Here is a 144,179-nt window from a genome sequence, read left to right as displayed (position 1 = left end):
AATATGTAGAGTTGGAATTTAGAAATTAGAGTTCAAAGATTGACTGTACAATCTTCTTCATTTTAAATATATTGGAATTGAGTTTCAAAATAACTAAATCACTTGCCACATCCACACAACTGTGTAATGAAAAGGCAGAAATAGATATTAAAATTTCTAATCTATATTGGCTTATCTTTCTCCTCCTTTTGGTTCTCTTAGTTCTCTTCTGTCTTCTCATACAGTACAGAACTGATAAGATGAATATCTTAGTTTGGGGAAGATTCTTTCAAGACATTATGTGAAATTGTACATTTGTAGTTGTTGCAGGAAAATGGGGCACAAGAGGATGGTCATGTCTCAGGTCTTGGGTGAGTCCCTGAGATGCGCCCCACCAAGTGAGAGTCTTTGGCTTTACACAGGAAAGAATTCAAGAGTGAGCCATGTGGTAATGTGAAAGTAGATTTATTCAGGGAGATACACACTCCATAGACAGAGTGCAGGCCATCTCAGAAGGCGAGAGATGACCCTAGGAGATACACTTTCCATAGGAAAAAATGAGATCCATTTCAGAAGGGAGAGAGGCCCCAGAAATATGGTGTCACCTAGAAAGTTGAGAGCAGCCTTGAGGTGTGAGGGTGGTTAGTTTTTAATGGGCTAAATAATATTATATCCTACAAGTGGAAGGATTATTCCAACTATTTTGGGGAAGAGGTATAGATTTCTAGGAATAGGGCCCCTGCTCACTTTTTGACCTTTTATGGTTACCCTTAGAACTGTCGTGGCACCTGTGGATATGTCATTTAGTATGTTAATATGTTAGTTTTGGATATATCTACCCAGGAATTAAGTCATGATGATATATATTTAGGTGGATAGTAATATCACTACTACAAAACAAATACATATGAAGACTATAAATAACAATAACCACCAAAAATTAATCCAGTATTTTAGGAAATAAATCCTTAATAAATGATTTAATCATTGAGTTATTCATTCATATTTATTATTATAAATTCCCGTATCATATTCTAACACAGTATATCATAAATGCTGGAGTAGATGTGGACAAAACATGTATTATGCATTGACAATATTAGTACTGATTTATTTAGTGCAACACAAGATTAATTAATCATTGAGAATAATTAGAGTTTTTGAAGATTGACTAATAAATTCAAGAATATGTGGATAAGATCTAGAAATGGCAGAATACAATGTTATAAAAGGTTTAGAATGACTTAAAATATAGTTCTATGTGTACAGAAGGTATCTTGAAACAGTATTTTTACTCTTCTGATGATTGAATTTTAAATAAATATAGCAAATCAACTGATAATTTACAAAAATATCCAAACAATTACCCTATCCCAAGATACCTGATGATATTTAATTTTATCTTTGATATCTCATTTATAAGTAAATTTGATTATACTTTGATCTAAAATTTACATTATTAGACAACATTTTGTGAAATCAATGAACTATTTTCTTTATTAGACAGCTCTGCATTTTGGAAAAAAATTATCTTCATAATTTTGACTCACTAAATTCTCTTGTTTAATAAAATTCTAATTTCCAAATCTTTTAGTCTTAAAAGGTTATTATGCAAAGGGTAAATATTAAAAAATTACCCATTTGAAAGCAAATGGAAGAGATCAATAATGTGGCAGCTTTCTATGTAGAAAATATAAAAGTAACTTGGAATTTGGAATTCATGGGTTTTAATTCTTCTACTGTGGATTTTGTAATCTTGAATAAATCACTTTTAATAAGAACCATAATCTGTAATATAAAAATATTAATGATGAACTTAGTTGTATTTTTTTGGTTGCTTTGTATCAATAATGTATGAGACATTGCTGCTAAAATGATGATGATGTGTACCAGCTACCTACAGTTGTAAAGGTAGTTTATGTTATTATTAGACTCTTGTCAAATTTCAGTGCAGAGGAGTAACTTGATTCTGCCCATAATTTTTTTCTCACCAAAATGGTTCTGTTAATTACATGAATAAAAACTGCATTTAGGTCCAAAGAGCCACCCGTTTTCTTTAGGAGCCATAAGCTAACTGAGAAGTGTAAGATTAGTCTTTCAAATTCAAGACCCTGTGTTACTGTCGCCGATAGATGTAACCGGTGTTCCAGGTTCTTGTCCCGTCCCAGAGATAATTCAGAGACAAGACTTAGAGGTTAAAAAGATAAAGTGAGGATTTATTAAAGGATGGATAGTACACTCTCAGGGGAGAGTGGGCAGGCTCAGGTGAGCAGCTGCCCTGAGTTTCTTTGGCAAGTTAGTTACATAGGGTGTAAAAATGAATGGGCGGAATATTCATTGGGGAGGGAAGGGTTTGGGGTCGTATTCCCTGATTATCATCCCAACTCCACCTTCCTAAAGGGAGGAGGGATTTTTGTCCTTATTTAGTCTGGATCGGAAGTGTCATGGCGTCGGTGCATGATGAGTACTTCTGATCTGCAAGGCTAATTTTATTGAAATGAGGGCATAATGAGTAAAAGGTTACATTTGGACACTGGAAATTCCTGCCTTTTCTGACCTTTCTTTGTTGGTCTTCAGGCCAAAAGGTGTGGCCCCTTATCAGCCCAAAGAGTCCAGCTTTTCTTTCTCTGCCCAGGGATCCCTGCTGCTCACATGATGTGTGGTTTTCTGCATTTGGCCTGTGCCCCTCCTTTCTGCCCAATTCCTGCCATTTGGTCTGTGTCCCCCTTTCTCTGCTCATATCTAGCTATCTGCCTGCTCTAACATTACCAGGCTAAACTTTGGGTCCTCTCACCTGGGCAACAAAGCCAATTTACTGATACCAGGTTGGGGTGAGGGAAAGTAAAGTGTTTATTGCAGGCACTAAGCAAGAAATATGGGTACCCAGTGCTCAAAAGACCTGAACTCCCAGATGGTTTTCATGGAAGAGTTTTTAAAGACAACATTTGCAGGTGAGGGCTGCAAGATGTATGCCTTTCTTCTGACAAGTTGGTAGTGAGGTGATAGGTTGGTGTGTTAGGAATCTTAATCATCAACTTTCTGGTTCCAGCCAATCCGGGGTCTTCATGTTTGTGCTCAGCATGTAGTCACCATCCTCCACCTGGTGGGGAGAAATCTTAGTTCCTGCAGAAGACTCAAGGATATACATCAGATTGTTACGTATACCCCTTGAGGAGGAACTAGGACTCTGTTTTATCACTGAATTTTTGTCATTACTTTTCTTATTTAACTGCTTTTCCTTTGTTTCTGCATTTTCTCACTTTCCTACTTAGTAACTGCCTGTTCCTGCTCTTTGGAACTCAGAGAAGGCCTAGGGTACGAAAGACTTTTTCTACCAACAAGAAACAGGGACCACAGAGAGGCTTTTGTACCCAGGAGGACCCCACAGGGTTTACTCTGTTTGCATCCCCCCTTTTCTTTGATACTCCTCAATCTTGATGGGAAGAGGTGTGGACAAGGGAGGGAATAAAGTTTCGGATAAAAAGGTTAATCACAAATTTGGCAGAGGAACTCAGGTTTAGGGGGGCTCAGTTTCATCTCCCTTCCTTTTCTGAAAAGTAAACATGTAAATGATATTTATTTCTTCCTATTAAAACATGGCCCACGTAAATTTACCCATGCTTTACAAATTCTCTTTGTTCATAGGTGGATTCATTAGATTAGTTAAAAAGTAACTAGACAGAGAATATAATAAAAAGTTAAATACAGAATTTTCAGTTTAAAAAGTCTCTTCTGCTAAAATGCCTTATTCATCCTGTTGACTGAAATAAATGCGCAGCCTAAAATTTGAGAGTTGTTTTATTTGACAGGAGGACTGGAGCCAGAATGACAGCCCCTCGGATTGCTCTGAGGGACTGCTCCAAAGAGGTGGGGGAGGAACTAGGATATATAGGAGCTTTACACAAAGACCAGGTAGTTGAAACAATAAAAGATTACTTGTTATCTAAAGAAAACCAGGCATCTCAAGTTAAAGAATTTAGTGCTTTTCTATGTATGGGAGGAAGCAAACACTTGGGCTCACTGAATTCATTCCTTTGACAAGCACCTAGCTATCTAGGGCCAGTATCTTGTGCTTTCTTATTCTGAATCCCCTCAGGGTGCACCATTGTGAGTGGCTGCAGAGACTGGGCTGCAGGCTTGTCCTCACTAGGTGGGTGGCGGCAGCAGCTGATGACTTGATGGCTTCAGCATTGTTTGTTTATTTATATGGTTTGCAGTTTTTTTTCCTTCACAATCCCAACAGGTTTAACTCAGAATCCCTCTATTTCTGCAAAGATTGTGACTTGTGTTTAGCTGTCTTTTAATGTGAGAAAGGAAAAAAAAAAAAACCACAGATGAATCTCGTATTACTGGTATCAAATAATGTTTTCAAATTTTTATTCGCCTCTTTTGATTATATTTTACTTTTATTTTCACAAAGTATTATAATTAACTTTTAATTTTGTTACTGAACAAAAGTTCGTGTGCCTGATGTTCAGTGAGGCCCCCAAAAACCGAAACATCAGAGTTCGTAGCAGACAAAGATTTATTGCAGGTCCAAGCAAGGAGAATGAGTGGCTTGTGCTCAAAAACCCTGAACTTCCAGATGGTTTTGGGGAAAAATGTTTATAGGCAAAATTTGGGCTCAGATCACCAGGGTGTATGACTTCCTGCTGATTGGTTGATGCTGAGGTAACAGGGCTGTCTTCCAGAAATCTTGTACTCAGCCTGAAGTTGCCATCCTCCATCTGGGTGGGGGCCTTGGTTCCTGCAGAAGAACTCAAAGATATTTTTGTGTATATTCCCTAAGGAGGAACCAGGACTCTGCCTCAAGGCTGCACTATTGTTTTATGACTGTTTCTCCCTTGTCTGTGCATTCACTCCCTTTCCTGATAAGCAGCTCTTTGAATCTGCCCTTTGGAACTTGGGGAAGGTCCAGGAAGCTGAATGAAGCCTATTTCCTACAAAAGAGAAATTCAGGATAGAAAGAATTTGTACCAGGAGGACCCCACAGGATCTTGCTCCCTTTTAATTTCACTTTGGTAATGAGTAGAAACTGTTTAGATTCCTAGATGCTTTACATCTGGTTACATTTTTGGTTTAATTATCATAGTTCTCTCTTTGAAAGATACTAATAATGCGCTTACAGATTTCCCTTTGCCAATTTATCTTTTCTTCCTAATCATGCTTAATACTTTGTTCATTTCATCTTGATTATATATGCTTTTCTTGGTTCTCTTCTTCAAGCCCTTGATATATTTTCAGGAATGATTTTTCTCTCTTATGCTTCTGAGTTGGCCTTTGTTTAGTGATAGCTTTATTTTACTCGTCAATATTTTTTCTGGAATTATTTCTTCCATTTTGTTATTTTGTTACTGCTTGCCTAGGCTTTTTCTGTGTGTCTCACTCATTTGTTTTTATAAAGATAATTGCTTCATTATTGTTTTTTAACATTCACAGTGATATACAGTCTTTCCTCTTTTGTGGCAACATCTTTGAGTTAGTGTATTTTTCTTTTATATATTTATGGTTTATCCATCCATGGTTATATATATACATATATGACTATGGTTATATATAGTTTGATTTCTTTTTAGTTGTTATTCTTCCTTGTATAAATTTCTCTCTTCCTAGAATATTCAGAAGGTTCATATGAGGAGTAGCAAGGTATAGATTCTTAGCAGATAACAGTTCTCCTCATGACTCAGGATTGACTCTGTGTGTTAGAGACTATTTAGTATTTTTCTTCTGAAAAAAATCAGATGTCACTGCAGGGTATCTCATAAAACAGTATGTCCTTTACCATATGTTTTTTTTTTTGTTTTTTAAACAAGCCTAAAATAAGCCAGTTTAGAAAAAAAAAATGCTTTAAGGCCATCATTTTCATCATTGCAGTGGCTGCCCTTCTGGATTTTTCATAACTTTTCAACCAGTCTCCAATTAAATGGTTGTTTCCAGCATTTTTCTCATGATAAAATATGTGATGATAATAAGTTAATAATTTTCAACGTAACACTATGCATCGAATTAAATATTTATATATTTCCATTCATATATGCATGTATGCATTTGTGTGTATAGCACATAGAGTGTGTATGTATGTGTATATGTGTGTGTGTATGTGTGTGGTGTATAGTGTGTATGTAGATTCATACATACATACGCACAGTATTCTTGGGTACATATTTAATATTAGTGAATGTCTTTTGTAGAGGGATTTAAAAAAATCTAGTATGTGGATACATCTCATTATTTATTTACTCATATAAATGTTCATTTGTATTGCTTTTAAAAGCTGAATTGGATTTTTAGCGTTTTCTTTTCATTGACAATAGTTCTGTGATTGTCTAGCTCAGGTATGTTTATCTAACCATTTAATCTCAAATTTTGCGATTATTCAATGTACCTTAGTAATGATCATGCATACTGTTGTGGGAGAAAGGAAGAAGAAAGTCTACCACAAACACAAACGTATGAAAATGCTTTTCAGTGTCTGTGTAAAAAAATCTATGAAAGTATGTTATTTTTCCTAATCGAAAGAGTAACCAGTTAAACATTTCATGAATATATGTTTACTGTTATAAAGAAGCTGATGAGGAAGACATACCTAGTATTGAAATGACCTAGGAATAAGACAATTTTGAGTGATAATGAGTTCAAAGTAAAATTTGATTTTTTTTCCATTTTATTAGGTAGAATTATCACAACTTGACTGCACATATACATTATATTGCAGGTAAATACATATATACAATATACTGCACTTTTTTTTAGTTTACATATGTGTACTGATCATTGTTTCTAGGAACAGATTAGAGCTTTAGCTTTTTAAACTTACATAGTTATCAAAGGAATATAACTAACCACAAAATAAGAATCAACAGATTGCAATAATACAATCATAAAGGACACTCAAATTGTGCTTACACGCTAAAATTTGATTTTTAGGTCAGGAAAAATAAGCAACAAGATAAAGGTTTTGGATATAGAATAGAGGAGATTGTCAGTATTTAAATCTAGGTTTGGATCAGTGTTCATTACAATAGCCAACTAACACAAATTCCTCTAAGGAAAAGGTAATAAGTGGGTTGATAGAAGAAATGTATTTAAATATATATATGATGTATATATCTCTGTAAATATAAGGGGAAAAAAGGATTGCATTTGAAGAAAAGATGTGTGATTTGTTAGATTTATTTGCTAGTCTTTTTATATATATTGCTTTCAAAATATATTAAAACAAAGCTGAGTATTTGAATAAAATAAACATTCACGTGAGTTTACTCAGGCTACTCACTAAGTGGTCTTATCTATTACCTCTAAAATTCCTTCACTGAAACGTATCTCACATGAATAGAAGAGTGGTTTCTATGGGGTATTGGTGCCTGTTTTTTTTATTGTAACCAAAACCCAAATAGGTCAGTGTTTTTATGCAAGCCCATTTCAGTATCACCATGGAAACCTCACTCCATCAGTGAAATAATGAATTGATAATGAAGATAACAAATGGATCTAACAAAGACAAGGAGAGATAAATCCAAGGGGTGATTTGAGGGAGAGAACATAGCAACAATCAAAATACCACATCATTTATGTGCAGTGATGGTACAAATTATGCACAATTCTAACATTAAGATATTATATTTGAGTGTGGCTGGTCTTGGAATTGATTTGTGAGGTTCCTTGCATGACTTAAAATAGAGTTTTATTACCTCTTTGGTTTTCTGTCTCGAACTTTGAGGTCTTAGTAGTTAAATAAAGCAAAACAATTATATGACATAACACTTCTCATAGATCCCAAGTCACTTCTATTTCCATTGGTGGAATTTGTAAACTGTACATGGCTGAAACATGTTCAGAACAGCAAAACTTGATAAGATCAGTAATATGCCATGGTAATTCTTTAGTGTGTATCAGAATAAATAATACTTGATTAGAGTTAACATAATGATCAAATTAATCTAGCTAAGACACTAATGAAATATATTGGCCAGTTTAGTGAAAAATAGGAGGTAAGGTAGGCATATGGATTGTTCTATTTCAACAGTTAAAGTATCTTATTATTATTTCTTTGTTCCCATCTCACTCTTACTATCTGCCATTTCATCTGAAGACTGACTTTCCATTATACTTACAAGATTTTTGCTGAGTGCCCCTAGATCATCGTTTACTCTTTCGTACTAAAAGGTAAGATTGCCAGATGAAATACAAAACACCCAGTTAAATTTGCATTTCTAATAAACAGCAACATTTTTTAGCATAAGTATGTCCTATACAAAATTTAGTATTTGTCTAAAATTCAGATTTTACTGGCCATCTGTATTTTATTTGCTAAATCTGTCAATCTTACTACCAGATGAATGAAACAATATAATTTTGCTTTGAGAAACTCTTAAAAAATGAGGAAGCTTCTTTTCAGAAGTTCCCACAAAACATCTTCTCATGTCTCATTTTCTCAATTTTGTCATCTCTCCATACCTGAGATAATGACTGTCAGGGGATGAGACTTTGCTGGTTCTATTTATCTTAGCCTCAGCTGCATGTTACACAAAATTTCTAGAGAAACATAACTAGAATACAACAAAAAATTGAGTAGTTATGAAGAGAAGGGTACTGACTAACTACTGAGGAAGCAACAACAAGAGTTATATTCTAAAACATAATGACAGGGACAATATGGCATAGTTTTAATAATGTGGGGCTTGAAGCCACATTATATGGATTTTCTCCATATTAGTGATGTAGCCAAGTTGCTTGACCTCTTTGTGCATCAGTTACCCCATTTGTGAAATGGACATTATAATATACTTTTAACAGTTTTTACTTAATGAATATAAAGTATTTAAACAATAGTTTGCATTTAGAAAACCCTTATCTTATGATAAGAAGCATGAGGAAAATGTACCTCTAAATGATATAGCAGAAAGTCTACAAATTAGTTCTTATTAATTCATGAATGTCCATAATTTAGAACTTGTTGAAGACTACTCTTCTAACTTTTTATATAAGTCTATTTCTTGAATATTTGATTGTAAGGATTTGTATTGGAGGAGCAGACATTAATTTAGATAATAATTGCAATTTAGTACTCAATTGCATAATTTTTTTTATTGTGGCAAGCACAGTTAGTATGACTACCCACTTAAATTTTTATATGCACAATACAGTATTGTTAAGTATAGGCACTATGTTATAGAGCAGATCTCTAGAACTTCATCTTTTTGCATAATTAAAACTTTATACCTGTTGAATAACAGCACCATAACATACAGTTCTTAGGTACCTAGTAGAGTCTAAAAATTTACTCTAATCTGAGATATTATCTTAGGCCATTAAGAATGCTGTAACAAAATACCTTATAAGCAACAGAAATTTATTCTTCACAGTTCTGGAGACTGGGAAGGTCAATATGAGGAAGCTGGCAATTCAGTGTTTGCTTAAAGCCTGCTTCCTTAGAAGGCTGTATTTTTGCTTTAACCACACTGCATGGAAGGGAACACTGGAGCTCTCTGGTACCTCTTTTATAAGGGCACTAATCCCATTCTTAGTTACCTCCCAAAGGCTGCACTTCCAAATGCCCTCACATTAGCATTTGAGTTTTAACATATGAATTTAGGGGAACATAAATATAAAATGTATAGCAGATATTAACAGAAAGTTGTTTCTTCATTTATTTCTAGCTCATCTATTATTCTACATGAGCTCTCTTCTCTTAACTGGTTTTCAGTGGCAGGCATAGGATGGGAGTATTTGGGGAACATTGGAAGAGTAAAGCAAAAATCCACTAGATTTATTTTAATGTTTTGTATACAATTTCTGCTCAGAAAATACAAGCAAATTTCTATGACTTACAAAATCCATTTCCTCATCCTGGCCCCGTGTTTATGGAGTGGAATATTTGAAAAAGACTGTTGTGATAGAAAGGAAATGTGTCAATGAAGAAATACGGTGTCTTCAAATCTGTAAGATGTCCTCTAGGACTGGTGTGCTCTGAAATGTGTTTGGTTCAATCCCATCCCTGAGCGTTCAGCTAGTAGGTATGTCTGATGTTTGTGGCTTGATTATCTTGAATCTCATTTCTCTTTTACATTAATCTAGGCTGGTGGTCCTTATTAGTAACCCTTTCTTCATTATTCTTTGGCCCTTATTTCTGAATGCCTGCCACATTCTATACTTGGATTGTTGCTGGAGTTGTCTTCAGCCTCCCTTTCACAGTGACCTTTACCTTTCTAGCTATATCACATTTATAGAAGTCTTCTTAGCTCTCTGTTTAGTTACTTCTAACCAAACTGAGTCTCTAAAAAGCATGTGGAGATTTCTGGGTCTCACCACACTAAACAGAGACTGAAAGATACTCAACAGTGCCAACTAATCCCTCTTGCTAAACAGCAATGCTGATCTCTCTTTTCTTTACTGGAGCGGGGTGATTTTGGAGAATAGCACTGTGTGGAGTGTCTCCTTCCTAAATCTCAAATACAATATGTCTAAAGATGTATAAAATGCATTTACTCCCAGGTTTGAAATCTGTGCAAGTCAGATTAAGACATCTGCATAGATTCTTGCTTTTTTATCTGTGGCTCTCTCCTGTACAAACCCCTGGGACTAGAAAAGGTGTTGTTTCTTTTTACTGCCTGGTTGGGAATTCCCTTAGGTTGAACTCTTCGATCAGGTCCTCAAGGCCTAGCTCTTGATATGATAAATGCAAATAATAAGGAATATTGAAAATAGTTTATTTTTCATAAAGCTTTGTATTTAAAAGCTAAGTAATTTTGTATTTTTTTTTTTGCCATCTTGAAAAACATGCTAATCATGCATATAATTAGTGGCTTCTTTACAATATTTAAGACTACAAAAGATAAGTTCAGTATTAATATGCATATACATATATGTATGTATTTCAAGATATTCCTCAGGTACATAGATATATAAACAAAGCAGAATTCTCAGCTGCTGCACATTTTTTTTAGAGAAGATAATAATCATATTTGAAGGAAAATTTGTCAAATATGCTAAAAAAGGAAAAATGTTTTAGAAGCTTCTATTGGCAAGTAAATGGAGGTAATCCTTAATGGCACATTTCCCTTATGCAGTATCCCTAATGATCACTTTGATGGACTTTAGAAGGATTTTTTTAAAGAGAAAGTTTCCACAGACTTTATTAGAATCTCAAAGTAGCTTTTAAAAAAAAAAGGGCAAAAAAAAGGATTTATAAACTCTAAATTGCTTACTCTTTGAAGTCACAATACAAAGGGTAAGTTTGGGGAAATAGCTATAGAATATCCATATTTTATGTCACTCCTATGAAAGATGGTCAGTCTTTTGGTTATAAAAAGGAATGGGAACTTAGAATTATAAGGAAAAAAAAAAGAAATACAAGGATGAAAAAAAAAACCTTAGCCACAAACTCTATGTCAAATATTATACTATATTTTGTATTTGAAATTTTATTATCAGAGTTTTAATTTTGATTTTTGGATGAGAAGACCTCTTTTCAAAAACTATTTCTGCCGCTTATTATCAGAGATAAGTCACATACTCTTTCTTAGTGTCAATACCTACATTTGTAAAATGGCCCAGATAGACAGTGTATAAGATATATGGAAGCAATGTTTTATTTTTGGAAAAATAATTTGCATTATGTGTATTAATATTAAGGATATCCTCATCTGAAAAAGCACTCTGTAGAGACAAAAATGTTAGATATTTTTGTTAACTGATAAAAAACAAGTTAGCAAATTCTTTTATTAAAAAAACAGAATATCAAATATAAAATGATAAACTTGTTATCTGTGTTATAGTACAGAAATATGACTGTTTGACAGAGTATACTAAGAATCAGCTCATTTTCCTGACAGTGGCATTAGATTGTAACAGATATGGATATGTTGGATATGTATGACATGGAGTATCTTAAAGGTGATGGCATTTTAAATGGTTTTCCAAAATTGAAAATAATTTATTTTAAAAGGTATAACTTATTTTCAGTACTAGGTCAACCAAATGTGTACTATCATTCATTGTCTTCCTAAGATGACTTGAGTATGCTTGTTATATTTAATTTTTTGTCACTAGATGGCATACTAATTTAAACATAAAGAATCTGTGAAGTTGATGAGATTAAATTAATGCAAATAAACACAAGTGTGTAAACTGTCAGAGAATACCATCAAATTCAAGTAACAATAACAATGAAAATATTATGACTCATTATGTAAGGCTTTGTTTCAAGGTTATTTTTGTCACGACAATTTAATGACAGCAAGGTTGAAAACACAATTTCATTTTTATATGAATATAACGTACAAATATCATTAAACTTATTATATAGTAAATTTAGAAGACTGTCAAATTGAAATAAATATCAAATGAATGAAAATAATTTGGTATTAACACATTCCAACTTAAGAAAGAGGGAAAATATATTTGTAGCATTTAGTGAATATCTGCATTACATGTAACTCACATGTGTAATTAATTTAAAATTAGTACTAGAAAGATTTTTTAAAATTCTAATTTACTCTAACACACATTGTTTTCTGTCACTGTCATCAAAGGGAAAGAGGTGAGAGCTGGTTTTTGGTTATTTACTGCTGCAAATAAGCTACCCTAAATAGTAAGTTTTCAAACAGCAATTTGTTTGCCATTGATTTTTTTTTTTTTTTTTTTTTTTTAATTTGAGCACTGCTCAGTGGGACCTGCACATCTCTGTTCTTTGTGGAGTAACCTGACAAGGGCTAGAAACTGTAAATGCAAGTGGCTGGTTGTTGGCTGAATGCTCAGCTGGTACTATCATCTGGGGCCTAAATTCTCTTCCCCATGGCTACCTTGGCTTTTTCCCATAGCGTAGCAGGCTAAATGTCAAGAGAGAAGACAAACAGACATGCCATATGATCCAGCAATCCCACTCCTGGGCATATATCCAGAGGGAACTTGAATTCAAAAAGAAACATGCACCCGATGTTCATAGCAGAACAATTTACACTAGCGAAAACATGGAAACAACCTAAATGACCATCAGCAGATGACTGGATAAAAGAGCTGTGGTATATTTATATGGTAGAATACTACTCAACCATAAAAAAGAATAAAATAATGTCATTTGCAGCAACGGGTAGACCAGAAGATTGTCATTCTAAGTGAAGTAAGCCAGAAAGAGAAAGAATGATACCATATGATATCACTCATATATAGAATCTTAAAAAAAAAAGGACACAAATGAACTTATTTACAAAACAGAAACAGACTCACAGACATTGAAAATAAACTTACAACTACCAGAGATAAAGGGAGTAGGAAGGGATAAATTGGAGTTCCAAGATTTGCAGATAGTAACTACTATATATAAAATACGTAAACAACAAGTTTCTTCTGTATAGCACAGGGAACTATATTCAATATCTTATAGTAACCTAAAAAAAGAATAATATGGAAATGAATATATGTATGTATATGTATGTATATCTATGACTAAAACATTATGCTGTAACCAGAAATTGACACAACATTGTAAACTGACTATACTTCAATAAAAAGATAAGAGTAACAATTTTGAAAAGAGAGAGAGAGGCAAAGAACTTGACAGTCCACTTAAAAACTGGCAGAGTAACTTCCACTGCATTCTATTGAACTGTCCTCGATCCAGTTACACAGTTCAGGTTCAAGAGGGTAGAGAAATAGATTACACATTTCTTTGAGAGGAATGACAAAGAATCTACACTTAACATTAATTAATCTGCAATATTCCACCCTCTAGCCACAATTACTTATGTAACTCTCACACAAAATACCCTTCCTCCCTATAAGACACAAAAGATTTATCTCAATAATCATCATACTCAAAACCAGAAATATTTCCTGTGTATCAGGAGATGCAGGTGCAGAGGTTGTTTTTAAAGTGAGATTTCCATTGATCTAAAAAATATGTAGCAGAATTCAAAGTGTTGTGCCCTCCATATACCCAAATAAAATGATGGGTAGGGAAAGTACAATGCACACTTACTTTTACAAATAGAGGGAAATGGGAGGCACATAGAAGTCATTAGTTCAGAGCAATTCTGAAATCTCTGGTTTTCATTGCCAGTTCCTTGATTAGCTTTCAGTCCTGTGCCCCAGGAATGATTTTCTGTGACTCCTGGTTTTACTCTCTGAGCTCTTGGCTCTGCCTTTTCCCATTAGAAATATTCCAAATTTGCAGCTGCATAACTTTTCAGTTTGGATCCTGTTCATGGACGTTTAAGAGTGTAGGGGCCACTCTTCATTTTAAACTGTCCCTGTCCCTTTCAGTCCAGTGGATTAATCTTTTGAAAATGTTGTGAGTTCCTTTTATTCAATTTATAGTCAACTCAATGAGACAAAATGTGAAACAAGCCCACACGTCTTTCCAAGGAAGTCCTTTCCCTACCTTAGGTCATCTTTGAGGCAGCTTTTGGACAACACTCTTATGAGGCTGTTGTTTTAAGATACTAAGTTTTCGGGTGGCTTGTTATGCAACAATATGCAGCTGCAACAAAATTTGGTTTTAGAAACAGTATATTACTGAAACAAAAACCTAAAACTTGTGGAATTAGCTTTGAATCTGAATGTTAGGAATATTGGTGAAGGCTGGAAGGACAATGATACTGTTATTGAGTAAAAGAGAAAGGTGAAATAATGCTTGTCAATTCTGTTACTTTAGATGTTCTGGAAAGTAGAAATGATATCTAATTAACTTGTGGATGTGGCCTCGGAGGATTCCAGGAAGAATGCTGCAGGTACTAAATGGCTTCTTTGGGCTTGTTATGATAAAGTACAAAGCTGTGAATTGCAAGGTGTAAAGTTGTCTAGCTGCGTGAGTCTGTGAGGCATGCCCTTAAATCTTCCTGAGGTGTAAGAAAAGGGTTTTACAAGATTCACCACTGATATTTTTGATTCAGAGGCCACCTTATTGGATTTAAAGTCACACTAGATTAAATCTATTACGTACAGCCACTTAGTACCTTGATCACTTAAAGGCTTGGAATGAGATAGTTTTAGTTTCAAACACAGGTCTGCTCCTTTATCTTTCCTTTAAATTCTGCCTAAACCTGAAGAGTTAATTTAAGCTCATCTCGTAGCTTTGCACTTTCATAGGGGAAAAAATAAGTTTGTGAATGATAGATATGTTAATTAGCTTGATTGTGGTAATCATTTCACAGTGTATACATATATATATTCATCCCATCATTGTGTTGTACATTTAAAATATATAAATATAATTTTTATTTATTAATTATAGCACAATAAAACTGGAAGATATATCAGCCCTCTCTTTCCCTATTTCCCTATATGTCACGTATTATATTCTTATATTTAGATATAACCTAGTCTATAAAGGAATCTCAAAAGTAGTATATGCTTAAAATGTTATTTGTATTTCCTATCCAGCTGTTCTGCGTCATACCCTCATTCTTCATTCCTTGAATAATATCCTTGACACTTTCTATACCTTTCTGGTCACTTTTGTTTATGAAAAGTCAAGTCTGGTTTAAAACTTCAATCTCACACTTATTTTGAAAATTTGTATCTTTCCTTCCTTCAAATGCAGATTTTAAGCCATACCTCTCTAGTTTAATAGTGATAGAAGTTAGGGAGAAAAAAGGCAAAAATCTGACTTTGTGACAGCAGCTAATCCCATCTTTAAGGCCAGTCTCCTTTATTGCTGGAGATACGGAGTGGGAAGGAACAGGAAGATCTTACGAAAACAGCTGCTGACCATCTTAGAGAGATGTCCCAGGTCAGGTCAAATGTCCATCTGATTCTATTTGTTGCTGGTGCTCTGTACTGAGTTGGAAAATGCTCTCTCTTCATAGGAGCCACAGATACTAGTGAAATCTTTTACAATCTCTAATTAAATTCCAATAGAATGAGCACTATGCTTTTCTTCTTGTTTGTATAACTCTTAGTTACATTTTTCATCTTTGTAGCAGAATTAGGCACTAGTCTCTGTGTTCATGGTTGTTTCTAAATATTAGGAGATAATTTCCTTTGTCTCCAGAGAATAATCCTACCAAATCCCCTTTTACTGAAAGCTCTAGCATAAATCTTCTGATGTAGCAGCCCATAAAGAAACAAGCTAGCTTTGACAAGGTGATTCGTTTGTTATTGGGTTGGGCGCTTCCCTTCTCAGCTTCACAAGGAGAATAAAAAGAATCTCATTCTGGCTACTTTACAACACTTTGTTTTATTTTTAGGGATTGATTTGGAGTAAAGGGTAGTCCCTGGTTATTTTGATACTTCTATGGCCTTTAAATAACTCCAAGTTCACCTGCTGTCCTAATTTTTCGTAGTTCTTTTTACAATGTTGAGAACTTTGAGCAGTAAGTATGTTACTACTCAGAACATCAAGGTTAAATAAAAAAGATCATATCTTAGAATCTAGGTGTTCTATTCAGTAGAAGTACCAAAGATAATGATAACTAATTGCAATTCTGATTAATAATTTAAGTAAATGAGATGAAACAGTGAGGTTTGTAATCTGTGAAGATGAGTCATATTTAACATGATTCTCTTTCATTCCAAAGATGAGAATGTCAGAATGCTCAGTGCGCCAGGCCTGGAAGAGAGGCAGTGGGAGGATGGACAAATGTTTAAATCGTTTTTCTTCCCCTACACTCACCACTACCACTTTTAAAAAATACAGGTTTTATAAGTGTTCTGTATACCTTTAATGTTTATGTAGGCTAGGAAGAATTTGCATGCAGATGCCTTTGAAAGGCACTGGAGTGTGGGACCCTGGAGTAAAACAAGTAAGAATTAGTGAAGAAAAAAAAGAGGTGGACATGTTAAGTATAGTGTTCAAGGTATGAGAAGATCTGGAACCAGGAAAGGGTAGACCATTAGAGACACAGCTAACAAATCTACTGCCTTCAAATTTATCTTTCTGCTGTAACTTCACCCTGGGAGGAAGTTACAAGATATGAAAAATATTATTAATCAAGGAAATTATTTCATGAATGTACTTTTAAGAAGAATATAGGAATACCTAGTTCTTTACAAAGATTAAGCAAGAAGATGTTTGCTTTGTGTGCTTATTTATTAGTTTGATTTTGGCCTCAGAGAAAGAGATGTAGGAAGGATGGTGACAGGAAGAATAAGAGAAGTATAAACATGTATGGAGAAAGATGATTCAGAGAATTACCCACCACCCCTTGATTAACTAAAAACTGATGGCAGTTAAAGAGAATAGTAGTAGCAATAGTTGCAGCAACAGTACTAGTAACAACAAAAACAAAAGTGACTGCTTTTGAGAACTTACTATGTTTTAGAAATTTTCAATAGAGGACCTTAGTCTAATAAATTCTATTGAACACTACCTTACTCTGTTGAACACTACCATCTCTATCAATGTGCTGAAGTGGGTAATAATAGTACATATATTTTACTATAAATTTAGATTTAGAGAATTTACTATCTTCCTTAATGTCACTTACCTAATGAATGGTGGCAATAGGAAAAGGACCAAGGAAGTAAATAAATGGTTTAAACTATCTTCACTGCAGTCTGGTCCTTGATGGATTACTATTAAGATTTTTCTTTTTTCATTGGTCTGCTTTATTTTTCTGATGATGGACTTGAGGGCTCTAGTTTCACTCCTCTCATTCTCTCTTACTTCCATTCCAATCAATCTTGACCTCTTATCACTCCACTGAATCTGATTTTATCAGTGTCACTAACGATATACAATTTCCTAAATTTAGTGGTCTATTTGCATCCTGGTTTTAATGTGATTTTTCAGAAGCATTTGACACAGTTCTTTTCTCCTTAGTATCTTTTTTCCCTTGACTTTCAGGACCGAATACTTTCTTGGATTTTCTCCCATATACTGGAGTTGTTCTTTGGCCTCTATTTCTGCACCTTTCTCTTTCTTGACTTTTAAAATTAAAGCGGCCCCAGGCCTATTTCTTAATGAACTAGTCCTCATGGCTTAAATACCACCTATGTGCTGACAACTCTCAAATTTATCTCTTTAACCCCTAATTCTTTTATAATTTAAATTATCATGCTTAAAACATACATTCACCACTATCTGATTGTCTTTTAGATAACTTAAATTTAAATGTTCATGTATAGACTCAGTCATCTTACAAAAACCTGATCTATGTACAAGCTTTACTATTTCAGTGGATAGAGAATTCTTTCTAGTTTTTCAGGCAAAAAAAAAAAATCTTTATTATATCCTAGAATTCATTATTTTTAAAACGCTGACTCAAATATATATGAAATTGTGTCAGTTCTCTTTAAACTGCGTTAAATTCCAAGCACTTCTTTCCATTTCTGCTTTTACCACTCTAGCCTCAGCCACCATCACCTCTTACCTGGATTTCCATAATAGCTTTCTGAAGAGTTCTCCCTACTGATACTCAAGAGCTTAAACTCCAAATATACAGCTGCCAAAGTGAATCTTTTAGAACATGAATCAGATTACATCACTCTTCAGCTTAAAACTCTGCATGGCTACTCTTTACATTCGTTGTTAAAGCCAAAGGTAAGATATCTACAAACCCTGTAAGTAGGGTGACCATGTAATACATGATTCAAACCAATCAGAGAATGAAAGAAGGAGTTAGAGAACAGTAGACATAAAAAACGTTGTCTTGGGCAACTGGAATGTTTCATCGTCCTGCTGCTAAGGTGCCTCACAATTTGCCCCATTACCTTTCTGATCTCTTCTGCCATCACTCTTCTCTGTATTAATTTTGTTCTTATCACATAGGCTTATTTTTGTCTTCCTCAAACACCCCATGCAGGCAGGCACACAATACCTCAGAGCCTGTGCTTTCACTCTGTTCTCTCTGCTTTGAATAGTCTTAGCTCGAGAATTCACTAGGCTTGTTCCCTCTTCCTTATATTCTTTGCCCAGCTCTTGCCTCTTCTGTGGGTCCTACCCTGACCACCCTATTTAGTACTGAAATCTATCTACCTTTCATTAACATTTCTAATGTTGTGAATCATATACTCAATAAACTATGTGCCTAACAAGGTGCTGAATATATAGTAAACAATAAACACTAGTTATCATCATAGTATCATTATCACTAGATATTCTCTTAAATACAGATAAACATACACATAAAGACAAACATATAAATATAGGTATTTAAAATGGAAATAGATTTATTATTAGGGATTGGCTCATATGATTTTGGAGGCTGAGAAGTTTCATGATCTGCCTGAAAACTGGAGGCCCAGGAAAGCCAGAGATGTAGTTCTAATCCAAACTTGAAGACCTAAGAACCAGGGGAGCCAATGGTTTATGTCTCAATTCAAGTCCAAAGGCCCAAGAACCAGATATGCCAAAGTTTAAGAGCATGAGAAGATGAATGTTCCAGGCTAACAGGGAGCAAATTCACCTTTCCGTCACCCTTTTATTCTATTCAGGCTTCAGTGTATGGGATGATATCCACCATACTGGTGAGGATGATGCCTTCTGGAAATACCTTCACAGACACAGCCAGAAATAATATTTTACCAGCTATGTGGACATTCTTTAGTACAGTTAAGTTGTCACATAAAATTAACCATCACCTGACCAGAAATCTTTTTCTAAATGAGTTATTAGTTTATTCAGCAAATATTTGCACAAAACCTATAATATCAAAGCAATGTATGTATTTATTCCAAATTTTAAAATATTAATTCATTCCCTTAGTGTGCTGCATTTGCAACATAATTTAAACTAACTTGTTACCTTACATATACTATTAACCAAAATCTAATAAGATAATACAATATTTTTTCAACGTAAAGGGAGGTTTATATTCAAATGTTTCCCTGCATGATTTTAAAGCCACTTTAACCTATTCTTTGTAACAATTTTAATTGTTTAATCTGTACTATTCTTGGGAACTACCCTCTAAACTCTTATAAATGTTCCAAGAAATTAAGCCAGAGTTTGTTAATTAGGGACAATTTCTTGAGGACAGACAAAACATGGCTTCTCTTTTCCTTTGTCTAAATATTGCCACATTATCACAAGTATATGAAAACTTTTCAGAAAGTAAATACCAAAAACATGAAAATAATAAAGAAATGAAGACTTCAATTTCATTACTATTCCTTTGAATATTAAAATTTTCCCTGTCCCATTTCTTTAGTAAGAGTTCCTGGGAATTGTCAGAGGACTTAGGTGATTTTTTTTTTCTCCTTTGAAGTGAGGCTACATTACAAAATAATGTATAAGTTAGAATTAGGAAATATGGTTTTGAGTTTTGCCTTTAATGTTCACTTATTCTGTATAATCTTAGGCAAGTAAACTCAGTTTCAACATGGAAATGCAAAGGAATTGATTTTTCATTGGATTTTTATGAAAAATTAATGAGGTGAGTGTTTAACCTTCAGATTGCAGGAAAAATAGTCATCAATGTTCTGGGCAGCATGAAATCTTTTAATTTTATTTAATTTTATGTCCATATTTTAAGTCACTTTACAAATAACTTACAGGTATTAGAATAAAGAATTACTAAAAGCACCTTTATTAAATAAAACATACATAATAACAAACACAGTAAAACTATTTTAATCAGTGAATTTTTGTGCACAAACATCACTGGAGATGAAACAATACTGTCATATATCCTTTTAACAACATGAGATCATTCAGATTCTTATTCTAAACTATTTTGTAATGTACTTTCCTTTAAATGACTAACTGGAGGAGAATACTGTATTTATATTCTTGTTCTTGAAAATATATTGTTTAATGATTAGTTCTTAAGTTTGAGAAAATTTATTTAAGATATTATCATCTGAAGACACATAGTCTGAGATTTCATTAATATGAAAAATTTCACCATACTGTTAGAATCTGAGTGCTGCTTTGTTTTTCTTTACATGCATCTTGTGATTGAATTTATCTTATAACTATGGAATATCAGATTTCTTCTCTTTGCCATCATGGTTGGAGAATTAAAACTTCTAATTCTCAACTGTGTTCAAGGATATGAAAGCAGACTACAAAGATGCTGTCCTAGTCTTTTATAATTCCTTCTTAAAAGATGATGCAATAGTTCAGGTAAGACAATAAGAAAATGAAAGAATGACAGTTTATTTCACTCTTACATCATTCTTCTGAGTCATTGCATCATTCTTTTGTTTTCTTATTACTTATTCTTTTTCAGCATAGTTGGGATATTCAATGTAGTCTTGAATAATGATAAAGCAATTCTTAGAATAATGAAATAGAAAAATATTTCATAATACAGGGAAAATAAAGTCACTATAATTCCATAATTTATTTTCCATTTATGACAGAATTCAGTGGATCCAAATGGTAATTGCAAGATAGAAATAGTTATATTCTATTAAAATAGATAAATTACCTTTTGGTTCTTTGAAAGGACTCTAAGAGAGAATAAATTCGAGAAATATGAATGCTTGAAAACAGAGCTCCTGGAAAAAGAAACTCAAAACAAAAAATTGGTCCAATGATCCTGATGTTATACTAAGGGTTAATCAACTTGACACACTGTACATACTCATAAAAATTGGACTTACTGTCTTTTTCAACTAAGTAACTCGATTTATTGCACCCTGAAGAAGGTAGATTTTGGGTGTAGGAAAATAGTTATAGAAAGAAAGCAAAAGAGGCAATACTATCTGTATCTATGTATTTAAAGAGTGTAAACAGTAAAATAGTAAATGCTAATACTTAAATATGCATACATGCATATATATATATACACATATTCATACATATACTATATGTGTATACACACATGCATGCACTATTTTTACTCTTTAAATTTACGCCATGAAATGTACATTTTCACATATGCCCCTTTGAGATACTAGGGTGGTTTGACTGTATCTGCTACTTCACCAGATTATTTGAGATTGTCAGAAATTAAAACAAACAAACCAAAAAATCAACAGTAGAATCTGTTATTTGTGGAAAGAAAATGCATTAGGATGGGACATACTAGTTTTGAAATGCATTAATCTTTCAAAATTGAAGCAATTTACTAAACTGAATTCACTGATACGAGATGGATTAGTGCAAGAGGAAATCACTGCCTGAGCCCTAGCTAAAATCTGAAAATATAAATGATAGCTATATTATTCATTAGCCATTTTATGTAGGGATTACTGGTCCTAGCTCTCTATGACTTTTAATATGGCTATAAGATATCCTCTAAAACCCTATTTCTAATAAATCTAATGTTCAGCCACATTAACAATGGAAGAAGAAATCGGAGCACCTGGTTTTCTTCTAGGAGTGTGGAAGATGGTCATTTCAGATTTATTTTGAACTATATGCTATATATGTATAAAATATGATTTTCATTAAAATATTTCATTTTAAATTGGTATTGGCATTTCCATTTTGTTACTGCAAATGAGTTTTTGTAATGACAAGATGTTCTTTCAAGGCCATTTGAGGCATAATTCAGATGTTTACTTCATTTCCCTTAATAAACCATGTAGGTGATCATATGATATAGCATTGGGAAATGTATTTTCTATGATTCCCAATAGTGCTTTTTTAAAGTAACATTTAAATTAACCATTGGTAAAGATTGATATAAGAATGAAAATAAAATGAGCAAATATATGAAGAATAAAAAGTGTAACATTTTTCAAACTGCTCAAGGCTGAAATGTCACTTTTGATCTATTCCTTTCACAAGAAGTCTAGAATCCTGAAGATTTTTAGCATAAACAACATATGTGTTAATTTGCACATATCCTACAATAAAAAGGGTATTTTATTTAATAAATAAATAATAAATTAGACATGTAAACTTAGTTCCAACATACATATATGACGTGTGTTAAAAATGAGGCTGAGTATATTATTATTTGTGAGAGCAATCGTTTGTATATATTTATATGTGTGGAAGAACTGACAAACTCTAAGAAGCAATCTCACATCTTAATATTGAGTAGATACAAAAAGTCCTGTTAATTTGGTCATTTGTAACTCTGCACATATATTCCCTTAGACTCTGTATTATGCCAGATATTTGTGATCTAGTTGACCCACTGATGATTTAGAACCCTTAATGGAGTTTGAAAAGTATAACTACTGATATGTTCATGGGAATATAGAGCTTAAGCTTGATTGATAATTAATTCAGTCATCTGGCTAGTATTTTTTTTGACACATACATGTCACACACTATGGTGATAGAACTAGGCATATAAAGTCAGTGCTCTTCTGGAATTTGCCATCTCAGAGACTTTGAAATATCACATTTAATATTTTGTATTGTGCTTAGCCACACCCTCAAATAGACAGTTGTTTTATTCTTTCATCAGATGTCATATCTAGAAAATACATTTCTTCTTAACTGGCTTCCCTTTATTTCCTTCTACCAAAATATTTGGGAAATAGCAAATTCCTTTTACTATCTTTTAGTATTCTACAAGGTTTCTGGGCCATGAACCTCTTGATTTAAAAAGAAATATGTGGAAATAATTATTACAACTTGTTGAGTTTTTTTTTTATTGGATAGATCATTTTGTGTGCTATTAATTTAATCAACAATTACAATTTTATAAACTAGATAATCTCATTTTTTTTAAATGAAGAAACCAAGCACAGAAAGATTGTCTTACTAAAGTGGAGATTAATATATTCAGTATTTTCTTTTCTTTTCTTTTCTTTTATTTACATTTTTGTGTGTGTGCTGGGTTCGGGCTAGGTGCAGGGTTAGGGTTAGTTGCAGGGTTAGGGCTACATTCAGGGTTAGGCCTTGGTGCAGGTTTAGGGCTAGGTGCAGGGTTAGAGCTAGGTTCAGGGTTTATATTCAGTATTTTAGATTGATTCTAGAGGCCTCTTTCTTAACCACTATGCCTACTGATGTGCATATAGGAAGTGAAAGAACATGTGTTTAAACACGAAAACTATGATATGGATATTTATTAATTGTATGAATATTATACACACAATACATATACTAATATCTATACACACACACACACACACACACAATTATGTATGAGAGAGTGAGAGAGATTTTGAGTTGAAAGATGTATGAAAATTCTAGTATTTCCTTCCTACACTGCTGTATTTGGTCATCTTGGACACCCCCTGCATGAGTGCGCTACGTGGTTTCTGGGAGCAGACCCTGAATCAGAGTTTCAGCTATTTGACATTTGTTAGTGGTTAACATCTGTGAAAGGAAGTGGGAAGCAAGATTAAACAGAGAAAGAACTGTGATGCAATTCTAACAATTCCTTTGCAGACAGTGCCCTTTGTTGTTTTCCCACATCAGGTTGAAATAACCGGGCTTTGTTTTCTCTTTTGCTTCAGCTGTGTCTTTAGTTGGTAGATCTGATGTTCTATCTTGCAGGAAGCTTCTGGATGGTATCCTATATGATACGATCAGTGGATTCTATAGTTACTAGTCCATTATTGCAACTCCTCTGTTCTTTAGTAGTTGCCCTTGTCTGCCATAATTTTTTTGTGAGATCTAGTGCTGTCAGATGCTTGCTGAATCCCTGTGAGCAGGTAAGAAATCCATAGCCATAAGTTTGTATTCTTTTGAGAATAAACTATTGGCTCTAACAGACTGAAATGATCACACCATAGTAAATTTGCCATCAAGTGGGCAGTTTATGTGCTGGAGAAGTGGTGTCATAGTGTGGAACTCAGACTGGTCTCTGTTGTTGATCGGTTGGACATTTAACAGTGGCAGAAACTAGATCCCTTTGAAACAGACGTCATGCTTCGGTCCATAAATAGTCACCCTCTCTGTCCCCATCACTACCATTCTTACTTTAATGCCTGATACGGTAATTGTGACCTTAGCTTCTGGGTGAAATCTCACTGCCTGGTTTTAATAGTTGCAGGGTCATACCATCCCCAGTAAGCCAAATTTATGTCAGCTTCTCCTGTCATCAGTCCTGGTCTACAGGGAAAAAACACCAGTGATCTAGGGATGCTGGTCTGTCACTCTTAGCAGAATTTTCCTAGAACCTCTGGTAAATGGTGTGTCCTTCAACTTTCTCATTGAACTTAATAGACTGATGAATCCTCTGGCTGTAGAGAGTATAGCCATTCCAGTATGCCCACTTTTTTGAACCTTATTTTATTTTTTTCATCACCATCTACCACAATCATTTTAATATTTTAATTGCTGAGCTTGTGCCTGAGAATTTTCCCGACTTTTAATTTTTAAATTTCAGCCCGTCTGATCAAATACCCTCACACTTTGTCACATGAATAATTCCCTATCTCCTATCAGATGTTGGTTAGACCTTGCAGCTTTTTTAAGGTATATATTTCCCTTATTCTGTAATTAGCTCCAGCTTGTCCTCAGCTGGGATAAACTACAATTTACCCCTTAGTTATAGTCCTAAGTGACCCTGAAGGGAGGTGGTAAAAAATTCTGAGAGGGACATAGTTGCATTGCTGTCTGAGGGAGTAAAAGTCCTCTGTATTGTCTTCTAGATCAAATAAAGTGCTCTCAGTAAGGAAAGAAGTCTGTCTGGCTCAGAATTTTAAAATGTGTCAGAGATTTAAAATATTTGAGAGTGTTCACCCAGATGCCTTCATTCCATGTGTCATAGTTTCAGGTTTTCAAAATCAAGACCAGACCCTGTTATCACTACCTGCCATAGTTGGGCATTTAACTGGCTGAACTTTATAGACAGTTTGACTCTTTAAGTACTGGGCTTTGCTTCATTTTCTCCACTCTCCCTTTGCAGGAGATGAGAGCTTCTTTATATGCAACAAAAAGTCCCTCTGGCTTTCATGTCTGGGCTTCAGTTCACTGTTATCAGCCCTCAGTTCTTCATTACTTTCTATTATTTATCAATAATACTTAGCAGTAGATATCTGAGACCATTAGCCTTACAGTGACTATTTATTTCATACATCTCAGATGACTTGTACACACCCACTTTGCAATCCCTTTCATCTATACCCAATCCCAGTTCATCCAAAGGTGAAAGTTTCAACAACTGACTGCCAGCTTGTGTCAGAGGTTTGCTGTATCTACCACCGGTGATAGAGTCTTTTTTTGCCAACCAAACAATCACAGAGAGTCATCCAAAATTCCATCTTATTGACTAATTTCTTGGACCACTTTTGGTTCCAAATATCATATATCGAACTTTAAAAAAAAAACAGATTCTTAGACAGAGTTAGGGTATGTATTAATTTGCTAGGGATGCATTAAGGAAGTATCATAGGCTGGGTGGGTTAAGCAATGGAAATCTATTTCCTCACATTCTGGCTAGAAGTCCAAGATCAATGCATCAGCAGGACTGGCTTCCCCTGAAGGCCTTTCTTTTTGACCTGTAGATGGCTGTCTTATTCCTGTGTCTCCATATTATCTTCCCTCTATGAGTGTCTGTGTCCTAATCTTTTCTTTTTATAAGGACACCAGTCTTGGATTAGGGCCGACCATAATGACCTCATTTATTCTTAATTACCTCTTTAGAGACCCTATCTCCAAATATAGTCATATTTGAAGTATAGGGGTTGAAGACTTCAAAATACGAATTTTGCCAGGAGACATTTAAGCTTATAACAGGGTACAAGATTATTAAGAATCATCACTTATGTAAAGAAAGACTTGCCCCAAAGTAAAAAGTGAGACTTTGTTGTAGGTCCAGGAAAGCCTCAGCCTAGTCAATAAGAAGCTCTGGTGCCAACAGTGCCTACCCCAACCTGCCTCAGACACAAGTATAGGCACACCCAGAAAGGGTATGATTTCAGGATAGGTATATCTCTACAGCCAAGGCTGACTCTAAAGGAGCTAATAGCTGGTGGCTCTCTGCTAACCACAGTCCCTCCATGTGGGCATCATTTTCCTCCTTGAAGTTGGACCTCAGTGGCACATCTTTGTGTCTAATTGACTCCATTTTGAAGATATCAGTTATATTTAAGAAAATAAATATGCCCTGAATGCTTAATATGTTTAAAGGACTGCTCTGAACCTTGTAGGTGGTTCTGCATTGTACTTGACTTGGATTTTTTCCCCCACATCTCTAAGGAATTGAGATATGCACAAATAATACTAACACAAGATGAAGTGTGTTAAGTAGCAAAAGAGGAATATAAGAGAATGTTGAAAGACTGGAGCAAAGAAAGAGAATAATTCTATTTCAATGCAAAACTCTTCAGAAACAATGACATATGAGTTAGGTCTTCTATAGCTAGGGCTATTTTCTTTTCTTTTCTTTCATTTTTTAGTAAATGTTGAAAGAGTTCAAACATAAAAGTACAAAATAGAATAATAGTTATTCATGTATCTGTGGCCCAGATTCAGCCATGGCAACTGTTAACATGTTGGCATATGTGCTTCTGATCTCTCTTGATCTTATTTTTTTTCTTTGTGTGTGTGTGTGTGTGTGCACGCGTGCGTGCATGCATGACTAGCACTCTCACCCTTGCCTTGATATATCAGTTTAATTTGTGCCCCTTCCTCCTTATATCATTTCAGGAATCTTTCACTACATTTCTCTGACTTATTTACATCAGCATTATATTCTATTCCTAATAAGGAAATTACCCTATAATATGTGCTTTATGATGACAAATTTATAATATGATTTAGAGACTATTAGATATTGAAAAATATATGCTGAAAGAATAAACTGAATACTGCCAAGGCATTGCAGACTTTCTGGGCCAAAATCTGAGAAAAAAGAGCCTAAATAGATAAAACCAAATTAGCAGCATTTTTCCCCCATTGGAATATTTTCTTACTGCATATACTGAGTAGAGTTTATAATATACTGACTGGTGGAAAAAAAAATCAGACTTCAAGTCACCACAAGATGGAGATAACCTGGTAAGCATCCAAGGCTTTGAGTAGGAATCTTAAATCTAAAGCTCAATTATGGATGAAGTGAAAACAGACAAAGCCTCATAAGAATGAAAGAAGGAAAGATTAGGGACAGGAAGTATTTTACTATATATTACAAAACAGATACAGTGCATACACATACACTTCTAAGAATCAAAGGAACATTGCTAGGGGCAGGAGGAGGGAGATAATTAAAAATATTAAAGAAGGGAGAACAGACCTTTAAAAGAGCAATAATATTTATTAAGTGAAATAAAGGAAACCAAAGAGTAGTAGAATGATATCTTCAAACATTTCCAAGGAAAATCCTGTCAAACTAGAATTAAATACATATTACAGTCAGTCTTCCAGAAATGAAGGTGAAATAAAACTCATTAAGAAAAGCAAAAATAAAGAGAATTCACCACCAAAAGACCATTATTTAAAAAAAATAAATAACAGGTTTCTTTTTGCTGAGGGAATATGTCAATAAGTTGGAAAATTTCTGTTTAGGTGTTCCTTTTTAGGAAATTATAAATATCCAATATTGAATAGAGAAGATACAAAAATCTTGAACAAAACAATAACAAACAAATTTTAAAAAGTCAAATAATTACTAAAATAACACCTGGGAACATAGATCAAGATGATAGATTATGTAAAATAACAGAAAAAACATGAAAATTACAAATAACTAACAGTTCAAGGGGAAAACCAAGCTCCATTAATGAGCAACAATTTTACATAATTATTGAATGACAGAAAGCCAAGAGTTTTATATATATACAGAGAAACAAAACCCAAAGAAACAGTAGCTCAAAAACCTTATAAGAGAGCACTATTTTAAAGGAAGGAGTCATATTTGGATATGCCATACACAAATTCAATGATTATAAGAGGTAGGAGGGGGCTCAGAGGAGTTTTTTCAGAGTGATGAATAGTAAAGAAAATTCTGATAAGCAAAACTATAGGTTTCTAGTATGAGAATTCTACAAATATTAAGAATATAGATTTGATTTTTGAATTAGAAATTGGAATGCCCAATGAAAACCAAAAATAGGTTAAATATTGAGTAATTTTGTATTCATGACCTTAAATACAGAGCCAAGTAATTCTTCTAGATTTCATTGCAAAAGAAAATAACATATATGAAAAATAAGAGAAAAGTTTGGACAAAGTTCAGAAAAATTAAAGAGAAGTTTGGGCCATATTTGAAAACTGTTTGTCCCATGGGAGTATCACAAAAAGTTTGGAGGAAAAAAAAAGAAATAATAAGACAAATTTTGTCCTAGACGAAGTAAGCACACTGAAATTCTTCCAATTAATATAAGTTTCCAAAGAATGGATAGCAATTAGAATGGAAAACATCCATACCCATATAAATACATATTAGAAATTAAGGCTAGCAAGTGCAGAAATTCCCAAAGATCCCAAGTAGAGTGAATAAAATGATACAAATTCTCAGACACAAACACACACATTGTCTGCAGAGGAAAATAAGAACACTAGTATATAAGTTTGTATCTTCAAACCTAGATTCAAATAGACTTCAGAGTTCTGAGGAAGTATGAATTACATCCTTGAATTCTAAAGCCACCAAATTAGTACTCAAGTGGGATTGACAGTAAATTGTTCATATATGAAATCATTAATAAATACAGATGTTATCATTTTAAGGTCATTTGATATGCTGTTGTAAAGTGAAAACTGAATTGTATAACAGGGATATGGCAGGGAAGGGAAACAGAGGAAAAAAAAACTAATTAAAAATAATAATTACATAAAAGACTTCTAGATCTGAGGATAACAGAGTAACTGATGCTGGGCATGATCACCTGCTAAAACCAACCATAAAACTGGAATGAAATATAATGTTTTAGGCTTTGAAAATATCTATCCTTAGAACAACCCCAATCTTCCTGGCTGCTCCCAGTTCTTGTTTCAGTTACTCACTCAGCCCTACATTACGTTTTTGAAGGGGTGGAATAGGATATGGCAGTCTTGCAAAATATGGCTAAATTCATTTAGAAGGCTTTGAGGTGGTGGTGAAAGTATTTGCTGATTTATATTTGTATTATCCTAAAAATCTGTTGTAAATCATTTTAATTTGTTAAGCCATGAGACTATCTTCTGATGGGAATTAATGTGGGATCTCCTTTTGCTGGTACATTGTTACTGCTGCAATCTTTCTGTTTAAGTTTTTCTGGGAGTAGCTAAAATTGTTGTTTCAATATGTGGAGAGGTTTTTGAGACTTTTTCAGCAATGCAATTGGCCAAGTTTTCTCAAAACAGTTAACTCCAAAAGGCATGTGATGATAATTTAACTTTCTAGTTTATAAAAAGTCTGAGTGTTTAAGAAATTTAAAGAAGGAATGTATAGTGTATTTGTATAACTTTTTAAATTAACATTCCCACTGCATAGATTAAGAAACAAAAAAAGAAACAAAGTATATGGTCTAGTAGCATAAGTATGGTGTTGTATGTTTATTTGAAGTCAGTTATGTCAGTTGAAATTGAATTTAAGGGCTAAACACAACAATCCAACTAACAAAATACCAGAACTTTCTTTTAAGAATGTATTTAGAAGTATTTTAAATGAAAACCACTCACTTTTGCATTGAGATAAATAGCTATTAATATTTGTTAGAATTCTGAATCAGTGAGTAGGGGGAGTCAACTCAGAATTTTGTATTCAAGCATGAGAAACACTAGCAATCAAATGCTTTTTCTCTTAACCCATAGAGATCCACTTCTAAAACTTACCTTCTGAGATACAGATAATGTAGAGGAGCAAGGAATCAGGGACCCTCACGTTTAACTCTTAACTCATTTTAAGGGATAATAAGCAGCTATAATAACTCTTGAAAGCTAAGTAAAAGAGGCTATTTTCCTCTTAAGCCTAATTGTTTTTATTTTGTTTCTGTTTTATGAAATGTTTACCTGAAGGAATTTCCAGACTTCACAACCTCGTTTAAAATACTAAGTTTCCTTTTGGAAAAAAAGAAAAAAAAAAGAGAAAAGCTTGTTTGTCTTTCATCTATTTCCATGAAAGAATATATACAATTTATTATCTGATACAGGAGATGTGACTAATACAAAAATAGTTTTGTTATGCAGTTTCCTCTGTGGACAACAACCCCAACATAGTCAAAAAGATGTCTTATGATAGTATTACTGTTAACTTTTCTAGAGAGATTAAAGAGCACTGATAAATAACAACTGCTCTTTTGAATTTATCAGCTATGTTCCGTCTGAGCTTTATAAACTGGCCAATAGTGATCCTTCCACAAAATATGTTCTATAGTAAAGATTAAATATTGTATCATCTGGACTTACTGACATGCACATCTCAGTGTGATAGAAAACCTCAAGAGAGTTTTTTTGATACAAAATGAACAGACAGCTTTACATAGAAGCTTTGGATTGCATGAAAACAAAACCAAACACAATAGTGCTGACAGCTGGACTCACCAGAATGATAGCTCCTGTTCAAGTCTGGACAGAGATAGATGATCTTCAAGTATTCAGGTAAAAATACTCTATTATTCTCGCAGATATCCTGCATGTACTTATAATAAAAACAATAGAATAATAGGACATTGAAGTTTAAAATTTTTAAAAAACAGCTATGGTTTACAGAAATTACAAGCACTAACTTTATTTAAGGATTGGTGAGTACCAAATACAGTCTAAGCTTCCCATGTTTTAGTTTTCCTTAGTTGTCCTAATGGTATGAACTGACATTTCTGTATGCTTTGAAAAATACACTTTTAAACAGAAACTAATTTTTAAGAAACTTTAATTGGATCACATTAAGATAAAGAAAAATAGGTTGTTTTCATTAACAGTATTCATATGTAAAATTATAAACATCTTATTTAGTTTGAAACAGTCTTTGTTAAGGGAATCACACTAAATTATTTTCTCAAATCTTCCCAGACTGGCTAAATACACAAATTTAAGGTATTCACTTAGCGTGAGAAGAAACAATATGTGAGGTTGTCTGACCCATTTCACATTTAACCAGGTTTTAGATGTAATTCATATAGTTTATCCTTATTATACTGATACTGTTATGTATTACTCTTCTCCCTCTGCCAAATAACCAATAAAGCATTTCACTGGGTGATATTTTGTTAGCTAAGAGATACTTTGCAGTAATATAGTCAATCAAGAAAATTAGCAGAATGTTTTATTAAATATTAAGTTGCTTCATTTTTAAAAACAGTATTTTCAATTAATAACAAGTATTAGGGGATCTATAGACTGTAGAAAGTCAAATACAGCTAAAAGAAGTTAGCATAATTTCTAATAAGCCCCAATGTTACTTTTTGAAATTCTCTTTTCATGTATTCAGTTACTGAATGCACTTCCACTGAGTGGTTATTACGTGTAAGATACTCTGTTAATGGCTGAGGCTATCCTGACATCTTAGTCTTGCCATTTAAACATCTTGGGATTTGCCATTTTAGGATTTGTAAACTAAAGTTAATTTTGAATTAAATGCAGTTTATGCAGTCATAGATTTTAATCTTTGATACAAATTTTAAGCCTGACATACTTGATACACTTTTGCATATGTGCTTTGAGCCAGTAAATAAGGTAGGAACACAGCCATATTGAGCTCTTACTTAATGTGATAACTTCTTGCACATATATACACATACATTCATAGAAGTCCCCATTGCATTTATTCAGATATGAACTTTACAGTTATGTTAATGGACTTACCTGAAATAAGAAGAATAATAAAAGAAGAATAGAGTCTTCAGATTGTACTAATTTTATCATGCCTGAAGGCAACAATCACTGAGCTTAACTTATATTGTGTGACTTTATGTAAGGCTCATATATGTTAGAAGTTTGATTTATTTATTGTGAAAAGTGTGTAGACCTTTCTTGAAAGTGTTCTGCTTCAAGAAATAATGATGCTGGACATGTCAGAATTAAATGATAAACGGCTTTTTAAACATCTACGATCATAGTGCACAAACATGAAACTGTGAATTCACTTGAAGAATGATAGCTAAATCACAAAGGAATGGCAATACATGGAATCTATGGAGAAAAAAATTATCATGCAGTAGTAAAAATCAATAGTTAGAGGTATGCTTGATTTGAAATTATAAAATATTTGAAATGTTATGTTACTGTGTGGTAGGGAAAAATACATGAAAGAAAAAATGATAAAACTCAGTTCCAGGACAGATATTCTCAATAGTCAGACATATAACTTTTGTATAAATTTGTTCTGAGTCTTATTTAACATATATGTAAATGATAAGCATAGTTTTATATGACAAAGTTAATTTGTGTTATTTTGTCCAGAATAAATAAAATATCAAAGACATTTAATATTTGAATAGGACACTGACTTACACTGTTAACACAATATCAGGTTTATAGAATAAGCATATGGAAGGACAACCCAGAGGAATTCCTTTTCTTGAATAAATGTTCTGGAATGGTTTTTGAGCTCCTGACTCACAAATCCAAATACCTACTCAACCTTTCGATATTAATGTCAAATTTAAAATGTTCAAATTTGAACCCTAGTCTTCTCCCTAATATAGTTGATAGTATCTTCATCCTTTTAATTGCTTAGGCAAAGAAATTTGGGGCCAGTCTGGCTTTTCTCTTCCTCTCATACCTCTTATGTAATAGAAATTCTATTAGTTCTAAGTTAAAACTATGTACATAGTATGACATCATCTCACTACCTCCAGTGTAACAAATCTAAGTCATCATTATCACTCACCTAGATGCCTAAAATAGCCTCTTAACAGTTCTCACTACTTCTCCCTTTATCTCTACACAATCTATTCTCCCCCAAGTAGTTATTTTTTTTTAAAACAATAGGTCAAATCATGGCACTCCTTTTCTCAAAGCCCTGCAACATTTTCCTCTTTCATTCAGAATAAAAATTAAGGTCATTAAATAGACTATGATATCCTTCATGATCTCATCTCTACTTATCTCAGTAACATTAATTCCTAATAATTTTACCCATATGTTCTCTCTTTCAACCACAGTGGCCCTAGGCTTTTCTTCTCACACAGCAGGCACACTTATGCCTGTGCTCTGGCTGTTGCTTTACATGGGATATCTTCTACACCTGGAATGACTATATTCATCTTCAAACTTCCTCAACCATACAACCTTATGAAAATGCAACAAATTGTGTACTGTCCTACAACAAACACTTCTGTTGTACTTCTTTTCCATAGCAATTATCAACTTCTAGCATAATACAAAGCTTTCTTATTTACTATATTTATTTATTTCCTGTTTTCTCCTATTATACTGTTAGCCTCACATGGGCAAGTGTGATTTGTCCATTATGATCACCAATGTGCATGGCCTGGCACATAGTAAGTTCTCAATAAATTTTTATGGACTAAATCTAGCCAACCAGGGACACTGGGCCCCACAAAGAAGTAGAAACCTGATAGGCAGCTTGAGTTTTGGTCTTTTTTTTTAATGTGAAAGCTTTACAGATAAGTTAATTTTTCCATGCAAAGTTTGCAAAAGCTTGAGTAACAACTTCTATCTCCGTTATTGCTATCTAGGTTTCTAGGTTTTTACCTAAACTGCAGTATTTTTTGTTTGTTTCTTTGTTTGGCCAGTGAACTCATTGGCCTGTGTTCTCATCTCCTTGGATCTTTGGTCCTTTAGTTATCTGCTTCTTATTTGCATCTTAGAATGACAATATATTTTGACTCTCACCCCTTACTCATCAACTTCAGTTCACTCTATAACTGAGGTCTGTTTTTTGGACTTTGATAGGTTTTTTGGTTCTAGAAGAACATTAACCCTAGCATATAGGTACTCATTGTATCTTGTTGGACATATGGTTCACTGATCTGGCAAACTGTAACAGTCTCCTCAGTCTTTTTGTTGGGGGAAGGAGATCAGTCATGGAATAATCCTAGGTTCCTGTTTTTATGGGGTTACTGCTGTGAAATTAAGGAGAATAAATTGGAGGAATGTAAGATGTGAAGTAAGCTTTGAAGATGCTAATAGTGAAAATAAATAATGTTAAGGAGATGTAGAAAAGCAAATCTCAAAAGATAACTGAAAGATGAAAGTAACAATTATTAAAAGCCAATTTGATGGAGGAGGGAAAGAGAATAGGATTTCAAAGTTAATTTTAATCCAAATATTTAACAATTATCTTTTAACGTAGGTAATAGAGTAACTGTAAGGATAGTCTATGTTGTTATGCCTTAACAAACATTCCCAAATATTAGTAGCAGAGCAGAATTAACATTCATTTGTCAGTTCAAAGTCCTCTTCATGATGCTCTTGTCCATGAAGTAGGTTAATATTCCAGGAGTCTCTTTCAAAATTAGTATCCATTTTTGTCATGAAAGAGAAAAAGTGCATGGAAAATTTCACAGGAAAAATCAAAATTTTCAGCCTCGAATTGATACTTATCAGTTTCATTTGTCTTTCATTGGTCAAAGAATGTAATGGTTACCCTTAATATCACACTTAATTATCTGAAAAGAAACAAAGAAGTCTAAATGTTGGAAGTCTAAATTAGTAGTCTAATGAAATATCATTCACTGCCTCTGTGCTAGGGACCAGAATACAAAGTTAAGACACTTTAAATAGATTTATATATGTAGTTGTATGATTCACTTACATGGTGGAAAATGTTTGAGGTCAAACACAAATTCATTACAAGCCATGTTGAGATGGAGATATCTGTGTGATATGAAGATAGAATTACCACAATAGACAATTGAAAATATCTTGAGATCTATTATAAACTCAAGGCTATGATCTTGTATTTTAATTTACTATTGTATTAGAGGGAGTTAAGGTCATGCTATTAAAAAATTTTATCTAATTGTAAGATATAAATTGAGACAAGAATAGATGAAAAAAACAGTGGGAACTATATCATCATCATTATCTATGTCTTTATTAATAGTCTTATTTCTGGAAAGATAAAATTTAAGATAAAATATTTCACTTATTTCTTCAATTCTCTGATTTTTTTTTTTACCTATTTATTACCATGCAGAGTTTACTAGATAAATAGTTTCTCCACCAAGAGTTCTTGGGACTTGGAAGTAATGAATGAGTTTCCTCTTAATGAAAATATCCCCCATGGTGAATAATATATATTTACATTTATTTCAGTTTGTCGACAGTTATCCTCTAATTTCCAACACATATCCTTTGTATGAAAGTTGAGAAACATAGTTCATGTTGTAGGATTTTTCTATTTTCCAGATATGAAACATAATGACACAAATGACTATTCCATAAATAAATGTTTTCCATTAATTCCTTATCATTTGATTTTTAGATACTGAATTACTGGTCAGCATCTACTCTTTACATCTAGATTGTATGTTTAGTGAGGTTTCCATTTACATGTTGTTTCCTCTGTGGGAAATAAATTGTTTCTCTATAGGAAGTATTAGATGTTTACTAATAAATTGTTTTTTAGTAAGTTTGGACCTTTGAATATTACAAATTAAATTGTTCTTTCTGTTATTATATGAAACCCATTTCAATATTGTATAGTTTATTAGATTTTGGAGACTTTTTCACAAAGATTTAATGTGTATAATATCAGGGAACACTTAAAGATCCTTTTAATTTGTTTTTGCAGAAGCTATCATAAAAATATTATTTTTTATTCAAATAGCAGTATTTTGCTTATCTGTTTGTTTCTCATATGTGCCTAAGTACACAATAAATACATTTTAACTTCTTTTTTTCTCAACTCTATTAGCTAGTAATCTTGCTTTCTAAGTTTTGATATAAACATGTTACACAATTAAGTTAATAGGGTTATTAGATATAAGAAGTTAGGTTTAAAAATTGTAAGTTTGTTGTTTTGGAGTTTAAGTATTATTTTTATACTAGACTATTATTAGAATACACTCATACCAAGAAATGAATGACTGATATAAAATATGTGTAGCAGAGTATTAAACCTAATTTTATCTGTGATGTTCATACTTTTTCCTCTAAATCTCTAAAATTGAAAATAGGTCATAAATTCTAATGAGAGTAACATTGAGATTCCTGATATTTCTTCCAGTTCCTTACAAAAAATAAATGCATATCTCTTAAACCTTACTACAAAGCAGTTATACCCATCACCCTATATAAAAAGATGATATTTTAAGAAGTTTATTGATGTAAGAACGTTTTGTGAAGTTAGATTGTAGAATAAATATAGAAGGATAATGTCAAAAAGAAATGGCGTTCTATGAGAACCACTTAGAGTGAGTAAACCTTCCTGCAGGAGAGGAAAGCTGTTATCTTACTCCCTAAATGGATTTTTGCTCAGGACAGAAATAAGAAATGATACATGATAAAGAAAACCTCCATGATCCTAACAAATTTTCCGTGGAGTTTGAAAAATAAATGATATTTTCTTTTCCCTGAAAATTTTAGAGGTCCGGATGTTGGCTTGAATGACACAAAAATAGAGTGTTGAGGCTGAGATGGAGTGGCCTTCTGTTATTGGTATATTCAAGGGTATGGACATCTTCTCTGAGTCAAGCAGGGACTGGCAGGTGTCAGACATGGAATCCTGAAAAAAACCCAATTTAAGAGAATGTAGGATCATCACCAGTAAGAGGGCAAGGAGTGTACCAAAAGGGCTGGAGGTACATCCTGAGGGAACTCAGCCATGCCATGTGAAGTGTTATCATTTTCCATTTGGCTTCCAAATAATCTATGCCTACAGTTATCCTTGGATAGCTGCCATAAAGAGGATTCTAGCACCCAGAAGATAACTTCAAATATAACTTTCTACATAAATCTTCCCTTTAAACCACTCACCCCAGCTGTGCCTCCAGCTTGGGGGAACCAGAAAGGAGGAAGAAATTAAAACTGATTTAAGGAATAGACCATGCCTCATTATTTTCCTGAAGATGCCTAGAGCCAAATTAAGGTTTTAATTTTGGGTGAGAGGAGCTTTGAAAAACATCCAGAATCAAAGTTTTGAATTAGACTAGAATGCGACAACTTTTTTTTCTCAGTAATTAAAACTGAGCGTGCATTAAAAAATGTAAAAATCATTCTTATACTTATTTCCTAGAATCTACGGAATATGATGAAAGTTTTTCAAGGATAAATTTAGGAAAAGTCAATAAACATCAGAGAAGACAAAAATGGGAGTAGGGAATAAAGCCGTGTCCTATGTGTATCCTCAAAATATGAAACTCTAAATTAAACTGTACTCTTGGAGAGTCTTCTTTTATGAGACATAGTGGATGATTGTTAACTTAGCTCTCTGACCATGGCTCCCATTTAAAACTGTGCTAACCATCAGCACAGAGCTGGAGTACCTGCAGCTACAACAAATGGGTGAGGAACATGCAAAGGAAAAGTAGTAACATTTTTTGAATACTCATCCAGCATCAGCTGCTATGTATATATATGCTGTATGTTATTTTCATTATATTTGATACTATGCTACATATGGAAGGATTTTTTTTTATTTTTTGGAGAGTAATCAATAAGTAACAACTACTTTTCCTAAAGTAATGCTAACGTATGACAAGGTGATGAACACAAAATTCCTATTGTGCTCATGTAGTTTTCAGGATGACCTGTTGAACTTGCACTGTCATAGAATATATATCTTTCAATATTAGCAGGAAAAATTAACTTGAAGCTGGCATATGTATTGGGTGAAGTAAGTGAAACAAATGCAATTGATGCCAAATGGAAAAATGTTCCTCTCTTGTATTTGGAACACATAGCTTATGTGTGAATAAGTGATAATATAAGGTGAATAATGTGAATTACCTCACAGAGGTTAAGGTTAGGTGAGTACATTGAAGTCAGTCGATAAGTAGAAAACAACTATGATATCCACTAATGGGATAATAGACGTCATATACACACCCTATTTCACACCAGATAGGGTAAAGGAGTGTTAATAAAAAAGAAGAAAAATGGAAAGGGCATAAAATTGAGCTAAGAAATAAATAAAACATATAAAATAGAGGCATGATTTAAAATAGGTCCAGGAAGTGAGATGAGAGATTCAAGCTGAAAGAAATAAAGATTAAGAACAGATCAGTCAGGAAAGTAGAGAAGCACTAAAAGAGTTCCTGACAGCAGTAGTGCTAAATACTTGTAGGCTGGATGAATGTTGACTGCTTCAGAAACATGGTCAAAATGGTCATAAGAACCCATGGCAATATAATAATGGATGTGGCATCCAAGGAGCTCAGATACTCACAGGTTTGACTGGAGCTATAAATCACAGCCAGTATACGAGGGTATAGAGGATAAAATACAGAAGATTGAAGTGAAGATGGCATGTGCTAGGCATAGAAATAAACAATGCCATTGAGGTAATATTTAAAATAGTGTCTTTGCTTTTCAGAAAGATAAAGGTACAGTAGATATGTTGAAATAGAAATTATCTACTGAAATGTAACTAGACCACATGGTATAAAATTATAAATTTGTTAGTAAATATCCAATTTCTTAAAAATAAGAAACAGCAGGTTTTCTGAAATATTGGAAATGTTATATAAGCATTTTACTATACTTATGAAACTATCCAGAGAAATTAATAATTTGGAGTTATTTTAAAAAGCCATCAATTGAATTAAGACCCACAACTAAGCATATTTTTATATTGCAAAAATAAAATGAGTTCTAACACTAATGCTTTCAGAAATAGCATAGTGGCAAAACATGGTAATAAGTTGACTTTTGGAATAGAGTGAACATAAGAAAGAAAAATTGAGCCAACAATATATGGTATATAAAATAAGAATCTGGAAAACAAGTATTTAATTAAAAAAAGCCTAGAATCTGCCCTAAGAAAAATGTTGGTCAGCAATACGTAGAAATGTGCAATTAGAAATATGCTGACAGCTTTGTTTAAACATTGTAATGAAGATCCACATTTAAAGAAGATTCTCTGTCAGAGGACTGTCTGGAGCTACTATGCTCAGAGAATGTAGAAATAGCTATGGGGGTAGTCAATCGGTATGCTAAGCCGAGCTCAGGCACCAATTCACACTGATCTTGTACAAGTTACTTAACTCTTCTTAAGCTTTCTCATCTTGAGCAATAAAGACCTTATCTAGAGGTGAGTTGTGGGTATTGATTAGCTAATGTCCTGAAAGTTCTGTGCAGATGGAAGAAATAAGACATAAAGGATAAATTGAGTCCTACAGACAAAGAGTCTTCAGTTAAGGCTTCCAATGATCATATACACATTCTCTTTGCTTTTAAAAATAAATTGGAAAAGGTGTCACTTATAAATCCATGGAAATGTAATTTTTAAAGATCATAGTTACCAAAGATAGTAAATACTGGTTTGTTCGTTTTAATTAAAATTACTCAAACTAAATAACTGACACATATGCACAGTCTAAGCTATTATGGGGATGGGATTAAATATAGTTTTCTATATTTGCATATGTATTTGGAAAGTAGAAATTTCTTAAAATGTGTTTAAAATCATGGCTTAGTATTATTTAAGATAAATTTCTAAGTCTTAACAAAATTTAATATTACTTGTGTGATGATAACCTAATAAGGCAAATTTTAGGGCAGTTAAATATAACTTAACTGCTTTATCAATATCTAATTTGAAATATATAAAATTAAAACTGTTAGGATCTACAAAATAAGTATTTGTTATAAATGCACATGGAATAATTAAATGATATTATTTCATCTATCTAGTTTGCTTATGTGCAACAATAACTTTTACCAGCTTTATAAAAGTTAAGTTACAAATGCACACATCAAAGTAAAAATTATAAATTAACCTAATTATAAACTAAAAATAGACAGATGCATATTATCATCAATGGGAAATGAAACAAAACTAATCATTTTCTTAGAATTAAAAAAACCCCCTCAGATCCATGAATTAGTCCTTCTTTTCTTTCTTCAGATTTTCTAGAATATCTTTTTGAGCCTGAGGCATATCAGAAAATGCCTTTGAGATTTTCCAAAGTATATTCTACTTCCACTTTTGTTTCCTGTTTTTTGGGTCTCAAATAAATGTAAAACTATGATATTGTTTCTGACTTTCTTATTAATTTTCAAAATGGACTAAAAAAAATTAAAGATAGAAAATAACAGCCCCCCCCAAACAGCTAAGGAATTAAACCATAGAGTTAAAGTACACATTTTTATATGCTTATAATAAATAGATCCTAATTATCTAAAATAACTGTATAAACATATATGATTAAAATATCTACTTAATTTTTCTATTAATGTATTTTGAAAAATGAATCTCTGCAAAGTCTTGTTGAAGCAAAAATATTGAGGATTTTATGACAGTTATGTTAAACTTGTTTGGTATTACATAATTTTAACTTAACAGTCAGTGATCAATGAATGTCTGTGTCATTTTTTACAGCTTAACTAGCTTTTTAACATTAAAACAGCTCAGTGATGACTAAGCTATTATACTCTTCATCACAGAGTCTATTTTTTCTGCTTTCTGGAGCTAGTGTAACCTAGTGATTAAGATCCCCCTGCTTTGGAATCAGTCCTGGATTTCTCAGCTTATTTGACCTTAAGTAAATGATTTAACCTCTTTAGCCTTTTTGCTCATATGAGAAAAAACAAAAAGGATATAATAATAGGCATTCCAAAAATGGTTGTGAGAATAATGAAGGGAAACCAAGTATGAAGGAAAAATCACTGTGTACAACATATAGTAAGTGCCCTCATAGTAGTATCTATAGTTAAAGCTATTATTTTCTCTGTATTATTGTTGACTTATAAATATGAATTTGTTTTCAGTTTTCTTTCCATTTGGTTATGCGATTTTTAAAACTTTGCTGAATTCTTACGACATAAGAGCAAAAATATGTACTAATTGTTTGCCAGTAGAATTTATGTCAAATTTTATAAGATAATGAATGGAAAATTTTATTGCCTCAACAGACATCCATTTCACTTAGAGACTTTACTATACACCCCTCAGTACATGGTAGACTTATGTAACATGTCTGTTCTTCCTAAGACAACGTGAAAGCTCTCTCAGATAATTATATTAGGGCCATCATTGTTAATGTGATTTTATAAACATTCTTCATGTATAGCACTATCTGAACCTGCACACTGGTGGTAAATGTCACGTTTAACTTAATTCAATGGCAGCATCAAAGGCCTTAAAGAATTAGTAAAGAGCACTTACTCAATTTTCATTTGTTATAACCCTACCTAGACTGTTGGGCTTCCATATTTTCTATAACTATATATCTGTAACTCTTATTAGGAACACTTTTGAATATTTATTATTCATAATTAAAACTTTCCTTTATGAATGAGTCAAAACTACCTAAAACTACATAGTAGCCTTTTCTACGTGGAATTGTATGATATAAATACACTGCTATCTTAGATATGTGTTTAATTTTAAATGCTATTCTAAATAACACATGGCCGTTTCTCTCTGAATTATGATTCCTGGGACTACTACCTAATTTTTAAAACTCTAATTTAAAAATATATACTGCTGGTAAATATAATACAAATACTCTATAAAGAAGGGCAGGGAAACACCAATTTTTCATATCAGATGCTGTTACACCCTGTTGTTTTTTAAATGAAATTGAAAGTTATTGAAAGAGACAAAAAGTTTACTAGATTCTAATATTTGCCAGACATAATTATTCATATAAAAACAATGATAGTTCATTGCTATTTTCCTCTTTATTTATAAGATTCCCTAACAAGGCTATAAATTCTAGAAGAAAAGGGACCAGGTCTAATTTAAAAATTAATTTTAAAATAATTTAAAAAATAAAAAAGACAGCAGAATAACTGGAAATTCTACAATCTGTATAATTGCATCATACCTATTCCCCTTTCTTTTAAATAATAAAAAAAGAACTTATCACAATGGGATACAAAGGTAAACATTTCTTTTAATCTAAATTTAGATTATATGAAATATGGATACTCAAAGATCATCTGTTCAGAATTCACATTTACATGATCAAGCTTATGTATTTTGCCAGTTTTACTGGGCATACAAGAGAGGCTGACAGCTTTCCTCTTTCCATCAGCCTCCCTATTCTTTGGAGTTCTATCTGTTATAGAAATATTCCAGTAATGACAACTTGGACTCTATATGGCTCCAAAGTATTGCCTGCGCCACTCTCCCCCGTGCCTCCAATTTTTCATCACTGTGCTCCTGCTGAAAAATTAGAAGCTCACTTATATTGAAAGTTCTTAACGAGGATGCTTTACCTGTTAATCACTTGGCCTGAATGTCAATGCTCCAAGTGCAGATTTAGACTCTGAAATTGGGTCAGTTTCCTCAGTGCCGAGCTGTCCTTACACACAGTCCTCATGCCAACATCACATAATCTTTTATTTCTATGTGCATTGTGTTGAAGTGATTGAACCACCTTGTTAAAGCCAAGTTCTATTTTATGATGCATATTTCTGTCAATAAACATGATTGTAAATTCTTCTTTCTGCTTTCAGTCTTTTCTTCCATTTCCAATTCTGTTATTTTTACTGTTGGTTTTTTTTTTTCCTATTACCAGCCATGGTGAGTACATTTTTTTCTAAATGTCATCATGCTTAAAAAGAGGTCCGATATTTTACAACTTTTCCTTACCAAATTACTAATTAGTACACCTGAAGAAAAACATTCTATGTCCTTAACTTTCATCCTAATTTCACTTGTCACTAACAGCAGCCATTAGCTCTTATGAATTTCTTTTTTTCTTTTCTTCAAATATGTCAGTTTCTCTCTCATATAAGACAAATAGCAGGTGATCGTTCCTAAGAGACAGGGAAGAAGGAGAGACAGAGACAGAAGGAATCCATTGTAACTAGCCTTGAGAAACTCAATGAGGTACTTTAGTGTGCTTCAACTAAAAGACAGGTCAATTAACTTCTCTAAGGTCTAGTGTTAGTTAACTTGCTAATAAGTGAGCAAACTTTAGATTCATACTATCACATTGCCTCAGAGACCAGAAAATAGTGTAAAGACAGAAAAAACAGACTTTCTAATTTCTAGATCTTCTTAATTTTCACTAATGTAAGGATATGCAGTGAGTGCAATGTGAATCTTCATTAACTTGCCATCTAGTTCATCATTAGCCAATTGAAGAACCACTCAGGGGCACTGAGAGATAGATGGTTATTTTACCAATATGTTTTAGAATGTGTTATAAATGTTAATTCAGTATTATCTCTGTAACTACATGAATTTCGAAAAGCAGTGATTCCAGAGATTAAGAAACTGAAGTATTCTTTGGATACTTACGAATGAAAATACTCGTTTGATAATCTTCATGCAAAATCGATTTTCAACTGGACAAAAAAGCAGATGAGAAATGCTCAAATTATGGCACAACTGGACAAAAAAGCAGATGAGAAATGCTCAAATTATGGCACAAAATACTCGTTTGATAATCTTCTTGCAAAATCGATTTTCAACTGGACAAAAAAGCAGATGAGAAATGCTCAAATTATGGCACAACATTAGTTCTTATGGGACTAAGAACAGTAATATAAACTACTACATAAGAATAACAGATATAGTAGAAAAGAGACAAATCACATTTAAATAATTTAAATGGTCAATAAACCACAGGAATCTGTGGTACTTTATGTTAGTGATATTCCCACCAGAAATGCACTATCCCGGTCTACTCAGGAGAAAAACATCATATAAATTCCAACTGAAGACATTCTACTAAATAGCTGACCAGTATCCTCAAATGCTATCAAGGTCACCAAAAATAAGACATGTTTTATTAACTGTCATAACCAAGAGAAGCTTAAGGAGGTAAAAGTACTTAATCTAATGTTACCCTTAAGCAAAGAGGAGTAAATAGGAAAAACAGAGGAAATTTGATGGGAATTTACTTATCAGTATTGCATCATAATTGTGAGAAATGTACCACTCTAATGTAAGATGTCAGTAATAGTGAAAATTGGGTGAGGAGTACATGTGAACTCTCTGTACTGTTCCAATAATTGTATGAAGTGAAATGTAACACTGAGGAAAGCATTCAAAGGTAAAAAATCTGGACTTATGAAAGAGGTTGGTAGACATGAAAAACAGAGTGAAACGATTTGAAAACACAATTAATTCTAGAATAATAAAGCATGTGGCAATGCAATGAAAGGCATTATTTGCAAAGTTAAGGGTGAAAGACTGAGAATTAAAATTAATCCCAGCAGCTTTAGGCTCTAATGTAGTAAAATCTGTTCCTTGGCCACTTGATATAGGTAATATATTTCTTTAAAATCTCATTAGTTATATGGGTAAGGCTAATCAACCTTATAGGAGATATTCTGTGAATAAAGTTAAGTTAGAACTTTTAAAATACGAAGTGCTTTGTAGACATTAGATCTTTTACTACCTATTATTCCATAGAATGTCAGAATTGCATCAGTCTTCTGAAGAAGGATTTCTTTTTTTTTCTTCTGATTTATGTGTTTTTAGATAAGGTGAATACAAATTTATATTTTGATAATAAAATATCATAATTGGAGACAGTGATATTTAGGTTAATTCAAGATGTGTTGGCTGGATTGAAGAGAGGATCAAATGTTTAAATTTCAAATGGAATTAAATTTAAATAGAATCCTAAATTTTACTTACATTTAAATATAATAGCTTTTGTTTCTATACTGGCTAAAGATAATTGTGTTGCTTGAATTGGAATCAACTTGTTTATATATTTGACTAACCTGGTTGCTAGAATTTTTTTCTCTGAAGAATTTTCTTGTTAGTACTAGCTAAATAATTCAATATTTTGTTTTTCCATTCTCTTATATAGCCTCTTTCAAAATTTCTCATTCTCATTATCTCTATTGTTGTATTTTAGCATTAAAATCAAATTTAAAATGAAAAATCTTTCTTGAGAGAAAATAAGAAAATGAAAATGATGAAAATAGAAATGAAATAAAGATGGAAAATTAGACAAGATATATAAAAGATAAGAATTTCAACAAAATTTTGGAATGTGTAATATTATGAAATTGACTCTACTTAAATTAAAAAAAGCAGTCTATATAGTCAAGAACTGCGGTTAAGAATTGTAGAGCAGATTAGACAAGGCAGAGGACAAGACTTATGAACTAAAACATAAGTCAACAGAAAACATCCAAACTGAAGGATAAAGAAAAAAAAAATGGAGGAAAAGCATTTCTGACACACATGGGACAGACTCAAACATTCTAATAAATATTTAACTATAGTCCCAGAAGGAGACAGTGGAGACAATGAGTTAGAAGCAAAATTGAAAAAAGTTAATAACCATTAATATTCAAAACTTATGAAAGATATCAACTTTTGTCCAAAATGTTCCATGAAACACCATAGTAAAAAAGCAAATGAAACCACAGCTAGGTATATTGTAACAAAACTCTGTAACTTAAAGAAGTTATAAAGAAAATCTAAAAAAGCTGCTAGAGTAAAAACTACATGTTACCTACAAAGAAGCAACTAAAAACTTCCATACAGAAAAGAAAAACAAAAAGCCAAATGAAAATAGAGACATCTTTATAGTATAGGAAAATTTACTGCCAAGAAATCAGCCTCTAATCAAAAACCTATGCTGCAAAAATGAAGTTTTCAGACATACCTAAAACTGATAAAGATGTATGGTAAGTCAGGCTAGTCCAATAAATATTAAATAAATTTTAAAAGGAAAGATTATTTAAATAGTTAATATTTAAGTATTTTAAGTATGTATTAAAAGGAAAACTCTGTCAGATGGAATATGATTCCTGATAGAAATATGGAAATGAAAAATGGAATGAATAATACTGGAGAGAGTAAATATGTGGGCTAATGTAAGTGATCACTGGTAGTGTTAAAAAATGTAATGCTTTGTAAAGTTTGAAATGTATGGAAAATAAAAACCCATAGCTGAAATAATTTAAAACAAGGAATGATATTTCTGGTGAAGCATTCTATGGTTATAGTAAGGTCAGGAACACCCTAAGACTATAATAAGTGAAGGAAAAAATAATATAATGTCTAAAATAACCAATAAAATAATACATAACTAACAATTTAATACAGAGAAGTGTATTAAAATATTTGTTTAACCCCCAAAAGGCAAGGAATATGGACAACAGAACATTAAACAATGGTGTCAAATATTATACAAGTACATTTTATATTAGTTATTATACTTATATAAATAAACTAAATATTCAAGTTACAAAAGGAATATTGTCAGATTGGATTATGACAGAGATAAAACCTAAGACTCAAAAAGAGTGATGAATAATAATATATAACACAAGCAATAATAAAAACAAAAACTGCTAAGTCTACTAATACCAGACAAATTCGACTTTAAGGCAGGAGTCATACTACAGAAAAGGAGAAATATTTTATAATTATAGTAGGGTTTATCCAAAAAAAAAGTTATAAAATTTCTAATTTAGATTGCATTTAGTAACAGTCTTAATCAATGTAAACCAAAAATTCATAGAAATAAATGAAAATATAAACATATACAAAGTGACAGTGGCAGATTTTCACTCACCTAATAAAAAAACAGGCCATTTAATGTGGGTCAGGTAACAACTGAAAAAGAGAAACGGTCATTAAGTTACCCTTAGAAGACACAAAATGTTTCCATCAAATATGTAGGAATTAAATTCACTGTTCACTGAGGGTACTGAACAATTTGATGAAAAAAAAAAACAGTAATGAAAAATGAATCAAAATAACATTTTTGTTATTTTTCTGATGGCTATCTTTATAAAAGTAAAATATTAAGATTTTAGGTTAATGGGTGCTTTAAGTCTTGGAATATTTCATATGTATGAAAACACCATTATGATAGCTCTTCTCAGTAATTTTCAACCTCTATGGAAAGTATTATCAGTTCTGACATATTAGTCATCCTCTCTATATGTCCTTCATAAGAAATTTGTCTATTCACTTAAATAACATCTTTCATTTTTACATCATTGACAGGGAAGCATTTTAAAACACATAATTTTAAAATGATTTATGCCAAAATGAATTAACTGTTTCAGTTTTGAATGTGTCCATTACTTTTGAGAAAATGTGAATTTCACGGTAATGGTGGTGTTAACAAAAATCACTATATAAATGGCTGACTCCATCTCTTCATACAAAGGTTGCTTTGAATTAAGGTAATTTAACCAGTCTTATAATTTACCTATAAATTGCATGTTAGTTTTTCCTATTCAAGGAAAAAGCTAATTTTTCTATGTTATCTGCCTCTTCTACTATCCTCAAATCCACATTCTAACCTCTCTGTAGAAATCTAATTCTCTACTCCTCTGAAAATCACTGGAGTAGTGAAATCTTAAACTTACAACCTCTAAACATAACCAATGTATCATATAGACAGTAGTTAGCATACTGATATATATTTGTTTATATATGAATATATATGTATATATCATATAAACAATATTATAGTATATATATATATATACACATACACTTTCTTGTGGTTAGTTTTAAGTCTATATCATTTTTATATTTAATTTATTAACAAAGGGATAATCTAAGATTTCTAGAAAATAAGTTAAGGGATCAAAATGGATTTTTCTTAGCCAGCTGATAAAGTTATAAAAGATATGGGACATCAATCCAGATGGTCAACCAATGTAAAATATAAATGTGATACAAAGATTATTAACATACAGACCAAGAAACCACATGTTGAGAAACTAAGTCACTTAATGTATTAAATATGACGTACAAGCATCTGAGACACACATAGATACAGGCACAGAAAAAGAAAAGTGATACTGAGAGAACAGAATTTCATAACCCAGAGACTGAACAAGAGACAGAAACATTAAAGAATCAGAAAAATAGATTAAGTCAGAGGCAGAGAGAATCAATAGCACTAAGTCATTTTGTCAATCTAAAGCAAAATCAATGTGTATTAAGCATGGCAAGGACAAATTAAAGTGGAGACTATTTTATTTGACTTTTTACATTATTTTGTACTACTTTAAAAGCCGTATTTTCACGTACCAATCATGAGTAAGTCTGGATTTTTTTAACATGGGGTATTATGAATGCAAATTTAGGGCTCACAATATTTTAACTTCTTAAGGAAAGAATCTTTTATTTTTTTTCCTCTTGGGTTTATTTTTTGTCAGTAAAAAAAAAGGTTTGTTCCAGAGCAAATATCTTTGTCAATGTTTTTGATATGTAGCTGCCTATTGCTTTAATAGACCCAAATAAGATAATTATTCATTTTCCTTAGCTAATACTTTATGGTAGCATTTAGCATTTTACTCTGAGGAAATAATGCATATGATATGAATGGACTATAAAAGAAAGTGATAATTAAAAATTCTATTAGTTCAGTGAGTTGATCTATAAAATACTATTTGAGCTATTTTAGTTATTTATGTATTTAAGAGGTATATTAGTTATAGTTCACATGTCCCTCCCAATAAATGATTCTTGTAGAATACTATTGGGCATTTTGCATGTTACAGAGCATTTATTTTCAATATAAAACAGTGTGACTAAAACTGCTGTATTTTTAACTCCTGTAATATGCAATACAAATTGCATATCACTGTAGTACAGCATGTTAGCTTTTGAAAATATAAGCAATGTTATTGATCCTATTAGAACCCTCTACATATTTTAATGCATTATAAATATATTCACATATAAACAAGAGTATGTACTAGAGATCAGCTGCAAGTGAGTAAGGTTCAAAGTTGAGCCATAGGAAAATAGAGTAATAGAGAGAGACTGCAGGGATCAAATACAAAAACAAAAGGGGAGAAAGCAAAGAGCATAGAGATAATAAACTTTTTAACTTTAAAATTCATAAAAATAACTAAATAAAAAAAGTATAACAGAAATGATACAGACAAATACTCCTGGCATAGATGATAAGAAGAAAAAACCCAAAATGACATAATTTAGGAAAAATATTTTCTCACTACCCTCTTTAGAAGCAACCAGTGTTAACTTATTTCAGAAAATCCCTGCCCTCTTTAGAACTCAGTTTATATATATTAGGCTGGGTTGGGGCAGGGGCTTTGTTCAGCACTTTTTCTTTTCCTTTAGACACCATCATGGACTTCCAAACTATTCCTAATAGGCCATGGTACAAACTGTCCATTTTGTATATTTATATTTGAGTTATCATGAAGGGTTTTAAAATTGTGGCAAGAACTGTGATATTAGATATGGTGTTTCTGCCTTCCTGAGAAAGCTAGCCTTCTCTGGCCTGTTTGATAAACTACTTACTTCTAGCTTAGACAAAAGAACAGGAATCAGATTTGCCCTCCTACATGAAACAACCAAAAAACTGACAAAATAAATAGCACAATATTTTTTAAGACAAAAGGCAATGATAGAAAGTGATTCTTGAGGGATGAGGAGTAAAGGGGTAAATGAATCCTATAGTTGCCCCAGATGACTGTCCTGAGAGGGTATCCATGTTGTGGTGTAGGGAGTGGGAAAGTAGGGAAACCCAGGCTGACTTCTGCAGACTTCCTGAGTTAAGGTGATGAAATTAGGAGTTCTGGGAGGCAAAGGTGGCTAAAGGTCACAGAACAGAGTCCCAGAGAGGGGAGAGCTCCACTGACACAAAACCCCAGAAGCCTGAGAATGGTCGGGGATCAGAGAGTGTTTTTCTACAAAGCGACATGATGAAAACTGTTGAGGCAGTCCAGATGTTTTAAGTATGATTGTCGTGATGTTTACATAACTGTTCACATTTTCAGAAGTCATCAATTTGTCCACTACAATATGATGAAGCTTATTATATGTAAATAATATCACAATAAAGGTGACTGAAATATTATTTGTTAATATTGAGACGTATATTTTAGCAAAAGAAGATCTAACAGGAGGGACCAAAATCTGGGGACTGATGAAAAACTGGAAAAGGCAGAGAAAAGAATCATTTTTGAGTAACTTCTGTGTGCCAGGCACTGTGATAGATTCTTTTGCATACAATATCTTCATGGCAGATAACACCACATGATAAATGCAAAGAGCAATAAAAGAGATGATGCCCGTTTATTTATGGAATTTGATTTTTATTATATTACTAAAATGAAATATATTCTAAGAAAAGTTTTGTTTCAGCAGCTAAATCTTTTCACAAAATATCTGAAGTCCCAAACTTGTTATTTTTGCTTACCCCAGGCCTCTTTATAATCTCTGGCTGTCAGCAGAGTTTCCAAAGTCTTCAGTGTATGTCAATATAAGTTCAACATCCATGTTAAGGCTCAAATCATAGGCATCCTAAACTTCTAAAAATAATGGCTATACCATCTGCTTTTTTGATGTTCTTTCATGGTAGTTGTATCTAAATCTATTATAAATGTATATACATGTTGAGTTTTAAATAATTTTGCCCTCTCACATGTATACCAATTGAGAATAGATTAGGGATGTAATTAATTAATTAAATTATATTTTTAAAAAATACTTAATTTTTTTACCGAAGTTGTAGGTTCTCATCAAAACTGAGTGGAAGATGCAAAGATTTTCCATATATCCCCTGCCCTCACACATGAATACTCTCTCCCATTATCAACATGCCTCGCAAGAGTGGTATATTTGTTACAATTGATGAACCTATATTTACAGATCATTTTCAGCCAAATCCATAGGTTACCTCAGGATTCTCTCTAGGTTCATGTTCAGTTTGGAAGGACATGTGTCACCATTAAGGTATACAGAGTACTTTTGGTACCCTAAAAATTCTCTGTATTCCACTTATCCATTCTTCATTCTCCCCCCAAACCCTTGGCAACCACTGATCTTTTAACTGTCTCCATAGTTTTTGCCTTACATGTATTTTGTTGGAATCATAGTTTGCTACCTTTCCAGATTGACTTCTTGCATAGAGTAATACATATTTAAGTTTCTTCTATGTTTTTACATGACTTGATAGCTCATTTTTTTTTAGGTTTGAATAATAATTCATTGTATGGATGTAACATAGTTGTTGTTTTTATTTTTATTTAATCTGTTGACCTAATGAAGGACATCTTGGTTGCTTCAAAGTTTTGGCAATAATGGATAAAGCTGCTCTAAACATTGATGGCACATTTTTGTATGGACATATGCTTTCAACTCCTTTTGGTAAATATGAAAAAATGTGCTGCTGGATCATATGAATATGTTTAGTTTTGTTAGAAGCTGCCAGACTGTCTAATGGAAATGGCTGAATTACAGTTCCTGTTGCTCTACATCCTTTCCAGCATTTGGTGTTGTCAGTGTTTTATGTTTTGACCATTCTAATGGGTATATAGAGGTATCTCATTGTTGTCCCCATGTTCCCATGAGGTCCCATGTTCTACTCATTTCTCAGGATTAGTGATGGAGTTCCAGCTTCATTCCCATCTCCCCTTAAACATACATCCTTGCAACTGGGTCAAAGCCCAGCTTTTAACCCCAGTGCAAATATTTGTACCTGCTCCCAGAGGAGCTCCATTCTTACTGAGCCCTACGTGTGAATCACAACTAATGCTCTGGATTAGAACATTTAAATTATTTTTCTGGACACCTACAATTGCTCCAAACTTCTTTTAGCTGAACTATACAAGAAAAATTACATTTTTTTCTGTAGCACCTAGTACTTTTGCAGAAGAAAAACCCTCTTCCCAATACAGAATTTCAGATCTTTGGTTGGTTCCTCATTGATCCTCTCTTTGCTTCTCTATATGAATACACATTAGGAGTCCTTTCACTTATGTTGAGGTTTGAATATTCACTGTCTACTAATTTTTTTTCTAAAGCAGATCTGTGTTTATATTTCCTGTTCTCCTTATTGCTTTTGCATGATTTTCAGAAGGGAAAATGATAGTGCCAACTTTATACTGTAATAGTAAAAGTTAAAATAATGGCTATTTTTTTTTTCAAACCTATGTGCTGATTTCTAGGAACTGAGCAAATGCTTTAAAAAAATGACAATTTCTATGGGAAAAAAAAAACTATTAGAAATTATGTATACATCACCATTTCCCCAAAACTGACTGACATCTATCCAATGTAGTCCGAGACTCACAAAATCAATTTGAGGCTATGAATGAATATTTATGTTCCACATACCTTAAGTAAAATCTAGCTATAAAATATACTATCTTAATATAATTTAGGTTGAAAGGATATTAGGGTCAAATATGAATGCTCTTGGAATATTGAGTTTTTTTTAATTTTTAATTTTTTTTTTAATTTTTAGGAGGAGGAGGTAATTAGGTTTATTTATTTATTCATTTATTTTAGTGGAGGTATTGGGGATTGAACCCAGGACCTCGTACATGCTAAACATGTGCTCTACCACTGAGGTATATACCTCCCTCCCTGTAATATTGAGATTAATTGAGGAAACTTCAATAAAATGTTGCAATTTTAGTGATTAGTATGTATGATCTATTTTAACAGCATTTTCCTTCTGTAGAAAGAATCTCAGATCTACACTGACCCTCAAATTGACCCTCAAAATTTTTTCAACCAACCTCTAATTTTAGCCATGTATTGGATTTAGTAGAAGAATAAAAATTATTGAGAGAACTCTGAGGTAAAAACATTTTCCTAAACATACAAATTCATGAGAAGAAATGGTAGAAAACAAGAAATGTAATGATAAACATATTTCATTTTATAATATTAAATTTGATGTGTATTTTATAAATATGACATGCTTCTCTATTAGATTTTTAATTTTTAACTGTTTAAATAATTATGCTTTTGCCTTCATCTCCAATCATCTTGCAGCTCATACTTATGTAATAGTATATATTGCATCATCTTAAAATAAATGATCAGTATTTATACTTAAACTAGATACATTTGTCATGTTGGTGTAATATAACCTGAAAATGAAGCATTATATATTTTCCCATGAGGATCTACCAAACCCATACTTTGCCAGAGACACATTTTTAAACTTAAATCATATTAAACATTTAGGAAAAAAATACAGTAGAATTTATTCCTATATTATGTTCTGTAATCATCATCTGAATGAAAAATAATTTATTAGAAATAAAGGAACTTATGAGTGTTAGTTTATGATTTTATAAAGTAAATCATGGATAAATATATAATATATACAATGATGCATAATACATGAAATAGATAACATGCAAAATATAACTATCATTGTATGTCAGATTCTTGAATATGATTATGTTAAATATATTATTCAGTATTCTGCATACATATTGATAAGTTTAAGGAAATCTCAAAAGGTATAAACATATGTTCGTATTATTCTAGTTTTATCTTATGTATTGTCAATTAAATACGTGAAATAGTTTTGTAAATATGCCAAAAAGCATTTTCAGCATGGATTGATATTAAGCACAGAATAGTTTCCTACCATTTTTCTTATGAATATTATCATACACAAAATCTTCCCTATAATTTCACAAACAGTGCTTTATAATATTTATGCCAGGTTGTATCTTTCTTACTTCTCAGTTCTTGAACTTTACACAGTAATATTCACTGAGTATAAAAATGTGAGTGTTGCTAGTAATTCTTATAGTAGGCAGTTTATAGGAGATGGAAACAAGGGTAGTCATCAGCTGTATTGTTTTGGCAATGTTCCTATATTTTCAGTGACATATAATATTTGCTCTTATGAATCATGGCAAATTCCACTCTTTGGATATTTGCAATTGCACTTTTCGTATGAGTTACTGAGAAGCTGTTAGAGCTTGCACAGAATTAAATGTCAGATGAAATCAGCACAAGTATTTAATAGAGTGAAATAAACCTAACCGGGCTGAGGGAATTCTTGATATAGTAAACCAGTTTCAATGAATGAATCAAGGATAAAATTTAAATTCATAATTCTGACGCTCCCTGGTGATCTAGTGGTTAGGATTCGGTGCTCTCTCTCATACTTCTACTCTCTAAGAAAAACCTGGGCTTAATAACATCAGATTAAATAATGTTTCCTTATTACTAATTGAGTACTCTTTGCATTTTAAAGTAGTTATATGTCTACTGGGCTTATTAGAACAATTTGACTTATGTTTAAATATCCTTCTTCATTTAGTTTTAAGAATTCAATTATGTTAATCAGATTAATTTTGGTCTTTGTACTTAAGCATTTTATGTCTCTAAATCAACGTTCATTATTTTATTATAATTTTATTCAGAACTAAAAAGTATTTCAGGGATAATATACACATACAATTTTCTTTATTAAATATTAAGATTAAAATAATTCCTACTCTATGTATAATTATTAAATGTAATGAATTCATTTACATGCGTTGTTTTTTGAAACTCGTGATGCTTGTTCAGTGAAGCATTTAAGATATTAGTTTGTTTATTCATCTACTTAATTTTCAAGATTGCACTGTAGACAGACTGAGAGATATATGCTATTGGAAACAACTAATAAGGAAAACATATGTTGACCCATATTTGGAAGAAAATAATCGAGTCATACATTGTGTTATCTATCAGCTGTGAAATAAATCACCCCAAAATGTAAAGAGTTAGTAAAACAAACATTTATTTTTCATTCCATTTCTCTGGCTTTGAAATTTCAGTGTGATAAAACTGACTCCTCCATCTCTGGGTCTCTCACCAGGCTATAGGCAGTGTAACTGCTGGGTTTCACGTGAGGGACCATTCAATTCCAAGTTCATTCGTGTGGTTGTTAGTAGGATTCAGTTCTTCATGGGTTCTTGTACTGAGGAATTCTTGAACAGAGAGCATGAGTTTCTCACCGGCTATTGGCTTGAAGCATCCCTTAGTTACTTGCCACTTGAGCCTTTCCCTGGGGCAGCTCACCACGCGGCTACTGGCTTTATCAGAATGAGCAAGTTAGAACAAGAGATGGTATCATCAAGAGGGAAGTCACAATCTTTTGTAACCTAGTCTCATCTCATTACTTTGGGCCTTATGCTGTTTGTTAGAAGCCAATCATTAGACTGAACCAACACACAAGAGAGGGTGTCACACAAGGGAATGAATGCCAGTATACCTCAATTTTAAATTTCTCTAAAAGAGATTATAGAAAATGCACTTTAACTTTTATTTCCCATAAATTAAAAATATATGGCCAAATAAAGTGAAATAAGTCAGCAGAACCAAAGGCAGAATTGGAAATATGCTACATAAATTCATCAAATCGAGGTTAAAATAATCAGAGAAAACACAGTTCTCATACAAAAGGAATTATGTTGAAACAGAATGATAGCAATGAAAAAAACAAAGACTGTTTCAGCATTTTAACTACATCAGAGGTAAGTAATAATAATTTAAATAATGTAAACATCATCCTGTAGTGAACACACTCACGTTGACTGCCCATGGTCCCCACTTCCTGGTGTTCCTGTTCTTCTCCTTAAATGTGAACAGGACCTGTGACTTTCTTTTCTCCAAAGGAATAGGGGGAAGATGATGGGGTTTTGAAGATGTTATTAATATCCCAAATCAGATGACTTTATGTTAATCAAATGTTCCTGGTTGGGCCTGACTTAATCGATTGAAAATGTTAAAAGGGGAAGTGGACCCTCCTGGAGAACAGACAGAGTCTCCCTGTTGGCTTTGAAGAATTAAAACACCATGTTCTCTGAGGACCTGTGGATAGTGACAGGTGGCATGGAACTTCTGGTGGTCATTGGGAGCTGACAGCAGCAGCCAGTGATATCCAGTAGGAAAACTGTTCCCTCAGTTCTATAGCAGCAAGGAGACCAATTCTGCCAACAACTTGAGAGAACTTGGAAGCAGATTTTTTCCCCTTTAAGCCTCTGATGATACTGCAGCTCAGCCTGTACCTAACTGTAGCCTTTTAAGACTATGATTGAAGGCCCCTGTCTCCTGACCCACAGAAATTTGTGAGATAATAAATGTGGATTGTTTTTAGCTGCTGAGCTTGTGGTAGTTCGTTATATAGAAATAGAGAATTACTATACTTTGTAATACATTTTTAAAAGTAGGTAATGAGCCACTGCAGTCTCTGTGGTATATTGAACCAAGGAAAAATTTTTTTTAATTTGAAGTTTTAAGGAAGCAAAATATAAGAAAAATTTTAAAATTCTAAAATTACATCATTAGAAAATCAAAAACAAACCAAATGTACCTTCATTTGAATAAAAGATAATATTTCAAAGATACTAAAACCTTTTTCTGTTTGGTTTACTTACACCCAAATACCAAATGACACCATAATGCCAGCCATGTAAAGAATTGAATTTCTCTACCACATTTAAACAATATTGGTCAAATTGTGAGACTTCCTTAAATCAATGAAATGAGATCACATGTGCTGTTTGTCTCTCAGAAGCTTTGAAAGCCAAATTGCCTTTTCCTTCTTTGAAGATTATGGGCACATATGTCAAAGTGGAAGCTCTCCTGTTAACTAGTCAACTAAGAAGAGCAGAGCCTCCATGACAAGGGAGTATGATTATGAATTAAATATTTGGTGCATTTAGGCTTATTTGTTACTGCAGCAAGATATAAAAAAGTGATACTTTGAAGTAGGTGCCACAGTGACAAAAGCAAAACACACACAAAAAAGCATAGCAGTGGTTTAAGAATCAGTTGGTTTAAGGGTTAGAAGAAATTACTACTGGAGTCTAAAAGAAGAATGATAAATATTATCTAATGACAGAACATTTGGTAAAACTGTCCCTGTGATAAAGTGGAGTGTACCAATGTACTACTGAACTTGTGTTTATAGGGGAAGATGTTAAAGAATATAACCTTAGTATGGCTGTATGGGTTATCAGTGGTTTCAACAGATTAAGTATTATTTCAAAAAAGATGGCTGCAGAATAAAATAGTAGCAATTCTGAAGAAGAATGAAAAAAGAAAAGAGAGAGGCTCGAAATGTAGGGACTTGCAGGGTTGGAAAAGACAAATTCTGCTCAACCCCTAAAGAGGAAAAAAATAAACTGAGGAGGACTTTGAGCTACAAAGGCTAATGAAAACTTAGAATTAGGTGAAAGATTAATTCCAAGGCATTCACTTGTATGAATGAATGAAAGAGGTGACATTAAATCATATCAATTAGACAAAAATAGCTCATGGGAAAAGAACCCAAGGGTATATAACTCTCCTACCAAAGTCTAATAAATTCATATTACCCACATTAAATAAAGAGAGAAAGAGAAAAAGAGCAGAGTCTGGGAACAAAAAGCAAAGAAATACAGTAAACAGAATAATTGTGTTGAGAAAGGAACTCTGTGTTAGTCTTATAGCTATTTAATATGTAGAATTGACTTAATTCAAATAGATAAGAAGTTGATAAGATAAGGATATTTGTACCATCTTAAGCAGCACAATCCTTTACTAAATGAAATAGAAGACTAGTACCCACACACATCAACATGCGGAGTATGGGCTGAGAAAACTGATCAGCCCCAGGCCATATTTCTAGATACCAACTTCTAGTATGGGCAAAGATCCGACTAGAAAGGAACGTTCACCAAGAAGTGAAGCCACTGGTCATGAAGCAAATGTGAAAATTTGCTTAAATAGCTTTCTCACCCCTGGTGAAGAGGCCTATCAATAAATGCTAAATGGGATTTGAGAATTGCTGCAAATGTAACATGTGTGTCCTATTTTTCACCTTTACAATTAGGGATGGTTTCTGCAGTTAGAATATCTGTTGCACCATCTTACGCAGGCTGCTTACGTTGCAGAATACTTGTCCTCTTAGTTCATAGAGTTCTGGATCAAGAGAAGCCTTCTCTCCACCGGTCTGAAGACCACCATGTATCACTGCCATTTAAGAGACTGTAGTTCAGGGCACATGAACTTTGAGCTTGATAGAATGTTTGGATGGACTTTTGGGGTTATATTGTTCAGGGAGAGTTGAGTGTATTTTGTCTTCAGAATAGAGTGTGAGACATCTTTTTGATGATCAAAAAGATGGAGTGTGTTAGTCACTAGTGTTGTTTATGAATTATTTATAGCTCTCTGCCTTCAGGACAAATTAAATTTTCCCTTGTGCCCTCTTGGAATTAGCTTTGGCCCTGGAAATTGCTTTTAGACAATGAAATATGAGAATGGTAGTGAAGTTTATTACTTCAGGGTAGATTCTTTGAGGGACAGTGCGCTATTAACATACTCGCTTTCTGCCTCAACAGCAGAAATTTACGTTAAGATAACAGTTTTGAGTCTTAAATAACTAAGAACTGACAAGCTGCATAATGGAACCATGTTGTTAATATAGCATAAGCAAGATGTCTTTTCATTAAGACATTTAGATTTGAGTCAGTTTATTGGGTCTGTTTATCATTTATTCGTTCATTATTATATTGACTACTTTTTATCAACCCTATGAAATGCATAGCTTGATTTGTCAAAGAAGACTTTTTCATTATAATTTTCGCTTTGTCAAAATCTCTATACTTCTACATTAAAGTTAGTGTATATATATTATATACATATATATCCTTTATTATTTTATCTTCTTGTTAGAGTACTATTTCAAGACAATTTTTTTATCTTTTAAAAATAACTAGTTTTTCTTGAAGTAATCTTTGAATGATAATATTTCTCTTTCTGGGTTTTATTTGCTTGCATATATTTTGTATATTCTAGTCCATTCTATTATTTTCAACTCTTTGTGGCATTAACTCATTACTAATGCTTAGTTTAAGTCATCTGTATTTGGTTTGCTTACACAGTTTGTGCATTCTGTCATTTAACTTGTTGATTTAATGCATTCATGATAAATGTATTTATAAATGTCTTTTTTCTTGCAATTTTTACTTTTTATTTTTGTAGTTTTTTTCTTTTAATTTGGTATTTTTATTGATCAAATGGTTTTGCTTATTGTTTCTATTGCTTTGAACGTTTTATCTAACTGTATTTTCTAACATCAGTTACTCAGAAGTGTTTATCAATCATATTTGATCATAATTTTAAAATAATTATTAAATAGGTACATTGCAAAAATCATATAGAATCTTTATTCATATTTATTATCAGTATAAAGCTTTGCTTTAAGATATGTAAGTTACATCTCAATTTTAAAATTTACTTTAATTTTTTACATTAAATTTTAAAAATTATGTTATCAACTAGAGCCTTACATATAATTTTTGTTGCTTTCATTTTCCCATTTTTTCTGCATACTATATATTCCACTTCTTGATTTGTATTTTATTATTTACTTTTTGGTTTACTAAATTAATTTTTTAAATATATTTTTAAACATGTCAAGAATATTTCAGTTGTAAGGGGTGGAGAATTCACCATGAAGTAAGAGAGAACCAAAAAAAAGAAATTTAATACATTATTATTTGGAATACCAGAGGTGAGGCTTTTCACAGAAATTATTTAGTCTATCTATCACCTACCTACCAATAATGTGTGTTATTTTGTTTTCTACTTCTGTTTATTCATTGGATTTATTCTTTCAATTTAAGATTTACCACAAAGTTATAACCATGATTTCTGTATTGGCAATATTATATTGTGGACAAAAATTAAAAGACTACATCTCTATCAAATCAATGAGAAAATTACTGGAGAGTGGATCTAATTAGCTCGGCATGAATTCTTGTTCATCCCTGGAATGGTTATCTGCCCAGGTAATTTTGTTAGTGTAATTGTATATGCTTGGTTTGGCTGACAAACTTTTTGGACAGGTAATGAGATAATATTCCCCAACACACCAGTGACTGAAGTAGAATAGAAGAATTTCCCTCTCTCCAAAATTGTACCAGAAGAACTGGTTACAATGAAGAACAGAATAAAAGCTGCAGTTATAGAACATATATATTTGAGTCTTTGAATATCAGATCTTTTCTACACCCTGTTCCATTTACTCCAATATGGAATCTAAAAGTTACAGTGCTTTTCCATTAAAGACCTTTTGATTTTTCTTTTATACAATCTTCCAGAATGTTCTGGAAGATCTTTCTAATACTAAGGTGATTCTCTTTTCCTTTGTAACCATCTCCCCAAATCAGGAAGCTTACAGGATTCCTTTTTATTCTTAGAATACATCACTTTTTCACTGAGTAATTTTTTTCAGTGTTGTCCATTATTCAGTGACCTTTTTGGTATTAAAAAGTTGACTATTTTTTATTTAATTTTTTTAATCTATTTTTTATTTTATTAATTTTATTATTTTATATCTCCCTGTCTACTCAATATTATACTCTTGGAACTATTTTTATACGGACTTCCATGTTCTACATCCCGTGTGTCTTGCCTTTGCGCTCAATACTTTAATTTCTTCTTTGTGTATTGTTCTGCATTCCAATGGATTATCTGAAGTTGATCTTGCAAATCGCAGTTAATATTCAGTATTATTCATTCAGTTTCTCTGAGCTTTCCTCATTATTTTGACCACTATGCATTTTATTCCTCAAATACTACTTTTTTCCAAGCTTCTTCATTAATTGCTTCTTGAGAAAAGTACTTGGAGTTTGTTATTGTTGTTGTTGTTGTTTTGACCACTAAGTCCTATCTTGCTTTCTGTATTTGGCTTTTTTAATCTATAGCTTATTGCCCTAATTAATCAACTAATATCACAACTCTTTTGAAAATTTTGTTTTTCCTTAGTATGTCTGATTATTATTTTTTCAAATCTGTCCCCTTTAGGGGAAAAAGCCTAGAGTGATATGTACTGATGGCTTGTTCAGCATCCTTCAAGAATCATGTCACTGTTCAGGATTCTTTGGGACAGGAATACATTTTCTATTTCAATTGGTTCAAGTGTAAGCTGAAAAGAAATAGGTAAGAAATCTTGTTTCTATCTCCCTAAATCCTTCAGAGGAAAGGAAATAGAATATGCTTAACATAATAACTGTGATTAGACTTATTAACTGCTGGTGACAAAGTGAGCAGAGCTGTTGTGTTAAATATCTAGTGTGTTGGTGTCACACCACGTTCCTAAGGCAGGATACTCTTATTTTTCTGGCATTTTCCATTGGGATGATTAAGGTGATCAACAGTTAGAAGGTTAATTGCACATCCTGGATCATATATGCTGACATTTTGTGTCTATCAAATGTGTTTGTTCCCAGAAAGCAAAAATGACACACTAATTCTGAAGGACATCATCAAAATGAGCAGAATGTTCAGTAAGCCAATCCAATTCTTACTGGTGCTTTCTTCTCAAATGCTTAATCAATCTTAGTGTCCATCCAGTTATGCAGACCTAAATAATTGCCTGACTGCCTTATATAACTTAGTGAAAAAGAAGTTACATATTACTGGGGTTATATTAGGTACAAAGCTTTTACATTATCTTTTTTAAAAACTCATATTAACAACTTTAAAAAACTAAAATATAAACTAAATTTTTTTTACCTATTTCATCATCCTTCCAAGTCTATGAAAAAGATCATTTTCCTATCCATTCTATTTATCTAATCCCGTAGGGCTTTGTCCAACAGGACTTTTTATGTGCATGTTGGTTAATTGGGGTGTTTGACACAAGATTTGGTGACTGTTTGGAAGACTTCCAGGAGAAGGTGAATTTTTTCCTTCAATCAGGAGGTTGACTGTAGAGTTCTTAAATGGCATGATTTCTTTTAAGTCGTTTTTCACACCAAGTAAAGCCGAAGCGTATGTATAGCTTGTGGTTAGCTGTATAGTGTGTTGGTTACTGGAGGAGATCCCTAATGTCCTGTGTTTGATCTTTCTATTTTCCAAGCTACCCAATCTTCCATACTCTAAAGTGTTAGAATTGTTTGTGTCCAGTTAGAGTCTTAGTACTCCAATAGGAAAGAAAATACCAGATGATTCAGGATATTTTCCAACTATGTTAAATCACTTTTTTTATTTCAAGTGTTATTAATGGCACCCAAATGTTTGCTGTGGTAAGTCTTTTCCTCTCTTTGTCTCTGCTGCCCACATTGACAGATTTCAGTGCCATATTCCTCAGTTCATTTTTAAACAGTCCCTGGCAACTGGGATTGTATCAGGCACCTTGTATGGGAAAAGCTAGCTCAGAATTTAAATCCCTTCAGTTTCTGCCTTATTACCCAGCTTGCCTTGTTTCCAGTCCCTTCTGTTCTGAGCTTTGATTGTTTTCAGGGCTCAGTTTAGAAAATCTGCTTGTTCTTCCAGGTTTTCCCCCTTTGCCTGCTTTGAGTCAAAGGCTATTTTACACTGAATAGCTTTGTCCTCCGTCTGTTCCCATCTGTTTAATGTCTTCCAGAAATTCCTTAAAATTCTGGTTTATTAAAGACATTCTCTCCTATGTCCCAGTGATATTAATATTTTTTCTTATTATTTCCAAATTTATTTTGAGAGGAGGAGGAAAATACGTGTGCTAAATAAACTACTTTTAGAAAATTGAATTTACCTACTGCATCCATGATTCTGTCTCTATTTTTATTTATTTTCTCTTCTATTTTGTCCTTATATTTGCTTCATATGTTTTATGTAGGAAAACAGTTTTTCAATGAAAATATTTCCATCAATCCCAACTTCAAAGATATTCCTTTGAAAAATACGGAATTTTTTATTTAACATTGGTCTTTCTCTGTACTTCTAACTTTATTCTACATGGAAATAATATAGCATTTTCTTTATCAATTTTCCTGTTTACCAGTTATGTTTTATGAGGTAGATTTCATCATTATTACAATAATCTGCATTTTTAACAATCTAAGGAAGTGATCTCATAAGCCAATTAAGAATGTTTTGAATGATGACTATTTGTGTATATTTAGATTCTTTAAAACATTTATAGGTTTTCTCTTAAGACAACTTGGAAGGATATATATTTGGTGTAAATGTGTGTGTGTGCGCGCGCGCACGCACGCATGTGGGTATATCTGTGTGAGTGCGTGTTTCACTACTGAAGTTCTATTTATCAGGAAGCAAAGATTGCAGGAGTGTATTCAATAATGATGAGTCCTTTGTAGTCTACTCAATTCTGATTGTAGAGTACAACTGATCTGAACTTAACCCATTAAGAAACTGTGAACTGTAAAGTTGGTACCTCAAATATTTTGTCCTCAGCATAACTCCTTTACTACTATTAACAATATCTTTGGTAATTATTGGTACTTTTTTGTCATTCTATCATTGCTACCACTTTGACCCCCAATCAATTTTTATTTCTGCATTTAATTTTATGAAAGTGACAAAAAATGATATATTGTCAAAATATATGTTTCAAAGTGGCTCTAAGTACTTGCAATACAACTTGCCAAAGTTTTTTTTTAACCTTTTAAAAACTTTTCTTTAGGCTTTTACACCTCTTATGTTGAAACATAAGGAGATAATTTGTCAAAAAGTATTGTTTCTTGTTTGTATAATCAATTAATAGAAGGTTATTCTACTGTGAGCTCTGACATTGCATAATGTTACAACTGATTTCATGTAGCACAATTTCTGTTAAGATGATGGTATATTGTATTCCACTGTAAATACTTACAAAAATTTAGAAAGATACTGTACTTCACTATAAATACTTAGAAAGATGTAAATACTTAGTATGAACTTCATTGTAAATGGTTAGAAAGATTCTAAATTCTTAGATTTTCTAGTCCCAAAACAACTTTTGTTCTAAATTTAAAATAATTTCTAATTTGCAACATACCCCTCATAAACATGTTTTTCAATTGGGTTTGACTTTCAGCTTAATTGTTCTTAGTTTGTTATTTCAGGTTAGTAGATGTGGCTAAATTTACTAAGCCTTTGTCAACTTTGTGTACTTTGAGTATTGAAATATAATTGTTGGAGGGAAAATTGAAATGAAAGATCATTCAATCAGTCAATCAATCAAGAATATCATTTATTATGTATTAAATTATTTCTTTTACTAAATTACTACTTTAAAGAAAATTATTTTATCTTCTCACATAGTAGTTTCATCATAATAGATGAGATGTTGGAAATTGAAAAATACTTTACCATATATTGATGATACATAGTGTGATTCACTATCATACTTTTAGCTAAACTCATGACATGTGACAGATGAGAAACTTTTCCACTTCCAAAATAAATTCCTTTGATCTATCACTCAAATATGTTACTTGAAATTTTCTTTAGAGAAATCCCTATCTCTTTGGCTATCTATCCATCAGTGGCTAAGAGCAAGGGTTGTATTTTCTGAGTATGGGTCCTTTAATTTCCTTTTATAATCTGTGACTCAAAATTTTTTAATTATGCTGGTTCTCAGTGGTTTCTTATAAATTCACCTTTTGAAGTATTTAGGATAAATGCTTACGAGATAATTTAAGTATAACCGTATGTGCTAGAAAGTGTTACCTTCTCTTTGCCTATGTAACTATACTTTTAATTTCTTACTTAACTAACTACATTACTTTCTTTTTTGTTTTTGTGTCATGTGGTGGTATCAAACAAGCCAATTGCTTAAAATAAACCAAAATTCATTTTTTTTTTTTTACATAATGTTCACTGAGGTTATAGCAGTTGTCCCCTATGTTGGTTTATTATTTCAGACTGCTTTGATCTGGGAGACACTATATGAATGCTTACTTGTAAGATCACAGTGGCAGGACAAGAATCATCTTAACTTTTCTTTTCACCTAGAAATGGCATTCATACTTCAGATAACATTTCATTAGTCGATGAAGTCATCTGGCTATGTCTAACTTCAAAGTGACTAGAAACTTCAGTCCTTTGATGTGCCCAGATGGGAAAGAGAACTAGAAATATTGTAGAGTAGTAATAGTATGTATGAGTTTATCTACTGATTCTCTTTACCTTCCTACCAAAAATTGGAAGTGCCATAGATACTGATCTTTGATGCATTTTGAGAGGAGAAAATTAAAATCTGGAAAGAGAAAGTTATTTATTTAAAGTAACATGATATACAAATGACAGAACTAAGACTCATAAGCAAGACTTTTTTATCCTTAGTTTTCAATAGTATTTCCTCTACTATAAAATAAAAATAATTTCAGTTGAATCTTATTAAACTAAGAATCCAGTAGGTAATAAATAACTATTTGGAGTCCACAGCAATAGTAGAGCTTTAATATTTTCAAAACTATACAAATGTTTCAGTAATAAGTATGAAGAAGAAAAGATGACCACCAAGAAAACTGAAAATCTTGGCTAAAATTTCTAAGGAAATTGAAGTTGTAGTTGTCAGTATGAAAAGCAGAATTCCCCTAAATCCTACTTGACCAGGCTTTATTCCTTGCAGTTTGGCCTCCTGAAAATCTCCCCGATAATGATTACAGGTAATGGTTAAGGCTATCGGTTTGGTAGATTGCTGAGGCATCCATCCAGGCCACAGGTCCTGATAGGATGAACTTGTCAATAGGGCAGCTGGATTCCAACCTCCTGGTTATGCCAGAGAGGAAGACTTTGTTGGACATAAAAGCTAAGTTGGCTAATATGTCAGGAGCCAAATTTCTGCCACATCATACAGATGCTGGATATCTCACTTGGAAGGAGGGGCTGGTACTTTCTTCAATATGCAGTTTAAACTTCCATAGCTCAAGTCTTGTTTCCCTACTAGATTTCCCTGTATTGACTTAAAAATAAAATATAACTGGGGGACTTCACATCCATTTTTAATCCTCAGTATATTAACTTTCCTGAATAATTATGGATCCTTGGGGCCTGGTATGGGCTCAGTCAGGTTATTTTCCTGTATTTGTTCAACATTATCACAAAGCAGAATTGAGTGTAGTGGTAGGAGGAAGTTCCCATATACATAAATCTGAAATTGGAGATGAAAAATTAAAATTCATATCTAACCTGAAAATAAAGATTTAGGGTTTGTATAGTAATGCTAATTATCAATTTGTTGTTCCCCAGCTCTAAATTTACCCCATTTGGCTTGCTATATAAAAATGAATCTTGATCTTTCAAATATTTTTTCCTTCTCTAGCTGAAGCTTTGCTAATAGAGAGTGCTGGAGAGAAATGGCAATAGGAAGGAGTTTTGCTTCCTGTTTTGGGCATGCTCACTTGCAGGCTCCTGCAGTGTGTAGCTTTCTCCAGCACCAGATTCCTAAAATACTCTCAGCTTTTCTATTGTTTGGCTTAGACAGGGCAGGGTGGCCAGCAGTACTCAGGCTAACAGCTTCCTGGTAGAACTCACCATGGGCAGCTTCATAGAGGAGTACGTGCAGTTAGTACATCTTGGCTAGCTGCAGGCTCCTGAAGCACTGACAACTACTCCAGTTCCTGGTTCCTGCAGTGCATGGACCACAGCAGTGCCCAGTGACCAGTAGCTTTCCTCCACATCTGCCTCAGGACAGTTTTATAGTGGAGTATCTCTGGTGACACACTACTCCTTAAACATCTTTCTTAAGCACCATGGAGAACAGGTTTCTAGCAAAGTCCAGCTGTGCTTTTCAGCAAGCTCTACTGACATGGCACCACAGTGACCTCTTTGCTGTTTAATGAGCTGCAAGTGTCCTCTCCAGTAAGGTCTGGCTTCTTAGTCCAGGGTGTCTCTGCCTTGAGTGCTCTGTCATAGCTGTAGGGGCAGTGATTGCTATTTATATCTGCTATTTCTGTACTTTTAGAGTTCACTTTACTTCTTACTAGCCAATTCCTTGACACTTTAATCTCTTATTACCAATAATGATTCTTTAAACTTTCTATTGAAGTTACTGTGTGGTTTCTATCTCATGGTTGGATGCTGACTGATATACATTAAAACCTAAATTAAATACACAGCTTTGCTTTGGCTAAGTGCTTTCAAATTGCTGAAGATATTTACTCTTCTGTTTAATAGGTACAGGAATAATAAAACCTCTTATAAGACTTAGGACAATATTATATACATAAGGTTTAAAGTAAGTGCTCAACAAATATTACATGAATCTGAATGATGAATTAAATCTGAATCTGAGTTAAATAATATGTGCCTAGAAAGGTGCTGAACCTGGATTTAAAGAAGTTAAGGAAACCAACTTTAAGAGATTTGTCAACTAAAGAATAGGAATGTTTGAGATATACAATAGTCAGTGAGATTAAATGATTTTATCTTTTTATTTTGTTGTAGTTGATGACAATAAATAGTAGAATGCAGAAAGGAATAATCTAATTGGAGACTCTAAAATTCAAAAAATCTGTAAGTGTGAGAATGAGTGTTCTCTGGACAATCTGGACAAATATATATGAAACTGACTATAAAGCTCACATTAATTATGTGATATATACCATGCATATACAATTTAAACAAGTGGAAAATTGTGATAAAAAGACATTAGTGTAAATACTAAGCTATATGTCAACATTATCTGTGCCTTTTTAAAGCAAAATTCAAAGTTTATAACTGATAAAACTAGACACATAATGTATTAATAATTTGCTACTAACAGAATTTCAAGCAATAATAATGAAAGTTTATGTTGCTATAAGCCCACATTTCAGTATAATTTTTGTGGCATTAATTTTTATAATGATAACTTTAATGTTTATAACACAAAAGTAGGGATTGTTAGACATCTTTGTAATTTTTAGGTTAGCATTCTACAAGTATTAAGTACTATTTGTAGATGACTTTTGTTGTGAATATATGTGTGAAAGTCAATGTTTGACTCAATATTGCTGTAGCATTTTTCTCTAAATATGCACAATTGCTGAGAGAGAAATAGTGCATGAAATGTCTTCAGTTTTATACCTTTTGCACTTTAAGTTATTTCCCAGCAAAAACTCCTATAGGAAGTTGGAGAAACTTATAATTATTTTACAGTTGATTTAACTCAAAAAATGGCTGAAGAAATTTAGCTCACATTTTTTAACAACCTGAAAAATTAACCTTTCTGTGGTACCAATTCAAATATTCATGTCTTCAGAATGATATTAATATGTCATTGGTAAGCACTATTCTGAGTTATGCATTTGGGAATTAATAAATAATGAAAAAGGCAAACAATGGCAATTAATAACCAATACTGCCTCTGAAAATAGTATTAAAATAGGCTATTTGTATGCTAATCAATAAATTATGTTTTTACTATTTTATGGTAAAATGATTTTGCTTATAATTTACACTAAAGATTCTATAACTTGCTCCTTACTTACATTTTCTTCTTAGCAAAATTGTCACCCTAAATGCCCCATCACCCTATTGCTTTCATCACTGTAGACTGCTTTCTAGCCCCTCTGAACTAGTTAGATTTCACTCCTCCAAATATGAGTTTTGTCTGCAGAGACACAAGCTTAGAAGTTTATAGAAACTCACAGGCCAATATTTCCATATTGGACTGTCTTATAAATATTTTCATATACTTAAAGATACCTATAATTCAGTTGTTTGTAATGGTAGACTAAATAAATGTAGGAAGATCCAGAGAAGAGAAATGGAAAAAGGTCAGCTGCATCATTTTGGGTTACGTTTTCTGTAGATATATTTTTTGAATGGCACATATTCTTTCTTTCCTGAAGCTCTGATTTTTAATAAATTAAATTATTTGTAAATAAATCTAATCACAAAATAATCTAATAATTTAAGAAATGTTTTAAAAAATTAGAAAGCTCAACAAATTAGTTTTTTTTCCTTAAAGAACTCTATTAGAAAAAAGTAAAGGTCTTAATACAATATGATTTACCTATTTGCAATATATGCATTCTAACAATGAATGTTGCAGTGTTCAGGCACTCTTCATTTTTATTCATAATCTGTGATGAGTTTTCACATCTGTTTTACCCTACAGATTTCTCTTAAGACATAAGGCAGAATACGTAAGAATAAAATCTCATGTAGAAATATTTTATAGAAACTGAAGACCCTACTAGACAAAAAAAAAAATCTTAAAACACCTTACTGCTCTCTTGAACCTTTCTTCATAAGCTGGTCTAGCCACAAGTTTTCTCTATCACAGTTAATGACATCTTTCTGCATTCCGAGAAACAAAATAGAACAAAATTTAAAAAATGAAATAAAGCAAAAACAGAAATAAAAAACTATATTTGTCTCATTTCATTAACTCCTTAGTTTAACATCACAGATCCCATTGATCAGATCAATTAATAAAGTAACCTTCATATTCAATTTGATTATTCCTTACCAATTCCACAGTTATTACTCTATTTTAACCTTATTATTTCTCCCTAGAAAATTTCAGTAAAACCCTACTTGGTCAGTCTTCTTCCTCCCTTCTTCACCTTAGTCTTTTCTAAATATATTAGCAGATTGGTTCCATTGAAATATGTCAGATCTTACCACTACTCAGACAAAACTGTCTAATGGCTTCACATCTCATTTGGATTTAAAACTAAGTTAAAAAAAAATAACTTATATGGTCCAACATGATCTAGCCTTTGTCATTTATAATCATAGATCTGGGACTTGAGAATGAATAGATTTCATGTGGCTTTAGATAAAACTAAACTTTTCGTATCTAAAATGTATTTCAATATTTTAAATTTATTTTATCTGATTAGGATTCATTAGAACATGGTGTACTAATTTCTGTCAAATTTGTACTTTGACATATATTAAAAGTAACTCAAATTTATAAATAAATTTTGAAAGACAAATGCCAATTCTAAATTTGTTCAGTGAAAAAATTAATCAGCTATGTATTAAAAAACCAAGTAAATATTTTACTAAAAGTAAATTAAAGCATTTATTTGGACAGGGCAATTGAATTTAAGTACAACAAAAAGCACAAAACCAAGATGGTGAAAACTGAGGAAGATATAGGAAAGCATTAAAAATTATGACTATCATAATAAAATTAATTGGTATCACTGTTGGTAATAATGCAAAGTAAAGGAACATTCCTTTACAAATTTTCTGTTTGTAGATGTTTTTATGATATGTCTAGACTCACTGAACTGCTGTTGACTAGCCTATAAAATAGATGCTGACCCGATGATCATATTGTTGTGGCTTCTAGTTTGTATACTTAAAGTTCCAGACACATGTTAGGAAATTCAATAAATGCTATACATGATTGGATATGTACCTTTTCTCTTTGTTTTCTTTCCTCAGTAATACTTTTACTTAAATGTTAAAAATAGTTTTATTTATGTTCCAAATAATAAACAAATGTGTTCTTTTAGTAGTGAGAAGAAAATAATCAGTCTAAAATGGCTATAAATGTGCTGTTGGCTTTTAAGATATACTATTTCAGTTATTGGTTGAGAATTATTGATAGATACTAAAGGAACTGATCAGTTATTTCCTAGGATTATGCCTTTCTATCTAAATATTTCCACATATATTAGCACTTTCTACTTATTTGGGTAACATAGCAGGCATACAGAGTTTAGTAGCAATTTTATCTCGACATGAGCTTTCTGTGTGACTTTTGGTAAAAGTTATTTGAGCTTTTTATATATCAAATCTTGTAACACATGAATGAGAATTCTAATATCTATCTCATGGATTGTTTAAGGGTTTAAAGGGATAATGCAGTCAGCCCATTTCCCCAAAATAAGGTAGCTTATAGTTTTCTTTTCTTTCTTCTTCTTTTTTTTTTTTTAACTTCTCTTAAAGTTTGAAGCAATCATCTTTAATTAGCCACATTCCTTCTTGAGGAATTCTTTTCTTGGTGATTTTTTTTTTTCATTTGGAGTCTTGATGTATGATGCTACTTGATCTATCTTACTTTTAAAAATTAGCACTCAGATTATGTCTACATCATCAGGATGCAGAAATTAGATGTAACTAGTAGAAATTCAACAGATTCCTATACCTGTTTATATTACCATCTTACAACTTCTAGCTTCCTTGCATTGCTTGAAGAAATATTAAACACTTTCAATAAATTAATCTCTTCTGATTATTTATTTCCAGACATGTGATCTTTTGTGTTTACATATTAGAAACAGATCATATAGTCTCAATGCGTATCTTCATATTTCATGACACTTACTTTATATCTTATATTTGAAATCACTCTTGTTTAATTTTTTTACAAATTGACTTTGTAACTATGAATTCTGCTACTGAAACACTTTTACAGAAAAATTTTTATGAATTTCAGTTTATGAATTCTGTTGATTTTAATTACTCTCATTAAATTAATGGCAAAGACTTCCCAGGCAATGTTTTCTAAATGCCAAATGATTAAATTGTTAGTGAATTCATTTGTAAACATGCCCTCCAAATGTTGAATATTCAGATTTTCTTATATGCTATGGAAAGGGATATAACATTTTTATCTTTTAGTAAATTTTTAAAACATAACATGAAATTATATTAACATTTGCTACATGATTATTTTGTCAGACCATGTTTTACATGTATCTACATGGATAATCCTCACGGCTCTGTAAAGGAGACACTGATGTCATCTTAATCGACAGATGAGGAATGTGAGACCTGGAAAGGTTAAAAAATGTGTACAATGTTATGAAGTGTTGACCTGAAAGAAATAGACTGTCAGACATTTAACCAGTGAAACTGAGTTTATTTGGAATCAGTAGAGAATTGCAATTCAATGACTACAACCATAGCAAGCCACATACAAGTGGCTACAAAGCAAGGGAAGGAGAACACTTTTATAGAGAGGAAAAGGAAGGGGGGAGGGCTATAGTAAGCAAAGAGTCTGTGGCTTTTTGATTGGCTGAGTCCTTGCCAGGAAGGGAAAGGAGTCTTTCTTCTTCCTGCTGGGCTCTGTTATCATCACAGGGTGTGAGAGCTCCCCTTTCTATTCTCCCAGCTCTATTTAATTAAGTCTTCCATTTATTAACTTTTTTGAAGATGTTAAGTGACACATCAGGAATCTGAAATAGGATCATATGGTTCTAGAGTCAATACTCTATAAATAATCAGAATTTTTTCTTCCTGGAAGGAGTAAAGAAGTTTTGATATTTAAAAATTTACATAGTTATTTTATGCTATGGTAACATTTCATATAAATACAATGTGCAGAATCAACATTAAAATATTTTAAATTGAATTCAGTTGTGTAGCCAAAGAAAGCTAATTGTAACACTCCTTTTAGTTACCTAGTCTTCTTGTTAATAATTATAACTAACTTACTGAGCATATATAATATGAAAGCCACTGGCCAAAGAATTTTACATGTATTATCTCATTTAATATATGTATTTGCTTAATATGATATAAGTAATATTTTTCTTCTATATTATAAATACAGGAATAATATATTTAACTATCATAATTAAAAATATGGTATCTGATGAATCTTATTGAGACCAAAAATTTAACAGCATATCATTAATTTATTTTAACTCAAACTCTTGCATTTGTGTACTCTTCCCTTTGTCGTTGGCAACTCTGCATTTTCCTAACATATTTAAAATCGGAAACACTGAAAACATTTCTTTGTATCAAATAAATATGAGCACAAGCGTTGTCTTTTATAAAGTTACTCTTGTTAACAAGAGGATGCAAGATATATGAATGATGGATAACCATCTCTAAGGCTATTGATCATAAAAATACATATATATCAATATATAACAAAACATATGTTTCAGTCATAATGCTTAAAACAGTAAACCTGTGCTGAGACAATATTTGATTTCCATCAATATTAGATTCAAATTCTTGATTTCATACCACTATCACCTTTATCTACAGATCACTCAGTCAGTTGTCAATTTATCCAGAATCCCTGTCAATGGCTTCTGTTTTTCCAAGATCCTTTGTACGTACAGGGTGTCCACCCACTCACCATCTGCCATGTCAAGTTTTCTCTATCTGTTACTTAAGAAAAACAACTCGTACAATTAAAAACAAAATGTTCTGTTCAAATTAGGATATTTTAACACGTGGTGTTTGTTTGAATTTGTGAATATGAGTTCATACATTACCCAAATTTTAGAATTTGAATAAAAATCGAAAGTAAATTATCTCAAAACCACATAAATCAAGTATACAAAATCAATTAACAGAAAGAGTGAGGAGAAAACATAACAAATTCATATAAATAAAGTGTGAACAAATGGGGATTTGTGTAAGTAGATGATCTGTAAATTGCAACTGAGAATTTTTAGTGATATATTGCTTTTCTTCCTTCATAATAATACCTCTTTGCCTCATTGACATTTTTTTTTTTGAGGGGCTTGGTAATTAGGTTAATTTTGTCTCATTGACTTTTTAAGGCCAGTTGGATACATTTACTTTATACAAAGAGCACTCTTCTATTTTCCAGACAGCTTCTTCACAGTCTAAAAGTGCTTATCCTCTTCCTGGTGAATGTTCCTGACTATGAGAATCTGTATACAAAAGAATGCAATCTCACACTTCCATTCAGCCATGGCTAGGACAGACATCAATCACATCTTTCTGCTGAAATCATATCTTTCTTCACTTTGTCGCCACACACTCCAGTTTGATTTAAAAATAGCTTATTCATTGAACATTTATCCATTCTATAATCCTGCCATCATTTTTGTTGAAAATTTAAGTATTCAAATTTCTCAAGGCCAACCTCTACTTTATTGAAACCAGTAACATATTTCCTTTCTGTGAAATAATGGAGCATATAATTTTAGCTCTTCACTAGTTACCTAAACTTGAAACATAATCTCTCTGTTTATTTTGTTTCAACAAAAATGCTATTAATCAAAATAATTATTTGGTCATTTTAGTGTCTCCTAATGATGCTTAGAGTGATAACATTTCTAAGAAAACTGCTATATTTTATAAATGGCTGAGTCTGATGAAAAAGGATACGTTCTTAAAATTCATTTTTTCTTCTGTATAATTCAGAATTTATAAAATTCCTGTACTAGATTTTTCCTCTGTTAGTAAGGCAAGAGCTATCTTCTCCCAAATTGAAAACAAAAAATAATTTGAGATACTTCTTCATATGATTAAAAAAATTAAACATGACCTTCAAAATTGTTAATGTTCTAACTGCTCTCTGCCCTTCCTATTCCATCTTTTATCATATTTTCTCCCCTCACCTTATGAACTGAAGACATATTGACCTCCTTTCAGCGCTAGTATATGCTCCTTTTTTCCACAGAGCTTTCCAAAAGTTGAATCCTCTGTTTAGAGATCTTAAGTCATATTCTGTAAAACATGGTTTCATTTTACCATGTTCTTATATTTCAAGGCATTCATCCCAATTGAGATTTCACATTTATTTGTGAGGTTTTTAGATTAATGACTGTGTTCTCATGTTTTGCCGACTTCTAGAACTACCTGAATCAAAACAGTTTAATGAATGGTGAACATTATGTGTTTGTTCCTATTGATTTCAAGATGTATCAGCTGTCTTGTAATTATGAATGTATATTGAAATTAGGAAACAAAAATATGCACAATTATAAGCTTTGGTAAAGCACAACTTGTTTAAATCAAAAAGAAAAATCAATGTTAAATTAATTAGTAGGTTTCCTTTAAGATATTCAGAATTGGGCTTCTAATATTCAGCAAAATGCTTACAGCTTGCTGATAGTTCTGAGTACACGTAAAGTGCAAAATATTGAAGCATTTTCAAAAAGGCGAGGCAAGTTAATAAGCAACTTTTTAATGATTTTTTCAAGTACTTCTCATTACAACATAGATGCTGTTTACAAAATTAAAAACACAAATTATACAAAGCTTTTTAAATAAAACTGTTTAATGCTTCAAGGAAAACAACTTAATTCCTGTGATGAAGATCAAAGATTATACAACAGTGCATATGTATACTTACCAGTGTTATTTTTTTTTAATGCAGTGATTCTTGGCAAAATTTTAAAAGCCATAGCTGAATTACATAATCTACAATAAAATTCTAAATATATCTGATTTAGCATTTTACCATTTAAAAAGTCAATCATTTTTTCATTATAAGTTAAAGAGCAGTTTAAATTTATCTGTTGAAACATGCATGTAGCATCTACCTATGTATATATAGTCTAAAGATTCTGTCGATTTTCCTCCAAGCACACTGTAGCTGTAATCCGACTAGTGACTGAAACAAACATAGGCTTTGACATCATGTTTAGTCTAGCTCTGCCATTTTTTAACTTTATAAAATCAACAAACGCTTGACAGTATAAAAGTATCTCTTTCATCATCTACGTTCTGAAGGGTTCAGAGTTAGAAGCTAGACTCTGGATCCCTTAATGTGCAGATGTGCTTAGAATCTGATAAAAGAGGCCTACCAAAGTCTATTCATATGAAGGAGTCAACATTTAAATTCAAATTCTTTCTCTAGTTTTATTCTTCTTCCAGGACAAGCAGGTACTAGGGCTTATTCTTCAGGTCAATTTTACAAATATATTTTTATGCTCCGTACAACTTGCTGTACTCAGATGGATGTAAGTGCATGTACAGAAGATGGGAGATAGGAAAAAGATTATCTCTACCATCCAAAATCTACCAAAATCTGTGCCTCTTTCTTTATTCCTTATCTGAAGAATGTCAGTTATGTCAAAATACAAAAATTATTCACAATGCTTTATGCCCATTTTTTTGCTAAAGAAAGTGGGTTTTTTTTTTTTTTTTTTTTAATTGTATAGGTACAAAGGCCTTCTGTTTGGTTTTGGTACTCTTTTCTCCAAAGCTATTCAATCACTAAAGCACAGGACAGACCTCCAAAATATACTGTCTGCTTTGTTGTAACCAGAGCTCCTGTTTTGTGTCTTACTACAATCTCTACCACTTTTTCACACTTTTATATGAAGTCATTTCCAAACATAATGTTACTCATTTCAGATTCCTGTTTACACTTCTTCAATTCTTCCTCCCTGTTTTCATTATAAAATCAACTTCTGGTGCATGATGTTTCCCCAAGTGCTTAAAGTCTATCATAATTATTATTCTCTCTGATTTTGTCCTAAATAGCCTATTAATCCTAAAGTTCTAGCAACTGTACCATCCAAATATCTTACTTTCATATTTGCATTCACATTGTATTTAACATAATTAAAGTAGCACTCCAATAATTAAATAAGTGTGAAAATCACTATGTAAATATCTACTTTAAATTCTCTATTTAACGTCTTACTTACTCTCACCAAAATTTAGGTATGCATTTTTTTCTACTACTATTTCACAAAATATTAACCTGTACTAAGTGCTCATCAACATTGATTAAATTAATAAATGAATGGATAGATTAATTAGTGAATGCACTAATATGGATAAAAAGTCCACATAGGGACTAGAAACTTATGTAAGGGAGACTAGCATAATCTTTGCACATGAAATCTTTTTATTTCTAAGTATTTTTAAAATCTATTCTTCATTGTTATAGCCAGATTTATTAGCTTTTATGTATTTATTTAGTAGAGGAAGATGACAGTCTCTTTGACTTTACTATAGTAGAAATTAAGTCATTGTTACCAAATGTTATATAACATTATTTTCTGCATTATTTATATCTCATTCAGTGACTGTCCCGTCCTTCTGATTTGTTAAGAAAAATTTTTGGAGTCATTTTTGACTCCTGTTTTTCTCTCATGCCCCCTACATAAATATTTAATTCTGTTGTCTCTACTGTTAAAGTTCATTGAGTATCTATTTCTCACCACTCAACTGCTAATACCTTAGATGAAGACATTACTTTTCTTGCCTGTATTACTGCAGTAATCTCTAACTCTAAGTTCTCTATCTCTAACTATTCCCTACCCCATTTTGGCTATTTTAAAGATAAAAGTCAGAGTAATCCTCTTAAAATGTAGGTCATGTCATGTCATTCTATGCCTCAAAACTACTTCATGGCTCTCAGTGCTCTAATAATACATAGATCAACAGGTCCCCGCATAAACAGCCCTTTTGTTACGTTTTGATCTTATCCTTCTATGCTCTTCCATCTTTCCTGATTTTACTCCCGTATCACAGGTCCCACTACAATTACCTAAATACAGAAACCATGCTCTATTCATGCCTTTTGCATTTTTTAAAATTTGCCAGACAAACTTTTAATAAAAATTATGAGAGCAAAATCTTTTTTTGCAAACTGCCTTTTTAAACAAATGATTTTATTACAAATACTGAGAATGACGATGTCTTGTTTTGCAAAACCAATGAATAAAAAAAGTGTTAAATAAATAAATTATTCAAGGTATTTGAAAAAGGAAAAAAGAAGCCTGATGTTCTTTAATATTTTTAATCATAAATTTATTCACTAACTTTTCAAAAAATAAGTCTGAAAGTATGAATCAGATGGGAAAAAGAGAGTTAGAGGGAAAGGGACAGCATCTTGTAGCTGCTTTAATGGCTTTTGACAATTCTAGTGTTTTTTTCTGATGTTCACCTTTTTTAGAATTCATATCTATAGAAAATAGCTGAATTTACAATATTTATAATGAGTTTATTAATAGAGGAAAATAAAATATTTATTGAAAATGTATATACTTTTTATATATAAACAAACTTTACCATAAATAATTATATATATCAAAAATGTTATGCATATCAAAAAACTTGGTAACTTTAAAAAGGCACCAAAAAATTAGGAAAAACATTAATTACAGACAATAAAGTCAAATTCATTTAACAAAAAAACAGAATTAATAAAAATGTAGCTAATACTTTGCCCCCTCTCCAGTTACCCATGCAGCCAGCTCCCTCAGTTTCTTCCAGTTTTTATTTAAATGGCATCCACTCAGTGAAGATTTTCCTACCTCCCTATTTGGAAGTTGCTTCAAGCCTTCACCTAGGACTCTGTAATCCATTACCCTGCCCTGTTTTTCACATACTTTAATTTATGTATGGCTTTTACTTATTTAGTATGTTGTTCATAATGTGTTTTTTTTTTTTTTTCTCTCCAACTCAGTAGTCAGGGAATCTGACTCTCCCTCTTGAAGAAAGAGGGACAAAGTCACAGTGCTGAAGAGCATACCTTAGGAGATATCATGTTGATAGGCATGGATATAATTACATGAAATGAAATAATTTGAATACCAATATGAAGGAATATATATATTATAGGCAGACATGATCATTTCAGCAGCTATTGGTATAGTGCTGGTGGTTTAGAAAGTCAAGGTAAGGTGGAAGGTATTGCAACATCACCAATCTCTGTTACAATGCTGATATTGCAGAAGAGTCTGAAAGATGGCATGGTATTACTAGCAATTATAGTTATCAACATTAGTTATAAAATGTAACCCTCCATAAAAGTAGGCAGAAAATCAAAATAAACTGAAAGATCAACATTCTCTCTAGGTAGCTTAGGATTTCAGAGGACAATCTTTAAGGCGTATAGATGTTTTAGCAAAACTGAAACACAGAACCTTCAGACAATAGTATTTCTCCTAGTAAAGAGAACTCAGGATATCAGTGGGTTATTTTTGAAAAAGATATCTGCTAAACATACCTTCTGTTCCTAATAGTTGACTCATGAAGTTTGTTAGAATTTGTAGATTATATTTGACACAAATTGTCCTATATAAAAATTTACTATATTCTGGAATAAAGTTATAGAATATAGTGTAGGGATATGGGGAGTGGGAATTCATTAGCAGTAATTGTAAGAAAGAATGATTTTCTAAATCATAAACATATTCTCTCAAAGATGATAAGGTAACAAAAGCGAGGTTTCTATGAGTCATTTTGGACCAAAGATTAAAAGTTTTATTACAAAAATGTATAATAATCACATTTTATTTAACGTTAAATGAAAAAAACAGAGAGATTCAAGATGACTCTTTAAGACATTAAGGAGTATGTAAGTGTCAGTACCATCAATGTGTTGGTCTGTTGTGTAAAAGAACAGGATTTTTTAAGAAGAAGCAATATGAGAGGGTAGGATCATAATTAAGACACATTTAAATGATAGTAAGACAATGATTTATAGTCAGATCAAACCAAGGTGTGTTAAATATCTGTGTGTAGGTGCATTTACAATTTTGTCTTAATATGCACTTAAAGAAAACTGACCTCACTGAAGGAATTTAAACTGTACTAGGTGGTAAGTTATTATCGGGGATGTAATATAGTAGGTTATATATCATAGGGTGAATAGTAGTAGAAAATGATCCTGGTTTTTTGAAGAAAGAAAATTGAATTTATCACAGGACACGACAATACTCAGAGTTCTCATAACCTGACCTCTCCCAACTCACAATTTCCCTTATTAATAACATTTTCTTTTAGTGTGGTACTTTTATTCCAAGTGATGAACCAATACTGGCACATAATTATTAACTAAACTCTATAGTTTATATTAGGAGTCATACTTTGTGCTATACAGTTGTATGGATTTTGACAAATGAATAATATTGTGTAACCGCTGCTAGAGTGTCATGCAGAATATTTTAATGCCCTGAAAGTTATGTGTTTCACATATTCATCTTTCTCTTCTTTTCTATTGCCCCCGTATCTAACTTCTTACCCAAGGTTCCTCCATATCTTTTCATGGCTCGATAGTCCATTTCTTTTTATCAGTGAAAATGCCCCATTGTATGGATGTACTACAGTTTTGTTTATCCATTTATCTATTGAAGGGCATCTTGGTTGCTTCCAAATTTTTGCAACATTTGTGTACAGATTTTTGTGTTTATGTATGTTTCAGCTCATTTGCTTAAATTCCTAGGAGAAGAGTTGTTGGATTGTGAGATATGCCTGTGTTTGGTTTTGTAAAAGACTGTCAAACTGTCTTCCAGAGTTGCTCTATGAATTTGCATTCCCACCATCAATGAATAAGATTTCCCATTGCTCTGCATACTACTCAGCATTTGATATTTCTAGTCTTTTGGATTGTAGATATTCTTTTGTATATAGTGATATCTCATTATTGTTTTAATTTTTAATCCCTTAATGGCATATGATGATGACCACCTTTTCATATGCTTATTTGCCATCTGTATCTCTTCTTTGGTGAGGTATCTATTCTGAATATTTGCCCAATTTTAACTGAGCTGCTTATTTTCTTATTACTGAGTTTGAAAATATCTTTGTATATTTAGATACCCATATTTTATCAGATATGTTTTGCAAATATTATCTTTTAGTCTGTAGGTTGTCTATTCAACAGATACTTTTAATGGAGGAATGTGAGTGGGATCATACTACTCTGTTTATGTTACTGTTGTTGGCTCTTCATGGGTATGCCACTACTACTGTTCTATGCTTTTCTCTGTCTATCTGGACTCCTCCTGCCAATAACCTGCTTGCACAGGGGAAATGGTTCCTGAATTAGCACTGCTGCTCTCTTCAGAAAGTGGTTCTGTATTTCAAACATATCCCTCTCTTCATCAGAGAACATAAGCAGTGAAAAGGTTTATAAGACCTGATGCTGGAAAAGTGAAGTCTCACAGTGATATGCAGGCCCCTCTGCAAGTGTATTCCTCACTCTGCAAGATGTGTTCACACATGGCAATTTCCAAAAGTGCCTAAAACGGAATGTAGAGCAGGTTCCTATTCTTTCTACAGGAATCCCAGTTTTCATGTATGTTATAGCTGTGGTTTCTCATTAATGATATTAGGTGTCCCTGAATATTTGGCAATGGCAAATAACTAGGAACTGAACTGCCTAGAATATATTGAAGAGATTTTTAAAATATAGTGAAATAATTTGCGAATCTATTTAACAGAACCTCAGCCTTCACAAACAATATCTTCTATGACACTGGCATGTAAAAATAATTATTTTTTCCTTGAACCAAAATAAACCTATTTTTATTAGACATAGAGGGCTACATCTATTTAGAAACATTAAGGAGAAAAAAGAGGGGCAGTTTAAAGTTTAGTTTAAAAAATGAATGAGTTTAAAGGGAAGAAAACAGAATGGAAGCATTTACCGATCTGTTAAAAATGATACAATTTTAACTGTATTTATTAAAAGGACATAGATTTTGTTGTGAAGTTAGCATGGACTCAGTAAAGATTCCATAATGAATATTAAATTTCAAAACAATTTTCTCACACCAAAAATTTTTGTCAAACATGTAAGTAATTCTGTGTATTTGGAAACAAAGTTATTATTGCTACGGGGATCATATATTTTAACTACTATGAATAGAACAGCATTCATCTTAAAATAATTCACCATTGAGAAAAAAAATATGGTGAAAAGGTCTCTAAAACATTTCTAGAACTTAAGAAATCTTGAATGAAGATATCTTCCTTAATATCATGTTAGTTCTAAAATAACATGGGTGAAATGTAATTTTTTTTTATCTGTTTTAAATGTTCCGTTGTGTTTATATCATTTTAGGGAACAAATACGTATTCATAAGAGTTGCTGAAGGTTAACAGATATTTCCTCTCCCTATGCTATTAGATCCAGAAACCACAAATTATTCTCCTACAGAAATTAACAGACGTCTTTATCACTGCAGAAGGGTTATTTTACATACTTGCTGTCTATGCATAAAAATTAATCAATTTGGATATTTTTTTCCAAAAGAACACATTGTCAGTCTAGGAGCTAGATGTCAGATACTCTGCTTTTCATTTAAGACATTAATTTATCTAAAATATATTTATTTATTTTTGTATATGTATTTTTTATTGAAGTATATTCAGTTTACAATGTTGTGTCAGTTTCTGGTGTACAGCATAATGTTTCAGTCATACATGAACATACATACATATTTGTCTTCAAATTCTTTTCGATAATCTATTTTTAAGGAAGTAAGAAAAATATTTTTGCATGGAAACCCCTCAAAGATTATACTAATGACAAAGTTAGATGTTATAAAATATTACTACAACTAGTAAAATAGGATTTTATTTACACTGTACACTAGAATCCATCCAGCTAGACTATGAAAACTATGTTGTGATTTTCACAATTTTACATCTTTGGACAGTTGCAAACTTGAATTAAAAAAACTGAGTGTGTAACATAATAATCACACCACAGGATCTATATTTTATTGAGCAATTACTATGCTCCAGATACTGAAATAAATGTTCATATTTATTATCTCATTTCTTCCTCATACAACATTGTGTATTGTGAATAGAAATCTTTATATAATGGTAAGAATTCAGAGGCTGAAGGGGTTTAAATAATTTCTCCGAGGTCACATCCTCATCAGTGGCAGCACATGGATTAAAAGTTACATCTGTGTGACTCACAGCCTATTCATACTCGACATTCTCCCTTTTCCTTTAGTTAGATAAATTGTGGATCTTAAGCATTTTAAAAAGAAATGTGGAGATATAAATTTTGTTCAAGGCCAAAGGGCTGGAAAACTGATCTCCAGAGTGCTTCTTGTAAGAAATGGATGTTTACGTGTAATAACTTGCACCAAGCAGGTGACTGTGTCATTAATCAGTATTACACCTTAGCTGTTGTGTCTGGGTGAGAGTTAGTGGTCTGTTTCAGGAACTTTCGGCACTATGTGAGTAGAGGTTCATTTTTCAACTGACACTGCAAAAAGAAATTTAAAATTCACCTCCTGTCCCACTAACATGTTGAACTTTGACCCAGCTGTATCTACAGAGAGGATCCAAACAAACAAAAACCCATAAATGTACAACCATAACAGCTATAAAATGGGCTGAATTTTAACCCTACTCTTTAATTATAAGAGCCAGCAGTGTGCAATTGGCAAAGTCTTCCTTAGAAATCAGTGGACAATTTGGCACTTAAAGAACTATTCATTGAAGAGTATAATAAACAATCATGATTTCAGTAACAAACTACCTGATGCAGAAGACTGGCATTATTACACAGATGAAATTAGAAAATGACAGCTGAGGAACCACAGAAAAGGAAGTAGACTTTACTAGAATACATTATACTGAACTGATTCATGATTTTTGCTAACTCTTTGTCAATTAGCTACTAAAGTATAAACCCATCGTATATTCTCTATATTTATGGAGACCATGTAATTTATCATACAAACCAGGAATTTTTTTTTGGATAATGAGAAGAAGCTCTATTTATATTTCTCTAAGACAACAGATGAAAAGCAAGACTCCCCTGGGCAAAGCAGGGTACATCGTCATTTTATTTACAGTTGTTACATATTCATATAAACAGGAAGTAGAAAGAGGACTTGAGGTTAAAGATCATGAGTTCATATTTACTGGTTCAACCATTAGTTGTGTGATTTTAGGTAAATTACTTAGTTACTTTGAACTGAAAAATGAAAAGAAGAGAAATACCTAATTTCAAGAGTTGTGCGAATTAAAAATTATATTGACATCATGAATAACACAGTGCTTAGTACATTAAAGATATTGATGGAAGAAATTTTCACGTATTGAGGTACTGGGAAATCATTTTGGTTTATACATGATTTAGCTTGAACATTATACTAACTAGAACAGCCTGTCTTATAATCTATCAAGCATGCATTGTACATCTGCTTTAACCATTAAAGAAAATAATGTATTTAAAAATAACAATGGAGTAACTGTGGTTCAAGCATCCAAAATGGATTTGGGTGGCCCTTGGGGATGTGGTTTCAGACACATTCCTGCATCGATGAGAACTTAATTTTTCCAAACTGTATTAAGCTCAAAGTCACCACCTGTTCTCCTCAATATTTGCTAATAGCTGCCAGCTGCAACCCCCAGTCTTAAAATATCCCCTTGTAACAATGCAACCCTTTTGGATCCCAACTAATCCTTGCTTAGCAAGCATCCTTACTTCTTGCCAGCTCCAATGTTAATTCTTAACAAATAAATTATATAACTTTTGTGGTGTTTTGCCTATGTAAGCCTCTCCAATTTTTTCGTCCAGTGGAACACAATTCATGTGCTTCTTGAATCTGTGTCTCCAGGACTATAGTCCTCAGTTTGGCTCAAATAAATCTCTTTTCTTCTCCTATTATAGATTATTTATTGATTATTTCTGTTTGCAATATTCAATAAGCAGATATAGTTAGAATCCTAGTTCTCATTATGTAGCTTAATTTATTATCATTAATCTATTTGTTATATTAATGTACTGCTGAGTGATGGAATCCCAAGTTTTGAAACCTGAAAGGGGTAGAAACTCTCTGACTCTAACATATCAAATATCTATGCTTAGATTTACCAAAAGCAAAACCACATCCTTAAAAATTCTGTCTTCATAGGATTGATTGTATATGAGTGTATCGATTTAAAACACCAAAATAATGATATTCTACTTTGATAAGTGAAAAGCAATAAAATGTTCATAACAATGAATAGGAGAAAACATTAGAATTAAACTGCTTTAATAAAGTCCAATTAATTCACTAATCTGAAACAATAAATAGGCTATTTTATATAAAATAAAATAAAGTTTTACTATTTATAGTTTAAAACACAAAATAAACAATGAGGTTCAGTTAATACATGTGAGATCGGATTTTAGAAACATGAATGCAAGATGTGAAAAGTGCAGGAAATGAAAGTAAAATTTGTTTCCAACTTTTAGTAATTTACTTACATGACCTATCATAAGCCAAATCCATTGATTTTTTTAATGCTAATAGACCTGTATGCACACTTACATATGCCTATGTCTAAGTGGGCTTTTTTTTTTTGCTTTAGAATATGTAAATATGCATATATATATACACACACATATATATAAACAGTATATTCTATTTACCTCTCAGCATTATTATAGTGCCAATCATGTAATTTCAATATTAAGAAATTGAATTGGCTGAATGCTTAATTAAAACATTCTCTATTATGCTATTTTTAATCAAAAGAAGGTAAAAATCAATGTTGTAACAGAAAATATAACAGAGTATACGTTATTTTCCCAGAAAAGTATATGTTATTATAACTTGTGTATCCTCATAGCTATAACACAGCAAAGTACAAACAAGGGGTGCTTTATTTTTTTAAAGAAAGTTTTAAGTATATGCAAGACTATAGTTTCCTCATGTTTCACAACGCAATCCATTTGCCAGCCCTTTTAGCCTTTCCCTGTTCAGAGCCCTGAATGACCAAGCCACATCTTACTGTGAGGGAATTAGTTTTGACACCTTGAGATATTTAATTATTTGCAACAGTGAGTCAGATAAAAGTGAAGTTGAGAGAAACTTTTGAAGCTCTAGGAAGATATATATGCTCAAAATACCATTTTAGGATATTTTAACCATGAAAAGACAAATAATAACATAATAGAAGTATATAAATATGGTTTGTACATTTTTAGGAAATGAACATATTACAAAATAAGTAGAAATGTAAGGTTTAGCAATTAATCACATTTTTTACATTCTGCTATTCAGAACAGATAATCTCACAGAGGGAAGTAAATGTAATGTTCATTTAAGCACAACCATTCATTTTACAGTTGAGGGAACTGAGGTTCAGAGAGGTTAAGTGATTTGCCAAGGTCTCTTGCCAGTTGCTGTTAAACTCAGAAAGAAACAACATCTAGGTTTCTTACTTGCCTAGTATTATTTTATTAATTTCATTTGCCAATAACAATAGCAATTTAAGATATCCAAAAGTCTGCTGCTATGGATAATATTTTTCATGAGAAAGTTGTGTTAATTAAATTTGTATAATTATAAAAATGGTACGATTTTCCCAGGAAGCCTATGGCTATGCTGATTTACATGGCTATAATTTTTAATCTATTAATTATTTCATTTATTGATTAAATAATTCTTAATTTTTTAATTAAATAATCTATTTTATATATGCATGTATGCATATGTTTGTGTGTGTGTATGTCTGTGTGCATTTTAAAGTCTGTTTTTCTTCATAGTTTTTAAAATCTTTTTAAAAATTACCTTCTGAGAGTGATAATGAGTTCAATTTGGTATATAAAATAAATATTTCAATTGATATTTATTCATACTCATCCATGGAAGAGAAAATGTTTTAAGATGTCTATCGTTCAATGCAAAATATGTTACAAACACAACTATTTGGTATTTTAGCCTGTTAATATGTTAAAGATATACTGTGAAAGACATTGACTATATTGATTAAACTTTTGTATTAAAGTATATGGGAACTGTTTAGCACTTCATTTTTATCATTCTTATAACTGTAAGTATACTCAGCTTGAAGTTGTTAAAAATAAGTGTGTATAAGTCTAGGAAGAAATATTTAAATATTGCATACTATAAGATGATATAAGTCTAGGAGGAAATAGGCTTCTATGTGTGCTATTTTTCTGTCCATAATTTGCACGTGAATATTCCACATGAATTATATTCCTCAATTTGGAAATACTTGGAAGTTATCTTTAAATGTGCCCAAATCTAAGGTGACTAATTGTCTTAATTAATACGTCCCCTACTACTTTCTAAGTAAAAAGGGATGATTGTTATTTTAGAAATAGTTCAGTCTTTGATTTCTATCTGATAATTGGCCTGGCTGAATTATCGTAGTCATTTTTTCCCCATTTTATTAAAGTATTATGAAACTGATAAAATCTCCCACTATAATAAAAAGATAGGTAGATATCTAACCCCTTTGTATATTACATACTAGCATCTTTGTTTTGTAAAATTTTTTTTTAATGCTCCCTTTTTATACTGAGTGATGAAATTGCAGGATAAGTTCCATATCCAGGAAGCTTTGCATGATCTAATATAACTAGCTATGCATGTCTTCTTCATTTATTTACTCTTCGTCTGTTTGTTGCATTATAGATACGTTTTTACAAAAAAATCTGTTAACAAGATTATAACTAAAATTACTTTGATTTTTGAAGAACAGATTCTTTAGTGACATGATGTACAAAATTCTGTTCAGTTTCCTCAAAACTTCATTAAAGTATTTTTATATTTTATAATTATTCTGATAATATAGAATCATGTGTGATTTGCTTTTCTATTTAATGATTGTTATTGAGTTTTCTTAATGCAATTTTCCATTTACTTACTTGAAAAATTCTATCTTCAGAATTAATATGAACAAAGTTTTATTGATTTTTCTGGAAGGGAAAATGGGGAAAATTGTCAACACTTTTTATAACTAGAGATATTAGTTCACATATTAAACAGAGAAGGGAGTACTCATTTTTTCAGAAAATAATTGCAGCAAATATCTCAAAAATAATTGACATTTATAAACTACTTTCCTTGAAACATCAAGAAGTAATTTGTAGAAATTACTTAATAATCCTCTTACTAGATTCTGGTGGTAGATATTGTATTGTAATTTCAGTGTACTTTGTATTAACAGCATTAATGGAGAGTATTAGTGCAGCTAATCTGTATGGAGTTACACATATGTAAAAGAAGCAAGGATCCAGTTGTAGGTAACCCTGAACATTTGGTCACTTCTTTCACTTGTTTGCTAAGGCAAGCATTTAACCAAGAATGTTTTGTTTACTATCTTTCTCCTTGTTAGTTTAGTTTTCCCACAAAATATCTCAGCCATTTTCACATATTTTCTGTTCTTTTTGCCCTTTGTCTCTGACAAAAAAAAAAAAAAAAGGGAAAGAATTATTTTTCTGTTTACATATCCAAAGTACATTCAGTGTGTGTGCAAAAAAACCCAAATTAACAGCAACAAGATACGTCTTTAACTATCCATAGGTCCTGAAGGAAACAACATGATTCTGTGCCTTATAGCTAGTTTATTTTCATTTATTTTTAAACAGCTTTATTGGGGTATAATTTATATACCTATCGATGCATTTTAAACTGCACATTTTTAAAGATCACAGTTTGGTAAGTTTTGACATCCCATTCACATGTGAAATCATCACCACAATAATGATAGTGGACATTATACATCAATAAAAAGTGTCTTCATGTTCCTTTGTAACCCCTCCATCCTAGTCTTTGTTCCCTCACAATGCTGATCTGTGTTTTATTGGGCTACGGTTTTAGATAGTTTGTATTTTCTAGTCCTATAAAATTGAATCATACAGTATGCACTCCTTTTTAAATTGTGTTTTACTTCTTTCACTAGCAAAATTATTCTGAAATTAATTCACATTATGTGAATTGACATTTTAATCCATGAATTGTATTCTGTCATATAGATATCCCAGAGTTGGTTGATTCGTTTGCCTGTTGATACATTTGGGTTGTTTCCAAGTTTTGACTTTCTATGAACATTTATGTACAAGTTTTTATATGGACATATGTATTGATTTCTATCCAATAATTGCCTAGTACTGAAATGACTCGCTTGTACAACAGGTATGAGTTTGACTGCAAAATGGTTTCCCAAAGTGGCTGCAAAATTTTATGTTCCCACAAGCAGCTATATAATGTATGGTGAATTGGCAATTAGGAAGGAATTACTGTAAAAAATAAATAATTTTTTTAAAGGTAGAAAGCAAATGAGTTTGTAATTCAAATTTATTTTATAGCTAGGTCTCTTAATATGTTTAATTGATACTCATGATTGAAAATGTAAGCATATGATCTACCAATTAAAAAAAGTTGTTTGTAGATTTCTACCTAAAAGTGTTACCATGATAGTCATTCAGTTTTGGGAGCATAAATTAAGTTTAAACTCTTTATCAGAATAACATGATAATTAGAGTATAATAATTATTCTATTAAGAGTACTCTCTATGTAAAACTGTTTATAAAGGCTGCCAACTGATTCTCATGGTCTCAGCAAGAGCTGAATCTGCTATTACTGTTGTAGTCTTAAAATATGTACGACTATGAGAAAGACTAATATGTTTGGCTTTATTTAGTTGCTCAACCATCATTAATTTACACATACTCTGGTTTGCATTTTGTGAATGATCCAGGGTGAAGGAAGGCAGAATTGAGAAGTTAACAGTTTAGTAAAAGAGCTAAGACATTCAGAACTAACAAATAGCAAGACAGCTGGACATATGAATGGTCCCAGGCTCAAGAACTGTATTAGGGTAGTAAAAGAGAAATTGGAGCAGGTTAAGACTTTGCCCTATCAACCTATATAACTTGTGGCAGATAACTGAAAACTGAAATTATGCAAAAAAAAATGCTTAGCATTCTCAGAACAAATTATCACTGTGAAAAATCTGGAGTTCTTTCTTTCCCAATTAATGTTAGGATGCTTCAAATAACCTTAGCCAAGAGCTTTAATAAATATACTTACATACATAACATGTTTTCTGTGATGGATATATTCCCAAAGATTGCATTAACACAATGTTTGTATTAATGTTTTAAATTCAAAGTAATCTTCTTTGCTTCTATAGGAAAGTTAGCTGCTACATAAAGACTCATTTGAGGTTTTTTTTTTTAAGTTACTTTGATTTTTTGTGAGAATATATATTTTGGAGTTTTTGGTGTTTCTTATTCCCTAAGTTAGTCAACAAAACTATGGATTATCTTTTATGTGCAGCAGTGGTAACAAGCAGAATGAAATGAAGGAATAAAATGAAATGTAATGAATGTTGATTTTATGCTAGAGGACGGAATAACTGTATCTGATATGGGTAGGATGCTTTGAAAATTAACTCACTGAGAATTTACAGTTCATATTGAGTTTTCAGTAGCCTAAGAGAGACAGAGATAGAAAAAGACAGAGATAGGGAGACAGATAGAGGAAGATTTCAAATTAAAGAAAAAGCATTGGCAAGTGAAATCAAATGTCCAAACCATGAAAGTTTATAGAAAATTCAGTAAATGCTTATTATATTTGAAGAGTCTATAGTAGAAGACACATAGGAGGTGTCTTAAATAGAGTAATTGGGCCAAATACTTCTCTTCTTTCTCCCTTTGTCATGTATACCTGCATTTTCTCCTGTCAGAGGCAGAGGTCATTTTTCTACCATTGGTCTTTGAGTTAGGCACGTGGTACCCTTGGTTCAACTGATGGATGCTGGCAGATTTTGTGAACACAGGCTTAACATGGACTTGCACAGTTGGACTTTTCCTTTGTGCAGTTCTTACACTGCCACGATAAGATGATGTCTCTGCTAGCCTGCTGATGCATAGAGAATGGGAGACAGATGGAGTAGACTTGCAATATCCAATTTGGAGCCAAGCCTGTATGGGCCCACACTAAAGAAACACACCTACAATGTATAGAAGCAAATGAAAAATTTCCATCTAAAGATACAGAATTTTGCAGATAGGATAGCTATATATGATGACTCTTCAGTTAAAAGAGTATGATGTTTTCTTAATACATTTTATTGTATTTGCTCTTTTATCAGAGATAGTCACTAAAACTGGGAAGCTAAATGTGTATAAATGTGCATTCACCATGGTTCAGAGCTGTCTTATCCCTCACCTGATAAGTACTGAAAAAAAGAGACTTGTAGTTTTCTCAGTAGATTTGCCTTCAAACTATGTACACAAAATATATTATAAGTATTTTATCAGCTGTGTTTTAACATTAAGCAAATGACCTATATAAAATTACATAAATACTTTTTCTTTTTCAAGGTTTGATTTGGTCTGTAAGTGGTTTTAAGTGTGTCTAGTGGAAATTAGAAAGGTCTTCCTGTTGAAATGATAATAACTTTGTTATCAGATGCTATTGGCCATAAACAGGTTTTCATTTATCATAATAAATGAACACAAATCTGCAAGACATGAAGTTTTGTATCATGAAATATTTGACCTCTTTTAAATGGAGACACTATGATTTATGGTATGATTAATATATACATGTACACACATGTTTATCATAATAATTTCCTTCATTTATCTGAATCCTAGGATCATAAGTAAGCCAGAAAGTGATTCACAACATCATTTCTGTCGAGTTAGCCATTTGTTTAGAAACTGACACTGGGATAAATTTCTGTCTCCATCTTGAAGAGTTTGGAGTGTATCTATCTGCTGCAGGTATTAGGATACATAAAATTGAGATGTTGATTGCCAATGTTGGCACTGACATTTTCACTCAAAATCATTAAAATGTCTTCTGCTGATATTGATACATGGTAAATTGATTACATGCCTTAAAATTATTAATTATGTATTTTTCAAGATAATTCTATCAGCTTGTACTTAAAATGTAATAAGTAATATAAAATGCATATCCAGTTACGTCTATCCATTGCCATGGCAGATGTCCAATTTGGTATTAAATTAATTACCAAATGCCTTTGCTTTTTGACAGTTGGATAGTTTAGACTTCAAAGGCAAATGGATTTTGAAGCAATGTAATAACAAACTTAGAAGTGTGAAGTGCAACAGAGCTGAAAAGTGAGAAATCACCAGTCTGTGCTGTTAATATCTTCCAGAAGAGTTAATCAATCATAGTGTGACAACACTAAAAAGTACAAATCATATGTGGTATAAGAATAATTCACTTTAAATAAAATTCTTGTTTTGATATAACATTAATAAAATGAATTTTCAAGGTGGCACATTATTTTACAAATTGATCTCCAGTTAAATTTATTATATTTCTGAATGTCATCCTAGAAGGTTATCATATTTCTGTTTAATTTTTGGTTGTATTTAGCAGTAAACATATAAAAACTCTATGTTTTTTGTCATTCGCTGGAGGCATTCCCAATTACACTACCACTGCTGCCAAGCTTTCATTATTTTATTGTCATTTCAAAATTAGTAGAACATTTAAAAATCATTCATGAATTGCATTAGATGTAAATCAGACATAGAATGATGATTATAAAGTATATGAATTATTTTTCATAAATATTAGAATAAATTCACCTAAGTATTATAGTCTAATGTGTCAGAATGAGATAATTTTGAAGCTCATCCATAAGCCTAGGTAGTGAGGTTGATTATTCTTTGACCTTACCATGAAAATTAGACCAAATCTAGGAAATGACTATTTCTGCATGTGTAAATACAGCCTATTTTAACTTAAATATACTTAAACTTCTCATTTACAAAATACCTAAATGCTTGCTCTTAGCTATAACATTTATCACAGAAACTTTTAGTTAACTGAAATAATTTGTGTACCTTCTACCAAATAATATTTATAAGAAACATATTTAAGAAAAAGAGAAAATATTTGCAAGATTTTGTTATGATTAATATATTGGTTAATATACCAATCAGTGTTTATTTAAATGTATACTTGAACATCAAAAATATCTACTCTACTAAATATAAATTATTTGTGGAAGAGCTAGTATTAATCATTTTCAAATCTATGAGGCTACAGATTTTTAAAATATTTCACTTGTGTATTTAGTATGTCATTTAAGGTTTGCATTTACATTTTCCTCTTTCAAATCTCTCTTTCCTGTAGTGCATATCTCTTTTCCTTTGTAATGATACAAAAAGCTTGTTTAGTGAAAACATCTTATGAAAGAGGCAAAATACTTAGCAAATAATCTGTAATATTTATAAAAATATTAACTGACCAACCATAATGAATTTAGTTAAAAATTTAATAGTAAGTACATTTCAAATAGTTTATTTTTTGCAGGCATAAAAATATACTATAGATGTAACATGTAAAATTTATGCAATTAAATAAGGAGGCAATTCTTGAAATGCTCCTGAATTATTTTTGGATGCATAAACAGAGGGGACCAATTTGGAACTTTATATTTATTAAATAATTCAAATAGTAGCCAAGTAAATATGGGATGAATTTCATATAATTTCTTTCTATAACAGCATAGAATCTTGATTTATCATTTAATCATTATTTAAATTATAGATTTACTATAAATAAAATATAAAGAATAAAGTTAACTAAGGTCAGATACAATTATTTTAAAAGATTGCCCTATACTATAATTACTAGTCATATCATTAATATTTGTGAAATAGGTGCAAAAGACATGTTGGAGAAAATGAAGCTCACATAAACTCAGAACTTACTCAATTAACAAACTGTTTATTTATTAATAAAATAAGCCTCAACACAGCATACTATTTTTATGCCATGTCATTTGAATTAAAATATGATTTCGCATTTGCAAGATAGAATAAGTCACAATGAATGATCTATATGACATGATCAAAAGTAGTAATGAGTGCTTGTGAAACACAATGGAATTTTGTGACACAATGAAATGTAATGGAATTTTGTGACAAGTGAATAGAAGGCAAGAACTGTGATTTAAACAAGTTACTTTGAAATTTGTAATCCTTCTATAAAGGAAAAATGGAAAGAACAACTATAGACTTCTGGAAGACACAAATTATATATATATATACACACACACACACACATATACACACACACACACACACAATATCATATATTTACTATATGCTATAGCAATTCCACTCATAAGTATATAGTCAAATTCATTGAAAAGAGGCTCAAACACGTGTATATTGATGTTCATTGCAGCCTTATTTACAACTATCTAAAAGTGGAAACCACCTGTGTCCATCAACAGATAAATCAATTTTTAAGCATGTTATAATATTAATAGAATACTATTTAACTATAAAAAGGAGCAAAGTTCTGATACATGCTACAATATGGATGATTTGAAAATGTTTTGCTAAGTGAAGTACTCCAGACACAAAAGGACAAATATTGTATGATGCCACTTATATGAATTGTTTTGAATAGGCAAATTAATAAAGACAGAAAGTAGAACAGAGGTTACCAGGGGCTGAGAAGAGTGAATCAGTAGTTGTTGCTCAATGGGTATAAAACAGTATTGTGAATATAATTAATGGTGACATTGTTCCAGCTTTTTCATTTAAAGACATTGGCTTCTTGTGAGCTCAGGACTGTTGTCATAGAATATGCTGTTTCTTAACATTCCCTCCCTCAGCCAAGCTATACTGAAAACTAGAGTTTCAATAGGTAAGGCTTTCTTTGAAGAGTAGGAGCTTTGCTGCAAGAGAGTAGATATTTGGGGGGAGGGGAAGAGGAGCAGGAAAAGCAAATAACTGTCAGATAAAACTATTAAATGTAGTAGGAAAAACATGAGAAACTTACAGCTTTGTTAAGACTGAGGTTGTGGTTGGCTTAGGATGAGCAGTGAGCAAGCCAGAAATTCATCCAGTTTATGATGGGAAAAGAGCTACAGAAGGGCCAGATCTCCCCAAAGCCTTGCTTGTCTGGGACATTGTATGCATGCTCAGGGAGGCCAGGGTGAACATGGTAGTAAGAAAAACCAAGGAAGAAATGAGAACCAACTTAACTTAGAATGTACTTTTGAACACCCACAAAGATTGATTGTCAGAGAGTAGAAGGAAGCCTTCTGAGGTGTTTGAGCAGAATCTGTGCTCAAATCATTGGCTGAACACAAAACTATACAGACAAAAGAGAAACCTATAGAAAGTCAGGTCACTATAGCCTTATGAAATGTATTGCTTAAATGATAAGACTTGAAAGTCAGAGTTACTCTTTGGTTCATGGGCTGCTGCATGGGTATTTTGTTAGCAGACATGAAAGCAGTATTAATCTCATTGCACATCTCCATCAGGGCTCGTGGGTGATCAAGTGCTTTGTCAATAAGCAGTAACTTTTTTGAAACTTGAAGTATAGTCAGTTATAATGTATCAGTTTCTGGTGTACAGCATAATGTCCCAGTTATGCATATATATATACATATATTCATTTTTTTCATTAAAGCTTATTGTAAGATATTGAATATAGTTCCTTGTGTTATACAGAAGAAATTTTGTTTTTATCTATTTTTGTACATAGTGGTTAACATTTGCAAATCCTCTAACTCCCAAATTTATCCCTTTCCCCTCTCTTTCCCTGGTAACCATAGATTGTTTAGTATGTCTGTAAGTCTGTTTCTTTTGTAGATGAGTTCATTAGTTAGTGTCCTCTTTTCTTTTTTTCTTTTCTGTTTTTTTCTTTAGGTTCCACATATGAGTAATATCATGTAGTATTTTTCTTTCTCTTTCTGGCTTAACTTTACTTAGAATGATGATGTCCAGGTCCAGTAACATTTTGAAATGAATCTTTTTTCTGAATATAAGTTTTCAACAGTGGGCTTAAAATACTCAGTAAACCATCTTGAAAGCAGATGTGCTGTCATTCAGGTTTTGTTATGCCAGTTTTAGAGCATAGGCAGAGTAGATTTTGCACAATTCTTAAGGGCCCTAAGATTTTTGAAATGGTAAATAAACAAAAGGTCACCAGTTGCATTAGTCCTTAACAGAAGTGTCAACCTGTCCTTCAAATTGTTGAAACCAGGCATTGACTTCTCTCAAGCTGTGAAAGTCCTAGATGGCATCTTCTTCTAATAGATGACTGTTTTGTTTACACTGAAAATATTGCCACCCTCATTAATCACTTAATATAGCAGGATAATCTGGTTAACTTGATTCAGCTTCAACATCAGCACTTGCTGCTTCACTATGTACTTTTATTTTTTGGAGATGGTTTCTTTTCTTAAGGCTCATTAATCAACTTCTGCGAGCTTTCAATTTTTCCTTCTCACTTCTCTCAACCTTTATAGAAATGAAGGAATTTGTGGCCTTGATCTGGAATGTTGTGTCTGGTTTGATCTTCTATCCAGACAACTGAAACTTTCTCCATATCAGAATGAGGCTTTTTTTGCTTTCTTACTATTTGTGCATTTTCTGGAGTAGCACTTTTAATTCCCTTCAAGAACTTTTTCTTTACATTTTCAACTTGGCTAACTATTTGGCACCAGAGGCCTAGCTTTCTGCCTATCTCAGCTTTTGACATGCCTTCCTCACTAAGTTTAATTATTTCTGGTTTTTGATTTAAAATGAGAGCCATCTGACTCTTTGTTTCACTTGAACACTTAGAAGCCATTGTAACGTTATTAATTTGATCTAACTTCAATTTTGTTGTATCTCAGGCAGCAGAGAGGCATAAGGAGTGGGAGACAGATGGAAATGGCTGGTCTGTGGAGCAGTCAGAATGCACACAACATTGATCAATTAAGTTCATAGTTTTATATGGGTGTGGTTCATGGTGCCCCAAAGCAACCACAACAGTAACATCAAAAATCATGGACTAGAGATTATCGTAACAAATATAATAATAATGAGAAAGCTCAAAATAATGTGAGAATTAACAAAATATGATACAGAGACACAAAGGGAGTAATTGGTGTTGGAAAAATGATGCCAATAAACTTGCTTGATGCAGGGTTGCCACAAACCTTCAATTTGTAAAAAAACAAAACAAAACAAAACAAAACAAAACAAAACAAAACACCAGTATCTGTAAAGTGGCAATAAAGCAAAGTGCAATTAAATGAGGTATAAGTGCATCTTGAAGACAGGAAAGTGGAAATTAGTCCATGTGTTGAACAACAACAACAAAAAAACTGAAAAAAATTAAAAGTAACAAAACTTTGAAACACAATCAAGTGCACCAATGTAAGTATAATGACAGCTCAGAAAGGAAACAAAGAAAATGTATTTTAAGAAATAATGGTAGAAAACTTGACTAATTTAATGAAAACCATCCTAACCAAAATAAACACAGAAATCCACATTTAGCCACACCAAACACCTGGAGAAACAACGAAATGTTAAAGAGAAAGAAAAGAAATCTTGAAAGTGCAAAAAAAAAAAAAAAATTTTTTTCATCACATACAGGGAAGTAATAATATTACCAATGGCTGATGTCTCTTTAGAAATAAGAGAAGCCAGAGGTCATTAAAATGAAGTATTCAATTAGTTAAAGAAAAAGCTATCAGCCAAGAATAGTATATATATAAAATGTATCATTCATAAATGAAGACAAAGCTAAAATATTCTTAGATAAATAAAAACTGAGACAATTCACGGCTAGCACACCCATCTAAAACATATGGTAGAACCTCAAATATGCATGAAGAACAGAAAAGCTCCAGAAATAATAAATATGGGGGTAAATATAGAAAATTATATTATGGGTTGAATTCTTTCCCCTCAGAGTCAGAATGCTGAAGTCTTAACTCCTAAAACCTCAGAATATGATTGCATTTGAAGATAAGGCCGTTAGAAAGGCAAGTAAAGATAAAAATGAGTTCATATGGGTGAGAAGTAATCCAATGACACTTGTGTCCTGGATAAGAAGAGGAGGACACAGACATGCTCAGAGAGGACTGTGTGAGGAACAGAGAGAAGATGGCAATTTATAAACTAAAAGAGAGAGGCTTGAAAAGAAACACCCCCAACCCTGCTGACACTTTGATCTTAAGCTTCCAGCCGCCAGGACTGTGAGATAACAAATTCTGTTAGGCCATCCAGTCTGTGATATTTTGTTACGGCAGCCCTCAAAAACTAATACATACTATACAAATATATTGTTCACTCTTATTCTATTAATTTATTTAAAAACAAATGATTGCTTAAATAATAACATTGCATTGTTAGGTTTATAACATATAGAAATATGATATGTTAAAATAATATGAAGTATAGGCTTTATTAAAGCAAAATTGCTATATTTAACTGGAATCAAGTAAGCTTTCACATCAGTTTGACTGGGAAAAGTTAAAGTTCTCTATTTAATCCCTAGAACAACCATTAAGAAAATAATACAGAAAATACAGTTAAAAGTCTGTAGAGAAATTGAAATGGTATAGTATAAGACATATGTAATAAAAAGGTAATAAAAGAGGGATAGAGGAACAAAAATTACCTAAAATATATGAAATATAAGAAACATAATGGAAGATGTAAATTAAAAAATTTTAATAATTATTTTAACTTTGAATAGACTGAGCATTCCAATTAAAGCTCATCAATTCTCAGACTAGATAAAACAATCAGGTCTTACTACATGTTTTCCACTGTGGTATACTTTAGAGTCAAAAACACAAATAACTTGAAAATAAACTATGATAAAAGGCTGCATGTAGACACTAACCATAGCAGGGCTGAAGGTGATATATTAATGTAAAAAAATACATTAAAACAAGAAATGTTGCAACAGGCAAAAAGGTCATTTCATAATGATAATAGGTGCCATGAATCATGAAGATGTAATTGAAAATGTACATGTACCTAACAATGAATCCACTAAATACATGAAGTAAAAATGAAACAACTGAAAGGAGAAATAAACAATTAAAAATTACAGAGGCAGGTTTCAATATATCTGTCTAGGGAATTGACATAAAACTAGAAAATATACAGAAGAGGTGAACCACACTATCAACCCACTTGTTCTCACTGACAGACATAGAACATTCCAACAGATAACAGCATAACATACATTATTTTAAGTGCAAATGGAACATTCACCAAAATAGAACATATGGCAGACAATTAAAAAAATCTCGATAACTTTAAAAGGATTGAAATCACAATGTGTGTGTTATCTGCCCAATAGGAGATGAAGATTAGAAATAAACAACAGAAAGAATTCTAGCACATTCCTAAATGATTGAAAATTGAACAACATATTTCTAAGTAGTCTATGGCTCAAGTAAAAAAAATCACAAAAAGTAATTTAAAAGATTTTTATGAAAAGAATGAACTTAACCTTTTATCTCAAGAAACTATAAAAAGAACAAATTGAACCCAAAGCAAACAAAGACAGAAATAATAAAGATTAGAATGGAATTAAATGAAAGAGAAATCAGAAAAAATAGAAAATTAATAAAATGAAAAAGTAATTGAAAGAGTAAAAAACTAGGCAAAATTTTGTCTAGGCTTATCAATAAAAAAAAGAAGTCAAGAATCTAATCGGGTACATCACTATGGTTTAATTGCATAAATAAATTGAAAAACTTTAAGGGAACACTATGAACGATTGCTTATCAACAAAATTAATTACATAAATGTATAGAGCCAATTGCTATAGGGACACAAATTACCAGACTGGTTCAAGAAGAATAGAACATCTGAATATACCTATAAAAATGAATAAAGTTGAATTATTTAATTAAAATCTCCCCCAAAATAGCCCAGGTCCAGAATACATTTCTTGTGAATTCTATCAAAACCATTGTCAATGCCTAATAAGCACATGAAAATGAATTCAGCATCAGCAGTCATTAGGAAAATAATTCATACTACATCCGATATAGTCGCATACCCAGTAGAATGCCTATGATTAAAAAGATGGAAAGTAACAGGCTTCTTGTAAGTTTATGTTTTTACTCATCTATCACTATTACTCTGTTAAGTTTTTCAAACAATAAAATATTTTTAAAGGAATGCACTTTAAATTTTAGTACAATTAATAGCACTTTTCCCTGCTTTATTTTCTTCTGGACCGGCAGATTATAAAGTCATGCCTGTATATATTTGTAGTCTGTGCGCTTGTCTGTTTATGTGTGTGTGGATGTGTGTGTAATTTCTCAAGACTTAAGCAAAACTTAAGTCTAAGTTGACATTTTCTCAAGAAACTGCTTAATTTAAAACGTATGCTTTCAGATTTATGGTTCCAATTTTATTTATACAACTTTCTATTATCGGGCTGGATTAGGTTTCCAACTTTTCGAACATTAAGCTGCAGTTAGGAATAAGTCAGAAAAAAATCCCAACTCCCGAGTCAATAAAAAAGGTAAGAGTCATGGTCTAGATTGAGAAGACTTCGGAGAACAGTGAAGTCCAGAAGTTAGTTGTTTAGAACCATGCTCCTACTGAAGAGCATGAGGCTGAAATATTTCTGTAAATGAAAAAAAAGATAGCCGAGAAGAGAAAAAAAGCTTTTATTATAAATACAACCTTTGGATTAAATGACACAAGTCTAAAATAATATTTGTCTATAGATTCTTAAATGGGCAGTGATGGTTGCCTGACCACTGCCCCAAAATCAAATGGAAAAGCATCCTGGGACACAAAGCTAAAATCAGTGTTGATATTTGCAAATGACCATTTATTTTAATTGTAAAAGTTTAATGTCTAGTCAAAAATCTATTAGTCACAATGGAATTGAATTTCAAAACATTAAAAAGGTATAATGAAAAACTTAGACTTTAATGTATTTTTCTAAATGGACCTATCTTTAATATGGATTGAATTCAAATCATACCTCTGTATTTAAAATATTATTAAAATTATTTTTAATAATTTAGCTTCAAATGATCATTATCTAAATTGTTACCATATTTATTATTTTCAAATTATTATTATCCTTCAGCATTGTGCATGTACCTGATCCTTGGCACTGTAACATACTAGAAATTGTGATACACAATTTGGTTATCTCCTTTTAAAATAATGTTATATTGAAGAAATATTTTTGTCTCTGTATGTCTCTATCTCTCTCTTTTTCACATATACATACACATTCATGCACAACACACAGTAAATCACATTATAACTTCAAATTACATAACGCTTGAGAATAATACTAAAAACACATTTTTATTAATTGCTATATAATTAAATTCAGAAAATATTTCCAGGCATTATTTTTTCTCTAGTTTGTAGAATGTTAATGGGTATCATAGGTCTTATTTGGATACAGCTTTAGTTAAGAGAACATTTCTCTCGTGTCCTTTTAGTGAGATTACCAGCAAGTCATTTTGTGACTATGGACAAGCTGTTTCTAAACAGAGGAAGGCAAAAGACCCAGAATATCCAGTGCAATGTTTAAGAAAAGAACAAAGTTGGAGGACTGATAGTATCAGACTTTGAGAACTGCTGTAAATCTACAATAATTAAGAAAGTGTGCAATTAGCAAAAGTATAGACAAATAGGTAATCAGAGCAGAGCAGAGTGCAGAAATTGACTCATAACAATAAGGCCAATTGATCTGTAACAAAGGAGCAAAATCAATGCAATAGACAAAGGATAGCCTTTTCAATAAATGGTTCTGGAACAACTGGACATTCACATGCAAAAAAAAAAAAAAAAAAAAGGATCATGATAGAATACCCACCCTTCAGAAAAGTTAACTCAAAATAGATCATATCCTAAATGAAATTAACTCAGAATTTTAAAATTCCCAGAACTTAGCATAGAAGAATATCAAGGTGACCTTAGCTTTGCTGATGGCTTTTTAGATGCTACAACAGCAAAAGCACAATCCTTGAATGAAAAACTTGGAATTTTTTATTTCATTAAAATTAAAAACTTTTATCTGATATGAATAGTGTTAAGAGAATGAAAAGACAAGCCACAGACTGTAGGAAAATATTTACAAAACATATCTAATAAGGACTATTATCCAAGTTATATGAAGACCACTCAAAACTTGACAAAGTTGTCAAGTTAATAGTTTAACTCATGTTACTTACGGATGAAAGTAGGAAATATAATTCAAACGTTTGGACTTTGTTAACAAACCTCTCCTCTCTCTCTCTTTCCTTTTATGTGTATACACACACACACACAGACACACATATACATACAAATGTATGTACATGTGTATGTCTATATTGCGAATCATATTTCAAGATCTGAAAAGCTCAAAATTATCTATGCCAAAAATCATTTGCCCTTGTTTGTTCAAGGTAGGAATTGGTAGTCTAGGATCTTAAGTCTACATGTCTTTCAGTTTGTAATGCTACAGAAATTGCCCTTGTATTACAAATCATTGCTGCTAAAGTGGTATTTTATAGGAAAAAATAATTCTAAAACTATATATCAACTTACTGAAACACACAAATGAAGCATAAGACTGATTTAATTGCATTCAGTGGACAAAAGTTATATATCTGATTTACATATAAATAACATATAACATGGTATATTCTGAGGCCCATTTAATTTCCTCACCTATGGTATAATAGGATTACGTATCAAAATTCACATGATCAGCTTATTATCTGTTTATTATTCAACATCTCTGTGTCTGTTTCTGCTTTATGAATCCAAAACTTCAACTTTTCTTTTTCTTGCTCTTAATTTGTAACAATAGTTTTCTTCTAATTTCTTAAGTATAAATTCTCTTCGAATTTAAAACCTTTAAAAATATAGCTAATTACTCATTGGAATTTCTTACCCTATTAAGAGAGATTCCAGCTATTTCTTAGTTAAAACATTCTTTTGAGGGTCTTTGTTTCGGGGAGGAGGCATAATGTACAGGAGTTATTTATGGCCTTTTTTTCTTATTTGGTTTAAGAAGGCTGCTGTTTTGAAACAATCCAGGTTATTTCTCAATACCATTATCCAAACAATCTGATACTGTTTTATTAAAGAATCAGTTGGTGTTGGTCTTTGTTTTTACATAAAGCAAACACCTCAGGAGTTCTCTCTGTACTTAATAACTAAAAATGAGGCGTGATGAGAAACCCTTCCTGAGAGGGAACTTCCTAGTCAAAATGCTGCAGGGTTTTTTCTCTCTGACCAAAGCACTCTTAAAAACTCACTGGGAATGTAACCTTTCTTTCTGTGGCAGAAGTTAAAACTCCATAAATCAGATGTGTGTATTCCATGCTGAGTTTAAAAGCATTCTACTGATCCAGAATATTCAGTAGGACTTTTTCAGTGGTAGAAAGTCCCTTGAGGACTCTTAAGTTTAATGAAACTGACTGAGGTTTTCTCAGGCTATGTTTATACTTCAGCTGCTGAAGATTTGAAAGTGTAAAAGTACTTGAGTTATGATTTTCATTCTTAGAGTTTTTGGCTGAAAAGAAGTTACCTGGATTACAATACAGACTGAATTGTTGACAAGGTTGAAACATAAGCTTGTGGAAAGGAGCCCAGCAATAAAAATGTGATTACCAGAGAAAGAAGGAGCTGAGTAATTGTCCTAGGGAAGGATGAAGGTGAAGTAACTAAATAACAACAGAGATGTTTACTGTATACTTGATGTCCAGGTCTCAGTGGAACATGCTTAGAAAATTAAAATTGAAATGAAATTCTGTGTTTATCAGGATATGATACCGTAGGGGGAAACCAGCAACAAAATCAGTACCTCTCTGACACCATAAAAAAATATCAGTGGTCTTTAAAACACCGAAGTAATATCTTCTTTGTATTACATGTGTCAGCAAGTGGGCTGTATTCCAGTCCTCTTGGAATCTGAGGCAAGGTTGACAAGAGGATTCCCTTCTTGAATAATACTGTTAGGCCAACAAATGCCTTCAGCATTTCCTTTTGTGGGAGAAGGAAAAATGAAGAATAATACAATGCTTTATAATACTTCAACTCGAAAGTAACGTATACCTCGTGCCCAGAAAAAAATATGAACAATAATTTTTTAAATGTGTCTTTGAAAGACACTTTAATAAAATTAAAAATCAAACAATATTCTGAGAAAAAAAATTTAATAGTGTCTGGCAAAAGACTTATATTTTTAATTTAAAAAGAATTCTTATAAATCAATAAGAAAACAAGTACATTAATAATTGACAAAGATTTGAAGAGACACTATACACAAGAAGATACAGAAATGGAATAAGCCCATGAAGAGATGCTCAATATCATCGATCATTAGAGAAGTGGAAAGTAAATTAAAATGAGAAACCACTACATATCCCGTAAAAGAGCTGAAGTTAGAAGGACTGAAAGTACCAGCTTTTGAAAAGAATGTGAAGAAACTTTAACACTTATATATTGCTGGTGAGAGTGTATAATTATAAAAGCAATTTGGGAGAGAGGTTGGCAGTTTCTTATAAAATTAAATATGCATTTGTCCAGTGACCTATTATATCCATTGTTAAATATTTACTCCAGAAAAAGTGAAACATGCATACAGGCGAAGACTTAATTCAAGAATATTCATAACATATTTATTCCTACTGGCTAAAATTTGGACACAACACATGTCCTTCCATAGAATAGAAAAACAAACCTCGGTGTATCCACAAAATGGAATAAAATTCATCAGTAAAATGGAATGATGATATACCAATAAACCCTACAATATGGAAGGAACTCATGTCATAATACAGTGCAAAAGAAGCCAGAAATATGATTATATGATGTATAATATAATACATATGGAATCATAATATAGGGGTATCTAATTTACAGTGTTAGAAAGCACATATGATATTGTCTGGGGCTAGAGAAAGAGCAAAGGAGATTTTCTACAAGGTAGAATAAGGGATATAGTTGGCGTGATGGAAATGTCCTATATTCTGATTGTGGTTATGATGAATTGGCCATCTACATTTATTGAAATCCATCACCTATGCACTTAAAATAATGCACTTTACTGTATATAAATTGTACATGTAAATGTATGCATGTACAAATAGCAAAGAATCTGTAGTATATTCAAATTGGACAAATGTATGTTATCATTGATGTATAAAGATGTATACATATTTTAAAGATTAAATTTAGCTTAAAATTTCTCATGTTACAGTGAAAAATAAATAGAAAGATTTATACTCTTCTTTTCTTGAATCTTAGTACTCACAAAATCTATTTTTCCTGTTTTATTGAGATAATTGACATATAACATTGTAAAATTTTAAGGTGTACAACATAAGTGGTTTGATGTTTCACTTCCACAATTTGTACACACACGTACACACACACACACACACACACACACACAAAATGATCTCAAAAATAGATATTCTGTTGCTAAGAGAGTAGATCTGAAAATGTCTTGTCACAAGAAAAATACTGTAACTATGTGAGGTGATGGATGTTAACTAGACTTAGTGAAGTAATCATTTCACAACATATACATATATCAAATCACTTATATTGTACACGTTTGGAAACCTCTGTGGGCATCTTATATTAACCTCATAGTACTTCACTAATGTTTCATCATCGATGGATCATGTAATAGATGTCTTCGTTAGAGAAATATAGAATAAGAGTGCACTTTTTAGAAATTAGCATGGATACTTTAAGTCCTAACATGACTGTGTCATTTTCTGTCACATTGAATGTTCTAGTAGATACCTTCACAATAGTTATTTAGTTCCTGGCTTAATAAATAAAATATGTTCATAAATAAATTATTTTATAACTGTCATGATTTATCAGAAAATGCTAAAGTAGAAGCAGTTTTTCTTTGGAAAAAAATGTTGACTTACATGCTGGTTGCATATAAATTGTATGTTCATTTAATATCTTGACTTACTTGTCAGAGTGATCTGAATGTAGAAATCAAATTTACTTGAATTGAATCTTTGAAACATAACCAATGTAAGAAAAAACTACATTGTGGTAAAAAGATCACAAAGTTTCTTCTTGAAATACCATCAAATGAAAATTAAAAGGAATACATTAAACATTTCAAAACGTAATTAAATGCAGTATTCAGTATTTTGGTAACGTAGAGAAATTAATTGACAAGATATTTTAGAAAAAATGGCAAATTAGTTGACTGTTGCTTCTGTAACTACCTATCACAAACGGTGACTTAAAGCAACAGAAATTTATTCTTTCACAGTTCTGGAAGGCAGATGTCCAAAATCATTTTCACTGAGTTGAAATCAAGATGTCATCAGGGCCATATTCATCCAAGAGGCTCTAAGAGAAAATCCATTTCTTGACTCTTCCAGCATCGTGTGGCTGCCTGCATTCTTGACTGTGTCCATATCATTCATTCCAATCTCTGCCTCCCTGATATTATCACAATGCCCTCCCATCTTCTACAGAATATATTTTAACTCCTCCACTTGTGATTGCATTTAGGGCCCACCCAGAAAATCCAAGGAATCTCTCCATCTCAATATCTTCATCTAACCATATGTGCAGAGATACTTTTTCCTCATAAAATTAGCCTCATATTCCAGGTATTTGGACCTAATACATTTGGGGGACAATTATTCTGCTTAGAACTGTAAAAATTTTAACAGATGATTAGAACTTATTTTTTGTGTCTTTCAAATAGAAACAGTGATAGCCCTCAGTTTTCCTCACAGATATGTCCTGCTTTCCTCCTTTTACTCACTTAATACATTTGCCTTTCCCTAGTGAGCTATAGCAAGACATGTTTAAATGACTTTGATCAAAGTCATGTTTGTCACTTTTGTGATTCATCATATTTCCTCATCTACAACACTGACCAGAGATTTTAAATTAGAAAGGCTCAGCCAGCCTGGGGCCATGAGTGCAATGTCAGAACCCCACTTTATTGTTCAGAAATAGAAATGTAACGTAAATCAGATTAACTCCTTCATTGGCTTTTAACCTACACATCTTTGTATTGAATTAAATTAAAATTTATTTTATCTTATTTTATCTGTAGATTCCAACATGTATTTTTAACTTATTAAAGCCTACTTCTAGTTAATGTTGTTATCATTTTATGTATAATGTAAGATAGTGACTGTCCACTACAATTTACCCCTCCCTCTCATGGCTGCTGTTGTTTCCATAAACATCACAAGTACCTATATTAAAATCCAGTAATACAATATTACCAATTTTGCTTTAAAAACATTTTATATTTACCAAAAAATTCACTCCTACTGCAGCCCTCCAGTGGTTCTTGTAATTCTGTTTCCATTTAGTGCTGATGTTCTTCAGACTCAGAGACTTCCTTTACATTCCCTGTGTGCAGGTCTACTAGCAATAAGCTCTTTATTCTTGTTTTCCTGGTCATCTTTAAACTTAATCTTCACAATTAAAAGGCATGTAGATTTTTGTGTTGACATATTAATTTAGAAATGTGAACATGTTTTTGTGTTTTTATGGCCTCTATTGTCTTTTATGAAAAGTCAACTCTTATATATAAGTTTCCCCTTGTAGGTAATATGTCATTTTTCTCTTGATTCTTCCAAACTTTTCTTCATATTGTTGTTTTCAAAAATTTCACTCTTATGTATCTGGTATACATTTCTTTTTCAGTTTATCCTGCTTGCTATTTGCTGAGATTTTTGGATATATTAATTTATATTTTTACCAAATATGTAAATCTTACAGCTGTTTTTTCCCACAATATATTTTTATACTTTTCATCACTCTCCTCTATTTCTGAGGATTCACTTTTATGCAGATGTGACGATCTGGGAATACAACCAACCACTGAGACCGTTTCTTTTTTAAAAAATGTTTATGTTCCATCTCTCTGATACATAGATTGGATAATTTCTACTGATCCATCTCAAGTTCACTGAATGTTTCTTCTATTTCAAATCTAGTGTCAGTTCTATCTATTATAATTTTTATTCCAATTATTTTACTTTTTAGTTATAAAATGTTATTTGCTTATTTTTATAGTTTTCTAAAATTCCTTATACATTCATTTATTATAATAACTATATTTTTCTTTTGTCCTTGAACATATTTGTAATAGCCATTTTAAAGGCTTTTCACACTACCCTCATTGCCTGGGTCATCTTGGAGGCCATTTTTATTAACAATTTTCTTTCTAATTTTGTGTCAACATTTTTATGCTTCTTAATATGTCCAGCATTTAGTGGTTTTGTATTCTGAACATAGTTTACAAGTTGAAATTTTGAATTTTGTGGTTTTCTTTTGTTGACTGAAATAAATGCACAGCCTAAAAGTTGAGTAATGTTTTATTTGGCAGACATTTCTGAGGACTCGAGTCCGGGGTGACAGCCTCTCAGATGGCTCTGAGGGACTACTCCAAAGACCGTAGGGGAGGGGCTAGGATATATAGGAGTTTTACAACAAAGACCAGGTAGTCAGAACATTAAAAGATCTGTTAACTGAAGAAAACCAGACATCTCAAGTTTAAAAATTTAGCACTTTTCTATGTATGGGAGGCAGGAAACATTAGGGCTCATTGAAATCATTGCTTTGTCAAGCATCTAGCTATCTAGGGCCAGTATCCTGTTCTTTCTTATTCTGAGTCCTCTCAGAGCGCACCATTGTTAGTGGCTGCAGAGGCCCGGCTGCGAGGCTTGTCTTCACTGTGGCGGGTGGCAGCATCTGACAACTTTATGGCTTGAGCATTCTTTGTATACTGGTATGGTTTGCAGTATTTTTCATTCACACTTTTAAGAATTGTTGAGAGTTTAAGAGTTTATTTACTGTTCATTTTATTTTTGCTGCCGGGTAGTTAATTCAGTAATGGATAAAGTAGACCCTTTTGAAATATATTTTAAAGGTTTTTCTTGGGGGTTGGTGTATATAAAGATATGTTTTCTCTAGGGCTTTAGTTACTGTATCAAATCGATCATTATTTACACCTATTCCATAATGTAAGACAGTCACCTTGTTCACAAAATGAAGTAGTCAAAATTTTTATTTTCCAAAGTCTCTTCTGGCATTAACATTTTAATTATCTCAATTTGAATATGTTTATAATAAATTTCTAAAAGATATTCAAAACTTAAAAAAGAGAATCCTATCAATTATGCAAGGTTTTGTTTTTGCATATTTAGGCAAGACCCCACAATCTATATTTTCATGATAATAAACATTTTATTTATTTACTTTGTTGACTCCTCCCTCAGCATCCATTTCACTGAAAGTGAGTAATATATTACCCACTTTGGAGAATCCATTGATTTAACAGAAATTGATTTGTGCATAGGCATGAGTTTTTCACATCTGACTGTTATCTAGAATTATCTTGACCATATTATTTCTATAGTGAGAATCTTCTGAAGGCATCAGTTATATACAGGATGCCAGTGCAGAGAGGTGGAAAGGATATCACATCATAAGCCCATTGAATTTTCCATCAGTCAGCTCCCTGAGGTGTAGTTGATGTGATATGGCAACTCTAATTATTATCTAAGTATATTGAACTCAGTGTTTTCTGTTAATTGTGGCTTTCATCATTCTAACGTATACAAACCCTCTTTTTTTCAGATGCAAGAGTTAGAGGTAGCCCTAACAGGTTAAATTTTTACATTACTCTTTAAAGTATTTAAACTATTAAAGAAATTAATTATTAAACTTAAAGGCATATTTTCATAAGCATTCCAATATTTACTATTTAAACTTTAAATTTATCTCATTTATATGTAAAATCAACTTAAAAATAAGCAAACCTTAGATTTGTTTTAAATGTGAAATTTATATTATTTCTGAAAACTAAAATAAGTATTAATTAATTTCCCCAAATTCAGGAAAATAATAAGGAATAGAATCATGATGAATACTCAGAACATTGATTCATAATCTCTTTGCTTAAACACTATTTCATACTAGCACTCTGGCCATGAAGCAGAGTCATATGTCTTACTGACCATTTAATATAGCTTATAAAGGATTTCTAAGATAGTTTCCAAAGAATAAGGAGAAAGAAAAATTATAGAAGTTATTTATATTACACTAAATTTTTAAAATAAGCTATTTTTCTTCATAGATAATGAGAGTCACATAGGGCATGTTCTTCCCAGCTTTCTTGATTAAAAAATCTCATTATTGCTGAAAGTGTGTTCAACAGGAACAGTGGATCAGGCTTATTTTGAACATGAAGGGGCAAATTTTAAGTCTATCATTTTCTGTAAACTCAAGCTGACAAAAATAAAATATCATTCCTACTTCTCTGAACTCCTTAATTTTATACAGATATTGGAGGAAAAGTAAATGGTCACCCACCTCAACTAATAGGGGGAGACTGAATCAGAAGAGATGAATTTAAAATCAGTAATAACACACCTACCCCAGCAATGCTAGAGCTAAACTGATGGTGATGAGAGTACTCAAGGAAAACTAAAACATGAAAAATAACAGTGATCAAGGGGTAAAGAAGCTCTTGTCCAAGAAAAAATTAGACTCAGGTAGCTTTGATGTTACTTCTTACTATAGGCAGGATGCACATGGACTGGATTTAGAGGCTAAATGTTTTTCAGAATCCACAAAGAAGACCCTAAATGGAGCAGTATTGTTGCCCAATCTCAATATCTTGTTCCAGATATTTTGGGGAAAGTAATCATAGCAAGGATATGGATCTCTATCAAATTACCTAGGACATTTTTCACAGAACTAGAACAGATTATCCTGAAATTTATAGGGAATCACAAAAGACCCAGAACTGCCAAAGCAATACGAAGAAAAAGAATGAAGCTGGAGGAATAACCCTCCCAGACTTCAGGCAATACTACAGAGCTACAGCAATCAAAACAGCATGGTTTTGGTACAAAAACTGATCTATGGATCAATGGAACAGAATACAGAGCCCAGAAATAAACCTCAATTAATCTTTGACAAAGGAGGCAAGAATATACAATGGAGTAAAAACAGTCTCTTCAGCATATGGTGTTGAGAAAACTGGACAGCAACATGTAAATCAGTGAAGTTAGAATACTCCCTCACACCATACTCAAAAACAAACTCAGAATGGCTTAGACTTACACATAAGACAAGACACTATAAATCTCTTAGAAGAAAACATAGACCAACATTCTCTGACATAAATCTTAGCAATGTTTTCCTAGGATAGTCTACCCAGGCAATAGAAATAAAACCAAAAATAAACAAATGGGACCTAATTAAACTTACAAGCTTTTGCAAAGCAAAGGAAACCATAAGCAAAACAAAAAGACAACCTATGGAATGGAAGACAATATTTGCAAATGATGAGACTGACAAGGGCTTAATTTCCAAAACACATAAACCAACTCATACAACTTCATAAGAAAAAAAATAAACAACCCAAACCAAAAATGGGCAGAAGACCTAAACAAGCAATTCCCCAATGAAGACATACAAATGGCTAATAGGCACATGAAAAAATGCTCAATATCGCTAATTATTAGAGAAATGCAAATCAAAACTGCTATGAGGTATTTGTAGGTATCACCCAAACCAGTCAGAATGACCATCATTCAGAAGTCCACAAATGATAAGTGCTGGAGAAGGTGTGAAGAAAAGGAAACCCTCCTGTGCTGTTGCTGGGAATGTAGTTTGGTGCAGCCATTAAGGAAAACAATATGGAGATTCTTCAAAAGACTAAAAATAGACTTAGCATATGATCCAGGAATCCCACTCCTAGGCATGTATCCAGAGGTAACTTTAATTTGAAAAGAAGCATGCACCCCAATGTTCATAGCAGCATTATTTACAATAGCCAAGACATGGGAACAACCTAAATGAGGATCGACAGATGACTAGATAAAGAAGTTCTTTATGTCTATGAGTCTCTTTGTGTTTTGTAGGTAAGTTCATTTGTGTCCTTTTTTTTTTTTTTTTTAAGATTCCTCATATAAGTGATATCATATGGCATTTTTCTTTCTCTTCATAAAAACTTCCCAACAACAAAAAAGAAGTTGTGGTGCATTTATACAGCAGAATACTACTCAGCCATAAAAAGTAATAATATAATGCCATCTGCAGCAACATGGATGGACCTGGAGATTGTCATTCTAAGTGAAGTAAGCCAGAAAGAGAAAGAAAAATATCATATGATGAACTTATTTATAGAACAGAAACAGACTCACAGCCATGGGAAACAAAGTTATGGTTACCAGGAGGGGAAGGAGGTGGGAAGTGATAAATTGGGAGTTTGAGATTTGCAGATACTAACTAATATATACAAAATAGATAAACAACAGATTTCTTATGTATAGCACAGGGTACTATACTCAATATCTTGTAGTGATGTATAATGAAAAATAATGTAAAAATGAATATATATGTATGTATATATATGCTTTGTACACCAGAAATTGACACAACATTGTAAACTGACTATACTTCAATAAAAAATTTTAAAAAGAAAAGAAAATATGATCCTAGAGAAAATAAAATACTAATTGTTTTAGCTATCTGTGACTTAACAAGGCCAAACTGCTAAACATTTTGCCAGTATACCAATGACTTAAAGCTAGTTATGGCATTAACTACACTCAATATAAGGCATTATACACCCCAGTTAAGAAAATATGATTAATCTAGATTAAGATAAAAGCCTATTTATATGTTATTTTTAAAGGCAACCTTTAAATATAAAAACATAAAATGTTTAAAAGCAAAAGTATAGTGAAAAGTTACACCTTTCAAACATTTACTAAAAGAACTAGTACCACTATGTTAATATGAGATAAAGATAATCTTTAAAAAAAGTAACACGAGAGATAAAGATTATAATTATAAAAGGATCATTTCAATAGGAATACATAATAATTCTTAGTGTGCACAATTAACACAGTTGTTATATATAATGATAAAGTATATACAATAACTCAGTTCTAGTATTGAAAGTAGGGACAAATCTACAACAATATTTTGATATTTTTAAACAGCTCTCTCTTTAAGTGATAGAAAAACATAAGATTGTATATTAAACATGAATAAACAGCAGATTTCATTGAATCATGAAAATGCTTTTCAAAGGCCCATATTCCATTAACCAAAATAGATCATATCCTGAGTTATAAAGAAAATTAAAATGAATGTAGAAATGATTTATACAGTACCCTGATGACTATAAAATTAAGTCAGATCTCAATAACAAAAAGATCATTAGAAAAATGTCCAGAAGTTAGGAAATTAAGTTATACTCTACATAGTAAGTCAAAGGACAAATACCAGTAAAAAAATTAAATACCAATTAAAAGACAAAGATCGACAGACTTGGGGGGAAAGTCAAAATTTAACTATGTGTTGTATACAAGAAATTAACTTTAAGTATAAGGAATCAGATAGATTAAAAGTAAAAGGATGAGAACAGATATATCATGCCAATATTAATCGAAGGAAAGATAAAATAGCTATGCTAATTTCAGAAAAGCAGCTTTCACAAAAAGGAAAATAATCAGGGATAAAGAAGGATATTACGTAATGATAATGAATCAGTTCTCCAAAAGATATAATCATAAATTTGAATACATCTAGCTACAAATCATCAAATTAGATGCAGGTAAAACATTTTAGAAAATCCAGTACCCTTTCCTGATAGCACACTCACACACACACACAAACACACACTCAGAAAACTAAGAATAGAACTTCCTCAACATGATAACGGGCATCTACAAAAAACCACAACTAACAAAATAGTTAGTGGTGAAAGACTTGATGCATACACCATTATCAGGAACAAGCAAAGGGATGTTCTCTTTTGAGCTGCTATTCAACATTATACTGGAAATTTTAGGCAGAGCAATAAGAAAAATAACTCAGGATTGAAAAGGAAGAAGAGAAACTCTTCACAGATGACTTGATTATATATGTAGACATGGAGACCCATGGAGACCACTAAAAAATATTACAAGGAATACACAGTTGCCTTCTGAATAACAACCAATGGGAAATTTTTTTCTCTCACCACTTTATTCACTGTTATACAAGAATTCTTAGCTAGTGAAATATGACAAGAAAACATATAAATATATACACATTAGAAAAGAAGAAATAAAGCTATTTTTATTCACAGATGATATCATTGTTTATGTAGGAGATAAAAAAAAAGGTGGAAAAACTCCTAAAATTTAATAATTAAAACAAGGTAACAGGGTACAAAATTAATGTTTTTTAAAAAATCAAACATTTTCATATATAATAGTAAGGTACAACTGGACTATACCCTTTACAGTAGCATCCCACAGTGAACTATTCAGTTATAAATCCAACAAAATATGTACAGGATCTCTACTGTAGAAAAGTTTGAAACTGGTGAAAGGAATCAAAAAGACCTAAGTAAATAAGAGATATTTCATGTTTGTGTAATGGAGGACTCAACAATGTTAAGATGTCAGTTCTTCACAGTTTATCTCTAGATTCAGTGCCATTGGATCAAAATTTCAGAAAGCTATTATGTAAACACTGACAAATTCATTCTAAGAACTATGTGATAAGTGAAAAGACCTGGAATAGCCAGTGCAATACTGAAGAACAACAAAATTGCAATACTGAGGAACATACTTCTTGATTTCAAGATTTAATGTAAATCTACAGTAAGACAGCGTAGCATTTGTAAAACCATAGACAAATAGATCAAGGATATTTGAGAATATCAAGGGAATAGATTAGAGAGCCCAGAAGTGGACCTATTTGAATGTAGTCAACTGCTTTTTGAAAAAAAAACAATTAAATAGAAAATTATACTTATTTCAACAAAGAGTGCTGAGATAATTGAACATACATGTGCAAAAAAGAATTAAAAAAGAGCTTAAACATAGATCTTACACCTTTATAAAATTTAACACAAATTGGTTCATAGATCTAAGTATAAAGTGTAAAACTATGTAACACTTACAGAAGAAAACAGGAAAAATCTGAGCAAGCACCTCACCAAAGGAAATATGCAATAAACAAACAAATCAGGTGGCTTAGGAAATATAGTCTGCAAATCCTCCTAAAATGTTTACATTGATTTCTAATCAAGGAAGAAACCCTCATTTTAAAACTTTTTTGTAAATATGGTCACACATATAGAACAATGTAAAAATCCTCTCATGACACCAATATTCTCTTAGAACTTTTTGAAAGTTATTATGTAATGGAAAAAACTAGGATGAAATTATATTTAAAAAGCATATTAAAAAGCTCCAATGGACGATTTTACTACTTTATGTTTACTTTTGAATTAATCTTGGTTTGATGAAAGTTTGTCTTATATGGTATTCAGGAATGCATCCCTTACATAAAACATGTGTTTCTTATATTTTATTTGATCTGATTCTTTCCCTGTACATTTACATCTAGTCAAAGTGTGAAACTTCAGTTTCCATATCCTGATATTTTTTATAGGAGTCCATTAGACTTTAAGTATAAGATGAAGTTAATCTTTGGCATAGCAATTTCTTTGTGTGTCATCATATCCCACTAGTATCTTCTGGAACATAGGAGCAGAAAGTTCTTTGAAATATAATTCCTTTGTTATTATACTACCTGAATTTTATAATATGGTGCATTGAAAATTATAGAAGAAAAATACAAAATTTAGAAGAAACATGATACATTTAATAGAAAATTCACTAATGATCAATATTAGAGATTTTCCCATTCCCCTTTTTGAGAGCTTCATCAACTACCTTCATAAATCTTTTCTGTTGTGTTCCATAGCAATGTTCTCTTATACTAGTTTTTTAACAGTTTGAGGTATACATAATATATAATAAACTGAGCATATTTAAAGCATATAATTTGATAATTTTTGACATGTATACACCTGTAAAAGCATTTTGAAACCGTTTGCAAGATGATAAACACACCAATATTTGAAGTTTCTTCTACTGCCTTGCCACAGTCCTTTCCTCTCTACCCTCCAAGTCTCCTGCCCCATTCAGTCCCCAGGGAACCACTGATCTGTTTCTTTCTATCTATAAATTGGTTGCATTTTCTAGAATTACATAAATATAATAATAAAGTACATATATATATATATTTGATCTGGCATATTTCACTCAACATTATTCTGAACGTAATCTATGTTGTTGCATGTATCAATAGTTGATTCCTTTTTATTGCATACTATATTCCATTGTTTAAATAATAGCACAAGTTATTACCTATTTATTTGTTAATGGGTATTTGGATTGTTTCTAGTTGTTGGCTATTACAATTAAAATGTCAAGCATTAGTGTACATGACTTTGCATTATTCCTTTATTTCCTTTTGGTAAAAACCTAAGAGTGGAATGAGAAAATCAAAAGGAAACTATATAATTAACTTTTTAAGAAATTACAAACTGTTTTTCAAAATGATTGAAACATTTTACATTCACCAGCATTGTATGAGAATTCTAGTTCCTCCATATAATCGCTACCACTCTTCATGGTCAGATTTTTAAATTTTAGGTATTCTACTATATGTGCAGTGGTATATCTTTTAGGTTAGCAAATATTCATATTCTTTTTTTGCCATTTGTGTATCATCTTTGATGAAGTGTTTGTATAAACCTTTTCTCAATTTTTAGATTTTTTTTCCTGTTGCAAAATAAAAGTATCTATATATTTGAATGCAAATTTTTACCAGATATTTGATTTACAAAATTTGTCTTAACGGCCTGCATCTTGTGTTTTAATTTTCTTAGTAGTATCTTTCAAGGAACATAAATTCTATTTTCTTTTTAATTACTGTATTGTTTCTGCCTCATGAACTTTATTAATCAATTCCCTTTTTATTTACATTTTTCTTTCATTTTTACAGAGATATAATTGATATATAGCATTGTATAAGTTTAAGGTGTACAGAATAATGATTTGACTTACATACATCATGAAATGGTTGTCATAATAAAGTTAGTGAACATCATTATCTCATATAAATAAAAATTTAAAGAAATAGAAAAAAACTTCCTTCTGATTAAAACACTTAAGATTTACTCTCTTAATAACTTTCATATATAACATACAATTATGTATGTGTTAAGTGTATTTATCATGTTATATATTATATACCTAATACTTATTTATCTTATAACGGGAATTTTGTACCTTTTGACTACCTTCATCCAGTTCCTCCACTGTCCATCCCTGGCTTCCAGTAACCACAGATCTGATCTCTGCTATGAGTTTGTTTGCTTTTGAAGTATGGTGGAACTACAACACTATATTAATTTCTCTTATACAATGTAGCAATTTGATATTTTATGTATTTCAAAATGATCACTGATATGTTACCATTCAAAGATACTACATAGTTATTGATGATATTCCCCACACTATACATTTAATATATGTGACTCATTTAGTTTGCAACTAAAAGTTTGTACTTCATAATCTCTTTCACCTATTTCTTTTCTTCCCCCACCAGCCTCCCTTCTGACAACCATCTGTTTGTCTTCTGTATTTATATCTATTTCTGCTTTGTTATATTTGTTCATTTGCTTTAATATCTTAGAGATTTTGTGAGAATCAGAGAATTAATATTGCATCTTCCAACCAATAAACCTTGTATATATCTTTATTTATTTAAATATTTGTCCATTTTTCTCAGAAGTTCTTGGCAGTAACAGTGCGTAGTTCTTACACATATTTGTCTGCTTACGAAGTATTCCAAATTTTTGATCATACTGTTTTTTTTAAGCCCAGATTGTTTGTTACTAGTGTTTAGAAATACAATTGGTTTTCTACATGAGTCTAGTATCCTTCAGCCTTACTAATGCACTTATTAGTTCTGGCAGAATTTTTGCACATTCCATGGGATTTTCTATGTATACCATCATATCTTCTACAAATATAGATGATTTTATCTCTCCCTTTCCAGTCTGGATTGCTTTTATTGATTTATTTTTTATTGCATTGACTAAAATATTCAGTAAAATGTTTGGTGGACATGGTTAACAGTGGACATTCTTACTGTGTTCCTGAGTTTAGAGAGAAAGCATTTTACAAGATCTGGACTTTTCATAGATGCCCATTATCAAGCACAGGAAATTCCCTCTGTTTCTTGTTGACTGCATAGGTACTTTTAACTTTCAGTAAAGAATGTTGGCTAATGTCAGATATATTTCTTCTTCCACTGAGATGGTTACATGCTTTATTTTTCCGTCTTTTAATATGAAGAATTACATTGATTGATTTGTCAGGCAAATGCAAAATTATAATCCCTAGATAAAACCCACTTGTTAATGATGTTTTTATCCCCTTGTATATAATTGGATTAAAAATCCAAGTAAATTTTGCAAAGAATATTTGCAACTATGTTCATGGGAAATACTGGTCTGTAGGTCCTTGCCTTGTTATGGTTTATCTGGGTTTGGTATCAGAGTAATGTTGCTACATAAAATGTGTTAGACACCATTTTGTCCTCTTCTGCATTATTTCTAAATTTCATTTATTTATTTAATTAATTCACAGCATAGTTATAAGTAACTTTATGAAAAGAATGAAGCATAACTTAGCAATCATTTTGTATTGCCTTTTAAGTTAATTCTAATATAAATGATTTTTTAAGTATATGTTCAGTTTTAGTTTGTCATTGAGTACATGGTCAAATTAGGTCAAAGTTACAGTATGCTTATTAATCTGTAATTGTTAAATATGAGTCTATATAATATATAATATGTATTAACTAATTTGGGATGTGTTCTACGAATATTATTAGCTCATGCTAGTGTTCAGATCTTCTGAAGATCTGATCTAAGAATAAGAGATATATAGTCATAATTTGCACTACTAGTGAATTTGACAATTTTGCTTTTAATTTCAATTTCTTTTGTATTAGCCTTTTTTTCTTTGAGCTGTATTGAAAAATGTACCAAGCATATTTTTAAATAACTTTTGTGCTGTATCAAATGAAATGATTTTTATTTCATTTTACTTAGCATTTGTACATATTTTTATCAGGAAACTTTTCAGGTAATCTAAAATATAATATTTCATTTTCTTAATTTGTATATACTTTAACAGTGTTCTAGGAAATTGTCCAATATTAGGTGTTTGAATTTTCTTTTTACTTGAAAACCCTTCTTTATTTATAATGCACAGTTTAGTGGATAAGTGTTTTTTTTTATGTTTTCCATTTCTATAATTCTTATCTGTCTTTTAATGTCAAAACTGCTACCTGATTCTGATATCATTAAAATATTAATTTCATATTATGTTTATAATATGAATTTTTATCTAGAATAGTCTCAACTGTCCACCTTGTAAGCATATTTAACACGTTTGTACACAAAAAATTAAACATACAAACTATATTTTGTTTTCACAAGTAAAGTAATTTCTTGCACCATATTAACTCTATAATGTCACAAAGTCTCATTTTAAGTACTGAAATACCTAAGAGACTCTGCATCTTTGATAAATGTGAATTGGGAAGTTTAGAAAAGGAAAATTGCCAATTCCAGTAGTGGATGTTATGAGCTGAAGTGTGCCCTTCCCCCCAAATTCACAATGTTGTGGATTTTCCAAGCATAGAAGTAGAATTCAGTTAAAAGTATAAAAGGATCAACATAAATAAATAATTTTAATAATACTCTTAATGATTCCCCATAGGACTAAGTCTGGAAAGAGTGATAAATGAAAATATTAGGACAGAAACAACAGAAAGTTAAGAAAAACAATGGGTAAAAAGCTTAGTTAAGTGAAGGTTTTTTGGAATCAGGGTACAATGATTTGAGAACAACTTGAAATTTAGAAGGTTTTAATAATGAGTTGAATGCTGGAAATAGAGTTGATGAAGGAGATGACGTTTTAGAAAATGATAAGAACTAATGAATGATCGTAGGAGTGACTAGGCTTGAGATTAATGGTTGAATAGTGAGATCAGTGGTTTGGAAGAGAGAAGGTCATGGAACTGAGGTGACTGAAAGTTACTGAAAGCACTATCTATGTGGGTATTGAAAGCCTCAAGCCTTCAAGGAGTTATGGGCGATAACTGAGAAATCAATCAATATCTACAATAAGAAGACGCTGGTGGTTGTATAGTCTCATGAGACCCAGGTCGAAGTGTTTTAGGATATTTGGGTGGAAAATGATCTGGAAAGGTAAGAGGATAAAAGAGGACACCTCCCATAAGTACCAATTGTAGAAGAGAGCTGTGGACCAGAATAATGACTTTTTAAATCTGATAGGTTAAATAGCAACAAAGTATCCTTATTTTACAGTTACTTACATATGTATTTAAAAACAATTTAATAGGCATAAATTGTATCATTCTGTATGGTTTAGAAAATGCCACAATACAAGGACTTAAAATGAATGACTTTTGCATTCTGGTATGGTTTTGGGTTTAGCAAACATTCTCCCAGTTGATGATGAGACATGTATAAGATTAAAAACTAGTTTTTTCTTTGAATTCTATATTTTAACATGAAGTCAAATAGAAATCTTAAAAGCAAAAGGTCTAATATGTGATGTTCTCAAAGTAACTTTAAAATATTAAGAAATATATTTTGAAACTTTCCTCAAGGGTTTATGCTAATATAATAATACTATAACCATTATTAAAAAATTTCCAGGGTGGTTTTTGTTTCCCAAATATTTCTGGGAATTGTATTCTAATTATATTTTAAAAGTTTATAAAGACATAGTTGATATTCCAGAGAAGATGATTGTTGACAGATCAATGGTCTTAGAGTGATGAGCTATAGTTTTATAGAGATGTAAATAATCTTCTTAGTTGATATTGACTACAATTCAAGCAGTGCTTGTTCTAGTTATGAACTGTTGTTTTTAAAAACAATCTCTAAGAGAGAGAGAGAGAAAATTACAGCAATTGCTCCAAGACACTAAGCTATTGATTTCTGGTGCTTAAATTGTCACAGAACTTTTAACAGAAAGTCACTCCTGAAATATCTCTCTGGTTAATATGTGTCACAGGCAGATGCTTTCATCCAAGTTCTGACTTCGCATTTGAAAGAGAATTAACTCCTGGCGCCCTGAGGTGGGGAACACTGAAGAGCTCATTTTACCATCGATGATGAGGTAACAAGCAATTCGTTTCACTTTTGTTTTCAAACCATTTTTCTCTCTGAGACCAATTGAATCTGGTTGTTTTCTGGGTGTCTTTCACAGTGCAGTGATATATTACATCATAACATTTGTTTTAGTGACTATATTGATTTTCTTAGGAACTAGTGGAGCTGGGTGTCAATACCCTTGAAGAGGTGACACATTTCAAAAGCAAGAGACAGAAAGGGTTAGAGGAAGAAAATAAAGCATGCATTATGAAGGAACAATGCTATCTTCAGCCATCAAATTGTAGAAGGGTTTACAACAAAGCAATGATCATCAAATGATTTTGTTCCAAACAGAAATCATTCCTTAAAAGTTTCTGATACATAGAATTTGCTCATAAAAAGTTATTTAATTGAATTAACAAGGTAAACACTATTCTGCAACACAGTTTAAAAAAACTACAAGCATCACATTAAAAAATAGAGACTTCAGGTAACTTGGGACTAGTAATGCTTTTTGGACTAATGGAATTATTTTCATTTCTCTCTCTCTCTCCCTCCCCCTCTCTCTCTCAATCTCTCTCTCTCTCTCTTTTCTCTCTCTCTCTATATATATATGTATATGAACTTTAGCAAGTAAGTGAGCACAGAATTTTGGTCCACAAACTAAGGAGTACTGGGTATCACCTCAGTGTAAATTCAACACAGCGCAATTTTCAACTCAAACGTAAATCCCACGGAGACATTGAAAGAAAATCAATACCCGTCTGTAACAGTAAGAAAAGTAAGAGAGCTTTTCCAAATGTGAGTTGTTCTAAGAGTAACAATACTCTCTAGCATTTTACACTAGAATTCAATGTGGAGAGTTAACATTCACCTGCATACATAGCTGTTATAAATTAGGAAATCATCTAAACTCCAGACAAGAAAAGAAGTACACCTCAGTTATAAGTAAACTGCAAAAAAATTATTAGAGTATTTTTATCTTCTGGACTAAATTGCAAATTTAGAGTCTTTATTGGACCCAAAATATAAGTAGTATCATCCCTTGATAGACACAGCATGTAGCATTTATTGCTTTGTTTCAAAAATGGTTGTTGGAAGACGTTTTGCCATGGGTTTCTTATATTTGGTTAGGGTGTGTCTATCTCTAATGAGTCTGCTCGTAAGGTATACCCATACAGGCCCTGAGGTAGAGGGCTCTGATCTCTAATCTTTTCTTCCTCAGCGTGGTGAGATTGCAGCAATGCTATGATCTTTCTTCCATAGGGTTTTGCTTGGTTTCTTAAGACCAAACTCTATATAACTTACATATATATATATATATATATATATTAATATATATTTTATTATGTAATTAATATATACATATGTTAAGGGGGATAACTGTCAGACTGAGTTTCGACCTCTTTCTTCTTACCAGGATTTTGGCCCACATCCTGCAGCTTTGTACTCTAGCTCCCAAAGAATACCTGTATCTTTTCTAATTTCCCTAAACCTAGGGAGGCCCTTTGCTTAGAAAAAGTTTAGATTCAAGGTCACATATCTTAGGCCCAGAATGACAAGTACCCCTGTGAGGAAACAGTTACTTCAGAATATCATTTCAGCCCTCTGCCATAATCCCCTCACCAGAAATGTGCCCCTTCCTTACAAGTGGCTTTGATATTTCTCTGATGTCTTCAAACAAATTTTCTTAATACAGCTTTTCTATTTTTTCTGGGGGATCCACAAGTTACTCCATTCTGTCCTATAGTAGAGATCATACCAAATTTGTTTCTAAAATAAAAATATATACACAAACATCTAGAAAGTTTGGTAACAGATGCAAATATCTTGATGGCTTTGTAATGTTTTGTTTTACTAGAAACTGGCACACACTGTCTGTTCCCTTTGACTGCAGACAGAGGGTGATGGAACTGGCCCTATTTGCGTGGGATTTGTGAAGTTCTCAGGATGCTTTCAGTGCCACAAGCCTGAAATATCCTTGGCAAACTGGGATGAATTGGTTAACCTAAAGTAAAAGTCTACCAACATACTGAGTTTTATTGTGGGAAAATTTGCAGGACTTCAAATATGGTGGTTTATTGTTTCTACTTTATTCCAATGTCATGTGCCAGAGCAACAAAATTATATTCCAAGACTTATAACTGCTATGAAAGATTACATTCAAGCTCATGAAAGATTCATCCTCTTTTCTTGCTTCTTTCTATGGAGAACATTACAAGTACTGTTTTGGAATAAATCTGTATCTACTTTTTTTTACCTTTGTTTTACCATCATATACTATTAATTTCATAATCATTTATGCTCTTCCGCAGAGTGTAGCAAGACTGTAAGTTTTTAACCCAGCACTTTCTCTGATTAGTTATGAGACTTTGGATAAATTACAAAATCTCTCAGTTTATTCCTAACACATGAGTTGTATCTGTAATTATATATATTAAATGAGGTAATATCTACAAAGCAGTTAAAATAATGCCTATCATATGATAACTACTGTACAAATATCTATTATATAAATAAAGAACAAACAAAATTTTTATTTTGAATTTTGAAAACTCATTTCCCACCAAAAATTGCAAGCAAATTTATTTCTATTGTCTGTATGAACTTAAAATATTTGTTTTTTTATGTGAGGTTTTATATGGCCATAGCTTATAACAAGTTTTAGTTCTCACAAAGTTACAACACTTTCACAAAGTGTTTCACAAAATACGTTTGTATTAAACTAGTATTGCCCAGGTTATTCAGGGAATCACACAGGGATCATTCAAAATTCCACTTGAATGTGTATCTATTTATATGCTTCTTGAGGGCACCATCATTCATGCTCATGAGTTTTACTACTATATTTATGCTGACATCTTCTAAATCTACTTTTCAGTATCTGCTGACCCAGTGCTGACTCTCCCTTTGCAACATTGTCTTTATGACATTTGAGTGTGGAATAGATGTCACCTGCAGTAACTCTTCTAATAAGAGCATCCAGAATTGCAGCTTGCAGGCATTTTCTGGTACACTGACCTCATGCTTTCTATGACAATGGTTTGTCATAGCAATATGAATTTTTGGCTTGCTATCATTTTACTTAGCTCTAGAGATATTTTTGAAATAAATATATTTCTTATTTCTTGATGCAACATTTATAGTTAAGGTTTATGATGAATAGTTCAGTCCTTTATTGGTCTATTAAAATTTATATGGCCCCAGAATTATCACATAATTAACTTTTTAAAGTTCTGTTTTCAGTTTCATAAAAACATCAGTTTTTGAAAGCAATTATACTTTAATGAATACTTAAAAATACATGCAACATGCAATCACTGACTGCTTCTGCTTTTTTGACCATTTACTTGGTTATTCTTAAGGAAAAATCAAATACATAAATAAGTAGCAATTAAAATTAATGTCTGACACTTGTTCATCTCTTCTCCACACAAGCTAATTGTTAAACTCAGAAAAAAAATAGTTTTCTCCAAAAAATTCAACTGTGCTATTCTATCAAGGAAATCCATTCAAATCATCTATTCTCTGAAGTAATATTGTGAAAGTCTACTAACATCATGTTTCATTTTTACATGCTCTTTTTTTCCTAATGGGATTCAGATTGTGTCTATACATTATTCCTTTATGTTAAGGTGCTTCATTAATGTTAATAACCAATAATTTGAATTTTAAAAATCATTTCAAATAAAACTAGCACCATGGGTTCAGAAGGTTGTGAAAGAAAATGCATTTCTGCCAGTGATTATTAATCTGTTGCAAAAAAAAAAAAAACAAAAACAAATAACAACAAAATAAATACTGCTGTCCAGTTCAGAAATCATGGTGATGCAAAGACTTCTACAAAGAAAAGAGTATTTTGCTAACAGATGTGCTGGTATTAAACTGTCAAAAATAAACATTTTCAACAATGAACATTAATTTAACATTTCAAATAAAAGTATCACCAATTTTTATACAAATTTGCAATTATCAAACTCTAGACTGAGATGACAGCTAGAAAATTTGAACACAAACATGGAAGTTTTTATTTACCTATTATCAGTATTATCACAAAATTTATAATATACTGACTTGAAGGAACTTGCCTACTTAGGACTGTGCTGACACATAAATTTACATATAGTATCAGAAATGTAGTTTTTGTAAATAGGAAAGGAAAATGTTAATGCCCTTAAAAATTAGGAAAAAAATTAGTGTATACTTAGGCATCCCATTTTATTTTCTCAGTATCTTTTACTTTATTGGTGCTGTTGCATTAATACAACTCTGAATAATTTGGATTTTTCAGTTAATAAATTCATTAAATAACAGAAGAAATAAAGTCATGTCCACAGGTCCTATTTTTACCAGCAGGTGGCTATTCTGATGTTCTCAACTTCTAAGAATTGATACAAGTTGAAATGCCAAATCAAAATAATACCAGATGTAGATATGTGTTCTCTACTTCATGCCAACATTAATATACATATTTACTTCCATCTAAGTTACTTTTATAAATCTTCTTGAAAGCATTGGAAAGCTAATACAATTATAAGTACTTTTCAAATAGAGATATACTTTATAAATAATTTTCTGTCTGTACTAAATTTGTTTAACAATTGAAAAAGACAGGCTACAGTTTCCATGCTTTAGAAATAATTTTCTGTCTGTACTAAATTTGTTTAACAATTGAAAAAGACAGGCTACAGTTTCCATGCTTGTTTCTACAGAAAACTTCAGAAAAGAGTTTTCATATAACTCAGTCAGAAAAACTAAAACCTAGACATGGATGAGCCATTGAATTATTCAAATGTATTCTTCTGAAAGATAATATTTTAAAAATACTAACATGTTAACATAAAATTTCAGTCATTTTTCCATGAGTTATTAACATGACTCAGTTTGAAAAATCTGTGGACTATTTGCTATAAATATACCTTCACAGAAACTAGAGAAAGAACTAGAGAGAGCTTACTGAGTTTCAATAAAAGGTTAGCAACAAGGGCCAAAAATAAACTTATTTTATTTTTTATCCCTATTGTGTCAAAGATAAGTAATACTCTCTTGAGAATAAAAAGCCTAATTAGATAATTATTACTAAGGCATTAATAATGTTAATATTTTACTTATTCTTGGTTGAGATTTGTGTTGTTTTTTTTTTTTTTAAGAAATAGGTGGACTTTAAAGCTATCTATTTCTGAAGGTTATGGGAAGTTGCTTTAAACTTAGACATGAATAATCCTACAAATACCATTCCATCATGACATGTAGGACTTCATTTTTTACCATCTGTTTTTAAAGTTTTCATCACATATGTATTTATTCTAATTATTTTTCCTTGCTGAATCTCCATATAGAATATTTTTAAAAAATAGTTTCCATTTAAAATAGCAATTTTTAAGTTCTTTTTAATTCTTTTTTAAAATTCTTAAGCAGTAAAACAAATTTTTCTTCTTATATATTTTGGAAAGATGTTTTAATCTTTAAAAAATATTTGACCAAAATCATTTCATAAGTAATTGATTTAAAACCCACTGATTTAATTAATACAATTTAAAGTCTTAAAGATTTATTCTAAAGAGTAAAAGTTAATTCAAGTTGAATTACTGAATTATGAATTCAAATATTCATAATTGTGCATGTAAGTATGCATATAGAACTGAGGCAGCTTACTTACAATGCTAAAACTTTTGAGTCATCAAAAACAATGTATTCTGTATTGTGTACATATTTTTTCATAAATCCCAAAAAGATGTTTGATATTTCCTTTTTAAATTCTTATTTAATGAATATTTTATCTAAGCAAATGCAGAATTTTGTATGTTTTTAAATTCATGACTAGAAGAAACAATATTACATAAAATATACTTATCTGAAATTATAATTACTACTTTCCATGTATATTTTTCCAACAGTGTTCTGCATTGGAACCTTAAGGGAACAAATGTCTGTATCGATCTATCTAGCATCTACCTATCAATCTGTCTCTTTATCTAGCCGTATTGTATAGTTTCCCCACTTTTCATTTATTTCTTATATTTCATTTTTAGATCCTACTTTCTGTTGTGTTTGGATTTGACTTTTTTGAGGTAATGCTTTTATCGTTGATTTTCACCTTTTTTATTTTTTTAAACTTAAATATTTTCTTTATGAAGTATAATAGATCTACAATAATTTCCAATGTAATTATACTGTTCTGAGAAAATACCCTTTAGAAAATAGATTAGGAATGATGCAGCATAGGAAAGGAGTTGAATGCAGGAGGTAAGAAAAGCTATAGTTCTGGAAGAGGGAAAGAAAGTGCCACACCCCTGAGACACAGACCCATGAAAATACTGAGATGTGATCAGTTGAATATACATTTCTTCCTCCTCACATCTTACCACCATACCAACAAGCCTTCATTGTAACAGTGGATTACAACTAAAAGAGTTGCAAGACAGACCCTCTGTGACAAAGTAGTACATAGGAAAGATCCAAAGTCAAAAAAACAAAAAACAAAAAACAAAGGCACAAGCAGAATTTGATGCCATGGCACATATACCTATAGAAAATACTAAACACATCTCAATTCCTAGTCAAGTTAACATAAATGCTTTCACTAAAAGTCTATTTATCTCAGTCCCTACTACCCAATATGATATGTTGGCCTTCTAATAAAAATTTTTAAAGCATGAAATAGGCAAGAAAAAAATTCACTGTGAAGAGTCAAAATAATTATCAGAGCCTGACTGAGATATGAGGCAGATGTTGGAATTATTAGAAAGGGAAGTTAAAATAACTATGATTAATATGTTAAGGCTATAATGGAAAAAAATAAACAACATGCAAGAACAGAGTGTAAAGTAACTATAGATACGGAAATGCTCAGGAAAAAAACTTGAAAGGAAGTGCTAGCAATAAAAAATGCTGTAATCGAAATGAAGAATTCCTTTGAAGGGCTGATCACTAGACTATACACAACAAAGGAAAAAATCAGTGAAGTTGAATAAATATCAATAGAAATCTCAAAAATTGAAATGCAGAGAGGGGAAAAAAGAAAATAAAACAATCAGTACATAACATTCAATAACTGTGGGATATTATTTTTTAAGATGCCATTTTCTTCTATATTAGGATCCATCATTTCTATTGAGAAAACGTACTGTTGCTTTCAATTTTATTATTGTTACACTGAAAATAATGTGCTGTATTTCTTCACGTGTTTTATATTTTGTGTTTTAGCTTAACATACCATAATACTGACTTTTTTATTTTTTGGTATGCAGTACTATATATTTTAGCACATGTAACCAACACCACTGTCAGTATACAAAACAGTTCCATCTCTCCCCCCAAAATCCCTGGTGCTCTCCCTTTTTCTTTATCTTTTTTTCCAACAATATTTCTATGCTTTGTTTAACTGTTCCTTCTTTTCCTACTACTTGAGTCTCATTAAACTTCATGAGCGTAATGCCTTTCATCATGCTTGAAAAATTCTCATCTGCTATCTGTCCTAATATTGCTTCTGCTTTATTTTCTATCTCCTCACATATATATTTGAACACTATTATTTTCTGTGAGTCTCTCATGCTTTATTCTATATTTTTCCTGTCTTTCTCTCACTGTGCTTCAGTCTGAATTTTTCAGTGTCACATTTTACAGATCACTAATTCTCTGTTTAGTTTTGGTTTGTTGATTATGTTGCTAATATCATTTACTGAATTGCCAGTTTCAGTGTTTTTCAGTTTTAGCATGTCTATTTTAATCTTCCCATATGTTTTATTTTCTGGCAATATTCTATATTATCTAATTTCTTAATATTTTATTCATAGTGGTTTTATAACTTCTGTATTAAAACTCCTATATCTAGCTCACTTAAGGCTTGATTTCTATTAAGTGTAATTTTTTTGGTTCTCAAATAATGGTTTAATTTTTCTTGCATATCTGGTAAAATTGATTACTTACATTATTAGGAAGAATTGGAGAGGCTCTGGATTATGCAAAGATTTCCACTAAGATTATTTTAAAATTCTAGTCATAAGATAAAGTAAGGGCAGATTACCTTATTCTGGTAAAGGCATGCCCTTCCTTGATTATATCTCTTTAAAGAGTGCTAACTAAATATATATCTAACAGAGTTCTTGTTCAACCGTAAAATCCAGGTGTGTGTTTGTTTCATAACAGTACCATTAAAGTGTGAACTTTATTTATATCTCATTCTTGCTTGGTTACTATGCCCAGCACCAAGCACCAAGTCAGTTTAGGCAGCAAAAACTGCTTTGGAGGATAACACTGGACAGAATATCCATGATCTTCTCTATGATTGCCCTTTCTCTAAAATCTTGACCCCTCAAGTACTGGCTACTGTGTATTTTTGTCTCCCAGTCATACGAGACTGTGGCATTTGTTTAATCTTCTCTACTGTATTTTTTTAAAATGTGCTTGAGGAAACATAGAAATAACTTCAGTGGACTTCATTTCTCGTTGCCTCTCAAGTCCTGGATACCTTGGTTGTTCACAATGCCTTTAAACATCTGTAGGCGTTTGTTTTGTTTTGATATTTTAATCTAGATTTTACATTTGCTCTTGGTAGGAAGGTTAGATTTATTCCAACTTCTCCATCATAGCCAGAAACAGAAGTTTTTTCCTTCCCTATATTTAAAGACTCTCTTCTAATATAATACAGTGTAACTCTACATGTTTCAACATAATATTATTTCAATAGAAGTTCAGCCATAGAAGACCATAAATACAGGTCTTCCACTAGTGGCTTTGTTCCTTGAGTAAATGGACCCTTTCTTTGTGCCTAACAAAGTAGATTCTGAATAAATATTTATTAGATGAATAAACAGAGGAATATGCTTAAACATCACTTTTTTCTGGATTACTATTAATGCATCAATCATTTCTTTATATATTCTGTTTCATACTACTTTTGTTCAATAGTCAATGCCTTCTAGTTACTCAGTATCCTCATCTACACTTAACCTGAATTCTTTTTTCTCCAAGAATCAAGTCCACATAGGAATGTGTTTTCTGAATGAATATATAAATATATATTTGTATTTCTTATCTATATATTTATTAATGGTGGAGCGACAACAAAATGGCAGCTGTTGAGGGCAATGCAGGAGTCCTTCAAATTTGCTAGAAAAATATTGTTCCATAGTTTTTGTAGGATTTTTTACATTTTTAGAAATTGAGCCTGATTCCTGCATTTAACTTTATCATCTGAACTCAATTCCTGGTCTTCCCACTCAATATGTTTGAGGCTGACCTATCAGACTTGCTAGCCTATTCTCTCCTCACCTAGTTCTTTCAGGTAGAATAGCAACTCTGAATATAATTCCTGAGATTATGGTGACTGCTGAAACCTGGCACCAGCTGCTAGTCAAAAACCCAAATAAATTTCACCTCTGCCTCTGATAGTAGGATTAGGATAATGAACATCAAGCATAATCTGACTCTCTGTGGCTACTTTATTCCAGTAGCTGATTGGGATTTGGTGAGAACAGGTGATAACATCCAAGAGTCCAGAGCTATTTTAGATAATTTTATCTTCAAGATATTTGGAGCAGGATTGCCTCATATAAGTTTTTAATAATTTTAGTTATGGTGATTCACAGAAGATTCCAATTAAATATTCCTTGGCCATGTGTGATTAAACACTTCTCAATATATGCCTAAATTAACACATTGAAGTTTAGAGAAAAATTCTGATACTATAATTAACATTTGTATAACCATGTTTTGCCCTAAAACGCTAGTTGGTTCATTTATATATTTCTGTGCAGTTACCAATGATCGTCATACAAGGACTGAATACAAAAATGAGAAACTGTATTTAGTCTTATAATTCTTATTATTTTTACTTTTCACCTAGTATAATGAAAAAGTTGTTGATAAATATAAAATGATTTATATTCACTTTGTTATATCCTCCAGTATAAACTATATTACTATGAGTAAAAACATATTTCTATGAGTTACCATGAGATATGAATTTATAACTTAATTGCACCAAATTCCTGGAAAGGATTCAGTGTAGAGAAACTAAATGTCCCTCTGCATTCTTCTCATATAACTATAAGAAAAGCATAAAGTGTTGCAAGCAACTTGGAAGATTTAGTATTAAGCTACAAAAATAATCATCAGAATTCAGTTTGTAGGGCATGAAATACTTCCCAATGTTTTGTAATATTAAAAAATCAGAAAATTATTTTACTCATTTTATAATATAATCCCAAATATTCTAATTGCCAAAGAAAATAATCTTTTATTTTGCAGTAAGAAACTAATGATTTTATACAGACATGTTTACTCTTCAGATCATTAGTCTGAAAATGCTTTTTAGCAGGTCAAGCAAGCTAGTACGAATATAGCATTAGCTCTTAAGCACCACAGCAATTGCAAAACTAGTAAAGTGTAACATTTTTTCCTTTTCATAGAATTTATGATAGAATATTTGCTAAAGGATCCCACTATTAATTGCTGCAACATTCAAAAGTTGTTCAAATATTAACAACATTTGCAATTGGAAGATGTATCATTTAGAGTAAAAATATTAACTTGAAATTCATTTTCAAATACAACATTGGTCCTTGGTTTCTCAGTGATTCCTCCAATTGTGACAGAGATTACTACTTTCCGCCATACTAAATCACATGTGGGTTTTTCATATTTAGAATTGAGTTCTTCCAGGTTATGTTATCGTGGGCCTTCGTACCCACAATGCTACAATTAGCCTAGGGCAAAACCCATAGTATTAACCATGTATTTTGCCTAAAACTGCATTTCCTTTTGATGATTCAGGCCCTGAAGGAATGGCCCTTCACCTATGGTGCATTTTATTTCAATGGCTGCTTGGCTTTTCCAAGGTTGATGTACATAGCAGTACATCAATACTTTTTCAAATTATTTGAACAGCAAAGATGAATACACCTATTCTCTTTCATTTCAGATAACACTGCAAAGCATGGGATTTGGTCAAGCAGGGAACAAAGTTAGTAGCAGCAGCAATCTCTCAGACCTTGTTCTCTAGATCTATTCATAATTTCCCCTAATAGGAAATAACCCAAACCTCCCTCATTGGGTGAATGGATAAATAAACTCTGGTACATCCTAACAAAAGAATACTACTCTCTATATATTTTTAAAGGAATAAACTATTGACACACCCAACAATTTGGACAATCTCAAAGGAATTACACTGAATATAAGAAGCCAGTCTCAAAAGCTACATACTTTATGATTCTCTTTTATGACGTTCTCAAAATGACCAAATAATAATGATAGACCTCAGAACAGTGGCTGCCAGTAGGTGGAGTTGAAGGGAGTGTGTAGACTATACAGGAATAGCATGATGGAGTTATTCGTTGTGATGGAATTGCTCTGCATCCTGATTGTAGTGGTTCTAACATGAATGGATGAATGTGTTAAAATTTGTTATAGAAAAACTCTCTGAAAAAGTAAATTTTACTTTTTGATAATGTAAAACATTTTAAGGAATTATAAGAAGTAACAGGCAAGAGGGAAAGAAAGAAATAAAATATCCCAGAGAGTCTAAAATAAAGATACGAGTCATTCAAAATAAATTTTAAGCTCTGATAGAAACAGGAGATATGTCAGATCTGTCTTTAAACTGTGGATCGTAAAAGCTGAATCTTTGTTAATGTATCCTGATTAGAAAATGAAAGAAGCTATTTGAATTCCTCTTAAAACATTTGAATAAGTACTAAAAAATTGACTAATTTTACAAGGGGAAATATTTTTTACATAGACTTTCATAGATTGTTAGAATAAACATAGACCCACTAAGATTGAAAAGAAGTAACTTTTAGTTTTAGTAAACTATTTTAGTTTTAGTAAACTATTCAATATCTGTGAAGGTTTCAATTTTATATTCATACTCACATTTTATCCTTATGCTACCTTTTGATTTATGTTTATCAATATCTATGTTACAGACAAGTGAATATAAAGCTATTTTATTTTCAATTCCCCAGACTACCCTTTTTGAACAGTTGATTTAGAACTAATAAAAACAGAATAAGTAAATCTTTTGTGTCTGGCTAGCTGTGTTTATTCCGTTTGGCTATAATTTATGTTACCAATAATCCAGATGCTTTTTTTGTAGTAGGTGTAAATTAGTTTCAGATAATCTCTCAAGAAATCTTATCTTAAAAGTCAAAGAAAACAACAATGCAGAAGAATTTACTTTCTCTAAGTAAATAGTGATATCTCTGTATGCATCAGAATTCAATTCCTTGAAAAATTAAATGATGATGATAATATTAATAATAATATTTATAGCTAAGATCTGTTCCAGGTACTATTATGTGTTTGATTTGGGGTTTTGTTTGTTTGTTGGTTTTTGGTTTGTTTTGGTTTTTAACAGTAAATATTCGTATAACAACTCTAGGGGTATTATTAATAAAAGAGAAATGTGGGCTGTAGAAGGTAAAGTAAATCACCCAGGGTTCCATACCTACTAAATGTGGAACAAAAATATTCATCCAGTTTCTTTTATTCATACCAGAATAACTTCTAAGTTCTGGTTTGCTGACTTTGGTTGTTAAGTATCTAGCACTTCAACCTACCTAAATTTGAAGATAAAGTAATACACCTACTTTCAATGTTAAACCTACTGACCTTATTTATATTGTTCATTTTTTTGTAAAGGTGTCTTTCTCTTTTTAAATTTTTTCTTCATTTTTATATATATATATATTTTATAATATTTAGAATGTTCTAGGTTCTCTACTTACTATGCTAATTATTTTGGCTTTTTATATTGAGTTACTTTTAAAATAATTTAATATATCATTATAACTTCTTTATTTTAAACCAATTTGGAGGGGGTGGGTTCGGTTAGGTTCTTATTGATATACGCCTACAGTAGATCTGAGTTTGCTTTTACAGTGAAGCTTTCAAGACCAAATCTATTACATGTGTATTGCTATGGCTGGGGTTCTTATATAACCATGTAGCATAAATTTAGAACCTCTCATGCATTTTCATAATGTAAGTTTGTGTTTGAAGGGTTTTTTTGGTGATTTTTTTCACTACCTAAGACTAGATGAATGAAAAAGTATACTTCTGCCTTGTTGGGCCAGAAAGAGGTTTATCTAGATCTGGCTTCACAGAGAATACAGCTTTTTTATGCTTCTAGCTTTTTGCAAGGGGCTTAGTTCTCAATACATGCCAATAGATTTTTAGAAAATACTTTGATGGGAATTAACAACACAAACCCTAGACCCTAGAACAATAGCTTTGAAATAGTAAGACATTTTCATATATATTGTAATCTACTTCGAATATACACCATAATATATACAGACACAAAACCACATTTCCAAAAATAAAACTTAACTTTATTATGAAATTTATTTCGATTAATGTTACTCACAGCTCATCAAGTGTGATTTCCAAAAAGTAGACAAAAACTCATTCAAATAAAAAATAAGTATGCTTTGATAATTTTATTTACCCTATTTATAAGAGAGCTAGTAAGACATTAAAGCAGGTTCAAATGAGAATTTTACAAACTATGAATATGAAATTTTATAAAAGAATGTTAGGATAAAATCTCGGGGTAAGATACAAACTGGTTAATAAACTGTAACTCATAGTGTTATTATATCTAATGGAATCAATTATTCCCATCTTTCCCAAATAAAAAAATCTACAAGTTACTTTCTGCACATATGCCATTAGAATATAGCCTAGTCAGGAAAACCTCAACAAAGGTTTAACGCAGGCAATCCACTAAGAATAATGTAAGTAATATTTTCACCTAATTTTAATATTCAGAGTTTTTTTCCCGACAGGACCCACTAGACTGATTTTAGTAATCCCTAATAGGTCACCATCCTCAAATTAAAAATAATGCCTGAAATCTAAATTATAGCTGATAACCCTGGCCTGCCATGACATTGCTCTTAACTCACCTCACAATTTTTGCCTTTTCTCTTCAATTCTACAAGTTAAGAGTTTTGCTTTTCTTTTACTCTTTGACTCTGACAGACTTTTTAAAAAATTATACCAAAATTTTTATATATTTTTAATATACCTGGAGGAGGGTCATTCTGCATCCTCCCAATCTGTCGTGTTGCAGGATGTCCTCGCTATCAGTTTCCCACATTTCAGGCTAATTGCTTCAGATCCCACAGCACAATTTAAACACAGAGTGTGAGGATCACTAAGCACAATGGAATTTGATTCTCCTACAAAAAGAATTCTTGTTCCTGAAAATATATATTTTTTGCTATTTAAAAATTTCAATCCTTTCCTCTTTCCAGTTTTTTAAAAGGAGAAAAATATAGTCATGTTTTATATTTACTCAAACTACAAAAAATGTTAGTCAGTAAAGGAGACCTTATAGTAGATTCTTCCTTCATTTTTCTGAATACTTTTTTTTTAATTTAAAAGTAATATTTAGAGAAGATATCTTCCTTCTGATTAAACAAAATATAATTATAAAGAAGTATTATAAATGGAAAAATTCAGTGAACTTATTTGAAGTTAAGTACATATTTAGTTCTCATGTTCTCTCCAAGTTTACTTGAAAGATTTTAACCAAAATGGCCTCATTATTCTCGTGAAATCACTATTTTACACCTTGAGTAAATATGCAAAACCCAGCTTTCAAAAAAACTTTGAAAAACTTAGTCTTACTTAAACATACTTAACAACTGTAGTTACTTATGTTGACATCACATGGTAATCACTGATAAAACTCTTATCAACTTTTTACTAAGTAAACAAGGCAGTATATTGTAAAGATGAGCAGCAGGATGACTTGTTGATAAGAAAAGTGTTTAATATATGCTGATTTCTGCCTATCACATAAAGGAAATCAGTAGCTCTAGAAATCAAATCATTTAATATGTTGTTTTGCAGAAAATTACAAATTCTTTAGTATAAACGTCTTCTAATACCCAAGGCAAAAATTAGTGTGCTTTCTGAAAATAAGCTTTTCTTATGTAAGGATTGCTGCGTTTATTAAAGAAAAATAGAAGACCACAGTATTTCTATGTCCAATTCTCTATTTTCAAATAGATATCTAATCTTACTAGGCAAGACAACAATTCCCTTTTTATTCTGTTATCATTTATAGAGTATTGTATTGAAAGCCTACACTACATTTTTTTGTTATTTCTTCACTCTTTTCTCACTGTCAGGTTGTGAATAAGGCTTAATAAAGTCATCAAAAGTCATAAAAGATCATGAACATAGTGAAGAAATTTGCTATGAGCATTTGGATTCATATGTAAGTTGAACCTTTAAATTGCCTTTCCCATTAATTACTTACAAAAATCAATACTTCTCCCTCCAAAAATGAAGAGACAAAAACCCTTCCTCATTTTTCAGGATTTTGATAAAACTCATTTCCAGCAGTGGAAAGAACATCTCTCTGAAGAAATTCTTCATACAGTTGTTCCTTAAGCTGTCAAATATTTTACCTAGTTAGTTCAACTCTGTCTTGAAAATAAGTGTCATCTGTTGACATATCTTGTCATTTTGCTGTCACCTATTTGTCTTTCTTTCAGCATATCCTAAGTTGTATATTACTTATAATGGGAGTCCATTTCTACAATAGAATAAATAATATAGTCACTCTAATTGCATCAACATTTACAAATTTATAAATTTATTTTTAGTCTCTGTAAAATTAGAAAGGTGTGAATTATTTGAAATAATGAGAAATAGTTATATTTCAAGATATGCCTTATAAATGTATTAAGATCCATCACTGCATTTCTTGACAACTACAAAATAGGGAAACATTTTTTTCTCATAACAAGACAATCTATATTACTTATTAATTCTTAACTAAAATACCATGAAAGTGAAAATTTTTACATATGAAGGATTTATTTATGCTTTGAATACTTTCCATCTTTAGAGATTATTACTATTTTATAAGAACAGAAAGAAACAAGCTAAATTACATTTGTTTTAGCCATTTAAAGTGGCTGGGGAAAACAATATGCTAATTGACCATTAGCAGTAAATATTATTTATTAATTCCTAGATTTATAGCTTCATAAAATAGTCCTTTTACTTAGCACTGCAACATACACTTTTAATCTAATGACTAAAAAGCATTTCTGTATTACAAATTAAAAATTATTCTGTTATAAATGTTCTAAAATAATATGCACATAAGAAAATCTGTCCGAACCCATCTCTCTATCTGCTTTATTGAGGAAAGCCTTAATCTTCAAAGGCAAAAGCAAAAACAAACACAAAACTGAAGCCTGGGTGTAGAGTAAAAATCCATTGCATCTGAGAAAGGTGGAAGGATATATGCTGGGCACAGTGTTCCAGTGGAGGAGGGACAGAGAGTAACACTTGTTAAAGGCACACACTTGATACCTGGATTCTCAATACCTACGAAGACTGAAGCCTAATTGGGCCATAAAAGAAAATTCCATCCCTGCCCCACCCAAACACAAATCTAATAAGATTTTAATAAAAGTAACAGTGGAATATGGCTAGTAAGGCTGCAAGAGACAGATTTTTTTTCTGAGGAGTGATAGAGATGTAAGACTCTAACACAAATATGAAGACAAAAACAATGTTTTTACTAGAGGTATCTGAAATAACAATGTAGTGTATTTTTATAGCAATGTATAGGGAAATTAAGACAAGTGTATTTAAGTTAAAAGTAAAAGAATGGAGAAAAATACCATGTGCCCCTATATCTATCAAAGAAATTCAACGAATAATTAATAACCTTCCCAAACAGAAAGCATTGACCCAAGATGTTTCCACTAGTGAATTCTACCATTTAAAATAAAAGTAACACCAATTCTCCATAATCTCTTCCGGAAAATAGAAGCTGAAGGAACACATCCTAACTTATTCCATGAGATCAATACCAAAACCAAATAAAGTCATTCCAAGACAAGAGAACTAAAGACCAGTATCTGTCATGAACATAGATGCAAACCAAATCTAACAATGTTTAGAAGGTGTCGTACACCACATTAAGTGGCATTTATTATAGTCACGCAAGGCTAGTTCAACATTTGAAAATCAATCAGCATAATCCACTACATCAGCAGTCTAAAAAAAGAAAAATGATATGATAATATAAAGTGATGCAGAAAAAGCATTGGCAAAATCCAAAACCTATGCCTAATATAAACCCTCAGAAAATCATAACTGGTCACTTCCTTAACTTAAAAAAGAATATCTACAAAAGCCCACAGCTAACATCATGCTTAATGATGGAGGATTGAATGTGTTTTCCTCTTAAGATCAAGAAAAAGGGTAGGATGTCTTATCTTACCAAAATGATTCAACATCTACTGGAAGTTCTAAATGAGACAAGAAAAAGAGCTAAAATATGTACATACTGGAAAGGAAGAAACAAAACTCTATTCCCAGATGGCATGATTGCTTAATTAGAAAACCTCAATTAATCTCCAAATATCTCTTGGAACTAATTGTGAGTATCAGAAGAAGGCAGGGTATAAAGTCAATATACAAAAATCTAATGCTTTCTTAAATACCAACATGAACAATGCCATTTTAAAAATGATAATATTTACACAGCAACAACAAAAGTTAAATACTTAGGTTTAACCTAACAAATTATATATGTTCTTTGTGTATGGAAAGCTATAAGACACTGATGAAAGAAATAAATGAAGAAAGATCTAAATGAAAAAATAGATACCCATACTTATGGTTTGGAAGATTCTTTTTTTAAGATGTCAATTGCTCCCAATTTGATCTACAAATTCAAAGCAATTCTAATCAAAATCCCAACCAGCTTGTTACAGATATTGACAGACTGTTCTTATATAAATATGAAAAGACCAAAGAACTGTAATAACCAGAATAATTTGAAGAAGAAGAAGAAGGAGAAGAAAAGAGGAGGAGGAGGAAAAGGAGGAGAAGGAGGAGGAGGAAGAGGAGGAAAAGGAAGAGGAGGGAAGAAGAAGAAGAAGAAACTGAGTTGTAGAATTCACACTACTTGAATAATAGAATTAGTATAAATCTACAGTAATTCAGTGAATGTATCAGCAAAAAATGAACACATAGGTTAATAAAACAGAATGGAGAATACCAAAGTAGATGCATACAAACATAGTCTGATTTTAGACCAGAGTGCAATGTCAATTTAACAGAGAAAGGTCAGTGTTTTCAATAAAATGCCCTGGAACATTTGGAAGCCCATATGTTAAAACAAACAAACAAAAAAAAACCATAAAGCTTTATACAGGCTCACATTTTATACAAATTTAACTCAAATTTTTCAAAGGTTTGCATCTAAAATTTAAAACTATGACACGGCTAGAAGAAAACAAAAGTGAAAATCTGTATGACCTTCAGTTTGGTCATTAATTTTTAGATTCAACATCAAAAGCATGAATAATGAAAGAAAAAAATTAAGTTATACTTTATAAGAAAACAAGCCAATTATATATTACAAAAACAATCTAAGAGTGTAGTAGTAATGGGTACTCATCAAAGAAGGTACATAGATTAAAAATAAGTGTATGAAAGGATTTTCAACATTTGCCTTAGCTCAGGCTGCCATAACAAAGTATGATAGATTGGCTGGTCTTAAATAAATTTACTTTTCACAGTTCTGGAGACTGAGAAGGTGCTTGCAGATATGGTTCCTGGTGAGAACTCTCTTTCTGGCTTTAAGATAGCAGCATGAATTCATGTTTAGCTTAATATAGATATATAGATAGATATGTGATAGATGATAGGTAATCAAGCAGATGGATAGATAGATAAATACATGGATGGATAGATAAATACATGGCTGGATAGATGATAGATAGATAGATAGATAGATAGATAGATAGATAGATATGGGTTTGTTAGTCTACATACAAATATTTCTTGCTCTGCCATCTGAGAGGTATCTCTCATCATCTGCCATAAAAACAAGGACACCTCAGTAGCAACATGCATACCCAGCATCCTGATCTTGTTTTCTAAATATAATTCTCTGATAAAAGGAACCAGACCTCATTGGTGAAATGACATATTCTAATGCTGATCAGGGAATATTCAAGGTGGGCCTGAAACCTCTGTAGTGTCAGAAAGTGAAAGAGTACTAAAAAATAAAAAAATAAACGGATGCTGGTAGGTCAAAATAATATAGCATCCATCCTGAAAGAGCTTTCAATGACCAAGTCTGGTACAAATATAGCAATAAAATACATGATGATAATATTGGATTTAACCCGAAGAATTTAAAAAAAAAGGGTTCATTCTGTTATAGGCAGAATGTAAGATGCTGCCGAAGATTTTCAATTCTCTTAGTGTACATGCCCTGAATAATTTCCAGAACAACGACTATAATGGATATCCCTCCCACAATTAGGCTATGTTATATGGTAACATTTATCTCCAGAGAGAGATTATCCAAAAAATCCTGACATAATCACATGAGCCCTTTAGGGAGCATTCTCAGTCACTAATCACTGAAGAGAAAGTCTGAGAGACCTGCCCCATCTGGCCTAAAAGAAAGCAAACATCCATGCTGTGAATTGCCTATAGATGATCATTTCGATAGAGCTGAAGGTGGCACTAGATAAGAACCTGCCTCCATCTGACAGCCAGCAGAGAAAGAGGGACCTCCATATTATAACCACAGGAATGAGTTTGGAAATGGACTTTCACTCTGAAGTTTCCAGAGGTGAATTTAGCCTGGTTGACACCTTGATTTCACCCTTAAGGAGTCCCTGACCAGAGAACCTAGTCACATCTTTCCACAGTTCTGAATACTGAACTGTGAGCTAATAAATATGTGTTGTTTTAAACTGCTAAATTTGTAGCCATTTGCTGTGCAGTAATCTAAAACTATTACAGCTTTATATAAATGAGTGAATGAATAATAAACAAACAAACAAACAAAGGAGAAGAAACACATCTTCCTAACTGAATTCCAGATAGTAAATATAGAAATGTGGGAAATAGAAAATCACCATTAACACCACAATAATAATTACATACACAACATCCACAGTTGAATGATAAAATTAGCATGCTAAACTTTAAGGAAAAAACAAATATTTGATAGATTCAAAGTATCTTCAAATTATTTATGAATTGCTATGATGTCTGTAACATATGTCTATAGACTTTTGATACTCTTCCTTCCTAGATTTGGAGTTTAATTTCCTTCCCTTTGAATGTAGGTTTGTTTTAGCAACTATGTTACAACAACAGAGTATGGAAAGAAAAAGAATAAAAGTAATTTTACTGTAGAGAAACTTGGCAGACTTCTTCTTATCCAAGTAATCAAGATCAATATGAATCCTAAGCCATATTGGTACCACATTTACCCTGATTTGATGATGAGAAGAGTATCTCATCTCTGATAATTTTCCCCCAAACCCTTAACTCCAGAATAATTATCAGAAAAATACCTTAACAAACTTAAATTGAGGTACAGTCTAAAAAAAAAAACAAAAACAGACGTGTTGGTCTTTATCATATTTCCATTTAGTTCACCTGTCAGCTTTTTCAAGAAACCGGATGGATCATGGGAAAAAAGTATATACACTACCTAGACTTAACCACATATTAGGCCCAATTGCAGCTCTGTGTATGATATTTGTATTAGTGTTAAAAAAATTTATAAGGTGTTAGGTTCAACTCCCTGGGGCTTGTGTAATGCCAGATACATAAGCAATGCAACCTCCAAGGCATAATCTTCAGTCTGGAATGTTACATTCAAGGAGAAGAGCATGCAGGGATGGGCACACAACCACGGGGTCTCCTAGCCAGATCATGTACTGCACCACCCAGAAACTTCAATGCAGTGCTGTGTTCTCAAAGGAAAGGCTATCTGGGCCTCTGCCCCTCTAGGTTAAGTAGGAGGAACTCTAATTACTATCATTTCTAGTGATTCAGAAGGGCAATTATGCTCCCCTTTACCACAAATCTGGGCTTTGAGGATTCAGAAATACTGGTTCATCAAAAGAGGTGCTCTCTTGCCAGGGAACACAAAAAGATATTAGTGAATTACCTGCCATAGCTGTTGCCAAGACATTTTGAACTCTGTGCCCAGGTACTGGCAGGTGAAAAGAAGAGTCACCATACCAGCAGAGTGTGATCAGCAGGAGTAGGGCTGCTTTTACACAATCTGGACAAGAAGGCATATGTGTGCAAGCCACATAGTCCACATAGGTGCCTCTTAATGCTCCTGTGATCCATCTGAACTGCAAATGAACTTGTGCAGCAAGCAGATCAGAGAATATTGAGGTTTCAGTAACAGAAATTTGGGACACAGCATCAGGTTAACCTACTTCAGTGATAGTTTAAGTTAAAGGGAAATTAGAATGGATGGCAGTTCGGGAGATGATTAGTACCAGTTGTGGTTCAGCTGAAGTGATGGACTAACCTCATTCAGGCAAAAAGGCACTTGGGAACCATGGAGGAGCTATACTACCATGAACCTATATGGAAAATAGATTTGTGTGGCACAGTGAAGACTGGTGGTTATTAAAATAAAGCTCCAACTACAGGGAATGCATTTGATCAAGTAGCTACTCTCTAAAATCTGTAATCCTCTTTATTTGGAGACCATGCTTTCTATGGACTGCTCCCAGCCAATGATGGAGTGCAGGAGTGACATTTATACAGGCTTGTTTCTGGAAGAGATGGGATTCCTCAGATGGTCAAAGTTGGCTCAAGGATTTCCTGTTCTCTCAAGTAGGCATTTGCCATAATACAATTCTTCCATGTTAAATCTTGCCTTGATGTTGGCTTTTGGAGGAACCAGGCTAACACATATTTGAACTACTAAATGATAGATTATGAAAACACTCAAGTGTCCTGGAAAATATCAAATTACAAGGAAATTATATCAATTTATAGTTCTACCAAGACTGTAAGTCAGAATTACTTTGGTTAACCATTTAACCAACATTGTTGCATTATAAGTATTTTTAGTTGGACAATATGTTAGGTTTCAAATCCTACCCTAATTTAGCTATAATTTGAATTTTCTTACTTTCTGTTTTAGTTGAACACCTTTTATTTATTGGCATTTTATATTTTCTCCTAAGTAAAATGTGCTTCCTTAAATTTATTTTTAATACAAATTGTATATGTTTAAGGATGCATGATAATTAACATATATATACACACATACTGGAATAATTATAATCAAGTTAATTAACACATCATCTCCTTAGGTGGTTTCCAATTTTTGGTGATGATAGCACCTGAAATCTACTATTTTAGTAAATTTCCAGTATTCAATACACTATTATTAACCATAGTCATTCTGCTATACATTTGATTTCCAATACATTTATTCGTCCTACATAACTGCAACTTTGTACCCTTGGACCAATACCTCATTTCATCTACTTCTCTCCACCCCTGAAAATTAGCATTCTACTCTCTGCTTCTATGTATTTAACTTCTTAAGATTCCACCTATAAATGGCAATCATGAAGTTTTTTCTTTATTTGTTTGTCTTATTTTACTTAACACAATATTCTCCATGTTCATTCATGTTGTCACAAATGGCAAAATTTCCTTATTTTTAGGACTGAATAATAATCCATGTGTATATGTACATTTTTTTGATCCATTTATCTGTTGATGAACGTTTAGGTTGTTTCCATGCCTTAGATGTTGTGAATTATGCTGCAGTGAGTATGGGAGTTTAGATATCCCTCTGAGGCATTGATTTCATTTTCTTTGGGTATGTAACCAGAAGAAGGATTGCTGGATCTTATGGTAGCTCCATTTTCAGTTTTTTGAGGAAACTCCATACAGTTTTCCATAATGGCTATACTAATTTACATTCCCACAAACAGCATACAAGGGTACCCCTTTCTCCACATCCTTGTTAACACTGTGTATCTTTTTATTATTTTTGATAATAGCCATTCTAATAGATGTGAGTTGATGTCTTATTGTGGTTTTGATTTTCACTTCCCTGATAATTAGTGATACTGAGCATCTTTTCATGTACATGTTGGCCATCTGTATATCTTTATTGAAAAAATGTCTATTCAGATCTTCTGCTCATTTTTGTTGTTGTTGTTGTTGTTTGTTTTTTTGCCATTGAATTCTATAAGTTCCTTATGTATTTTGGGTATTAACCCCTTATTGGACACATAGTTTTAAGTATTTTCTCTCATTCCATAGATTTTCTTTTCATTTTGTTGATTGTTTCCTTTGCTGTGCAGAAGATCTGTAGTTTGATATAGTCCCACCAGTTTATTTTTGCTTTTGTTGCATAAAGTTTGGTGTCATATAAAAAACAAATCATTGTCAAGGTCAATGTCAAGGTAATTTCTCCCTATATTCTCATCTAGGAGTCATACAGTTTCCGGTCTTGTGCTTAGGTCTTTCATACATTTTGAGTTGATTTTTGTTTATGATGTAGGATAAACACACTTTCTTAAATTTGCCTTTATTTCTATTGAGTTGTTTATATGTTTCTCGTTGATATTAATTGCTTACATATTCTAGATAATCAACTCTTTTTGGAAATAAGTGTGGTAAATATTTTTTCCTTGTTTGTGTCTTGTGCTTTTATTTTTAAAATAATGTTTTGATGAATGGAAACATTCAATAATCAAATATTTCAATCTTTTCATAAGCAGTTTGTGGTTTATTTATCTGACTTAAGGTCAGTTTCCTGGCCTTGCTTACTTGTATCTCATCAGGGTGTTTTCAGCTTTTTAGACTGAGCTAAGTTTTCCTGTTCACTAGCCTACACTCACAGTAATCCTGAGAGAGGCTTTGAGATTTCTAGTCTTGGCCTACAATTTCTTAGGTGCCAGTTTTGGCCTACTAACTGTAGGCCACCTCTGCAGGACAGCCTGACAAATTTCTCCTCCATCCATGAGTAGCGACCATACCTTTTCCTGCCAGATCTAAATTACAACCTTGGGAGAGACTCTTTGCCAAATTTATCCTTCCCTTGAATAATCACCCTCATACTAGAATATTGTTTAGTGGTTTTGTTACTTTTTATAGTTAATCACCTATTATAATTAATAATTATTGACATTTAAGTCTCTCATTCAAATTATTGTGAAATTTTATTCTCCTAATTGGACCCTGACTGCTCATACTGTTCTCTATAATTTT

This window comes from Camelus ferus, chromosome 1 (assembly GCF_009834535.1).
Source record: "Camelus ferus isolate YT-003-E chromosome 1, BCGSAC_Cfer_1.0, whole genome shotgun sequence".
Classification (NCBI taxonomy): Eukaryota; Metazoa; Chordata; class Mammalia; order Artiodactyla; family Camelidae; genus Camelus; species Camelus ferus.
This window is presented reverse-complemented; position numbering follows the sequence as displayed.